The sequence below is a fragment of the Canis aureus genome, chromosome 21, assembly GCF_053574225.1.
Source record: "Canis aureus isolate CA01 chromosome 21, VMU_Caureus_v.1.0, whole genome shotgun sequence".
Lineage (NCBI taxonomy): Eukaryota > Metazoa > Chordata > Mammalia > Carnivora > Canidae > Canis > Canis aureus.
In genome coordinates, this window is record NC_135631.1 from 30,990,854 (window position 1) to 31,135,032 (window position 144,179).

At 38.7% G+C, this 144,179-nt stretch overlaps 1 protein-coding gene across 6 annotated transcripts; it reads right to left on the reverse strand.

The window, feature by feature from the left end:
• Positions 1–27,895: 27,895 nt before the first annotated feature.
• SEPTIN14 (septin 14) lies at positions 27,896–115,859 on the reverse strand. Of its 6 annotated transcripts, none has more exons than XM_077863804.1 (10): positions 115,831–115,859; positions 114,934–114,970; positions 75,276–75,396; positions 74,713–74,908; positions 67,321–67,507; positions 64,907–65,068; positions 43,765–43,861; positions 41,899–42,067; positions 38,583–38,715; positions 27,896–28,319 (listed from the first exon to the last, which is right to left on the reverse strand). In XM_077863804.1, the coding sequence occupies exons 1-10, from the start codon at positions 115,842–115,844 to the stop codon at positions 28,140–28,142; spliced, it is 1,296 nt and encodes a 431-aa protein (XP_077719930.1). In that variant the 5' UTR covers positions 115,845–115,859; the 3' UTR covers positions 27,896–28,139. The 6 variants fall into 6 exon arrangements, with proteins under 6 accessions (XP_077719930.1, XP_077719929.1, XP_077719928.1 ...); XM_077863803.1 differs by lacking the exon at positions 115,831–115,859 and adding an exon at positions 102,396–102,462 and having other exon boundaries at positions 114,934–114,954; XM_077863802.1 differs by lacking the exons at positions 114,934–114,970; positions 115,831–115,859 and adding exons at positions 102,396–102,462; positions 103,105–103,245.
• Between the last annotated feature and the right edge of the window lie 28,320 nt (positions 115,860–144,179).

Consider the following 144,179-nt stretch of genomic DNA (forward strand, 5'->3'; position numbering starts at 1 on the left):
GTAATATTAATATTTTTCTCTTTCTTTCATTGGGTTAGCTTTATACAATTATATTATAAATCTAATCATGAATTAAGGGCTTCAAAAATATTGGGCAGCCCTGGTGGCCCAGCAGTTTAGCCCCATCTTCAGCCTGGGTTGTGATCCTGGAGACCTGGGATTGAGTCCCATGTTGGGATCCCTGCACAGAGCCTGCTTCTCCCTCTGCCTCTCTCTCTCTCTCTCTCTCTCTCTCTGTCATGAATAAATAAATAAAATCTTTAAAAAATATTGAAGCTATTATTGGACTCAGCTCAACTACTAGAAATCTTAAACAGGTAAAAGTACTTACGTGACTTATACACAAACACACTCCTTTCATCACTATTTATAATTTAAAAATATAGAAACTTTCTAAATAGCTAATTTATTCCATCTCTATGTTAAAGACCTGCTATGCATCCAGAATTATGCAATACACTGAAGATATTTATGGACCAATTTTAATCAATGAAAAGGAAAGAGTAATTGGCCTATGTAGAACATTTTAAGTGATATATATTAGTGAGGCAGGAAAATGTTCATAATGTACTGTTAAATAGAAAAATCCTAAATATGAAATTATTCACAAAGAATGATTAGACCTATTAAAAAAAAAAAAGAAATGGTGAAGAGTATGCAAAGAAAAAAGAGGGCACTTCAAGAGAACACACTCAAGTAATGAAGATTGAATTGCACATTTTTAAAAAAAAATGAATTGCACATTTTCTTTCTACTTTTATCTATCATTCAATCTTCATTGTTGTCTATTACTTTAATAATGGAAAATAGAAATGCTCACAGAATAATGAAGCTAAATATTATTTATACCTACTACTGGACCAAACAAAATCTATAAAAAAGCAAACAGGTCGCTTAAAACAAAACAAAAGAAAACAAAACACAGTGATGGGACATGTCAAAGGGACATAAGAACCAACTAAAAGAACTCCCAAGTGACAAAGCTGGAACAATTTGGGTAATTCAAATAAATAAAGTAGCATTGGATTATAACCCAGAGTGTAAAATAAAGGTTCATGAGTCTACACTGGTATAAATAAATAATCCAACAAATAAGTGGAGAAGAGAAAAATTTCCCATGAAAGAGAATTTCAAATAATTTATGTAAATATTTCGAGTTCAAAGATGTGAAGCCTAGCACCCCACTCCTTAAGTGTTTCCTGTACATAACTTCCTTTCAAAGGAAAGTATAATAGGAAGGTAAAAGGTTAACTTAAGAGTGAAGAAGCATCACAAATACAGCCTCACCCAGGTGATAAAAGTCGACATTAGCAACAGTGGTTAATCTCTCTGTCAGTAGTACCCTTGATAGGATAAAATGGCACTTATCTCTGTGGTCTTCCCAAAATCTATAACCCCAGTCTAATCATTAGGAAATATCGACGCATTCCAAAGCAGGGGCATCTTATAAGATACTCAACCAGTAACACTTAATACCTTCATGGTCATCAAAAATGAAGAGTCTGAGAAACTGTCACAGCTAAGAGGAGCCTGAGGAGACATGAGGACTAAATGTAATGTGGTATCCTGGGTGGGATCCTGGAACAGAGAAAAGGACATTAAGTAAAAACTGAGGAAATCTGAATAAAGTGTGGACTTTAGTTAATAATAATGTATCAATACCAATTCATTAGTTGCCTACTAGATGCAAGGTATATGGGAACTCCCTCTCCTCTATATGAAATTTTTCTGTAAATCTAACACTGTTCTAAAGATAAGTTTGGGGGATCCCTGGTGGCTCAGCGGTTCGGCGCCTGCCTTCAGCTCAGGGCCTGATCCTGGAGACCCGGGATCAGGTCCCATGTCAGGCTCCCTGCATGGAGCCTGCTTCTCCCTCTGCCTGTGTCTCTGCCTCTCTCTCTGTGTGTTTTTCATGAATGGATAAATAAAATCTTTAAAAAAAATAAAGATAAAGTTTGTTAGCAACAATAGAAATGTTAACTTTATCATTATTATTCCAAAATGTTTTGGGATAAGATACTAGTGATATATAACTATGAAATAGGTTTATTGAAACTTAAAGAATTTATTTCTGCTTTTCATGTTTTGTTTGTTTTGATAGTATATTTTGTACTAATCTATAATTTTCCCTTACATCACACTTCCTTTTTTCTTTATTCAAAGATTCATTCATTCATTCATTCATTCATTCATGTAAGGGAGAGAGAGAGCACACACACACACACACACACAGAGGGGAGTGACAGCAGTTAAACTATTAGAAGTGGAAATTTACTCACAGGAGATCATATGAATCAAAATTATGAAGAAAAAAGACAAATCATGATTGATGTACTAGTTGCTTCTTCTACAGGAACAATCCATACAACTACTTAAGAAAAAAGGATTGGTTTAGACTATCAAAATGTATTTTCTAAAAAGCACTTGTAATCTTAATACAGAAGAATATGAAATGAAAGCAATTATGGCTTAGGTCTGACTTGCCAAAAATAATGCTCTTGTCCACATTACACTGGTCAACTACATGATTTTCGTTTGCTTGCCTGTTGACCAGAACAGGATAGCTTGAAGTATTAGGTCTGGGAGGTTTATAAGCACAAGGAATAATCCATTTCTTTGAAAACAAAGAATCATTCAGCCACTTACTTCCTGAGGAGCCCCTCGCATGGATTGGAAATGCTCTTGAATGTTTATTGGGAATGACATTGACATCATGAAGCTTGACATGGAAACTCATTGGCAGATGGAAAATGAAATGAAGTGTAACAAATTGTGCTCAATATTTGATTTGATCCACGTTACCACCTTTACAATGAGAAGATGCTGTGTTTATATGACGACTAGAATAATGCCTTCCAGAACTCTCTAATGTTATTATAGTGTACAGCTTCTAAAGGACTCTTCACATTTGATTCTACGCTATGAACAATGGGATTAAATGCCACTACCTAGAAATGGTTCCATATTGTTTTAATGTATGCTAAAATTTCCCCTATGACTTACCAGTTCTGCAGCATTTCAGAACATTCCTTGAGTCAGACACACTAAAATCTGGAGAGCTTCTTTTTCCAAAAATAATGGTATTTCCTGGAAATAATGACAAATAGGAATATTTCCTCTAAAATAAGTCATATATATATATATATATATTGAGAAGGTGGTAATAAAGAAATGACGTATTTTGGGACCCGACAATACCCAACTGATGATCAAGCACCAATGGGAATCATTAAAGATGCCATGCTGCTTTGCCTGTACTACAACAAAGAAAACTTTTTCTGGCATGGCCTACTTACCAAAATTGATATGTTTTATCAAGGAAATATGAAACCACTATCAGGTTTGCAGTGCTCTGATATGGAAATTACTTGAAGAATATTACGAAGGACCAATCACAAACACATAACTACATTTACTGTATATTAACCTTAGGACTGGCACTACTGTAAGCATAACTGGGCCTATCAAAACAGGAAAGACAAAGATATCAAGCCAGGAATTGTAGTCCCATCACTTCCTTAATCCCACTTCCAGTTCCGGGAAACAATGTATTTGCTGCAGAGTATCCCCTGGACTCTCTTCCATATCCAATTGAGAAATACATTTACCCAATATGACTAGCTGGACGTTCATGACTCTCCACTTCTATTTGATGTAACTTAAAATTGCCTGTACCATTTTCAGTGAGACCACTTCTCCAAGAGTGACAAGACATGCAATATAATCAACTAACCTGATGTTTCTTGGGTCCTTTTTGTGGATCAGCAATAGTCAAGTGTCTTTCCTGATCAGAGGAATTACTGCATGTGAAATACAATGATAGACACCCTGAAATACAATGATAAACCTTTCCCTGTATTCTTGGCGCTGCTTCTGTAAAACTGTTATGGAGTCATGTATCACAGCCACTGACTCAGGAAATGAACAGATGAGACCAGTGTCGTGATGGGGCCAACTGTTCTGTCCCAGGGAACCCTGACAGGGTTGCACAAATTGAGAGCATAGATCCTGCCTGGGTTTGCCAACACTACTGCCAAACAAATTCAGATGAACTCATGGCAAGAGAAGCCATAGCTCAAGAGATAAGGGTATGGAAGAGAGGGAAGACTTTAGTTTGGGTGCTGCAGCTGGGTGAGGTGGCAAGCTCTAGCCTTCACAACAGGCCCCTCTGCCTGCACGATGGATGCCTACAGTTTTCTAGGAGAAGTTTAGGAGGAAGTCTGCAAGAGAACAGGCAGGGAGCACATGATCCCAGGTAGAGGTCGGTACATGTTTAGCCCTGGTCATGAGCAGGGAAGAGGACCTGGGGAGGGGGTCTTCTAGGCACTCCATTGCTATGAGATGGAGCTGATTTGGTCTGGAGGATGGAATGTTTCCCTCATTGTCAATGCCTCAGGGAAGTGCAATAAGAGATAACTGTCAGGGTCCAGAGTCCAGCAAGAAGACCTGCTAAGAAGAGCATTAGCAAGTCCTAGAGCTGAATAGGTGTCAGTTCCATTGAATTCCCATTTTTAGATCCCTGGGGTTTCTGCAAGGGGTCCAGATGATCCATCTGCTGCTTCTGTGCAGGCCCTTGTCTTCAGAGAAATATGCCTAAAATCATCATCAGGTGACTTCTCTCCATGGCACTGAGATAAGTCCACAGTGTGCAGACGAGTGGCTTTAGTGGGTCTGAGAGAAGTACACCCACCTTTTCTCTGTTTGGATGTTTCCATGTTATCTTATCTCATCATCCCTTGCAGATGGTTCAGGAATCCCTAAAATCTGACAAAAACCTTAGCATTCCAACCTCCTGCCTAGTACCATGTCTTTTTTGGGTGGTTCCTACATGACTTGTCTTAATCTTCCTCTACATTCCCATAAGTGTGTGCAAGGTTGAATGTATGAAATGAGGGGGGTTTATTTTCCAATTACCTACAGCCAATTTACTTGCCCGAACAGCAAGACCCCTGGCTTAAGTGACTCTCAACATCTAAAGGTTTCATTGAGCCATGAGCCTGATTCCTCCTTGAATATGAAGTAAGGAGGAATTCACCTTCTTGACTGGCTTCAGGCCTTCCTGGGGCTGATTTATAAAGAACAACAGCCTTCACTTTGGAAACTATACCAAAAACCAAGCAGTGTGTTTTTATTTGACCAGGAAAGGACCAAGTGATTTAAACCTGGGGTAGGTCCAAGTTAGTAGCCACTGGACAGGCATGATTATTTTAGAAACTTCTTTGTTTCTCTTTCTCTTCCTTCCTTCACTCTTTCTCTCCTTCCTTCCTTGCTTCCTTGCTTCCTTGCTTCCTTCCTTCCTTCCTTCCTTCCTTCCTCCTTTCATTCTGTTATTCTATCATTCCAACCCACTTCCTCTTTTTCATGGTTCCTCTAGAGTTTATATTATGAAATTTTAAATGGTCACATTCTAGTCTCTTCAAATAATATTATACCATTTCACATGTAACATGCTAAAGTTCTCTACCCTCTTACTCCTACTGTATTGTCATGTCATACTTTTATTTGTACGTATTACAAATGTAATAAATTGTCATTACAGCTTCATTTCTGATGGCAATTAAATATTTAATCTTTTATTTACTCAAAATGTCTTTATTTCATCTTAAGTTTGAAAAGAACTTCGGTATAGAATTCTACTTTGAGAGGGTTTTTTTGTGTGTGTGTTTTAAAGATAGTGTACATAGTTGCTGAAAAAAGTCTAGAGCTGTCAATTTCTGGTTCTTCTGTATATAAGGTATTTTTTCCTCTGACAGATTTAAGATTTTATAAATTGCTCAATTTCAGCATTTATGTCTTGAAGTGATTTTCCTTTTTTTCCCTAAGGCATTCAAACCTAATTTTGTTCTGTGAATTTACACTTTTCATAGAATTTTTAAGATGTTATTTCTTCAAATATCTTTTTCTGTCATCCCTGAATTCAGTACCATAATGTGTTAGATCACTTGATATTTTTTTTAGGTCACCAAGGCTCTGTTTTTTTTTCCACATTTTTTGGGGGGTGCTTTTGCTTTAGCTTAAGTGGTTCCTATTTCCTTTCCAGATATTTCTCTTACTAATGTTTCTCTTTGTCTTTGAAATGGAATTTCTCAGTTTCTGTATTGTATTTTATAGCCCTAAAAATTTCATTTCACTCTTTTTTTTACATCTTGTATTTTTTTCTCTAATGTTTATCTTTTCTTATAAATTTCTGACTATTTAAAGATATGGATTTTTAGAATTTTAAAATTCCATCATCTAAATATTTCTAAATATGGTTATCTTGGCTATTTTTATCTTGGTTATAGGTCATAACTTTTCTTGCAATCATTATTAATACTTCATATTTAAAATTCTGTTCATATTTTTAAATTTAATATTTAAATATTTATACTTGTATTTATTATTGATTTAATGGGACATATCAGTAGTTCCCAATCAAGGGACTTGGCAATATCTGAGGACTTTTTGTATGTCACTCATAGAGACTACTCTTGTCATGTATTTATAGAGGCCAGGAATGCTGCTAAATATCAAACTATGCTCAAGGCAATCTTCCACAAAACAGAATCATCAAGCCTAAAACGTCAATGGTGCCAAGGTTAAGAAACTCTGCCATACATTATGAGTATTACATTATATTTTAATACATTTTTAAAATATGAACATTGTTGGAAGTTTGTATTTGAAATGTTTTCTTTGGTACATATCACCTCTTCATTTCCTTTTATATACATTTTTATTTAAATTCCAATTAGTTAATATACTGTGTCATATTAGTTTCAGGTGTACAATATAATAATTTAACAATTCCATTCAACATCAATTGCTCATCACAACAAGTACACTCCTCAATCCCCATCACCTATTTAAATCATCCTCCCATGTACCTCTCCTCTGGTGACTATAAGTGTGTTCTCTATAGTTAAGAGTGTTTCTTGGTTTGCCTCTCTCTTGGCAAGTACTCACAAGCTTTGGACACAAAGAGGTTAGTAGATACTTTACAACAGGAAATATTCAGAAAGTTAATAACTATATGAAAAGATGTTCTACATCATGAATAATCAGGGAAATATAAATTAAGCCACTATGAGGATTGCATGTATCTAAAAAAAATGCTCAAATTAAAAAGGCTTCAGAATACCAAAATCTGGTAAGGATGTAGAACAACCAGAACTCTTTACACTGCTAGTGGGAGTGAAAATCAGTACAACTATGTGCAACTTTCTGGCACTTTCTAAAAGACACATCTACCCCATGATCCAATAATTCTACTCCAAGTTATATATCTAATACTAATGAGTGATTATGCCCCTAAGTAATATACAAGAATGACTATAGCAGCTGTGGAAATAATACAGGAACTCCATTAATAAATATGTTATTTTCTTAAGTGTCTGAGCTACAAATGTATGAAGTAATCAATGGGTGAAATAATAAATTCAGATATGACAAAAATAATGTGGTTTTAGATACTGCTGACCAAGATGTTCACTGAAATACTAGCAAAATAGACAATTAGACAAAATAGTTGGTTGAATAGGCCTTTTGTTGACTACATAAACACAGGCAGCCCAATGTGAGAGAGAAGAAATTATTAGCTATTGCTTAACAAGGAAGAGATCAAATGAACAAAGGCAAATTGGCATCATTTGAATCATGAAATATTCTGGCACAATGCAATAACAACAGAGCTCGCAAATCCAAGAGGAACTAATTATAGAGGAAAATTAGAAAAGTGTCAGAGATACATGCCTCTTAGGAATCAGTTATCTCCAGTTTTTCCAAGTAAATGGTATTCTTCTCTTCACCCTTATTCAGATGATAGTACTATGGAAACAGGTTTTTGTGACCATCAAAGTTTTACAGGAATTTTTCTACAATAAAATGAAATATAATAAATGAATCTTATCTCTATGTTTCTAAATTCTTCTTACATTGGAGTTTTGAAAATTCAAAGTTATCTACATTTTAAAGAGACACACAGTTTGTATATCTGTGTCTGTTCATGGAAACATGAATATTTTGGTAAGGCCTTCTTTCTGTGTCTTTTTTTATGGGGAAAAGCTACGCACTAATGAGAGACCCTAACTAATCTAGCTTGCCAAATGTATGGCTTTTAATTGCTGAGGGAATTCATTTATAAGATGCAAGGTTTTCCCAGGGTCATTAATTGACAAATTCCTCATGTTGTCTTCTGCAGTTCCAAAATAAAAGAGAGTGCTACTTCCTTAGAACAGGACACAGAAAAGGAACATGGAAGGAAGTGGGGGCAAGTGAAGGAGTTGTGGGGACTTTCAGTCACAACTCCAAGAGCAAGGAAAAGGTATGGAGAAGAAAAGCTAAAGATTTTTCTGTTTGCATTTCATTAAATAAATTATTTATTTAAAAATTTCCAATTTCAAATGTAGAATATGTTTAATATACAATTTTTGGGATAATACAATAAAAATAGAGAAAAATATACACCAGATGTATAATTATGCCACCCAAAATAAACACTGAAACTCTTTGATGTGTGTGACCTCAGGCTATATTTTACTGAAATATACTCTCTTTTTCACATATTCAACCATTATTCATATCTTTTCTTAAATATTTTGTATTTTACCTTGGCTTATTTTTATATAGGGCTCTTGAAATTTTCCATAACAGTTTATAAGAATTTGATATTAAGGAATATTAATATTAGATACTTGGCTATTTTTCTCCAGTTCAGCTTTTGCCTCTTAGAATTAGAATATGTTTTTGAGTTAATAGAGAGCTTGCTCATCTTCACTGAATAAAATAGAGTAACCTGAACTTCCATGGCTTCTGCCTTTGTCATGATCATAAGCCAATATTATAAAATACCACAAAGCATGCGATTCACTTCTATAGTTCTATCCTTTATTGCTTAAACTGTTATTATTTAAATAGAGTATTTGAATTCATTTTTATTCAAGACTATGTAACTCACCAGCCCAAGCATTCTTAAGTAACTGTGACTTTATCCTAAGCAGTCTATTTTCAGTATATGACTGTTTCACTAAAATCTTAGTTTTTTAAAGATTTTATTTATTCATAGAGACACAGAGAGAGAGGGGGGCAGAGGCACAGGCAGACTCCATGCAGGAAGCCTGACGTGGGACTCGAGCCAGGGTCCGCAGGATCACACCCCAGGCTGCAGGCAGTGCTAAACCGCTGCGCCACCGGGGCTGCCTAAGTCTTAGTTTTTTTATATCTATTTATTATTCTGTCTATTCTTAGGAAGGTAAAGTATCTTTCCACTTCCCTAGCTCTATAACACAATTTAATATGAATAGACTTGTCTCCCTCATTGTTCTCCTTTTCTAGTTTTCCTAAGAATTTTCAGAGGACTCTTTGGAAGGGCTGGTGGGAAAAGAGGGTGGAAGACATCTTCCCACCTTTCTTGGTGAAGTTGCTTTGTCTCTAGTGGGTATATGACTTAGAATGTACTTCCAATCCTGGCTATCTATAATAGGTTGCCAAATCCATAACATCAAATGTAGTGCTGCTGCAACTCTAAATGTTTTAGGTAGTAAATGATAAACCAGTATAGCCTGTTACTATCACAAGCTGCAGGTTATTTACACATTATTTTGTAAGTTTCTTAATGGCTCCATGTAACATAAATGATTTTCTGATTCAAAGCTAGCTAAATACCAACTACATTTGGGGGAGCATTCATCCAGGGCTGGAATCTAATTCCATTTTATTAAATTTTACAGAACTTGATTTATAAAAATTGGAATCTGCATTAACCCTATGAGCTAATATACCAGGTGTAAGCACTCTTGACACATTAACACATCTATGTTTCTCTGAGATTTGTATGAAAACTGTATGTGGGTGAATAATTTTCAATAAAATGTTATAAGAATATATTTAAAATATGACATTTTAAAATTTAATAATAATTCGTAATTCTATTGAGAGGATCCTATGGTTCTTGTGTTTTCTCTTGTTGACATGATCTATCACGTTGATTACTTTACAAGTGTTGAACCAGCCTTGCATCTCGGGGATAAATCCCATTTGGTCATGGTGAAGAATCATCTTAATGTATTGTTGGATCCTATTGGCTAGTATCTTGTTGAGAAATTTGCTTCTGTGTTCCTCAGGGATATTGGTCTATAATTCTCCTTTTAGGTGGGGTCTTTGTCTGGTCTTGGAATTAAGGTGATGCTGACCCCATAAAACGAGTTTGGAAGTATTCTGTTCCTTTCTATCTTTTGGAACAGCTTCAGTAGTATAGGTATTGTTTCTTCTTTAAACGTTTGATAGAATTTCCCTGGGAATCCATCTGGCCCTGGACTTTTGTGTCTTGGGAGAATTTTGATGACTGCTTCAATTTCCTCCCTGTTTATTGGCCTGTTCAAGTTTTCTATTTCTTCTTGTTCCAGTTTTTACCTTTTCCCTTTTTTTTTGTGAAGTTCAATTTGCCAACATATACCATAACACCCAGGGCTCATCCCACCAAGTGCCCCCCTCAGTACCCACTACCCAGTCAGCCCAATCCCCTGCTCACCTCCTTTCCACTTGTTAATTTCCCAGAGTTAGGTGTCTCTCATGTTTTCTCACCCTCACTGATATTTTCACTCATTTTCTCTCTTTCCCCTCCATTCCCTTTCACTAATTTTTATATTCCCCAAATGAATGAGAATATATAATGTTTGACCTCCTCCAATTGACTTATTTCACTCAACATAATACCATCCAGTTCCATCCACGTGGAAGCAAATGGTGAGTATTTGTAATTTCTAATGGCTGAGTAATATTCCATTGTATACATAGACCACATCTTCTTTATCCATTCGTCTTTTGATGGACACCAAGTTTCCTTCTACAGTCTGGATATGGACATTGCTGCTATAAACATTGGGGTGCAGTTATTCTGGCATTTCACTGCATCTGTATCTTTGAGGTAAATCCCCAGCAGTGCAATTGCTGTGTCGAAGGGTAGTTCTATTTTTAACTCTTTGAAGAACCCCCACAGTTTTCCAGAGTGGCTGTCCCAGTTCACATTTTTACCACATTTCTCCACATCCTCTCCAACATTTGCTGTTTCCTGTTTTGTTAATTTTCACCATTCTCACTGGTGTAAGGTGGTATCTCATTGTGGTTTGGATTTGTATTTCTCTGATGGCCAGTGACATGGAGCATTTTCTCATGTGCTTGTTGGCCATGTCTATGTCTTCTTTGGTAAAATTTCTGTTCATGTCTTATGCCCATTTCATGATTGGATTGTTTGCTTCTTTGATGTTGAGTTTGATAAGTTCTTTATAGATCTTGTATACTAGTCCTTTATCTGATAGATCATTTGCAAATATCTTCTCCCATTCTGTAGGTTGTCTTTTAGTTTTGTTGACTGTTTCTTTGGCTGTGCAGAAGCTTTTTATCTTGATGAAGTCCCAATAATTCATTTTTGCTTTTGTTTTCCTTGTCATCATGGATGCATTTTGCAAGAAGTTGCTGTGGCCAAGTTCAAAAAGAGTGTTGCCTGTGTTCTCCTCTAGGATTCTGATGGATTCTTGTCTCACATTTAATCTTTCATCCACTTTGAGTTTATCTTTGTGTCTGGTGTAAGAGAATGGTCTAGTTTCATTCTTCTGCATGTGGATGTCCAATTTTCCCAGCACCATTGATTGAAGAGACTGTCTTTTCTTCAATGGATAATTTTTCCTCCTTTGTCGAATACTATAGACCATAGACTTGAGGGTCTACTTCTGGGTTCTCTATTCTGTTCCATGGATCTATGTGTCTGTTTTTGTGCCAGTACCACACTGTCTTGATGACCACACTTTGTAGTACAATCTGAAATCTGGCATTGTGATACCCCCAGCTATGGTTTTCTTTTTTCTTTTTTTTTATTTTTAAATATTTTATTTATTTATTCATGAGAGACAGAGAGAGAGAGAGAGAGAGAGAGGCAGAAACACAGGCAGAGGGAGAAGCAGAATCCACACAGGGAGCCCGATGCGGGACTCAATCCCGGGACTCCAGGATCATGCCCTGGGCCAAAGGCAGGCACCAAACCGCTGAACCACTTAGGGATCCCCTATGGTTTTCTTTTTTAATATTCCCCTGGCTATTCGGGGTCTTTTCTGATTCCACACAAATCTTAGGATTATTTGCTCCAACTCTCTGAAGAAATTCCATGGTATTTTGATAGGGATTGCATTAAATGTGTACATTGCCATGGGTAACATTGACAATTTCACAATATTAATTCTGCCAATCCATGAGCATGGAATATTTTCCCATATCTTTGTGTCTTCCCCAATTTCTTTCAGAAGTGTTCCATAGTTTTAGGGATCCTTTACCTCTTTGGTTAGGTTTATTCCTAGGTATCTTATGCTTTTGGGTGCAATTGTCAATGGGATTGACTCCTTAATTTCTCTTTATTCAGTCTCATTGTTAGTGTATAGAAATGCCACTGACTTCTGGGCATTGATTTTGCATCCTGCCATGTTGCCAAATTGCTGTATGAGTCCTAGCAATCTTGGGGTAGATTATTTTGGATTTTCTATGTACAGTATCATGTCATCTGCAAAGAGGGAGAGTTTGACTTCTTTGCCAATTTGAATGCCTTTTATTTCTTTTTGTTGCCCGATTGCTGAGGCTACGACTTGTAGTACTATGTTGAATAGCAGTGGTGAGAGTGGACATCCCTGTCATGTTCCTGATCTTAGGGGAAAGGCTCCCAGTGTTTCCCCATTGAGAATGATATTTGCTGTGGGCTTTTCATAGATGGCTTTTAAGATGCTGAGGAATGTTCCCTCTATCCCTATACTCTGAAGAGTTTTGATCAGGAATGGATGCTGTATTTTGTCAAATGCTTTCTCTACATCTATTGAGAGGATCCTAGGGTTCTTGTTTTTTCTCTTGCTGATATGATGAATCACATTGATTGTTTTACGAATGTTGAACCAGCCTTGCATCCCGGGAATAAATCCCACTTGGTCATGTGAATAATCTCCTTATGTATTGTTGGATCCTATTGGTTAGTATCTTGCTGAGAATTTTTTTCATCCATGTTCATCAGTGATATTTGTCTATAATTCTCCTTTTTGGTGGAGTCTTTATTTGGTTTTGGAATTAAGGTGATTATGGCCTCATAGAACGAGTTTGGAAGTACATGGAATACTCTTTTTATCTTTCCAAACAGGTTTAGTGGAATAGGTATTGTTTCTTCATTAAAGTTTGTTAGAATGCCCCTGTGAAGTCCTCTGGCCCTGGACTTTTGTTTTTTGGGAGGTTTTTGATGACTGCTTCAATTTCCTCCCTGGTTATTGGCCTATTCATGTTTTCTATTTCTTCCTGTTCCAGTTTTGGTAATTTGTGGTTTTCCAGAAATGTGTTCATTTCCTCTAGATTGCCTAATTTATTGGCATATAGCAGCTCATAATATTTTTTAATTGTTTGTATTTCCTTGGTATTGGTGGTGAACTCTCCTTTTTCATTCATGATTTTATTAATTAGAGTCTTTTCTCTTTTTTTTATAAAGCTAGCTGATAGTTTATCTATCTTATTACTTTTTTCAAAAAACCAACTCCTGCTTTTGTTGATCTGTTCTACAGTTCTTCTGGTCTATATTTCATTGAGTTCTGCTCGAATCTTTATTAACTCTATTCTTCTGCTTGGTGTAGGTTTTATTTCCTATTCTTTATCTAGTTCCTTTAAGTGTGAGGTTAGCTTGGTTTTAGGTTATTTTCCGATTTTTTGAGGGATGCTTGTATTGCAATGTATTTCCCTCTTAGGACTGCTTTTGCTGTATCCCAAAGATTTTGAGCGGTTTTATCTTCATTTTCATTAGTTTTCATTAATCTTTTGAATTATTTTCTAATTTCTGGTTGACTCGGAATGCGCTGTCCTGAATGAGGAGAAAAAGGCCTTCGTTTTCTACAACTTGCCACTTGCCCGTCCCACACCTTCTGACACTCACGTAACAGAAGGCAGTTTGTAGCTAAGTACACATGCAGTGTGGAACTGAGAGGGATGGGCGCTTTGCTCAACACTCAGAAATAAGTAGGTCTTGCAGTTGGTTTTCAACTAGCTTCCTTCAAAATGGACTTAGGCCCTTGCACTGTTCTAGGTGAGGAGGTTCAATGCAAAGTGCTCTACTCCACTCAGAGGCACAAGCCTTCTGGGGCAGCAGCTTGCTGCTTGCCTGTCACGCAGCTTCTGACACTCTTCAAAAACGAGCATATTAGAAGGTAAATCCCCCGGCAGTGTGGTCCTGCTAGGGACAGCAGGTTTGCTCAACTCTCAGAAGTGAGAAGGCCTGGAAGCCAGTTTTTAACTAGCCTCTCATGTATGGCAGTTAGAACCTTGCTCCCTTCAACCTGAGCATACTACTAGCAAATCGCTTTGTTGAATCAGAAACACAAGGCGCCTGGGTCTGCAGCTTTCACATGCTTTTCTGAACATAAGGATGTTGGGAGCTAAGTCTAGAGGTATTCAGGATTTGGGAGGGTGCTGTGATGAGCTCAATTATCTGAAGAAAGTAGGCCTTGGTACAGATTTCAAGTAGCCTCTCATGTATGGCAGTTCGAACTTAGCTCCATTCTAATTGAGCATGCTCCTAGGAAATCGATGTGTTGAATCAAAAGAAATAGGCAAAAGAAAAATAAATGATCCTTTCAGAGAAGTAAGAGGGCAACAATATATCCATAAAACAAGAAAATGATATTATGGAAGACAGCATGGAAAGCAAGAATTAATAATTATATATTAAAACTATGTAAGCCAAAATTAAAACACCATTTACTTAAGAGAGTTCCTTTCCAGTGGATAGTCTTTTCTGCTTTGTCAAATATTAGTTGACCAGAGTTGAGGGCCCATTTCTGGATTCTCTATTCTATTCCATCGATCTATGTGGCTGTTTTTGTATCAGGACCACATCTTTTTGATGATCACAGCTTTGTAGTAAAGCTTGAAATCCGGCATTGTGATGCCCCCGGCTCTGGTTTTCTTTTAATATTGCCCTGGCTATTTGGGGTCTTTTCTGATTCCACACAAATCTTAAGATGATTTGTTCCAACTCTGAAGAAAGCTCATGGTATTTTGATAGGGATTGCATTAAACGTAAATTGCCCTGGGTAACATTGACATTTTCACAATATTAATTCTTAATTCCATGAGCATGGAATATTTTTCCATCTCTTTGTGTCTTCCTCAATTGCTTTCAGAAGTGAACTGTAGTTTTTAGCATATATAGCCTTTACCTCTTTAGTTAGATTTATTCTTGGGTATCTTATGCTTTTGGGTGCAATTGAAAATGGGATTAATTAATTAATTTCTCTTTCTTCAGTGTCATTGTTAGTGTATAGAAATGCCACTGATTTCTGGGCATTGATTTTGTATCCTGCCACACTGCCGAATTGCTGGATGAGTTCTAGCAATCTTGGGGTGGAGCCTTTTGGGTTTTCAATGTACAGTATCATGTCATCTGCAAAGAGGGAGAGTTTTATTTCTTCTTTGCCAATTTGAATGCTTTTTATTTCTTTTTGTGGTCTGATTGCTGAGGCTAGGACTTCTAGTACTATGCTGAATAGCAGTGGTGAGATTGGACATCCATGTTGTCATGTTCCTGATCTTAGGGGAAAGGCTCTTAGTTTTTCTACATTGAGAATAATATTTGCTGTGGGCTTTTCATAGATGGCTTTTAAGATGCTGAGGAATGTTCCCTCTCTCACTAACTCTGAAGAGTTTTGATCAGGAATGGATGCTGTATTTTGTCAAATGCTTTCTCTGCATCTTTTGAGAGGATCCTATGGGTCTTGTTTTGTCTCTTGTTTTATGATCCATCACTTCGTTTTACAAGTATTGAACCAGCCTTGCATCCCAGGGATAAATCCCTCTTGGTCATGGTGAATAATCTTTTGAATGTATTGCTGGATCCTAGAATTTTGCATCTGTGTTCATCAGTGATATTGACCTATAATTCTCCTTTTAGGTGGAGTCATTGGTTTTAGAATTAAGGCGATGCTGGCCTCATAGAACGAGTTTGGAAGTATTCCATCCCTTTCTAGCTTTTGGAACAGCTTTAGTAGAATAGGTATTTTTCTTCTTTAAACGTTTGATAGAATTCCCCTGGGAAGCCATTTGGCCCTGAACTTCTGTGCCTTGGGAGGTTTTGGATGACTCCTTCAATTTCCTCCCTGGTTATTGGCCTGTTCAAGTTTTCTATTTCTTCATGTTCCAGTTTTGTTAGTTAGTGGTTTTTCAGAAATGCGTCCATTTCTTCTAGATTGCCTAATTTATTGGCGTATAGCTGTTCATATTTTTTAAAATCATTTATATTTCCTTGGTATTGGTGGTGATCTCTCCTTTTTCATTCATGATTTTATTAATTAGAGTCTTTTCTCTTTTGTTTTTAATAAGGCTGGCTAATGGTTTATCTATCTTATTAACTCTTTCAAAGAATTAACTCCTGGTTTCACTGATCTGTCCCACAGTTCTTCTGGTCTCTGTATCATTGAGTTCTGCTCGAATCTTTATTAGCTCTCTTTTTCTGATTGTTGTAGGCTTTATTTGCCGTTCTTTCTCCAGTTCCTTTAGGTGCAAGGTTAGCTTTTGTATTTGAGTTTTTTCTAGTTTTTTAGGGATCTTGTATTGTGGTATATTTCCCTTTCAGGACTTCTTTTGCTGTATCCCAAAGATTTTGAACAGTTGAATCTTCATTCTCATTAGTTTCCATGAATCTTTTTAATTCTTCCTTAATTTTCTGGTTGACCCTTTCATATTTTAGCGGGATATACTCCACGTGTTTAGCGGGATATACTCCACGTGTTTGAGTTTCTTCAAAATTTCTTCTCATGAATTAGTTCTAGTTTCAAAGCATTATGGTCTGAAAATATGCAGGGGACAATCCCAATCTTTGGTATCAGTTAAGACCTGATTTGTGACCCAGGATGTGGTCTATTCTGGAGAAAGTTCCATGTGCACTTGAGAAGAATATGTATTCAGTTGTGTTTGGATATAAAGTTCTGTAAAAATTTGTGAAATCCATCTAAACCAGTGTATCATTTAAAGCTCTTGTTTCTTTGGAAATGTGCTTAGAATATCTGTCATTTACAGAAAATGCCGTGTTCAAGCCTCCCAGTGTATTATTATCGAAGTATGTCTTTTTAAAAAAATATTGTATCATGCAACTTTATTAGATTATTAGTTTTCACTTATTTTTCTAGAGTCTAGTTTTTTGTATATATAGGGTATTGTGTATCTGCAAATAGCATTGATTTTACATATTTCTTTCTAATTTGTTGGGTTTTCATTTTATGTCTTGAAGCCAGCTTTTAACTAGCTTCGTTCTTTTTTTAAAAAAAAATTATTTTTTATTGGTGTTCAATTTGCCAACGTATAGCATAACACGCAGTGCTCATCCCATGAAGTGCCCCCCTCAGTGCCTGTCACCCACTTACCCCAACCCTCCCCCACCTCCCTTTCCACTCCCCCTTGTTCGTTTCCCAGTGTTAGGTGTCTCTCATGTTTTGTCACCCTCACTGATATTTTCACTCATTTTCTCTCCTTTCCCCTTTATTCCCTTTCACTAATTTTTATATTCCCCAAATGAATGAGACCATATAAGGTTTGTCTTCCTCCGAATGACGTACCTCATGCAGCATAATACCTCCAGTTCCATCCACGTTGAAGCAAATGGTGGGTATTTGTCATTTCTAATGCCGGAGTAATACTCCATTGTATATATGGACCACATCTTTATCCATTCATCTTTTGATGAATAAGGCTCTTTCCGAGCCACCGAGGCTCTTTCCACAGTTTGGCTGTTGTGGACATTGCTGTTATAAACATCGAGGTGCAGGTGTCCCGGTGTTTCATTGCATCTGTGTCTTTGGGGTAAAGCCCCAATAGTGCAATTGCTAGGTTATACGGCATAACTTTTTTAACTCTTTGAGGAACCTCCACACAGTTTTCCAGAGTGGCTGCACCAGTTCACATTCCCACCAACAGTGCAAGAGGGTTCCCCTTTCTCCACATCCTCTCAGACATTTGTTGTTTCCTGTCTTGTTAATTTTCCCCATTCTCACTGATGTGAGGTGATATCTCATTGCGGTTTTGATTTGTATTTCCCTGAGGGCCAGTGATGTGGATCATTTTCTCATGTGCTTGTTGGCCATGTCTATGTCTTCCTCTGTGAGATTTCTGTTCATGTCCTTGTCCCATTTCATGATTGGATTGTTTGTTTCTTTGCTGTTGAGTTTAATATGTTCTTTATAGATCTTGGATCTTAGCCCTTTATCTGATCTGTCATTTGCAAATATCTTCTCCCATTCTGTAGGCTGTCTTTTAGTTTTGTTGACATTCTTTTGGTATGCAGAAGCTTTTTATCCTGATTAAGTCCCAATTGTTAATTTTTGCTTTTGTTTCCCTTGCCTTCCCAGATGTATCTTGCAAGAAGTTGTTGTGGCCAAATTCAAAAAAGGTGTTGCCTGTGTTCTCTAGGATTTTGATGGATTTTTGTCTCACATTGAGATCCTTCATCCATTTTGAGTTTATCTTTGTGTCTGGCACAAGAGAGTGGTCTAGTTTCATTCTTCTGCATGTGGATGTCCAATTTTCAGCACCATTTATTGAAGGGACTGTCTTTTTTCCAGTGGATAGACTTTCTTGCTTTGTTGAATATTAGTTGACCATAGATTTGAGGGTTCACTTCTGGATTCTCTATTCTGTTCTATTGATTTGTGTCTGGTTGTGCCAGTACCACACTCTCTTGATGACCACAAGTTTGTTATCTAAGTATGTCTTAACTTTGGTTACTAATTGTTATACTTGGCAGCTCCTACTTTCGGGGCATAAATATTCATGATTGTTAGGTCTTCATGTTGGATAGATCCTTTAAATATGATATTGTTTCCCTCTTTATCTCTTATACAGTCTTTGGGATAAACTTTAATTTATCTGATATAAGGATGGCTACCCCTGCTTTCTTTTGAGGACCATTTGAATGATAAATGGCTCTTCACCCCTTCATTTTCAGGCAAGAGGTGTCCTTAGGTCTCAAATGAATCTCTTGTAGACAGCAAATAGATGGGTCTTGCTTTTTTTTTTTTTTTCTTTTTTTTTTTTCTCTCCGGGTCTTGCTTTTAATCCAGTCTGAAACCCTGCACCTTTTGATGGGATCATTTAGCCCATTCACGTTCAGAGTTACAATTGAAAGATATCAATTTAGTGTCATCATAATACCTATTCTGTCCCTGTTTTTGTGGATTGTTTCTTTGGAGTTCCTCTTTCTTTTACAGAGTCCCCCTCAATATTTCTTGCAGAGCTGGTTTGGTGGTCACATATTCTTTCAGTTTCTGCCTTTCTTGGAAGCTCTTTATCTCTCCTTCTATTCTGAATGAGAGCCTTGCTGGATAGAGTATTCCTGGCTGCATGTTCTTCTCATTTAGTGCCCTGAATATATCCTGCCAGTCCTCTCAGGCCTGCCAGGTTTTGTGGAGAGGTCTGCTGTTAACCTAATACTTCTCCCCATAAAGGTTAGGAATGTCTTGTCTCTTTCTGCTTTAAGGATCTTTTCTTTATCTTTGGAATTTGCAAGTTTCACTATTAAATGTCGGGGTGTTGAACTGCTTTTATTGATTTTAGGGGCGATCTCTGTATCTCTTGGATCTGAATGCCTGTTTCTCTTCCCAAGTTAGGGAAGATTTCAGCTATGATTTGTTCAAGTACACTTCCTGGTCCTCTATCCGTTTCGATGCCCTTGGGAACCCCAATTAAATGTAGATTTTTCCTTCTGAGGCTGTCATTTATTGCCCTTAACCTTTACTCATATTCTTTTTTTATAAATTTATTTTTTATTGGTGTTCAATTTGCCAACATATAGAATAACACCCAGTCCTCATCTCGTCAAGTGCCCACCTCAGTTCCTGTCACCCAGTCACCCCCAACCCCTCTCCACCTCCCCTTCCACCACCCCTAGTTCGTTTCCCAGAGTTAGGAGTCTTTCATGTTCTGTCTCCCTTTCTGATATTTCCCACTCATTTTTCTCTTTTCCCCTTTATTCCTTTTCACTATTTTTTATATTCCCCAAATGAATGAGACCATGTAATGTTTGTCCTTCTCCGGGTGACTTATTTCACTCAGCATAATACCCTCTAGTTCCATCCATGACGAAGCAAATGATGGGTATTTGTCGTTTCTAGTGGTTGAGTAATATCCCATTGTATACATAAACCACATCTTCTTTATCCATTCATCTGTTGATGGACACTGAGGCTCCTTCCACAGTTTAGCTATTGTGGACATTGCTGCTATAAACATCGGGGTGCAGGTGTCCCGGCATTTCACTGCATCTGTATCTTTGGGGTAAATCCCCAGCAGTGCAGTTGCTGGGTCTTAGGGCAGATCTATTTTTAACTCTTTGAGGAAACTCCACACATTTTTCCAGAGTGGCTGCACCAGTTCACATTCCCACCAACAGTGTAAGAGGGTTCCCCTTTCTCCGCATCCTCTCCAACATTTTTGGTTTCCTGCCTTGTTAATTTTGCCCATTCTCACTGGTGTGAGGTGGTATCTCATTGTGGTTTTGATTTGTATTTCCCTGATAGCAAGTGATGCGGAGCATTTTCTCATGTGCTCCTCATATTCTTTTAATTCTTTTTCTCTTTTCTCCTCGGTTAGCTTCCTTGCCATCAACTTTTCTTCTATGTCACTCTCTCATTCTTCTACCTCATTAACCCTCGTCATTAGGACCTCCAGTTTGGATTGCATCTCATTCAATTGATTTTTAATTTTGGCCTGATTAGATCTAAATTATGCAGTCATGAAGTCTCTTGAATCCTTTATGCTTTTATCTAGAGCCATCAGTAGCTTTATAATTGTGCTTCTGAATTGGCTTTCTGACACTGAATTGTAATCCAAATTTTGTAACTCTGTGGGAGAGAGTACTGTTTCTGATTCTTTTTTTTTGTGGTGAGTTCTTCTTTTTTTTTTTTTTTAATTTATGATAGTCACACAGAGAGAGAGAGAGAGAGAGGCAGAGACACAGGCAGAGGGAGAAGCAGGCTCCATGCCGGGAGCCTGACGTGGGATTCGATCCTGGGTCTCCAGGATCGCGCCCTGGTCCAAAGGCAGGCACTAAACCGCTGCGCCACCCAGGGATCCCTGAGTTCTTCTTTATAGTCATTTTGCTCAGTGCAGAGTGGCTAAAAACCAGTTGTACTCGAAAAAGGAAGAAAAAAAGAGAAACAAAGAAAAAACAAACAAAAAAGCAAAGAACAGAAAGCAAAAACTAAAACAAAACAAGGAGTTCTATCCTCTGGTTCTATATACTGTAAATCTCTCAACTTCCTCTGGAGCTTTCCATCACTGCTCTGTGAAGAACTTGTTCTTTCCCTGTCCTTCCAGCTGGTCTTCTGGGGGAGGGGATACTCTACTGATTCTCAAGGTGTGTGCACCTGGGGGAGCTGCTCCGCCCCCTGCCAGGTGCACAGCTCAGTGGGAGATGTTTATCCTGTGCAACATCTGTTCCCTCACGGCCCCACTCAGTCTCAGGCACAGGGTGACAAAAGGAGAAACAACAGTGGCGGCAGACAGCTCTCCAGCCTCAGAGTCAGTTCCAGCAGTAACTACCGCAGTCTCCCAGTCCGGACTGGCCTGGATGCTCCAGGGGCTTGACACTGATCTGCACAGCCTGGGGCCACCCGGCAGCAGGAGTGTCCTCGCTGTCCTGGGCCCTCCCGGTCTCCACCTGTTCTGGGGGAGGCAGGATCCTGGGCTATGTCCCCCAGAGCCCAGGTATCCAGGGCCTGTGCTCTGGAATCGGGCTCCCGCAGCTGCGCAGCCCCTCCATCCGGAACCACCCCCTGAGCCGCTCCCGGGGCCCTGAAGGGCGCACTCTAGCCCTTTAGGGAGCTTGGCCTGCGGCATGTAGCTGCTTTTCCCGGGGGCGCCCCTCCTCTGTTAGGGACTCCGGGAACCTGGGGGCTCCACTGCCCCTCCTGGGCTCCTGCCCGAGTTCCCTGTGGGCACCTTTCCATCTGGGAAGATTTTTAAAGTTTCTCCTCTGGGCCTGGGCTTTCCTGTCCTGGAGGCTCTCGCAGCCTGCCTTTAGCCCGGCCCCTCGCGGTGGCCCCTCTCCCACTGGATTCTTTTTTATTTATTTTTACTTGTTTCAGTCTTCCTACTTTGTTAAAAGTGCAAACTCCTCTCTCTGTAGCGTTCCAGCTATTCTGTCTTTAACTCTCAGACCGAATTCGTAGGTTTTTGGGATGATTTGAAAGTAATCTAGGTAAGTTGGTGGGGACAGGAGACTTGGAGACCCTACTCTTCCTCCATCTTGCTCCGCCCTCTTGTCTTTGGGTGTTGAGTCTGATAAGTTCTTAATAGATTTTGGATTCTAGCCCTTTTTCTGATATGTCATTTGAACATATCTTCTCACATTCTGTAGGCTGCCTTTTAGTTTTGCTGACTGTTTCCTTTGCCGTGCAGAAGACTTTATCCCTATGAAGTCCCAATACTTAAATTTTTGCTTTCTTTCCCCTTGCCTCTGCAGACGTGTCTAGGAAGAAGTTTTTCGGCTGAGGGCAAATAGTTTACTGTCTGTGTTCCCCTCTGGAATGTGGATGGATTCTGGTCACACGTTTAGGTCTTTCATACAGTTTGAGTTTATTTTTGTGTTTGGTGTTAGAAAGTGGACCAATTTCTTTCCTGTGCATATGGCTGCCCAGATTTCTGAACACTATTTGTTGAAGAGATTTCTTCCATTGGATCTTTTCCTACTCTGTTGAAAATGAGTTCACCATAGAGTTGAGAGTCCATTTCTGGGTTCCGATTCTGTTCCATTGATCTACATGTCTGTTTTTGTACCAGTGCCACACTGTCTTGATGATCACAGCTTTGTGAGACAGCTTGAAGTCAGGCATTGTGATGCCCATAGCTTTGCATTTCTTTTCCAACATTCCTTTGGATACTTGGGGTCTTTTCTGGTTCCATACAAATTTTAGACTTGTTTGTTCCAGCTCTTTGAGAAATGCTACTGGTATTTTGATAGGGATTGCACTGAACGTGTAAATTGCCCTGGGTAGCATAGAAACTTTAAGGACATGTATTCTTCCAATCCATGAGCATGGAATATTTCTCCATTTCTTTGTATCTTCCTCAATTTCTTTCATAAGTGTTCTACAGTTTTCAGAGCACACCTTTACCTCTTTGGTTAGGTTTATTCCTAGGTATCTCATGTTATTTGGTGCAATTGTAAATGGGATTAATTCCTTGGTTTCTTTTTCTTCTGTTTCATTGTTGGTATATAGAAATTCAACAGACTTCTGTGCATTGATTTTATACCATGCGACTTTGCTGAATTCCTTTAACAGTTCTAGAAATTTTTTGGTGGAATCTTTTGGGTTTGCTACATAGAGTATCATGTCATCTGCAAAGAATGAAAGTTTAACTTCTCTCCTCTTCTGAATACCTTTGATTTCTCTTTGTTGTCTAATGGCCAAGACTAGGTCACCAAGTACTAACTTCAACAACAGTGATGAGTGGACATCCTTATCCTGTTCCTCCCCATTGAGTAAGATATTAGCTGAAGGTCTTTTGCATCTGACCTTTATAATGTTGAGATATGTTCCTACTATCCCTACACTGAATTTTTTCAAGAAAGTATGCTGTATTTTGCCAAATGCTTTTTCTGAATCCATTGAGAGAATTATATGATTCTTTTCCTTTCTTTATTGATGTGGTGTGTCACACTGAATGTTTTGTTGGTGTTTAACCACACCTGCAGTGCAGGAATAAATGCCACTTGATCGTGATAAATAATCATTTTAATGTACTGTTGCATCATATTAGGTAGAATCTTGTTCTGAATTTTTGAATTATATTCACCAGGGATATTGGACTGCAATTTTCCTTTAAAGTGGGGTCTTTAGTTTCAGGATCAAGGTGATGCTGGCTTCATAGAATGAGTTTGGAAGTTTGCCTTCCATTTTTGTTCTTTGGAATATATTCAGAAAAATAATATTAATTCTTTCTTAAATGTCTGGTAGAATTCCCCTGGGAATCCATCCAGTCCTAGAATATTGTTTGTTGGGAGAATTTTGATGACTGCTTCAATTTCTTTGCTGTTTATGGATCTGTTCAGCTGTTCTATTTCTACTTGTTTGAGTTTTGTTAGTTTTAGAAGTTTATATGTTTCTAGGACTGCATACATTTCTTCTAGATTGCCTAATTTGTTGCCATACATTTGCTCATAGTATTCTCCCACAATTGTATGTCTTTGGTGTGGTTGTGATTTTATTTATTTGGGCCTTTTCTCTTTTCTTTTAGATAAGTGTGACTAGGGGGGATTGTCAATTTGGTTAATTCCTGCAAATAACTGGTTCCTAGTTTGGTGGATGTGTTCTACTGGCTTTTAAAATTTTATATTATTGTTTACTTCTCAAATCTTTTTTATGTCCCCTATTCTGCTGGATTTAGGCTTTATTTGCTGTTTTTTTCCAGCTTCTTTAGGTGTAAGATTACGTTGTGTATTTGAGACTTCTTTTGCTTCTTAGATCGGTATGTACTGCTATATACTTCTCCCTTAGGGTCACCTTTGCATGCCTCAAATGTTTTGGAATATCATTTCTTCATTTTCATTTGCTTCCATGTATTTTTATGTCTTTCTTTAATTTACTTTTGACCTATTAATTTTTTAGGAGGATGTTTATTAACCTGCAGTTATTTGTGATCCCTCCAACTTTTTTCTTGTGGTTGACTCCAAATTTCATAGCATTACGGTCTGAAACTACATATTGTATGCTCTCAATCTCTTTGGACCAGTTGAGTCCTGATTTGTGACCCAAGATGTGATCTATTTTGGAGAATTTTCCATGTGCACTCAAAAAGAATGTGTATTCTGTTGATGTTGGATGAAATGCTCTGAATATATCTGCTAAGTCCATCTGGTGCAGTGTGGCATTCAAAACCCTTGTTTCCTTGTTGTTCTGCTGAGGTGATCTGTCCATTGTTGTGAGCAGGGTGTTAAAGTCCTCTACTATTATTGTATTATTATCAATGGATTTTTTAATATGAATTATTAGATTGATGTATATATTTGGCTGCTCCCAAGTTAGGGGCATAAAAATTTGCAACTGTTATATCTTCCTTTTGGAAATAACCCTATATTAAGATATAGTGCCCTTCTTCATCTCTTATTACAGTCCTTGTTTTAAAATCTAGTTTTCCTGGTATAAGGATGGCTACTGCAGCTTTCTTTTGATGTCCATTAACATGATAGATGGTTCTCTGCCCCTTCACTTTTTTTTTAAGGATTTTATTTATTTATTCATGAGAGACATAGAGAGAAAGAGAAGCAGAGACACAGGCAGAAGGAGAAGCAGGCTCCTCGCAGGGAGCCCGATTTGGGACTTGATCCTGGGTCTCCAGAGTCATGCCCTGGGCCAAAGGCAGCGCTAAACCTCTGAGCCACCTGGGCTGCCCATGTCCCTTCACTTTCAATCTGGAGGTGTCTTTGGGTCTAAATGAGTCTCTTGTAAACAGCATGGAAAGTAGTCTTATTTTTTTATCCATTCTGATGCCCTGTGTCTTTTGCTTGGAATATTGTGTCCATGTACATTCAGAGTAATTATTGAAAGATATGAATTTAGTGCCACTGTATTACATGTAAAGTCCCTGTTCCTGTAGATTGTCTCTGTTCCTTTCTTGTCTTTGTTACCTTTTGTCTCTCTTTCTGTTCAAAGTGTCCCCTCTAATTTCCTGCAGGGCTTGCTTAGTGGTCATGAACTCATTTAGTTTCTTTTTGCCCTGGAAACTTTTCATCTTCCTTCTCTTCTAAATGAAGGCCTTGCTGTATGAAGTATTCCTAGCTGATAACTTGGTCAGTCCTCTGCAGAGTTCTTCCTCATTTGCAATGGAGAGTTCTTGGACCTTTAATTTATGTAAGTATACTTTGATTTGTTTGTTGAAAAAAAAATCCTGGAAAGAAAGAAAAGAGAGAGAGGGATAAAAGAGAAAAAGGAAAGCCTGCTCAAAAAAAGGAAAGGAAAGAGAACAAAGAAAACCGAACAGACAATCAAAACAATTAGCTTGATTCCAAAGAAAAAGAAAGGAAAAATAAAGCAAAGAAAAAAAGAAGCCTGATCCAAAGAAAAATGAGAAAAAGAAATTTAAACACAGACTAACAAGCACACATAAAACTATAAGCCTGATTCCAAAGAGAAGAGACAAAAGAATTAGTAAAAAGAATATATATGTGTGTGTGTACATATATATATATATATATATATACAGCCCTTTATATAATACACACACACACGCGCGCACACACACACACACGCACACATGCACACACACACACACAGTCTGGCTATTTCTACCAGAATTGAAGGGATGCTTTGAAGCACTGCATGATTAATAGACTCGGTGCATGTGGCCTGCTGCCTGTTTGGTCTTCTGCAGGAGAGGCCTTCTGTGCTGGCTCAGAGTCAATCCTGCCCTTGTAGAAAAAAAAACAAAACAGTTGCCAAGAAAGGATGGGGGGATAGTTGGGATTGATATAAGCAGCTCCCACCTCCACTGGTGGCCACTTTGTTGCTCTCTGATGTCTGTGTTGGTAGCAGGAGTAAAATGGTGAAATTCCCTTCTCTCTTCCTCAGATGGGATCACACATTGCTTGCTGTTCAGGAAGCCATCACAGAAGAGTGAAAGCTGTTAGCACACCCAGAGCCCACTTCTGCATTTTATCTTTGGCAGGGCTGGGATTCAAAACTCCAAATCTTAAAGGAGCCAACCACTCAGATCTACTCCTTTTTCTGGATTAGAGCTTAGCTGTGCTCTGACTAGTGCCCTTTGCCCCAGAAAATCAGTCTTCTGCCTTTATAGTGCTCAGAAGCTATGATATGTCCACCTCAAAAAGCAGTGACCAGAATATCCACCCTCTGCCCTCGCCTTTGTCCCCTGCTTATGAAAGGCCATTTGCTGGTACCTGCAGGATCTTTTTCCTTGGAGAAGCAATATACCCTCTTCCAAATGTACTGCAGGAGGGGGAACAATCTCTGTTACCCTGGTGATCCCTACACCATTCTGTGTGCATTCCAAGACCAGAGCCCTCCTTCTCTCCGGAGTGCATGTTACAGGTCTGCTCCTATGAAAGTCACATGCTTTCAAAACCTCTGAGTGTGAGCTCCACACACTGTGAAACATTAATGCCACTCAGTTTCCAAGCTCCTCAGTCTTGGTCCAAGAGGTTTTCTTCTTGTGAGAACCCAATACCTCACTCTTTTAATTCCTCTATCCCACTCTCCCTTTTCTCTCTTTGTGGAAACAGTTCTGTCTCCTCTGCAGCACAAAAGTTTTTATCTCCCTAATTCACTTCCATGTACCTCTCACCTGCCATGCTGTCTCCCTCAAACTGTGGAGATCCTTCTTCCAATCCTCGGATCAATGTCCTGGGTATTCCAAGTGATCTGACCTCAATATGGCTGTGTTTAAGTGACAGGGAAAGCCCAGAATCTCCCTACTTCTTCACCATCTTAACTACTCTCTCCTAAGATTAGCTTTTTATACCATATTTTATGCATATGGCTCATGAACAAATCTCCTACTTCTTTTTTAAAAAATCTCCTACTTGTATATTTAGATATGTTAAAAAGTGTGCACTGGAATCATAGCCGGAGTTATGGTAAAAAAAAAATCCCATAGCTAATCTACATTACTTACACTGTGCTATATATTCTTTTGATTGTTTTTTTTCTGGGCAGCCCCTGTGGCCCAATGGTTTGGCACCGCCTTTGGCCCAGGGCATGATCCTGGAGTCCTAGGATCGAGTCCCATGTCAGGCTCCCTGCATGCAGCCTGCTTCTCCCTCTGCCTGTGTCTCTGCCTCTCTCTCTCTCTCTGAGTCTGTCATGAATAAATAAATAAATAAATAAATAGTCTTTAAAAATGATTATTTTTTTCTTTTTAGCAAATATTTATTGAATGGAAACTTTATTGTAAACACTGAGGATACAGAATCCAACAAGATGATCAGGGTACCTGCTCTTGAGGAGTTAACATTCTAGTTGGGGAATATATACAATAAGAATACAAATTTTAAAAATTAGTACAATTAAGTACTATGAAGGTAATCTCATAGGAATGTAGAACTGAGCATGATAGGGTTCTACAATGCACAGAATAGTAAGAGAGGACTATTTCTTACGATCTTTCTCTTTCTTTATGTTGGTGCACACTTGAGTCTGTAATGTTTCAGAAACAGCCTTCATTTTATAAAAATCTATTATTTCTTCTTCCAGTTGTCTTCTCTCCTCCTCAAGTTTCATTGTCTCCTCTTGTTGGACTCTTTTAAGATGATCAAACTTTTTCTGTAGCTGTGAAACAAACGTGCAGTTGTGACTCAAAGCACACTATGGTAGAACATGTCCAGGAACATGCTTGTCTTTCCTACTGGTTATCAAACATAACCTAGTCATTAAAATAGAGCTTGATCTTAATTGCCTCAAATTTTCATATTTAAAGTAAAAAATTAGATATGGAATTTCCTTCTTACTTTTAATTTTAACCATTGAACCAAATGTAATAAAACACAGTTATGAAAAACACTCAATTGTAGAAAATTTTCCTAATGAGGTATATATTTTTAACTCTACAATTTCCCATAAACTTCTTTGAGTAAAATTTGATAGATTCATGTCCACTAAAAATACATACATTAAAATATGACATGGAATATAAAATATTTCTTGACACTTTATTTGGTGAAGGTATTTTGAAAGAAAGTCAGATAATTTCCTCAGTTAAGTAAGGTTAGCATAATTATAGGAAGAAACAAAAACCTCATTCAGTTACTTTTATTTGCTTTTATAATCTTTGGGACTTAAAATGAGCCTAATTAACTATAAGAAGCAGATAATATCATCTTAGTTTCCATTAAAGAAAGCCCTGGATTTTTTAGCATGACTTCATTCAATATAAAGATTGCTTGTGGGCAACCCTGGTGGCTCAGCGGGTTTAGCACTGCCTCCAGCCCAGGGCGTGATCCTGGAGCCCCGGGATCAGGTCCCGCATCGGGCTCCCTGCATGGAGACTGCTTCTCCCTCTGCCTGTGTCTCTCCCTCTCTCTCTGTGTGTGTCTCCATGAATACATAAATAAAATTTTTTTAAAAAATCAGGGTTCTTTAAAAAAAAGATTGCTTGTATACATCAGAGGAAGTATGATTTTTAAAGCTATGGCTAGTATGGCATAAAAAGTATGAGGGAAAACTTATTTTCAGTTAACTTTTTGAGAAACAGACTAGGAGTTTAAACTGCCACAATATTAATTAGCTGGCTTATATGGCTGTGAAGAACACAAGCATGTTAAGACTAGTGGTTATCAACTCTAAATGGCCATTATAATAATTTGGTAAGGTTGCAAGTTTCCCAAAGCATAGGATGCACACAGGTCAGTTGCATCACACTCTCTGGAGTGGAAACCTGAGCATCACCACTATTAGAAATTCCTCAGGTGACTAATGTGCAGCAAAGTTTGAGATCCATGGTTTTAAATAAAAATTATTTTTCCTCTGCTGAAGCTGCATGTCTCTTAATTACATTTTCATGCCTGAGAAGGAAATGAATATCTACACACAAGTGAAAGATCTGGGGATATGAGAGTGTGGTATGTATAAATAAGGGTAAAATCAATGAGAAAAGCCTTCACTTAAACATGAGAAGAACTGTAGAACAGATCAATAAAACCAGGAGTTGGTTCTTTGAAAAAATTAATAATATAGATAAACCATTAGCCAGCCTTATTAAAAACAAAAGAGAAAAGACTCTAATTAATGAAATCATGAATGAAAAAGGAGAGATCACAACCAATACAAAGGAAATACAAACGATTTAAAAAACTTATTATGAGCAGCTATATGCCAATAAATTAGGCAATCTAGAAGAAATGGATGCATTTCTGGAAATCCACAAATTACCAAAACAGGAACAGGAAGAAATAGAAAACTTGAACAGGCCAATAACCAGGGAGGAAATTGAAGCAGTCATCAAAAACATCCCAAGACACAAAAGTCCAGGGCCAGATGGCTTCCCAGGGAAATTCTATCAAACATATAAGAAGAAAAAATACCTATTCTACTAAAGCTGCTCCGAAAGCTAGAAAGGGATGGAATACTTCTAAACCCATTTTATGAGACCAGCATCACCCTGATTCCAAAACCAAAGACTCCACCTAAAAGGAGAATTATAGACCAATATCCCTGATGAACACAGATGCAAAAATTCTAAACAAGATACTAGCCAATAGGATCCAACAGTACATTCAGATTATTCACCATGACCAAGTGGGATTTATCCCTGGGATGCAAGCCTGGTTCAACATTCATAAAACAATCAATGTAATAGATCATATCAACAAGAGACAAAACAAGACCCTTAGGATCCTCCTAAAAGATGCAGAGAAAGCATTTGACAAAATACAGCATCCATTCCTGATCAAAACTCTTGATAGTGTAGGGATAGAGGGACATTCCTCAGCATCTTAAAAGCCATCTACGAAAAGCCCACAGCAAATATTATTCTCAATGTAGAAAAACTAAGAGCCTTTCCCCTAAGATCAGGAACACGACAGGGATGTCCACTCTCACCACTGCTATTCAACATAGCATATAAGTTCTAGCCTCAGCAATCAGACCACAAAAAGAAATAAAAAGCATTCAAATTGGCAAAGAAGAAGTAAAACTCTCCCTCTTCACAGATGACATGATACTGTACAAGAACAAGAAAGCCCAAAAGACTCCACCCCAAGATTACTAGAACTCATCCAGCAATTCGGCAGTGTGGCAGGATACAAAATCAATGCCCAGAAATCAGTTGCATTTCTATACACTAACAATGAGACTGAAGAAAGAGAAATTAAGGAGTCAATCCCATTTACAATTGCACCCAAAAGCATAAGATACCCAGGAATAAACCTAACCAAAGAGGTAAAAGATGTATACCTTAAAAACTAGGGCACAGGGGATCCCTGGGTGGCTCAGTGGTTTAGCACCTGCCTTCAGCCCAAGGCATGATCCCAGAGTCACAGGATCGAGTCCCACATCGGGCTCCTTACATGAAGCCTGCTTCTCCCTCTGCCTGTGTCTCCTCCTCCTTCTCCTCCTCCTCTGCCTCCCTCTCTCTGTCTCTCTCTGTCTATCATGAATAAATAAATAGAATCTTTAAAAGAAACTACAGAAAACTTCTGAAAGCAATTGAGGAAGACACAAAGAGATGGAAAAATATTCCATGCCATGGATTGGAAGAATTAATATTGTGAAAATGTCAAATGCTACCCAGGGCAATTTACACATTCAAAGTAATCCCTATCAAAATACCATGGACTTTCTTCAGAGAGTTGAAACAAATCATCTTAAGATATGTGTGGAGTCAAAAAAGATGCCAAATAGCCAGAGGAATATTGAAAAAGAAAACCAATGCTGGTGGATCACAATGCCAGATTTCAGGTTGTACTACAAAGCTGTGATCATCAAGACAGTGTGGTACTGGCACTAAAACAGACACATAGATCAATAGAACAGAATAAAGAACCCAGGAATGAATCCTGAACTCTATGATCAAATAATATTAAACAAAGCAGGAAAGACTATCCACTAAAAAGTTACTGTCTCTTCAATACATGGTGCCGGGAAAATTGGACAGCCACCTGCAAACAAATGAAACTGGACCATTCCTTTTCACCAGACACAAAGATAAACTAAAAATGGATGAAAGATCTAACTGTGAGCCAAGAATCTATCAAAATCCTAGAGGCAACACCCTTTTTGAACTTGGCCACAGCAACTTCTTGCAAAAGACATCTATGAAGGCAAGGGAAACAAAAGCAAAAATGAACTATTGGGACTTATTCAGGATAAAAGGTTCTGCACAGCAAAGGAACAGTCAACAAAACTCAAAGACAACCTACAGGGATCCCTGGGTGGCGCAGCGGTTTGGCGCCTGCCTTTGGCCCAGGGCGCGATCCTGGAGTCCCGGGATTGAATCCCATGTCGGGCTCCCGGTGCATGGAGCCTGCTTCTCCCTCTGCCTCTCTCTCTCTCTCTCTCTCTCTCTCTCTCTGTGTGTGTGACTATCATAAATAAATAAAATTTTAAAAAAGACAACCTACAGAATGGGAGAAGATATTTACAAATGGCATATCAGATTAAGGGCTAGTATCCAAGATCTATAAAGAACTTATCAAATGTGTGGGAAATATCAGAAAGGGAGACAGAACGTAAAGACTGCTAACTCTGGGAAACGAACTAGGGGTGGTAGAAGGGGAGGAGGGCGGGGGGTGGAAGTGAATGGGTGACGGGCACTGGGTATTCTGTATGTTAGTAAATTGAACACCAATAAATAAAAAAAAAAAAAAAAAAAAAAGACAAAAAAAAAAAAAAAAAAAAGAACTTATCAAACTCAACACCCAAAAAACAAACAATCCAATCATGAAATGGGCAGAAGACATGAACAGAAATTTCTTCAAAGAAGACCTACACATGGCCAACAAGCATATGAGAAAATGCTCTGCATCACTTGGCATAAGGGAAATACTAATCAAAACCACAGTGAGATCCCACCTCACCCCAGTGAGAATGGCAAAAGTTAACAAGACAGGAAACAATAAATGTTGGAGAGGATGTAGAGAAAGGGAAACCCTTTTGCACTGTTGGTGGGAATGGGAACTGATATAGCCACTCTGGAAAACAGTGTGGAGGTTCCTCAAAGAGTTAAAAAATAGAGCTACCCTATGACCCAGCAATTACACTACTGGGTATTTACCCCAAAGATACAGATGCATTGAAACGTCAGAACACCTGCCCCCCCCCCCCCGCAATGTTTATAGCAGCAATGTCCACAATAACCAAACTGTGGAAGGAGCCTCAATGCCCTTCTACAAATGAATGGATAGAGAAGATGTGGTTTATACATACATTGGAATTTTACTCATCCATCAGAAAGGATGAACACCCACCATTTGCTTCGACATGGTTGGAACTGGAGGGTGTTATGCTATATGAAGGAAGTCAATTGGAGAAAGGCAATCATCATATGGTTTCACTCCTATGGGTAATATGAGAAATAGTGAAAGGGATTATAAAGGAAACAAGGAAAACTGAATAGGAATAATTAATGAGGGAGACAACTAATGAGAGATTCCTAACTCTGGGAAACAAATAAAGGGTTGCAGAAGGTGAGGTGGGTGGGCATTGGGTAACTGGTGACAGGAACTGAGGTGGGAACTTGGTATGATGAGCACTGTTTTATGTTTGGCAAATTGAATTCAAATTAAAAAATGTAAAAAAAGGAAAAGAATCAATACCTATACTTCTGAAACTGTTCTGAAAAGTAGAAACGTATGGGAAGCTTCCAAACTCATTCTATAAGACCAGCATCATTTTGATCCCAAAACTAAACAAAGGGCTCACTAAAAATGAAAATGACAGGCCAATATCCCTGATGAACATGGTTGCAAAAATTCTCAACAAGACACTAGCTAACTGGATCAAATGGTATAATAAAAGAATTATTCACCTCAACTAAGTAGAATTTATCCCTGGGCTGCATTGGGGGTTCAACATCCACATATCAATCAATGTGATAAACCACATTAATGAAAGGATAATAGTGACATAACCCTCTCAAAAGATGCATAAAAAGCACTTGACAAACTACAGCATAATTTCTTGTTAAAACTCTCTATAAAATAGGGATAGAGGGCACATAACCTAACATCATAAAGGGTATATATGAAAGAACCTCAGCTAATATCATCCTCGATGGGGAAAACAGAGAGCTTTCCCCCTAAGATCGTGAACATGCCTGAGATGTACACTGTCACAACTGTTGTTCAACATAATACTGGAAGTCCTAGCCTCAACAATCAGACAACAAAAAAGAAATAAAAGACATCCAAATTGGCCAAGAAGCAGCCAAACTTTCACTATTCACAAATGGCATCATACTTACTCTATGAAGAAAACCCAAAAGACTCCACCAAAAAAAATTGCTAGAACTGATACAGTAATTCAGTAATCTGGCATGATATAAATCAATGTACAGAAATCTGTTGCATTTCTATATGCCAACAATGAAGCACAGAAAGGGGAATAAAGCAATTGATGCCATTTAAAGTGTACTAAAAAGTATAACATACCTAGGAATTACACCTAACCAAAGAGATAAAATTTCTGTACTCTGAACACTATGGAACACTATGAATGAAATTGAGGAAGACATAAAGAAATGGAAAACCATTCCATGCTATGGATTGGAAGAACAAATATTGTTAAAATGTCTCTGCTACCCAAAGCAATCTACACCTTCCATGTAATCCTGATCAAATTACCACCAGTATTTTTCACAGAGCAAGAACAGTCCTAAAATTTGTATGGAATCAAATAACCAAAGGAATGTAGAAAAAGAAAACCAAAGCTGGAGGTATCACAATTCTGGACTTCAAGCTCTATTACAAAGCTGTGATCATCAAGTCAGTGTGGTATTGGCATAAAAACAGACACATAGATCAATGGAATGGAATAGAGAACCAAGAAATTGACCCTCAAATTTATAGTCGACTAATCCTTGACAAATCAGGAAAGAAAATGCACTGGAAAAAAAGACAGTCTCTTCAATAAATGGTGTTGGGAAAATTGGACAGCCGCATGCATAAGAATGAAACTGGACCACTTTCTTACACCATACACAAAGATAAATTTACACTCAAAATGGATGAAAGACCTAAATGTGATTCCATCAAATCCTACAAAAAAACACAGGCAGCATCTTCTTTGACCTCAGCTGCAACAACTTCTTCCTAGACATGTCTCCAGAGGCAATGAAAACAAAAGCAAAAACTATTGGGGCTGCATCAGGATGAAAAGCTTCTGCACAGCAAAGGAAATAATCAACCAAACTAAAAGGCAACCTACAGAATGGAAGAAGATGTTCGCAAATGATATATCTGATAAAGGTCTATTATCCAAAATCTATTAAGAACTTATCAACTCAAAGCCAAAAAAAACACAAAAATCCAGTCAAGAAATGGGCAAGTGACATGAACAGACATTTCTCCGAAGAAGACATACAAATGGCCAACAGACATGAAACATCACTCATCATTAGAGAAAAATCAAAACCACAATGAAATACTACCTCAAACCATTCAGGATGGATAAATTTAGCAACCTGGGAAATAAGAGATGGGGAAAGGATGCAGAGAAAGTGGAACCCTTTTACAGTTTTGATAGGAATCCACACTGGTGCAGGAATTCTGGAAAATAGAGGGTGCAGAGGTTGTGAGGATGCAGAGAAAGGGGAACCCTCTTGCACTGTTGGCAGAAATGCAAACTGGTGTAGCCACTCTGGAAAAGAGTATGAGTTTTCTCAAAAAGTTAAAAATAGAATTACCCTGTGACCCAGCAATTGCACTACTCAGTATTTACCCAAAAGAAAAAAATACAGGCTCAAAGGGTTACATGAATTCTGGTGTTTTAGCAGTATTTTCAGCAATAGCTAAAATCAGAGAGCAGCCAAATATCTATCAACTCATGAATGGATAAAGAAGTGGTATATACATGCAATAGAATACTACTCAGCCATCAAAAAGAATGAATTTTTGCCATTTGCAATGAGTTAGATAAAGCTGGAGTGTATTATGCTAAGTGAATTAAGTCAGAGAAAGACAGGTAACATGATCTCCCTCATATGTGGAATATAAAAAAAACAGATGTACATATGGGAAAAGGGAAAAGAAAAAAGGGAGTGAGGGAAACAAGACATAAGTGACTCTTAATGTTCTAGAATAAACAGGGTTAATGGATGGAGGTAGTTGGGAATTGGGCTAGATGAGCGATAGCTATTAAAGGGGACACTTGCTGTGATGAGCACTGGGTGTTGCATGTAGATAGTGAATCCCCGAATTCTACTCCAGAAACCAATATTGCACTCTATGTTAACTAACAATTTTTTGAAGAAAAGAAAGAAATAGACTCTTAATTATAGATAACAAACTGATATTTACCAGAGGGGAAGAACTGGGGAGGATGGGTTAAATAAGTGATGGGAATTAAGGATTGCAGTTGTTGTGATGAGCACAGGGTGGCATATGGAAGTGTTGAATCACTATATTGTACACCTGAAAATAATATAACACTGTATGTCAACTGACTGAAATTAAAATAAAAGCCTTTAAAAAATGAAAAGAAAGATGATCTCTAGTAATGTGGGAAATGTACAAGCGTCTCAGTTTTTAAGTATTTGAAAATTGTAAAGTTGTAATTTTGAATTCTGACTAATCTATCTGCTAGATGTGCTTTAAAAGTTTACTTGTGAGCCTCCACTTTCCTTGTCAGCTAATCCTAGTTGCTGCGTACTTATCATATTTTCAATAATTAAGTTTTTCCTTTTCTGAGAAAGCCTGTACATCTGTTTCCTGTCACTTTGTCCTGTGTGGATGCTTTTACAATCTTGGTCATTTTATTTCTACCAGCATTTTTTCTAAAGTCATTTATTAATCTTTGTTAAGAATTTCAGCTACACGGATGCTCAGCACTTGAGCATTTGTCTTTGGCTCATGCCGTGATCCTGGGTCTAGGATTGAGTCCCACATCAGGCTCCTTGCGGAAAGCCTGCCTCTCCCTCTGCTTATGTCTCTGCCTCTCTCTGTGTGTCTTTCATGAATAATAAAGTCTTAAAAGAAAAAAAGAATTTCATCTACTCATCACTTTGCACAACCAATTTTAGGTTGTTTTTGGTTTTTCTTGAGGGAACATATAACTGAAGAATAGAAGAAAAACTGATGTCCAGAGAGCAAAAATGAAGCAGATGTACATAGATAAGGTCCATAACCAAAGGGAATAAGGTAGAGGAGAATTTACATGATTGATTTGGTTTCTGGTCACTTCCTACTCTGGATTTAGGTTATCAGGAGACCCAGCTATGCTTCTTATTCTTGGATTCCATATGAAACCCTTGGATACTTTCAAAACTTAACCTTTATACCTAAGCTGCTAGAATTTGTATTACTTATAGTTCAATTGTCCATGATTCAAATGTCCAAGATGTCCATGATTGAGACATCTGGTATACAACACCTAGTCACTATTTTGCTTTTATTGAAAAAAATTCATGTTTTGGGACACCCGAGTGGCTCAGTGGTTGAGCATCTGCTTTGGCTCAGGTTATGATCCTGCGGTCCTGGGATTAAGTCTCGCATTGGGCTCCCTGCAGGAAGCCTGCTTCTCTCTTTGCCTATATCTCTGCCTCTCTCTGTGTGTCTCATGAATAAATAAAATTTTTACAAAAATATAAAAAAAATCTTTACAAAAATAAAAGAAAAAATGATGTTTCAATTTACTTATTTCTGCTCAAAACTAAATTCTTAAGTTAAACCACATCCACTTGAGAGAATGATATTTATGATTCCAAGCATATTTTTTTGTTAAAAAGGTATTGGTGCAAATAATCAACACTATAGTATAGACCATAAAAAGACTATAGTAGTCTTCTTTTCCCATTTCTTTGGAAACATAAAAGAATGAAATGAAAAAGAAATTAACATAGTTCACCAACCAAAAGCTTTCTAAATAAGTCTTGTGTTAGTCAACATTCACTAACTTATTTATAAAGGGAAGAAAAATTTTCAGTAGTAGTGTTAGAAAGTAATGACTCTTGGGGTGCCTGGGTGGCTCAATCAGTTAAGCATCTGCCTTTGGCCCAGGTCATGATCTCAGGGTCTTTTTTTTATAAATTTATTTTTTATTGGTATTCAATTCGCCAACATATAGAATAACACCCAGTGCTCATCCCGTCAAGTGCCCACCTCAGTGCCTGTCACCCAGTCACCCCCACCTCCTGCCCACCTCCCATTCCACCACCCTTAGTTCGTTTCCCAGAGTTAGGAGTCTTTCATGTTCTGTCTCCCTTTCAAATATTTCCCACTCATTTTTTGGAGGGGGAATATAAAAAATAGTGAAAGGGAATAAAGGGGAAAGGAGAAAAAATGATCTCAGGGTCTTGAGATTGAGACTTACATCGGGCTCTCTGCTCAGTGGGGAGTCTACTTCTTCCTTTCCCTCTGCCTATCTCCCTCTCTCCCTGCTTGTGTTCTTTCTCTCTCTCTCAAATAAGTAAAACCTTAAAAAAGAAAGTAATGACTCTTCACAGAAGTTAATAGCTTGAATTTGTTATAAATTAAAATTTATGTGAAAATTCCAATTATAAAATAAAAGCAAATAGGATTTACACAATTATTTTCATTTTTTAAAAGGCAAATTCTCCTTCCGCAGTTTGACTATTGTGGACATTGCTGCTATAAACATTGGGGTGCAGGTGTCTTGGCTTTTCACTGCATCTATATCTTTGATTGGCAAATCAAACTCCAATAAAAAATAAATGTAAAAAATAAAATTATACGTTCTAAAAAAATAAAATTGCTGGCAATAATTTTTAAAGCTTATATTCTAAATCCATATTGTAAATAGCTATCTTTAGAAAAATAGCAAATATTCTCCAAACTCATCAACTAAACCCTTGAGATTAAAACTCCAAACTAAAAACACACCTACAAATGAATACAAATTATACCAGACTAGTGAACTTGCCTCTTTTTCAGATTCTTTAAATGTTGTTTCTTTTTCCTTTACTCGCTGCATAAATTTTTGTTTCAATTCTTCTTCTTCCCTCTGACATTGATCATAGAACTTTTGTCTTTTGGCTTCATAGATCTCTTGAAAACTATAAAAAATATGTTATTACTCTCATATTAAAATGGTAATATAAATAACCCAGTAAAAATATATACTGTAGGTTAAGTCCCATGTGAGGGCATTTACCAACATTTTCTTCATGTATTGAAATAGAAATTTCTATATCATGAGGTATAAAAAAAGTGAGGTACAATATTGTAGAATATATAGACAGTGTGCCTAAAGAATACTAGAATTTTGAAACGATATTAGTGATTGCTTGTTACCACCACCTTTCAATATATCACACTTCTTTAGAACTTTTGATAATAAAACTTGGGAAAACCTCTACTTTATAAGGTTTTTATTTAAAATAAAGCCAGGCAGGGTGCCCGGGTGGCTCAGTAGGTTAAAAGGCTGCATTCAGCTCAGGTTATGATCCCAGGATCTTGGGATCTGGCTGACATTGGGCTCCCTACTCAGCAGGGTGCCTGCTTCTCCCTCTTCTTCTGCTGCTCCTCCTGCTTGTGTGCTCTGTGTCTCTCTGATAAATAAATAATATCTTTAGGGCAGCCTGTGGGGCTCAGCAGTTTAGCTCCGACTTCAGCCCAGGGTATGATCCTGGAGACCCAGGATCGAGTCCCACATCAGGCTCCCTGCATGGAGCCTGCTTCTCCCTCTGCCTCTGTCTCTGCCTCTGTGTGTGTCTCTCATGAATAAATAAATAAAATCTAAAAAAAATCTTTAAAAAATAATGTTGGGCACCATAATATAATAATAATATTATTATCAGTTATAATAATAAGCATCATAATCAAAATCATATAGTACTGGCACAAAAATAGACACATAGATAAATGGAACACATATAAAAATGGAACATAGTAGAGAACCCAAAAACAAACCCAGGTTTATATGATTAATTAATTTATGACAAAGGAAGCAAAAATATACAATGGAAAAAGTCTCTTCAAAATAGTACTGGGAAACTATACAGCTATATGCAAAATTATGAAATTGGACCAGTTTCTTATACCATACACAAAAACAACGTCAAAATTAATTAAATACCCTAATGTGAAACCTGAAACCATAAAACTTCTGGAAGAGAACATATGCAGTGGTCTCTTGGACACTGACCATCATTTTTCTACCTGTGTCTCCTCAGGCAAAAGAAATAAAAGCAAACATAAACTATTGTGACTACACCAAAATAAAAGGCTTTTGTACAGTGGAGTAAACCATCAAGAAAATTAAAGGCAATCTATTGAATGGAAAAAAAATTGCAAACGATATCTCTGATAAAAGGTTAATAACCAAAATATATAAAGAACTTATATGACTATGACTCAACACTAAAAAAACCCCAAAAACTGATTAAAAAATGGCCAGAGAAAGTGAATAGACATTTTTCTGATGAAAATATACAGCTGGCCAACAGACACATAAAAAATGCTCAACATTTCTATCATCAGGAAATGCAAATCAAACCACAATGAGATATCCTCTTATTCCTGACATAATTGCTAGAATCAAAAAAATAAAAACGTAAAATGTTGGTGAGGATGTGGCAAAAAAGGAGCTCTCATGCATTCTTGAGTAGAATGTAAATTGGTGAAGCCACCGTGGAAAAAAATCATGACGTTTCCTTAAAAAATTAAAAATAGAAATACCATACGTTCCAGTAATCCCACTACTGGTTATTTTCCAAAAGAAAATGAAAACACTAATTTGAAAAAAATAAATAAATCCTTATGTTTATTTCAGCACCATTTATCTTAGCCAAGATATGGAGGCAACCTAAGTTTCCATCAATAGATGAATGGATAAACAAGATGTGGTGTGTGTGTGTGTGTTAAGAATATTACTCAATCTTAAAAAAGAATAAGATCTCGCTACTTATGATGTGGATGGACCTAGGGAGTATGACACAAGTGAAATGTCAGACAGACATAGAAAGAAAAGTACTATATGATTTCATTTGTGTGTGGAATCTAAAAACTAAGCAAAGGAACAAACAAATAAACAAGAAAAGGAGAAACAGAAGAATAAATACAGAGAACAAACTGGTGATTGCTAAGGGAAGGGGAATGGGAGATGGGCAAAATGGGTGAAAGGGAGTGGGAGGTACTGGCTTCTGGTTACAGTATAAATAAGTCATGGAGATGAAAAGCACAACATAGGAAATATAGTAAGTGGTATTATAATAGTGTTGTATGGTGACAAGTGGTAGCAACACTTGGGGTGAGCATAGCATAATATATAAAGTTATAAAACAATTATGTGTACACCTGAAACTATTGTAATACCAGGTATCAACTATACTTCTTTTTAAAATGATTTTAAGACTGAAAAAAAATCTGTTTTTCCTACCATCTTTCTTTAAAAACAATCTCTCTTGCCTCTCAAAATTAAAATTAAAATTTAAGTCCGGCATCTTTCAAAATTTAAATCAGTTCACTTTTGGCTGTCTTCAAATACCTAAAAAAATTGATATACCAGTATCACTGGTATACACTGTCATCCTTTGCAGTACAAATCCTAGTCCTCTTAAAATAACTAAATACATCTGCTCTCAAACTATTTTCACTTGACTTCTCCAACATTACTGCTGCTTTTCCTCTTTCCTTCATCCAGCACTCAATGTGATGTCCCTTGCCATTCTCAATATCCTCCGCTAGCCTTTATCTATCTTTGCCAATATTTATTTTTTTAATATTTATTTATTTATGATAGTCGCACACAGAGAGAGAGAGAGAGAGAGAGAGAGAGAGGCAGAGACATAGGCAGAGGGAGAAGCAGGCTCCATGCACCGGGAGCCGGACATGGAATTCGATCCAGGGTCTCCAGGATCGCGCCCTGGGCCAAAGGTAGGCGCTAAACCGCTGCGCCACCCAGGGATCCCTCTTTGCCAATATTTAAAATCTCCTTCATGAACATCTATTTCATATAAAATACAAAAGTAAAAACAAGGTAATATTTTTCTTTTGGATACACATTTCAACATATGCACATATTGAATACTCCTATTTGAGCATATAAATGGGTCATTGAATTACATTGCTGTTAATAATTCTCTCCATCTAAGTCTGATGATGATTCAAAAAATACAATTCAGGATGACCAGAATGTGAAATGTACAGTTACTCTGTTTCCCAAATGATTGAATCTCATGGTTTTACAGGATTTCTAAATCTTGTTAGCTTCTTCTGACAAGATCTCTTCCACTCACCTAAGTGGCTTGTTGTCTGGACCCACATCAGTAAAGCCCATTTTCTTCAGTTTGCAGCATCTGTACCGTTCGTAGTGCTGAATGTGGGTTTGTTCTTTCAGGTCTTCCATATTTATACAAAGAAGCATATCCCGGAGCTTGATAAAATCACAGTGATTTTCATTTTCCACTAGGCAGGAAAATAAGAAAGCAACAGCACTTATCATCAACTCTTGGCACTCAATAAGTATTCTTGAGTGAATGTATGCATGAGAAACATGTTTAAAGTAATAACTAAGAGATCGTTATGATTAATAGATATAATTCTTTGTAATTTATCTGTTATAAGCAGAGTTTGTTTTTGGATCAGGAAGTTTATCTTAAATTTATTAGCCAAAGAATAAATAGGAAAGAGTGAATTAACATGTTATATTATATTAGTGTATGGTATAGTTTTTTGTTAATAATTGTTGGTATTTTACAAGTGCCCCCAAGGTATTTCACAGAGCACTAACAAAGAACGTTTAACACATAATTTCACTAAAGTAAATAGTTTCATAATGTTAATCCTGCTACTATGAAGGCACCAAAAATTATGCATATTTTCATTCTCAAATACTATTTCTACCCCATATTTATGAGACCAAATTAGTTACTATTTAAAATCAATCAATAAATTTGCATGGCTCTTTCCTGTGTGTCATATCCAGGCTACGGAGCACAATATATATTTTATTGTGCAAGACATTGTAACCAAATTTCATATTAATTAAAATATATTGTTTTTAAGTGTTTCATAAATTTAATTTTTAATGTATCAATTAATAAAACAACATTTTGGAAACTAGTATAAGTGGATATAATCCAATCTCCAGTAATTTCCATTAAAATTATATAAACCAGAGATAAGTGCCTGTTAAAATATTTCAACTCATCACAATGTTAGATAGTTTTTTAAAAAAGATTTATTTATTTATTCATGGTAGAGAGAGAGAGAAAGAGAGAGAGAAAGAGGCAGAGACACAGGAGGAGGGAGAAGCAGGCTCCACGCAGGAGCCCGTCGCAGGACTCAATCCTGGGACTCCAGGATCGCTCCCTGGGCCGAAGGCAAGCGCTAAACCTCTGAGCCACCCAGGGATCCCCAATGTTAGATAGTTTATATAAATATTTAAGTATAATTTTTCTGGGATAGCCTGGGTGGCTCAGCAAAAGCATCTGCCTTTGGCCCAGGGTGTGATCCTGGAGTCCAAGAATCGAGTCCCACATCAGGCTCCCTGCGAGGAGCCTGCTTCTCCCTCTGCCTATGTCTCTGTCTGTCTCTCTCTGTGTCTCATGAATAAATAAATAAAATCTTTTTAAAAAGTATAATTTTTCCAAAGATAAATTACATTTCATTATTTTAAAAATAGTTTACCATACTTTTTGTCTATTGACCATTTAAAAATGTCTTGTAAATTAAGTAGTAATTAATATATGTAACAGGTTTTAAACACTAGTATTTGTGCTTTAATTTTGTTCAAAGATCTTTTGTTCAAAGCATTTTCCAACATTCTGAATGTAATAATTTATGCACAGAGAGATACTATGCATGTCAGGTTGGGGTAAATGAAGAGATTATAGCAAACCTCTGTGAATTTTTGTCTAAAGAACTACCTAGTAAACTCCTATGAGAATGAATTATAGTCAAAGTAAGAATTAGCTTAAATGAAAAAGAATTTGTGTTTTTCATTAGTAACTCTTAATTCACTGTTTAGCAACAATTACCAGTGCTGACTCAAGTCAAAATATTTTAAGACTCTAAGAATACACACACAAACACACACAACACACACACACACACACACAGACACTTTCCTGAGCAAGCCTGCTCACTTCCATCACATTTACCTTGTAAAACTCCCCAAGGGTACTGACGGCCTCTGACCATTCTTTTTCCAACTTTCACTTCATCCATACTCCCTACTACAGCAAATGGTAATTGTCCCTAAAAGTAAGAACAACTTTAATCATGTTCCCGTATACCAATATGGCCTACTCTGTTAATTATTTCTGTTTTGGAAATCTATAGAGACAAGAATATCATAATAAGTTTATTCCAATAAGGCATCTACCCTGTCACAGATTTTATGCCTTGGTAGTAAATATGTGCAAATTAATTTTTTCAAGCATTATCATCAAGCCATGCAGACAACTGAGAACTGTCTGCTGAGTAAAGCCAAAAGCAAGGGGTTCTGCTGTGGGAAATACAAATAAAAAGTATTTTTATGAGATGCAATATTTTTCATATTATCTTTACCCTGAAATGAAAAAATGTTGAGGAAAGAATAAATAAACCACTTTTAACTCCAGTACAGAAGTTAAAATGGGAAGTATTAAGGAAAAAAACTCTAATAACCAGTTAATGGATATACAATTAGAGTATATTAGTAAATAGTACTATATATGTCTCAGTTAATTCTAAACAAAACTAAAGGGTCACTCTGAGATTTGAAAATTAATGTGCAACTCAAGGGAGATTTGGGAAGATGATAAGCAAAGTAAGAAGAATAATCATAAGTAAAAATAAGGCTTTGAGCAGGATGTAAAGACAGCAGAAATATGCAAGATAAATTCATGGTCTGTCAGAAGTTGCATAGATTGTCTGAATAGAAGAGTTGATATACAAAAAGTATCTAAAATAAAAATTATTAGGCATCATGTTAAGTATTTAATAATTAACAGTATTTAATTTATTAATTAAATTGGGTTTAAAAAAAAAGTGGGGATCCCTAGGTGGCTCAGCGGTTTGGCGCCTGCCTTTGGCCCAGGGTGCTATCCTGAAGTCCCGGGATTGAGTCCCGCATCGGGCTCCTGACATGGAGCCTGCTTCTCCCTCCTCCTGTGTCTCTGCCTCTCTCTCTCTCTCTATGTCTAAAATAAATAAATAAATAAATAAATAAATAAATCGTTAAAAAAATAAAAATAAAAAGTATTCCCTATGAATTCCTACAGGTACAATTAGAGAGGCCAAAATCTTTAAGACAAAACTAAAAAAATAACATGGAAGAATAAATAAAAATTTTACAATACTCAGCTTTTCAATTCAGAAAACTGTTTAGTTTGTGAAATCTTAAAATAAATGGTGTATGAAAAATAACAAAAGAGAATTTAAAGACACAGAATTAGTACTTATTACTTATTTGTTGTATCTAGACCCTGTGTATCAGGCACTTTGCAAAGATTATGGCCTTTAAACCTCACAAGAAGCCTTAATAGCCATATCAGTGATCCCATAGTGTATATAAGTTAACGGCCTCAAGGAGGATAGGAATTGTACAAGATCTTATGGATTTTTAAAATAGTTTTACTCCTTTATAAAGTTTTTATTTAAATTCAAATCAGTTAACATATAGTGTAGTATTAGTTTCAGGTGTACAATATAGTGATTCAACACTTCCATTCAACAGTTGGTGCTCATCACAAGTGCACTCCCTAATCCCTATCTCCTATTTAACCCATCCCCCAAACCCATCTCCCTTCTCATATCCAATCTGTTATCAATAGTTAAGCGTCTGTTTCTTGGCTTCCCTCTCTATTTTCCTTTGATCATTTGTTTTGTTTCTTAAAGCCCACATGAGTGAAACCATATGGTATTTGTCTTTTTCTGATTTATTTCCCTTGGCATTATATTCTCTGGCTATATCCATGCCATTGCAAATAGCAAGATTTCATCTTTTATGACTGAATAATATTCCATTATATAGATATACCACATCTTCTTTATCCATTCATCTACTGATGGACAGTTGGACTGCTTCCATAATTTGGCTCTTGTATGGTATCCCTGGGTTGCTCAGTGGTTTAGCACCTGCCTTTGGTCCAGGGTGTGATCCTGAAGTCCCAGGACCGAGTCCCACATCAGGCTCCCTGCATGGAGCCTGCTTCTCCCTCTGCCTGTGTCTCTGCCTCTCTCTCTGTGTGTCTCTCATGAATAAATAAATAAAATCTTTTTAAAAATTGGCTCTTGTAGGGACGCCTGGATAGCTCAGCAGTTAGGCATATGCCGTCAGCTTAGGGCATGATCCCAGGTCTGGGGGATTGAGTCCCATATCTGGCTCTCTGCGGGGAGTCTGCTTCTCCCTCTACCTATGTCTGTGTCTCTTGTGAATAAGTAAATAAAATCTTTTTAAAAATTGGCTCTTGTAAATAATACTATTATAAACATAGAGGTGCATTCATCCCTTTGATTTAGTGTTTTTGTATTTTGGAGATAAATACCAAATAGTGTAACCCCTGGATCATAGGATAGTTCTGTTTTTAAATTTCTGAGGAATTTACATACTGTTTTCCTATTTTGTTTCTTAAATTATGATTTTCTTTTTGTTTCCACTTACATATTAAATGTTTTTTCATATCTCCTCCTTTAATCTGAGTGTGTCTTTAGGTCTGAATGAATTTCTTATATACAACATATGGGTCTTACTTTGTTATCCATTCAGTAATTCTATGTCTTTGGATTAGAACATTTAAAACATTTGCCTTTAAAGTGATTAATGATAAATAGGTACTTTAAAAAAATATTTTATTTATTCATGAGAGACACAGAGAAAGAGGCAGAGACACAGGCAGAGGGAGACGGTGGCCCCTCGTGGGGAGCCTGATATGGGACTCAATCCTGGGATTCCAGGATCATGCTCTGAGCCACCCAGGCATCCTGATAAATAGGTACTTATTGCCAGTTATTAGTTGTTTTACAGTTGTTTTATACTTCTTCTCTGTTCCTCCTTCTCTTTCATTCTTCCTTGTGGTTTCATGTTTTTCTCTAGTGTTATTCTTCTATTTTTTATTTTTATGTCTATTATAGGTTTTTTATTTTTGTTTATCATTCATTATGTTTACATATAACATCTTATGTGTATAGTAGTTTATTTTAAAATGATGGTCACTTAAGTTCTAACCCATATTTTTAAAACTTACATTTATTTATTTATTTATTTATTTATTTATTTATTTATTTATGAGAGACATACAGAAACAGAGGCAGAGACATAGGCAGAGGGAGAATCAGACTCCCTACAGGGAGCCCAATGTGGGACTCAATCCTAGGACCCCAGGCTCATGATGTGAGCTGAAGGCAGATGCTCAACCATTGACCCACCCCAGGTGCACCACTAACCCATCTTTAAAAAGCTAAATTTCTATTTCCCCTCTCTACATTCTAAATGTGTTATAATTTACATCTTTTTATTTTATTAATTCCTTGATTCATATTTGTGGATAGGATGATATGTGATACGTTTTTTTTTTTTTTCGTTTTGTTTTGTTTGTTTAAATTGAAGTTAGTTAATATATAGTGTATTAGTTTCAGGAGTAGAATTCAAGATTCATCAGTTATATATAACACCCAATTCTCATTATATCAAGTGCCCTCCTTAATGCCCATCACCCCAATAATTCCTCTCTCCACTCCAGCAACCTTGAATTCATTAATTAGTTAAGAGTCATTTGTAAATTGCCTCCCTCTCTGTTTTTATGTTACTTTATTTTTCCTTCCCTTCCCCTAAAGTCATTTGCTTTGTTTCTTAAATTCCACATATGAGTGAAATCATATGTGTAAATGGGTTTCTTCACATCCTCTCTGCATCTGTTATTTCCTGACTTGTTAATTTTAGCCATTCTGACTGGTGTATCTCATTGTGGTTTTGATTTATATTTCCTTGATGATGAGTGATGTTGAGCATTTCTTCATGTGTCTGCTAGCCATTTCTACATCTTCTTTGGAGAAAAGTCTGTTCGTGACTTCTACCCATTTCTTGACTAGATTTTTTTGTTTTTGGGGTGTTTAGTTTGAGAACTTCTATATAGATTTTGGATACTAGACCTTTATCTGGTATGTCATTTTTAAATATCTTCCCCTATTTTGTAGGTGGCCTTTTAGTTTGGTTGTTTCCTTTGCTTCGCAAAAGGTTTGGGTTTTTGTTGTTTGTTTTTTTTCCCGAAGTCCCAATAGTTTATTTTTGTTTTTGTTTCCATTGCCTTTGGAGACGTGTCTAAGAAGAAATAGCAGGGGCCAAGTTGAAAGAGGATGATGCCTCTGCTCCCTAGGATTTTGATGGATTCCCGAATCACATTTAGACGTTTCATCCATTTTGAATTTATTTTTGTATATGGTGTAAGAAAGTGATCCAATTACATTCTTCTGCATGTGGCAGTCCAATTTTCCCAACACCATTTTTTGAAGAGACTGTCTTTTTTCCATTAGATGTTCTTTCCTGCTTTGTCAAAGATTAGTTGACTATAGAATTGGGGGTGTATTTCTGGGTTATTTATTTTGTTTCATTGATCTTTGTGTATGTTCTTGTGCCAGTAACATACTGTCTGGATGATCACAGCTTTGTAATACAGCTTGAAGTCCAGAAGTGTGGTTCCTCTAGCTTTGGTTTCCTTTTCAACATTACTTTAACTATTTGGGGTCTTTTGTGATTCCATACAGATTTTAGAATTGTTTGTTCCAAGCATGCTATGGTTTTTAAGTACAGAAGGTAGTTTTGAAATTTAAGTTAACTACCATGTTTATCTTTTCAGGTATGATTTGAGGATCTAAGATGACAGAAAAATAGGGGTAAGCTAAATTTGCCCCATCCCTTGAACACAGCTAGATAATTATCAAAACAATCTGAACACCAAATAAATCATTCTAAGGACTGAAAGAACAAAATTGCAAGACTATAAGTAGAAAATCAACCACTTTCTGGAAGGTAAGAAGTTCAGAGGGAAGATCTGGGGGAGATAAGAACTACAGGGGCTCTGGAGGGGAGGGATCCCTCTTACAGAGACTCCACATGGTAGTATAAGCAGCAAAACATAAAATATTAAGTTTTAGAAGTTAGCTGCCACCAAGTCATGGATGATTGTTTGAATTTCTGTTAAGGCTTCTTGAAGAGTGGTGGGTGTGAACTCTCATTTCCAGGGCTAGAGAGCAGGGTATCACTATTTTCACCCTGCCCATCAGTGTTAAAGGTTTAAGAGAGCAAAACTCTATCTAGTGGAGGCTGGAGCACCCTACACCAAGCTCTGCCCCCCTCACTTTCCCTCCTCCTAGACTCCCCACATCCTCCAGGCACATCTTCACTTGAGCAAGTCTCCACCTGAGAATCAGCATGAGGCCCCACCCCCATAACACAAGCAGAAACAACTTGCACACAAGTCTACTGATCATAGAGAGCTGCAAGGCCTCATCTCTAGGGGGAATAGAATGTAGTTTCTTTTTTATTTCTATTTATTATTTTTATTATTTATTATTCTTCTTTCATTTATTTTTAAACTATTTTTATATATTATCTTTCTTTTAATTTTCTTTTTTTTTTGTACCTAGCTGCTGCTGCTTCTTGGTTGTTGTTGTTGTTGATCTAACTTCTTTTTAACAAACAGATTGAAACACAATAGGATCTACTTTGTTTTATTTTTTTTCTGCAAAAATGACAAAGTGGAAGAATTCACCCCAAAAGAAAGAACAGAAAATAGAACCAATGGCCAGGGATTTAATAAAAACAGATATAAAAAAGATGTTTGAATGAGAATTTCATATAACAATTATAAGGATACCAGCTGGGCTTGAAAAAAAGCATAGAAGAAACTAGGGAATCCCTTACTGCAGAGATAAAAGAATTAAAATTTAGTCACATTGGAATTTTAAAATGCTATGACTGAGATGCAAACACAAATTCAAGCCATAAAAACAAGGATGGTTGAGGAAAGGAACAATTCAATGATATAGAAGATAAAATTATAGAGGGAGGGGCAAGATGGCGGAAGAGTAGGGTCCCCAAGTCACCTGTCCCCACCAAATTACCTAGATAACCTTCAAATCATCTTGAAAATCTACAAATTCAGCCTGAGATTTAAAGAGAGAACAGCTGGAATGCTACAGTGAGAAGACTTCACGCTTCTATCAAGGAAGGAAGATGGGGAAAAAGAAATAAAGAAACAAAAGGCCTCCAAGGGTGAGGGGCCCTGCGAGGAGCCAGGCTGAGGCCTGGGCGAGTGTCCCCAGGACAGGAGAGCCCCGTCCCGGAGACGCAGGAGCTGCACCAACCTTCCCGGGTGGAAAGGCGCCCGCAGGGAGTTAGAGCAGGACCCCAGGAGGGCGGGGATGCCCTCAAGCTCCCTGGGTCACTAACAGACACCTGCGCCCCGGGCGAGTGCACCGAGCTCCCTGAAGGGCTGCAGCGCGCACGGCTGGACCCAGAGCCTCGGAGGGGCTCAGGCGGTGGCTCTGCAGAGGGGGATGCGCGGCCGAAGCGCGAATCCAACAGCGCAGGCCCGGGAGCACAGGGCGCTGGGACACAGCCCAGGATCCGGCCTCCCCCCGGGACAGGCAGAGCCCGGGAGGGCCCAGGACAGCAAGGACACTCCTGGCCCGAGCTAAGCAGATCAGCGGCCCCGCCCCGGAGCCTCCAGGCCCTGCAGATGGAGAGCTCCGGAGTTACTGCGGGAGCTGACTCCAGGGCTGCAGAGCTGGCCCCGCCACTGCGGCTGTTCCTCCTGGGGCCTCACTGGGTAAACAACCCTCACTGAGCTCTGCACCAGGCAGGGGGCAGAGCAGCTCCCCCAAGTGCTAACACCTGAAAATCAGCACAACAGGCCCCTCCCCCAGAAGACCAGCTAGACGGAAAAGTTCCAGGGGAAGTCAAGGGACGTAAGGTATACAGAATCAGAAGATACTACCCCGTGTTTTGTTTTGTTTTGTTTTTTTGATTTTTGATTTCTGTTTGCTTCCACCACCCTTTTCTTTTTCCTTTCTTTCTTTTTCTTTCTCTCTTTTTCCCTTTTTTCTTTTTCTCTTTTCTTTCCTTCTTTCTCTCCTCTCTTTTTCTCCTTTTCCCAATACAACTTGTTTTTGGCCACTTTGTACTGAGCAAAATGACTAGAAGGAAAACCTCACCTCAAAAGAAAGAATCAGAAACAGTCCTCTCTCCCACAGAGTTACAAAATCTGGATTACAATTCAATGTCAGAAAGCCAATTCAGAAGCACTATTATACAGCTACTGGTGGCTCTAGAATAAAGCATAAAGGACTCAAGAGACTTCATGACTGCAGAATTTAGATCCAATCAGGCAGAAATTAAAATCAATTGAATGAGATGCAATCCAAACTGGAAGTCCTAACGACAAGGGTTAATGAGGTGGAAGAACGAGTGAGTGACATAGAAGACAAGTTGATGGCAAAGAGGGAAACTGAGGAAAAAAGAGACAAACAATTAAAAGACCATGAGGATAAAGGGAAATAAATGACAGCCTGAGGAAGAAAAAACTACATTTAATTGGGGTTCCCGAGGGTGCTGAAAGGGCCAGAGGGCCAGAATATGTATTTGAACAAATCATAGCTGAAAACTTTCCTAATCTGGGAAGGGAAACAGGGATTCAGATCCAGGACATACAGAGATCCCCCCCTAAAAAAAATAAAAACCGTTCAACACCTGGACGTTTAATAGTTAAGCTTGCAAATTCCAAAGATAAAGAGAAGATCCTTAAAGCAGCAAGAGACAAGAAATCTATGACTTTTATGGGGAGGAGTATTAGGGTAACAGCAGACCTCTCCACAGAGACCTGGCAGGCCAGAAAGGGCTGGCAGGATATATTCAGGGTCCTAAATGAGAAGAACATGCAACCAAGAATACTTTATCCAGCAAAGCTCTCATTCAGAATGGAAGGAGAGATAAAGAGCTTCCAAGACAGGCAGGAACTGAAAGAATATGTGACCTCCAAACCAGCTCTGCAAGAAATTTTAAGGGGGACTCTTAAAATTCCCCTTTAAGAAGAAGTCCAGTGGAACAATCCAGAAAAACAAGGACTGAATAGATATCATGATGACACTAAACTCGTATCTTTCAATAGTAACTCTGAACTTGAATGGCTTTAATGACCCATTCAAAAGGCGACCGTGTCAGACTGGATAAAAAGCAGGACCCATCGATTTGCTGTCTACAAGAGACTCATTTTAGACAGAAGGACACCCACACCCTGAAGATAAAAGGTTGGAGAACATTTTACCATTCAAATGGTCCTCAAAAGAAAGCAGGGGTAGCCATCCTTATATCAGATAAACTAAATTTACCCCGAAGACTGTAGTGAGAGATGAAAAGGAACACTATATGATGCTTAAAGGATCTATCCAACAAGAGGACTTAACAATCCTCAATATATATGCCCCGAATATGGGAGCTGCCAAATATATTAATCAATTAATAACCGAAGATAAGACTTACTTAGATAATAATACACTTATACTTGGTGACTTCAATCTAGCGCTTTCTATACTTGATAGGTCTTCTAAGCACAACATCTCCAAAGAAACGAGAGCTTTAAATGATACACTGGACCAGATGAATTTCACAGATATCTAGAGAACTTTACGTCCAAATGCAACTGAATACACATTCTTCTCAAGCGCAGGTGAATTAAGGACCCCTACTCTTCTGCCATCTTTCCCTGCCTATCCAAACTAGATTTTAAAACAAAGACTATAACATGTGATGAATAAGGGAAATATATCATAATTAAGGTTTCTACCCATCAAGAACGTGCAATGGTAAATATGCCCCCAACTTGGGAGCACCTAAATATATACATCAATTAATAACAGACATAAAGAGACTCATTAATAATTACACATAACAGTGTGGGACTTTAACACCCCACTCACAGCAATGGATGGATAATCTAAGTAGAAGAGCAACAATAAAACAAGGGCTGTGAATGACACAATGAAACAAATGGACTAAACAGATATATTAAGAACATTTCATCCTAAAGCCGCAGAATACAGTCTTCTTGAACGCACATGGAACATTCTATAGAATAGATCACATACTGCATCACATATCAGCCCTCCACAAGTACAAAAAGATCAAGATCATATTATGCATATTTTGAGACCAAAACAATATGAAACTGGAAGTCAACCACAAGAAAAAATTTGGAAAGACTTCAAATACATGGAGATTAAAGAATATCCCACCAAATAATAAATGAATTGGGGCATGGGTGGCTCAGTTGATTATATGACTTTAGCTCAGGTCATGGTCTTGGGGTCCTGGGATCAAAGCACACATCAAGCTCATCTCTCAGTGGAAATTCTGCTTGACCTCTCTCGGCACCACCCCTTGGTTGTGCTTTTTCTTACTCTCTCTCTTTTCAAATAAATAAAATCTTCAAAAAGAATAAATGGTTAACAAAAAATTAAAGAATTTTAAAAATACATAGAAACAAATGAAAATGAAACCACAAGAGCCCAAAATTTCTGGGATGTAGCAAAAGGAGTTCTAAGAGGGAAGTATTTTGCAATACAGGCCTACCTCAAGAAGCAAGAAAAGTCTCAAACACAAAATCTAAACTTACACCTAAAGCACCTAAGAAAGGGATAGTACATAAAGCCTAAAGTGAGTATAAGAAGGAAAATAATAAATATTAGAGCAGAAATAAATGATATGGAAACAAACAAAACAGTAGCACTGATTAACAAAACTGACAGGTGATTTTTCAAAAGAATTAACAAAATTGATAAACACCTCGTCAGATATTCAAAAAGAAAGGAAAAGGATACAAATAGATAAATCACAAATGAAAGAGATCACAACTAACACCACAGAAACACAAACAATTATAAAAGGGTACTATGAAAAATTATCTTTCAACAAACTAGGCAATCTAGAAGAAATAGACACACTGCTAGAAACTTACACATTACTAAAACTAAAACAAGAAGAAATAGAAAATCCGAAGACACACATAGCCAGGAAAGAAAATGAAACAGTAATTAAAAATCTCCCAATGAACAAGATTCCAGGGCTGGATGGCTACCCAGGGGAATTCTATCAAGCATTTAAAGAATTAATACCTGTTCTAAAACTGTTCCAAAAAATAGAAATGGAAGAAAAACTTACAAACTCATTCTGTGAGGCCAGCATCACTTTGAACCTAAAACTAAAGATTCCACTAAAAAGGAGAATTACAGAGCAATACCTCTGATGAATATGGATGTAAAAATTCTCAGCAAATATACCAGCTAATGGGATCCAACAGTACATTAAAAGGATTATTCAGCACAACCAAATGGGATTATTCCTTAGCTGTAAGAGCAGTTCAACATCCATTAATCAACGTGAGACATCACATTAAAAAAAGAAAGGATAAGAACCACACCATCAAAAAAAAAAAAAAAAAAAAAAAAAAGAACCACACCATCTTCTCACTAGATTAAGAAAAATCATTTGACAAAAATACAGCATCCTTTCCTGATTAAAACCCTCCACAAAGTTGGAATAGAGGGAACACAACTCAACATCTTAATGGTCATATATGAAAGACCCACAACTAATATTATTAATTAGGGATTAAAGGGGAAAAGAGAGAAAATGAATGGGAAATATCAGAATATGAGAGACTTCTAACTCTAGGAAAAGAACAAGGGGTAGTGGAAGGGGAGGTGGGCGAGGTGATGGGGTGACTGGGTGACTGGCACTGAGGGGGACACTTGATGGAATGAGCATGGGTGTTATACTATATATTGGCAAATCAAGCTCCAATAAAAATATACAAAAAATCAAATCAAAGGAAGTATTATATTTTAGAAGTTTGTTATTCTTTTTAAGTAGAAATATAAATCAAGATGACATGAAAGGGGCAATAATAAATGTTTTACAGGTCATTGTCAAATAAAAAAAAAATAAGAGTCTTTCTCCTATCATCAGTACAAAGACAAAAATGTCCACTCTAATGATTATCACTTAACACGTTACTGAAAGTCTTAGCCTCAGCCATCAGACAACAAAAATAAATGAAAGTCATCTACATTAGCAGGAAGAAGTCAAATTTTCACGATTTACAAATTATGTGATATTCTATATAGAAAAACCAAAAGACTCCACAAAAATATTGCTAGAACTCATAGGAATTCAGCAAAGCCTCAGGATATGAAATCAAAGTGCAGAATTCTGTTACATTTCTTATTATTTAAATTCAATTAATTAACATATAGTGTATTATTAGTTTCAAGGTAGAATTCAGTTTATTAGTTGTATATAACATCCAGTGCTCATTATATCATGGGCCCTTCCTAATGCTCATCACCCACTTAACCCATCCCCTTACTCCCTCCCTTCCAGCAACCCTGAGTTTCTTTCCTATGCTTAAGGGTCTTATGATTTATCTCCCTTTCTGATCTCATCTTGTGTTATTTTTCCCTCACTTCCTCTATGATCCTTTGTTTTGTTTCTTAAATTCTACATGTGAGTGAAATCATATGATAATTATCTTTCTCTGAGTGACGTATTTTACGTAGCATAAGACCCTCTAGTTCTATATACAACATTGCAAATGGCAAGATTCATTTTTGGATCTCTGACTGTATATATCTATCTGTATCTATATCTATTATCTATATCCCTATCTATTTATATATATCTATTCATCTGTCAAAGGACATCTGGGCTCTTTCCATAGTTTGGCTGTTGTGGATATTGCTGCTATAAACATTGGGAAACATGTGCTCCTTCAGATCACTACATTTGTATCTTTTGGGTAAATACCTAGCAGTGCAATTGCTGTGTCCTAGAGTAGTTCTATTCCTATTTTGAGGAATCTTGCTACTGTTTTCCAGAGTGGCTGTACCAGCTTGCATTCTCACCAACAGCATAAGAGGGTTCCCTTCTCTCCACGCCTCACATCCTTGCAAACATATAGCATTTCTTGATCTGTTAATTTTAGCTATTCTGACTTATGTGAGCTGGTATCTTTTCAAAGTTTTGAAATTAATATTCAATAATCAGTATTTCACTGGTGCCAAGTAATGTGGAGCATTTTCATGTGTCTATTGGCCATTTGTATGTATTCTTTGGAGAAATAGAGTCTGTTCAAGTCCTCTGCCTATTTCTTGATTGGATTATGTGTTTTAGACTGTTGAGTTTAATAAGTTCTTTGCAGATTTTAGATACTAACCCTTTACCTGATAAAACTTTTGCAAATCCATTCTCCAAATCTGTAAGTTGTCTTTTGATTTTGTCAACTGTTTCCTTTGCTGTGTAGAAGTTTTTAATCTCAAAGTCCTAATAGTCCCCTTTTGCCTTTGTTTCCTTATCTTTGGAGATGTGTATAGCAAAAAGCTGCTGTCTGGTGGAAGCAACCTAAAAGAGGTTGCTATCTGTATTCTCCTCTAGGATTTTGATGGGTTCTCATCTCACATTTAGATCTTTCATCCATTTTGAGTTTATTTTTGTGTGATGCAACAAAAAAAGGTCCAGTTTCATTCTTCTGCACATGGCTGTACAATTTTCCCAACACCATTTGTTGAAGACACTGTCCTTATTCCATTGGATATTCTTTCCTGCTTTGTCGAGTATTAGCTGACCATAGAGTTGAGGGGCCATTTCTGGGTTCCCTATTCTGTTCCATTGATCTATGTGTCTGTTGTTGTGCCAGCACCACACTGTCTTGCTGATCATAGCTTTGTAGTACAACTTGAAGTCAGGCATTGTATTGCCCCTGGGTCTGGTTTTCTTTTTCAACATTACTTTACTTTGACTATTCGGGATCTTTTCTGGCTCCATACAAATTTTAGGATTTCTGTTCCAGCTTTGTGAAAAATGTTAATGGTATTTTGATAGGGACTGCATTGAATCTGTGGATTGCTTTGGGTAGCATAGATATTTTAACAATATTTATTCTTCCAATCATGGGCATGGAATATTTCTCCATTTCTTTGTGTCTTCCTCAATTTCTTTCATAAGTGTCTATAATTTTCAGAGTACAGATCCTTTACCTCTTTGTTTAAGTTTATTTCTAGGTATCTTATGGTTTTGGGTGCAATTGCACCTATCTATCCCTACACTATGGACTGTTTTTGTTTAATCAAAACAGGACGTTGTACTTTGTCAAATGCTTTTTTTGCATCTATTGAGAGAATCATATGCATCTTGTCCTTTCTTTAATGTAGTGTATCACATTGATTGATTTGAGGATGTTGAACCACCCTTGCAGCCAAGGAATAAGTTCCACATGTCTGTGGTGAATAATCCTTTTAATGTACTGTTGGATCATACTAGCTAGTATCTTGCTCAGAATTTTTGCATCCATGTTCATCAGAGATATTGGTCTATAATTCTCCTTCTTAGTGAAGTTTTTGTCTGGTTTTGGGATCAAGGTATGCTTGTCTCATAGAATGAGTTTGTAAGTTTTCCTTCCATTTTTATTTTTTGGAGCTGTTTCAGAATAGGTATTAGTTCTTTAAATTCTTGGTAGAATTCCCCTGAGAAGCTATCCAGCCCTGGAATTTCATTTTTTTGGGAGATTTTAAATTACTGCTTCAATTTCTTTGCTGTTTAAAGGTCTGTTAATGTTTTATATTTCTTCCTGTTTCAGTTTTGGTAGTTTATAAGTTTCTAGGAATGAATCCACAAATGAATCCATTTGTTCCAGATTACCTAATTTGTTGGCATATAGTTGCTCATAATATGTTTTTTTTATTATTTGTATTTCTTTTGTGTTGTTTGTTATTTCTCCTCTTTCTTTTTTTTTTTTTTTCATTTCTCCTCTTTCATTCATGATTTTATTTATTTGAGTCCTTTCTCTATTCTTTTTGATAAGTCTGGCCAGAAGTTTACTGATTCTTTCAAAGAACCAGCTCCTACTTTCATTGATCCATTGTTCTTTTAATTTCTATTTCATTTATTTCTGTTCTAATCCTTATTAATTCTCTTCTTCTGCTTGGTTTAAGATTTATTTGCCATTCTTTCTCCAGCTCCTTTAGGTGTAAAGTTAGCTTCTGTATTTCAGACCTTTCTTATTTCTTGAGAAAGGCTTGCATTGCTATATACTTCCCTCTTAGAACCACTTTTGCTGCATCTCAAGCGTTTTTAACCATTGTTTTTTTTCCATTTTCATTTGTTTCCATAATTTTTTTAACTTCTTTAATTTCCTGGTTGACCCATTCATTCTTTAACCTCCAAGTGTTTGAATTCCTTCCAAATTTCGTCTTGTGATTGAGTTCAAGTTTCAAAACATTATGGTCTAAAAATATGCATTGTATGATCTCAGGCCTTTGATACTACTTTAAACGAAATTTGTGACTCATTATGTGGCATATTCTGGAGAATGTTCCATATGCATTCAGGAAAAGAATGTGTATCATAAAGAATGTTTTATGATGAATTGCTCTGAATATATCTGTGAAGTCCATCTGGTCCAGTGTGTCATTCAAAGTTTTTATTTCCTTGTTGATCTTCTGATCTTTGAGTGGGGTGTTAAAGTCTCCTACTATTATGGTATTATTATCAATGTATTCCTTTAATTTAGATCTTCTGATCTTTGTTGATCTTCTGATCTTTGAGTGGGGTGTTAAAGTCTCCTACTATTATGGTATTATTATCAATGTATTTCTTTAATTTAGCTATTAATTGGTTTATATAATTGGATGCTCCCATTTAAGGGGCATAAATATTTACAATAGTTAGATCTTCTTGTTGGATGGACACTTTAGCTATGATATAGTGTCTTTCTTCATCTTTTATTGCACTCTGGTTTAAAATCTAATTTTTCTGAAATAAGGATTGCCATTGCAGCTTTCTTTTGATGGACATTGGCATGATAAATGGTTTTCCATCTCCGCACTTTTAACCTGGAGTTGCCTTTGGGTCTAAAATGAGTCTCTTGTTGATAGCATATCAATGGGTCTTGCTTTTTTTTTTTTTTATCCAATCTACTACCCTGTATCTTTTGATTGGATTAGTTAGTCTGTTTACATTTAGAGTAACTATTGAAACTATGAATTTAATACCATTGTATTCCCTGTAAAGTCACTGTTTCTGGATATAGGCTCTTTCCTTTTCTGGTTTGTGTTGCTTTTGGACTCTCTCTTTACTTAAAGGATCCCCTTTAATATTTCTTACAAGGCTGATATAGTGATCACAAATTGTTTTAGTTTCTGTTTGTCCTGGAAGCTCTTTAATCTCTCTTTCATTTCTGAATGACAGCCTTGCTGGATAAAGTATTCTTAGATGCATATTTTTCTCATTTAGCGCTTGAATATATCATGCCAGTCTTTTCTCATCTGCCAGGTCTCTGTGGATGGCTCTGCTGCCAGCCTTATATTTTTACCCTTGTAGATTAAAGACCTATTGCCTGAGCTGCTTTCAGGATTTTCTCTTTATCTCTGAAATTTGCAACCTTCACTATTACCTGTCAAGGTGTTGACCTAATTTTTTGAAGGGGGTTCTCTGTGCCTCCTTGACTGGAATGCCTATTTCCTTCCCCAGATTGGGGAATTTATCAGCTATAATTTACTCAAATATACCTACTGCTCCCCTCTCTTTCTTTCTTCTTCTTTTAGAAGAAAACTGGATCCCGCAATTGTAAAGAAAGAAAAACTTACACATTTACAAAAATTAAATTATATACAATGAAAAGATAGAATATAACTGTAAAAATGAAAATTCAACAAAACTTTTAAAAAAGAGTTGATAAAATGAGAAATTAGTTAAAAAGGAAAATATATTAAAACTGAAAGACTAAAGAATCATGAGGTAAAAAACACATGAATTCTATATACCATTTTCCCCTCGTGCTGCAGTTTTGCAGTTCTGTGTGATCTGTAACCTTGGTGTTAGCCAGATGTTCCTGCGGTCTTTTGGGGGAGGGGCCTGATGTGTTATTCTCGGGTGGCTTTGCCTGGTGGGAATTACACCGCCCTAGTCAGGGGCCAGGTTCAGTGTAAATGGCTCAGGATTTCTCTTTGCGGCTTTTGTTCCCTGGAGGCTTCCCATACCACTTTAGGGGATTAAAATGAAAATGGCAGTCTCCCAATCTCCAGCTCTGGAGCTGAAAGATTGCACCCCCAATATTCAGTGAGCCCTCACAGAAAAGCAATCACTCTTGTGTCCCTGGTTTCCATCCACACTCCATGTTCACACAGCCTGTGACCAAGCACTTTTATCTCAGGCTTGCGACCTGTTTTGAGTCTCCAAACTTTAAAGACTCTGGTGGTGTGCACCTGTGCCACTCCTCTTGGGGGATGATTAGGGGTCTTGCCATGGTTCTGCCCCTTGCTAGACCCCTGCTGAGAGTGGTCATCAGACCCTGCCACAGTTTGTGGTTTATGGCAACACAGAGCTGAAAGCCCATTCCTGGGCTCTATGTTTGCAGCTAGCTTCCCTGCTCTAATCCTTGGGAGCTCGGCCACACTCAGACACCCGTGTTCTTTTTATGATCCCAGGGATCCTGAGACCACATTGTCCCTCTTAAGGTTCCACCTGCTCACCACCTGAGTGCCTTTCAGGCAGGAATGTCCCTCACTGGAGCAGACTTGTAAAGGTTTTGATTTTACACTCTGCTGCTATATCGCTTTCTGGTACCCCGCTTTTGGAGGTACCCTCCCCTGCCTCCACCCATTTATCTTCCAATATATAGCCTGGAATTCACATCTCCACACCTCCTACTTTGCAAAAAGTGGTCTCTTTTCTCTCTGAAAAATTGCAACAATTCTTTCCTTAAATTTCTGGTTGAGTTCATAGGTGTTCAGAATGATTTGATAGCTATATAGCTGAATTCCAGATAAAACTAGGGTCCCCTACTCCTCCACCGTCTTCCTCCAAAATCTGTTACATTTCTATACACCAATAATGAGGCAGCAGATAAAGAAACCAAGAAATCGATCCCATTTGCAACTGCACCAAAAACTGTAAGATACCTATGAATATATCTAACTAAAGAAGTAAAAGATCTCTGCACTTATGAAAGAAATTGAAGAGGACACAAATATATGGAAAAATATTTCATGGTCATGTATTCAAAAAACAGACACTGTTAAAATGTCTACATTTTAGCATACATAAGAAATATACACATTGAATGCAATCCCTACCAAAATACCACCAACCTTTTTCACAGAACTAGAACAAATAAGCCTGTAATTTGTAATTTGTACAGAACCAGAAAAGACCTCAAATAGACAAATGATTGTGAAAAAGAAAAACAAAACTGGAGCTATCACAATCTGGATTTCAAGCTATTTTATACAGCTAGCCATCAAGACAGTATGATACTAGGGTGTCTGGGTGGCTTAGTCAGTTAAGTGTGATGCTTTCAGCTCAGGTCATGATGCCAGGGTCCTGGGTTTGAGCCATACAATAGGCTCCCTTCTCAGTGGGGAGTCTGCTTCTGTAGGCTCTCTCCCTCTGCAACTTCCCTTGCTTGTGCTCTCTTACTTTCTCTCTGTGTTAAATAAATAAATAAATAAATAAATAAATAAATAAATAAGATCTTTTCTTTTAATAAAATCTTTTTTAAAAGAAGACAGTATGGTACAAAAACAGACACATAGATCAATGGAACAGAATAGAGAACCCAGAAATGGACCCTCAACTCTATGATCAACTAATCTTCAAACAAGTGGAAAGACTATCCAAAGGGAAAAAAGTCTCTTCAACAATGGTGTTGGAAAAACTGGGCAGCAACATGCAAAAGAATGAAACTGGACCACTTTTCTATGCCATAAAACAAAAATAAACTCAAAATGGATGAAAGATCTAAATGTGAGACAGAATACCATCAAAATCCTAGCGAACACAGCCAGAAATCTTTTTGGCCTCAGCCTTGCAACTTCTTATTAGCCATATCACCTGAGGCAGGGGAATCTAAAGCAAAAATGAGTTATTGGGACTTCATCAAGATAAAAAGCTGTTGCACCACAAAGGAAACAATCAACAAAACTAAAAGGCAACCAACAGGGAGAAGATATTTGCAAATGACATATCTGTAAAGGGTTAGTACCCAAAACCTATAAAGGACTTCTCAAACTCAACAACCAAAAAAACATATAATCCAGTTAAAAAATGGGCAAAAGACAGAAATAGACACTTTTCCAAAGATCATATAAATGGCTAAGGGGCACTTGAAAAGATATTCAATGTCACTCATCATCAGGGAAATACCAAACCAAAACCATGATGATATACCACCTCACACCTGAGAGAATTGCTAAAATTAACAACCTAAGAAACAACAGGTATTAGAAAGGATGTGGAGAAAGGGGAACCTTCTTGCACTGTTGGTGGGAATGCAAACTGTATGGAGGTTCCTCAAAAAGTTAAAAACAGAACTACCCTAAGATCCAGTAATTGCACTACTAGGTATTTACCCAAATGATACAAAAATACTGATTCAAAGGGGTACATGCATCCTGATACTTATAGCAGCAATGTCCACAATGGCCAAACTATGGAGAGAGAGCCCAAATACGTATTGTATGATGAATGGATAAATAAGATGTGATATGTATACAATGGAATATTACTCAGGCATCAAAAAATGGAATCTTACCATTTGCAATGACGTGGAAGGAAATAGAGAGTATTATGCTAAGCAAAATGAATCAGTCAGAGAAAGACAAATATCATATGATTTCACTCATCTGTTGGAATTTAAGAAAAACTGATGAAAAGAAGGGAAAGGAAGGAAAAATAAAATAAGATGAAATCAGAGATGGAAACAAACCATAAGCGTTTCTATAGTTCCTATAGTTCCTTAACTATAAGAAACAAACTGAGAGTTGTTGGAGGGGAAATAGATGGGGGATGGGGCAATTAACTGGGTGATGGATGTTAGAGAGGGCACTTGATTAGTGTGCATTGGATGCTACATGCAACTGATGAATCACTAAACTCCACCTCTGAAACTAATAATACACTCTATGTTATTTAATTTAATTTTTTAATTTTTTAAAGATTTTATTTATTTATTCATGAGAGACACAGAAAGAGAGAGAGGGGCAGAGACACAGGCAGAGAGAGAAGCAGGCTCCATACAGGGAGCCCGATGCAGGACTCGATCCTGGGACTCCAGGATCACACCCTGAGCTGAAGGCAGACACTTAACCGCTGAGCCACCCAGGCATCCCTGTTATTTAATTTTAAATTTTACAAAAGAAAAAAGATAATTTTCAAATCCACAACCTAACCACTTATTTTAAGACACTAAAAAAGGAAAAAATTCTAAACCTAAAGCAGGCAGAAGGAAGGCAATATACTGGGTAAAGTGCAAATTAATGAAATAAGGACAATCATCTTATGGTTTCACTCATATGGGGAATATAAAAAATAGGGCAGATCATAGGGGAAGGAGAGAAAATGAGTGGAAAAAATCAGAGAGGGTGGCAAAACATGAAGAGACTCGTAATTCTGGGAAATGAACAAGGGGTAGTGGAAGAGGAGGTGGGAGGGAGGATGGGGTGATTGGTGACAGGCACTGAGTTAGGCACTTGACGGGATGAACACTCAGTCTTATATGTTGAAAATATAACTCCAATAAAAATATACAAAAAAAGAAAAAATAAGGAACAGTAAAATACAGAAAAATGAAAGATATTAAAAATGGATTCTTTGAAAAAATTGACAACCGTTAGTCAGATCAACCAAGATAGAAAAGAAGAGACTCAAGTTACTAGAATCAGATATGAAAGAGACACATTACTGCTAACTTTGCAGAAACAAAAATAAAAATAAATAAATACTATTAACAACTGCACACCAACAAATGAGACAACTAAATACAATGGATATTTAGACATTCCTTCATTGAGAATATACAAATGTCAAAAGCACATATAAAGATGTTCAACATCAGTAATCATTAGGAAAATTCAAATCAAACCACTGTGAGATAACACCTCACATCTATTAAGATTAGCTATTATTTAAAAAAAAAACAGAAAAGAGCAAGCATTGGTTAGGATGTAGAGAAACTAGAATACTTGCACACTGCAGTTAATAATGAAAATTAGTGCAGACACTATGGAAACAGTATGACAGCTCTCCAAAAAATTAAACATAAAATTACCATAAAATCTAACAATTCCACTTCTTGAAATATACTCAGAGTAATCAAATATAGGACTCCAAGAAATAGTTGTGCAAACATTAAAGGACAAATATTGCATAATTCTCTTCTCAGGAATTATCCTGACCAGTCAAATTTATAGACAGACAGTACAATGGTAGTTTCCAGGGGCTATGGGGAGGGATAATGTGGAGTTACATACAGGCTTTCAGTTTTGCACTGTGAAAAGGGTTCTGTGGATAGATGTGATGGCGGGAGCACAAAACTGTGAATGATTAATACCACTCCACTGTACACTGCAAAATATGTAAGATGGTAAATTTCATGTTATGTGTATTTTACCATAATTTTTTAAACTCTTAGAAGAAAACATAAAAATTTATTACCTTGGATTTAGCAAGGTAGTCTTAGATATGACACCAAAACTGTAAACAACAACAACAACAACAACAGATAAATTGGACTTCATCAAAATTAAACCTTTTGTGTTTCAAATGATGGTAAAAAGAAAGTGAGGAAATGACCAACAGCTTGGGAGAAAATACTTCCAAGTTGTATTGAGGAACATATAAGAAACTTGTGTCTAGAATATATAAATAATCTACAGACCAAAGATAAAAAGACAAAAGTTCACTTAAAAATGAATCTTTTTTTCCATTTTCCAGAACCTTTAAAAGAAATACAAGCAAATATTTCTCTGAGAAGATATACTAATAGCCAATAAGTACACGAAAAGATCAAGTATCATTAATTCTATTCATATGATGTGTTCAGAACAGAGAAATCATCTACAATAGGGAAGATGATTAGTGGTTGCCTATATTGGTGAGAGGAGGTCTGAGAGGTAGTAGAGGAGAATAACTAAAGGAAAGAAAAAAGAAGGAAGGAAGAAAGAAGAAAAGAAAGAAAGAAAGAAAGAAAGAAAGAAAGAAAGAAAGAAAGAAAGAAAGAAGAAAAAGGAGGGAGGGAGAGATGAAAGAGAGAAGTGAGGAGAGGAAAGAAAAGAGATTTTGCAATAGGTTTTAAAGTATCTTTGTCAGATACAAGTGACAATTTATTACTAATATTGTTACTTATAAATTATATTTTTATTTTTGCACAAAATAGAATTGATATGCAATAGTTAAAAGCTTACATTCATAAAAAAAAAAAAAAAACAACTTACATTCATTGAAGAGTTCGCCTGAGCAGTAGGTTCATCGTCTGTTGGAAACTGATATATCTGGATGCCATTACTAACCAATTCAGTCATTATTTTACACTTGAACTTCTGTAAATCATATTTAGAAATTGTATCTGCTTTGGCAATCAACGGTACAATGTTCACCTGTAAATAAGGTAGCAAACAAAATCCTACCATTGAGGATTTGTTGTTAATCTTGGAATTTTTACATCAAAACCTTACAAGCTCTGACAATAAATTTTTACAACTAGATAATCACTGGCTACTACTGTACCTTCCTCACAAAATGGCTTTCCAAGTACTGATTTTCATCAATACTTTTGAAGATTAACCTTTTGTTAGAATTCAGGTATAGAGGTTTCAAATTTCTTTTCTCAAGCTTTCTTACACTTTCAACACATTTGAGTTTGTAAAATGTAAGTAGTAGAATAAGATAGTCCAATTAATTCATTATCAATTTGATGTCTTATTAAACTGAGTGCTTTCATCAAAACTGTACCCTAAATTAATTTTGTCCTTCTACCTGCCATTCATTTGCATCCCTTTCTCCATAAATCCATGCCTTTGTAGATAGATTTGCTTGTGTTTTCCAAAGGCCATCTAAAAATAATAGACCCTTCTTTTGTTACCATACTCTGAAGGCTGACGACATGTATACATGTGTATAACACTTTGCTCACAAATATATCTGTAATTTGTAAAAAGGTATTATTTCTATATTGTATATTTGAGGTTGAAATTTTATTCATAAACTTTTTTCCTAGTTCTACAATATGATCACTCCTCTCTCCCTACATTTACATTTTAATAATTAAACTTTGTAGAAATAAAAAAATTTGCAAAATTCTAAGATACATTTTATTATTATTATGATAAGTTATCTTATTAAATCATAGCTACATAATATCAAGTTTTGTGATATGGTAAGAATGCATAAAAATAAGCTCCAGGTGTATTGTTTTTGTTTTAGATTCTTCAAAGCACATTTTAAAAAATCCTTGTACAAATCTAGGGCTTCAATAATAACACGGATGTTCAAATTTTTACCTAATTTTAGAATCTTAAATAATTCCTTCCACAATAAAAAGCATACAACTTCTAAGGTAGATTCAAATATCTTGGATTGTATTGCTAAGAAAGCTATCTTCTAATGATAGTAAAACCTTAACATATAATAAATGGAAAATTTCCATGTTAATAATTTAGATATTTAGACTTGAGGAATGAAAGTCACTTATTGCAGAAGGGAACTGAGCAGCCTAGAAGAGAAGACAATAGACACACAAAATCACCATTGCCCACCCCATTGTTCCTGTATGTTCTTGTAAAAAAAAATTAACAATTTTCTATATCTGGAAATTGCTTCATGATAACAGCTACCCATAATATTAAAAATAAAACTGAGTGTCCCTGGCAATTGAATATACTAATAATAAATAAATTGAGGCAGCTCTTGATTTTAACTAGAAGTCTAACTTCTTTTTAAAAACTTGGTGACATGTAACATTAAAATACAAAATTTCTTTCCAGTTTGAACCATATAGAGCAAAAGCCAAGACTTCTTTGATAAAAAGAAACCAGATTTTGTACTTTTTCTCTCTTTACCCTAATAAAGGATAAAAAAGAACTCATGGCATAAAAATTTCTTTCATATATATATATTTAACCTCTACTGGAAAAAATATATTCTTACATATTGCATTCTGAATCCTCTGTGATAGACCACTAACCAAGATCATGAAAACTTCATGTTTCACATAATCAGTGGTAACGGATAAATGTTAATGGGATTGCTTTATAGTGATGTAGAATGAATTCAATTTGAAAATTACAGATAAATTACCACAATCTCTGTTATCTTAAATCACAAAAAAACTGTAAATTTTTATCTTATTATTTTTTAACCTGTATCTTATTTTCCTAATACCTAATTAAATTTTTCTGGAAAGCAAACTAAGGTTGAAGTTTATCAAATGCTATGGGCTGAATGTATTATCATCCCACCCCGGTGCCTATGTTGAGGCCCAAACCCCCAGTAAGAAACAGACATACAGACATCAGATATGTGCAGAGGAAACACCATGTGAGGACACAGTGAGAAGGCAACTATCATTTAAAAAAAAAATAGGTTTTCAAAGAAAAAAATACCTTGGTGGCATTTTCATATTGGACTTCTACTTTCCATAACTGAGAAAATTAATTTCTGTTTAGACTACTAAGTCTGTGGTATGTTGCAATGCTATACTTTGGAAATTAAGAGAAGTGCTTTAAAGATTAATAGAAAAATTATATTTTAACATTAACATATAAATTCTTGTATTCAAATACCTTCAAGTAATACATTATCACAAAATAATTATCAAATCTTAATAGGCTGATGGATTTATCTAACATACCTTACTGTCAATGTTTTTCATTGTTAATAGATCAAGAGACTTCAGAGAATGTCCTGTAGGTGAAATGAAGTAAAGGCACACATGTATACGGGAATCATGGTAGTCAGTGAAGGAACGTTTAATTTTCAATTCTTCTTGAAGATAAGCCTCAAATTGAGCATCTACATAGTCAACTATAGGTTGGTAGCTGAAAAAAAAAGATTATTTCAACAGATTAGCATGACAGATTAATAACACCTATACTCTGCCTTTTAACCATTTAATTAATATAATTAATACGGGGGAGCTTGGGATGATGGCAGAGTAGAAGGACACGGTTCACTGTATCCCATGTTTACAAATAGATATCACCCACATCCAAGTTAATAAATCAGAGAGTGATCCAAACGCTAGCAAAACAAATTCCATGACTTAATACACAAAAGAAGCTGCATCTGAATGTTTAGGAAGGTCAGAAAGGGGGAGGAAGACTGTTCATAAGAGGGAGGGACCTGCATGTGCAGAGAGGGGAGAGAAACAGATCCTTGTGCCAGGGAGTTCACACAGGGAAGACAAACCCACGTAGCTTTTGATTTTTAAAGCCAGAGGGGCTGAATTCTATGAGTTTGTATAACCAATGGGGCTTAGAACCTACCTGGAGCTTTAAATGCCCACTGACTTGACCCTGGGCAAGCCTAGAGGACTAGTGATAGCTGTATCATTCCCCTTAAAGATTCAGCAACTTGTGCATGGAGGTAACATAAAAAATGGTAGTTTAGGGATCCCTGGGTGGCTCAGTGGTTTAGCACCTGCCTTTGGCCCAGGGCTCGATCCTGGAGCCTGGGACGAGTCCCACATCAGGCTCCCAGCATGGAGCCTGCTTCTCCCTCCTCCTGTGTCTCTGCCTCCCTCTCTCTCTCTCTCTCCCTCTCTCTCTCTCTCCACGTCTATCATAAATAAATAAATGAATAAATAAATAAATAAATCTTTAAAAATATGGTAGTTTACATAGTGCTGAGGGCAAACAGGAGACATATCCATTTATACTGATTTCAGAGCATGTTAGGAGATGTCACTGAAAATGAAGGACCCAACAGGTGTCATTTTGCTCTCCCATTCCCCAGCATAAACACAGGGCCATCTGCAGGACCTTGGGTTGCACAGACAGTAGCTAACCAAATTGCTAGCAATGTGCCATGTCCACAAGTTTTCCTGAGGACCCCCACATTCCAAGCCTGCCAGCCTCAGCCCTGAGCTCAGGGAAAATTTTGTTAAGCTGCATATAATCCCTGCCCAGCTGCTGGGTGCACAGCCACCATTGCACACCTGAACCAGCATGCACACCTATCATCACACACCATGCCCAGCAACCCACATCCTCTCGCACTGAAGCCAAGACTCCCATTGCCTCAGCACTTCAAGGGATCCAGCATAAGACTAGTTGCACAAAGAAAATTTGGCTAAAACTACTACCCTACCCCCAAGTTCTCCAGCAGGCACAACCCCTAAGAGTTGCCTTACCTGGGTTCTACTAAGTACAGAGAACAAGCAGTGTCCACAACAGGCAAAGAGTCAGTGCAGGTGACTGAACTGAAAGGAAAAATGACTATGACACAAAAGCAGGATGTAAGCAACACACATAGGATACTCTACTCAAGTGCCAGGTTCCAGTGCACAGGGAACTACACAGAACCTCCTCTTCATAAAGTCACTACTTTTAAGAGAAAAAGACATAGCTGACATTCTTAACACACATAAACAGACACAAAGAAGCAGACAAAATGAGGAGACAGAGAAATTTATGCAAATTGGAAGAATAGGACAACCCAATCAAAGCGAAGCAGATAAAAGTAATATGCCTCATAGAAAATTTAAAGCAATGAGCATGAGGACTCACTGGAATTGAGAAAAGTCCAAGACATAAGTAAGAACCTTAACAAAGAGATAAGGAACAAACAGCAGAAAGGAAGAGCACAATAAACTAAATTAATGATTGACAGAATGAACAGCAGAAAGAAAAAGGCAGAGGAATGAATTAGTGACCTAGAAGATAGAGTAATGGAAGAAAGTCACCAAGCTGAACAAAAAAAAAAAAAAAAAAAGAATTATGCAAAAGGAGAATAGACCTATGGAACTCAGTGACTACACCAAACATAATATCATCCATGGTACAGGACTCTCAGAAGAAGAAGAGAGAAAAGGAAGCAGAAAATTTATTTCAAGAAATAATAGCTGAGGGACACCCAGGTGGCTCAGTGGATGAGTGTCTGTCTTTGGCTCAGGTAATAATGCTGCGATCGAGTCCTGCATCAGGCTCCCTACAGGGGAGGCTGCTTCCCCCTCTGCCTATGTTTCTGCCTCTCTCTGTGTGTCCCTCATGAATAAATAAATAAAATCTTTAAAAAAGAGAGAAAGAAATAATATCTGAAAAATTCCCTAATCTGGAGGGAAAGCACAGATACCTAGATCCAGGAGGCACAGAGAACTGGATCAAAATCAACAAAAGCAGACCATCATGGACTACTGTGACACCATCATTTTTATCCCACCATGCTGAAAGCCTTTTTTATCCCATCCCATGCTGAAAGCCTTCAGGGAACAAAACACCAACACATAGTACAATACAGCCACTTACACAGAGTCATCTATCCTGGATGAAAAAGGATAATATATCATAATAAGAGCATCTATCTAACAAGAAGATCTAACACATAAATATTTGTGATCCTAGCTAAGGAAAACAAACCTAAAGAAATTCATTGATAATAATACAATAATAGTAGGGTACTTTAACGCTCCCTCACAGCAATGGACAGATCATTTAAGTAGAAGATTGACCAGGAAACAAAGACTTCAAATGACACTCTGAACCAGATGGACTTCACAGATACATTCAGACATTTAATCCTAAACCAACAGATGCACATCCTTCTCAAGTGCATATGGAACACTCTTCAGAAGAGATAACATATCAGGTCACAATCAGGACTCAGCCAGTACAAAATGTTTGAGATAATATGATACATATTTTCAGAACACAGTGCTTTAAAACTTGAAGCAACTACAGGAAAAACATAGAAGGACCATAAATACATGGAAGAGAATCCTACTAAGAATGGATGGGTCAACAAGAAACTAAGGAAGAATTTTTAAAATACATGGAAACAAATGGAAATGAAAATACAACATTTCAGAACATTTATGATGCAGCAAAGTGATCCTAAGATGGAAGCATATAGCAAAACTGGCCTTTCTCAAAAAACAAGAAAAGTCTCAAATATATAACATAACATTACAGAGCAAATAAGGCCTAACTCCAGCAGGAGAAGAGAAATAACAAAGATTAGGGCAGAAATCAATGATCAGATATCAAATCTATCAGAATTTTTTTGATCAGAAATAAAAAAATCAACGATTTAAAAAAAAATCAAAAAAATTTTTAAAAAGCCAGTAAAACAGGTCAAGGAAAGTAGGGTTGGTTCCTTGAAATAATTGAGATAAATAAACCCCTACCCAGACTTTTCAAATAGAAAAGACCCAAAAATCAAAATCATAAATGATAGAGGAGAAATCACTACCAATAATCAAGAATAAAACAATTCTGAGACAATATTATGAGCAACTCTATGCCAACAAATTTAGCAATCTGAAAGAAATGGATGCACTCCTAGAAACTTATAGACTACCAAAACGGAAACAGGAAGAAATAAAAACACCTGAACAGACCCGTAACCAGCAAAGAAAATGAAGCAGTCATCAAAAATCTCCCAACATATGAGTGAAACCATATAATGATTGTCCTCTGATTGACTCATACGGGGAATATTAGAAATAGTGAAAGGAATATAGGAGAAAGGAAGGAAAATGAGTGGGAAAAATTTGGGATCCCTGGGTGGCGCAGCGGTTTGGCGCCTGCCTTTGGCCCAGGGCGCGATCCTGGAGACCCGGGATCGAATCCCACGTCGGGCTCCCGGTGCATGGAGCCTGCTTCTCCCTCTGCCTGTGTCTCTGCCTCTCTCTCTCTGTGACTATCATAAATAAATAAATTAAAAAAAAAAAAAAAGAAAAATTAGAGAGGGAGACAAAACATGAGAGACTCCTAACTCTAAGAAATGAACAAGGGGTAATGGAAGGGGAGGCAGGTGGGGAGAAGGGGTGACTGGGTGATGCGCACTGAGGGCACTTGATGGGATGAGCACTGGGTGTTATACTATATGATGGCAAATCGAACTCCAATAAAAAATACACAAATAAAATAAAATAAATATTTTTTAAAATCTCCCAATAAACAAGAGTCCAGGGTCAGATGGCATCTCAGCAGAATTCTAACAAACATTTAAAGAAAAATTAGGACTCCTTCTTCTGAAGCTGCTTCAAAAAGTAGAAAAGGAGGGAAAACTTCCAAACTCAATCTATGAGGCCAGCATTACTTCGATCCCAAAATCTCACAAAGACTCCACCAAAAAGATTTACAGACCAATATTCCTGATGAATATAGATATAAATAATCTAACTAAGACACTAGCTAATACAATCCAATAATACATCAAAGGGATTATTCACGATGACCGAGTAGGATTAATTCCTGGGCTGTAAGGGTGGTTAAACATCCACATATCAATCAATGTGATGAACCACATTAATAAAAGAAAGGACAAGAACGATATGATCCTCTAAGTAGATCCAGAAAAAGCATTTGACAAAATACAACATTCCTTCCTTTCTTGATAAAACCTCTGCAGTGTAGAGATGGAACATTCCTCAATATCATAAAATCCATATACAAAAAACCCACAGAAAATATCATCCTCAATGGGGAAGAACTGAGAGCCATTCCCTAAGGCCAGGAACATGACACGGATGCCCAATCTCATCACTGTTATTCAACATAGTACTAGAAGTCCTAGCCTCAGCAATCAGACAACAAAAAGAAATAAAAGACATTCAGAAGAACAAAACTTCATAGATAACATGATACTCTATGTTGAAAACCCAAAAGATTCTACCCCAAAATTGCTAGAACTCATACAAGAACTCAGCAAAGTTACAGTATATAAAATCAATGCAAAAAAATTAGTTGCATTTCTTTTGTTTTTTTAAATGTTTTATTTATTCATGAGAGACAGAGAGAAGCAGAGACACAGGCAGAGGGAGAAGCAGGCTTCATGTGGGGAGCCCAACATGGGACTCGATCCTGGGACCCTGGGATCACGCCCCGAGCCAAAGGCAGGCACCCAACCGCTGAGCCACCCAGGTGTCCCAATTAATTGCGTTTCTATACAGTAACAGTGAGGTAGCAGAAAGAGAAATCAAGGAATCAATTCCATTTACAATTGCACCCAAAAGCATAAGATAACTAGGAATAAACCTAACCAAAGAGGTAAAGGATCTATACCTTAAAAACTACAGAACACTCATGAAAGAAATGGAGGAAAGCACAAAGAGATGGAAAAACATTCCCTGTTCATGGATTGGAAGAGGCCATACCCAGAACAATCTACATATTCAGTGCAATCCCTAACAAAATACTATCAGCGTTTTTCATAGAGCCGGAACAAACAATCCTAACATTTGAACAGAACCAGATAAGACCCCAAATAGTCAAAGGAATGTTGAAAAAGAAATGCAAAACTGGGGGACATCATAATTCCAGACTTCAAGCTGTATTACAAAGCCATGATCATCAAGAGTGTGATACTGGCACAAAAACAGACACACAAATAAATGGAACAGAATAAAAAACCCAGAAATGGACCATCAATGTTATGATCAACTAATCTTTGACAAAGCAGGAAAGAATATCCAATATAAAAAGACATTCCCGGGATCCCTGGGTGGCGCAGCGGTTTAGCGCCTGCCTTTGGCCCAGGGCGCGATCCTGGAGACCCAGGATCAAATCCCACGTCAGGCTCCCGGTGCATGGAGCCTGCTTCTCTCTCTGTCCGTGTCTCTGCCTCTCTCTCTCTCTCACTGTGTGCTTATCATAAATAAATAAAAATTTTAAAAAAAATTAAAAAGACATTCCCTTCAGCAAATGGTGTTGGAAAACCTGGACAGCCACATGCAGAAAAATTAAACTGGACCATCTTTAGGGACACGTGGTGGCCCAATGGTGGAGCATCTGCCTTTGGCTCAGGTCATGACCCCAGGGTCCTGGTATTGAATCCTTCATCAGACTTCCCACAGGGAAGTCTCTTCTCCTTCTGTCTATGTCTCTGCCTTTCTCGTCTCTTATGAATAAATAAATAAAATCTTTTAAAAATAATAAAATAAACAAGGTGACTTTCTATGTCATACACAAAAATAAATTTAAAATGGATGAAAGGGGCCTCTGGGTGGCTCAGTGGTTGAGTGTCTGCCTTCAGCTCAGGGCATGATCCTGGAGTCCCGGGATCGAATCCCACATCGGGCTCCCTGGGGAGTCTGCTTCTCCCTCTGCCTATGTCTCTGCCTCTGCTTCTCTTTCTGGGTCTCTCACAAATAAATAAAAGCTTCAAAAATTAAATTAATTAAATTAAATTAAATTAATAAATAAAATAAAATAAAATAAAATAAAATAAAATAAAATGGATGAAAGACCTAACTGTGAATCCAGACAGGAATCCATCAAAATCCTAGAGGAGAACACAGGCAGCAACATCTTTGAACTTGGCTGCAGCAATTTCTCTCTAAGGCATATCTCCAAAGGTAAGAAAAACAAAAGTAAAAATGAATTATTGGGACTTCATCAGGATAAGAAGCTGTTGAACAATAAATGAAACAATAAACCAAATTAAAGGCAGCCTATGAAATAGGAGAAGGTATTCATAAATGACATCATATAAAGAATTAGAATTTAAAATCTCCAAAGAACTTATTCAATGCAACACCCCAAAAATAATCCAGTCAAGAAATGGACAAGACATGAACAGACATTTCTCTGAAGAAGACATACAAATGGCCAACAGACACATGAAAAAATGTTCAACATTACTTATCATTAGGGTAATACAAATCAAAACTGTAATGAGATACCACCTCATACCAGTCAGAATGGATAAAATTAACAAGTCAAGAAATAACAAATGTTGACAAGGATGTGGAGAAAGGGGAACCCTCTTACACTGTTGGTGGGAATGCAAACTGCTACAGCCAGTCTGGAAAATGGCATGGAGGTTCCTCAAGAAGTTAAAAATAGAGCTACCCTAGGACTTAATCTTCTTGAAAGTAAAGAGTATATAAATAAGATTATCTTGCATTATCTAGGTTCTCATATGCAACAACAAATGTCTTTAAAAGAGATATAAAGGTAGCAGAGAAAGCTGTGTGAAGATAGAGGCAGAAGGGAGTGATATAGACACGGAAATATCAACAAAGATACTAAATTCCTTGAAATAAGAAAATCTTTTATTATCAAAATAAGAAATCACTAACCTGGCTTCTTTGTTTATTTGATCACCATATCCCACAGTTCTCACAACAGTTAATTTCAATTGAACATTATTTTCTTGAAGTTCATATGTCTGAATTTTAAGTCCAACATTTGAGTAAAAATGCGAGGATTTTTTGTCTTTCAAATTAGTATTGAATAATGTGTCAATGAGTGTTGATTTTCCAATCCCAGTTTCTCCTGTAATAAACATAGATACATTATCTAGGGGCATAAGATGGCTGAGAAGTAACACTCTTAACTCTTAAAGTGGCTTAAAGGGTCTCAAATACATCAATGACTATAATGTCCTTTAAAGTATACATGCTTCTCTTGACTCAGTCATTAATATAATATAGAAAAATATATACATAAAGATACATCAGATTTTGAAGAGCACTGAAACATTTAAAGAAAAAAGTCTAAGTAATATGACTAACATGATGGAAACAAACACAGATGAAAAGACACAGTCTTGAAGTAACAGCACCAGTGTTACACTACTTAAGATAAATTGAAATGAGCATTTGAGAAAATTAATAATTCAGAAGAGGAGTCAGGCACTTACCCACACACAGAATATTAAAAGAGAATCCTTGTTGGATAGATCGGTTCACCAATTGATGAGGCAAACATTCAAAACCAAAATGACCAAGCATTGTTAAGCAACGGACACTATCTCCTTTTTGCTTAAAAAAATAAAAATGAAAAAGTATTAATTAGAATTAGTAATATCATTTGAAATACGATTTTAACATGTTGAAGAAATTACAGTTATCATTTGATTATCATAATTCAGACAATATTCAAATGAAGCAAATTTGTGAGCAAATAAGTCTTTTTCCAGACACATAAATTTTGCTTCAACTTAAAAAATAGTAAATAGAGAGGAAGAAGAGGAGGATGGTGGTGGAGTAGAAGGACCTAGGCTCCATCTTGCTCATCTTGTCTCATCAATATAAATGGATAACTATGAAATCATCCTAAATATCCCCAGAAATCAATCTGAAGAATGACAGAACAAACTCCACAACTAAAGGGAGAGAACAGGCCACATCAAAGAAGGCAGGAAATGTGGAGAAGTGGTAGAGGGGAGAAAAAGATCATAGGTGCTGCTGTAAGAAGAGAGCCAGAGCTGCAGGGAAGAATGAAAGAGGAGCACACAGGGGAACACACAAAGAGAATGTTTTGCAAAAGGTATGGGATTGGAAATCTAGAAGGGCTGAATTTCGTGAGTTCTTGCAACCAGTGGGGCTTAAAGCCTGCAGTTTTGAAGGTGAGCTGCCTTGGCTAGGATAGAGCTCCAAGGGCACTGTGCTGCTCCTGGAGAGAGGGCAGGCAAACAACTCAGTAGCAGATCCCATGGAAATAGCACTCTGATCATTGCCTAGGGCACACAGGGGGCAGATTATTTACTCTTCTCCAAGTACAGACCAAAAAGGCATTGTTCGCAGATGCATCTTGGGAACAAAAGAGCTGCCTGGCAACATTTCCCTCATCTGTCAGTCAGCATAAACACAGAGCTGCTGGAAGCAGCACAGTGCCACCACTGGTTGTCTAAACTTGCTTGCACAAAGCCCCACCCCTTGCACTCTGGTGGGAATACCCTTCCAAGTCAAACTTGCTTCAAGCACAATGTGGCAGGCTCCATCTACAGAAGACCAGCAGAAACCCTGCCCACACTATGTCTCCTGACCTGAAAGTTCTGCAGGACTTCAGTCCTAGTGGAAGTAGTATCAGGTCTCAGTCAACAAGCAGACCAGAGCACACTTAGTTAAAACCATTTTGGCCAGGGGTCAAGCACTGCCCACTGCAGGCAAGGAAAGCCTCTGCAGACCACTGGTGTGAAGAATAGAGCAAAAGCAAATGCATGGAGCACAAACCAGAGGCACTCCCTGAAGCATCAGACCCTGGACACAGCATGACCCATTCAGGGGTCCTGAGAGTATCAGGACCAGGAAACATAATGGGCTTTTCTAACATACAAAATAAGGCAAACCTTAGATAAAATGTCAAACGGAGGAATTCATCCCAAGTGAAAGAACAAGATAAGTTCACAACCAGAGATCTAAGCAAAGCAGATAGAAGTAACATGTCTGATGGAGAATTTAAAGCAAAAATCACAAGGATATTCTCTGGGCTTAAAAAAAAAAAGAATATAAGAGATCAGTGAGGCCTCACTTCAGAGAGAGAAGAGTAAAAAAAAAAGTCAGAGATGAAGAGTACAATAAATGAGATTGGAAACAGGCCTGATGCAATGTACAGTGGGCTGGAAGAAGTAGGGGAATTAATTAATGACATAGAAGACAAAGTAACAGAAATTAAAGAAGCTGAACAGCATAGAGAAAGCATTACACAAGAATAGACTTGCAGAACTCAGTGACTCCATCAAATGTAATAACATGAATATTATAGGAGTCCTAGAAAAGAAGAGAGAGAAAGGGGGCAGAAATTTTATTTGAAGAAACAGTAACTGAAAATGGCCCTAATCTGAGGAAGAAAATAGACATCCAGATCCAGGAGGCACAGAGAACTCCCATCAAAATCAAGTAGAGCAGGCCAGTGGAGTTAAGATGACAGAGCAGTAGGGGACCCTAAGTTTCACTGGTCCATCGAATACAGCTAGGGAGTTAGCAAGTCATTCTGAAACATGTGAAATCAATCAGATATCTGAGGAAAAAAATGTTGCCTTTCTATAAGCAGAAAAGCACCCACTTTTTTGGAAGGTAGGAGTTGTGGAGACTTAAATCCAGGAAGATATATCTGAAGATACGGTGAAAGGGAGGGAGCCTGCTTAAGGAGGCTTTCACAAAATATAACCAGCAGGGTGCAAAGTCAGAACTTTTAGAAGTCTGCAACAGTGGGAGATGCGCCTGCCTTAAGGTGCTCGGGTGGTGTGGGATGGAATCCCAGGTGTGACATCGTGGTCTTGGGATCCCCAGGGTCACAAAAAGAACAAGTGTGCCTGAGTGTGGCAGAGTTCTCACACTTAGGAGAGGGGAAGGCCACTGAAACCAGTGAGTTTCTGCACCAGCTTTCTGCTCTGTGTTGCCATAAACTGTGAGCAGCTGAATGATTGAACAACTGCTTTCCACACAGGTGCCCAGCAAAAGGCAGAGGCATAGCAAGACCCCTTTGTCCCCTAGGAGAAATGGCATGGGTTGACGATCCAGGAGTCTATAAAATTTAGAAACCTGAAACTCAGTTGCATGCCTGAGGAAAAAAAAAAAACGGTCACAGGCTGGGTGAACACAAAGTTTGGATGAAAACCAAGGAGACAAGAGTGACTGACTGCTTTTCTGTGAGGACTCACTGAGGAGTGGGGGCATGACCTTCAGCTACAGAGCTAGAGAGCAGGCCACTGCCATCCACATGCTGCCCTTCAGTGTAGAGAGCTTGCAGGAGTGAAATAGCAACACATAATGCAATGCAGAGCTGCCTACATTAACCCCAGCCCCCTGGCAAGGGAGGGACCTTTCCACAAAGGCAAGGGCACCTGAGAATTAAGGCAACAGTCCATCCCCCTGAACATCAGCAGCAAGAACTGGCCAACACAATGTACTGAACATAGGGAGATGCAAACCTTAGGTTTTGGAGAAAACAGATATAGCATTCATGTTTTGTTTTTTTTTTAAATTCTTTAGTCTCTCGGTTTTTCAGTTATTTTCATATTTTTCCAATTACTTTTTAATGATGAGTTTTGTTTTTTACATATATGTTATAATTTTTATTTTTTTCTTTCCTTTCCTTTCATTTTATTTTATTAATTTTTTTGGTATATTTTCTATTGGAGTTCGATATGCCAACATATAGTATAACACCCAGTGCTCATCCTGTCAGGTGCCAGCTCAGAACCCATCATCAGGTCACCCAATGCTCCTGCCCACCTTCCCTTCCACTACCCCTTGTTTGTTTTCTAGAGTTAGGAGTCTCTCATGGTTTGTCTCCCTCTCTGATATTTCACACTCAATTTCTCTCCTTTCCCCTTTAATCCCTTTTACTATTTCTTATATTCCCTGTATGAGTGAAACCATATGATGATTGTCCTCTGATTGACTCCCTTCACTCAGCATAATACCCTCCAGTTCCAACCACGTCGAAGCAAATGGTGGGTATTTGTTGATTCTAATGGCTGAGTAATATTCCATTATATATATAGACCACATCTTATTTATTCATTCATTGTCGATGGACACCAAGGCTCCTTCCCCAGTTTGGCTATTCTGGACACTGCTGCTATAAACATTGGGGTGTAGGTGTCCTGGCATTTCACTACATCTGTATCTTTGGGGTAAATCCCCAGTAGTGCCATTGATGGGTCGTAGGGCAGCTCTATTTTTACCTCTTTGAGGAACCTCCACACAGTTTTCCAGAGTGGCTGCACCAGTTCACATTCCCACCAACGGTGCAGGAGGGTTCCCCTTTCTCCACATCCTCTCCAACGTTTGTGGTTTTCTGTCTTGTTAATTTTCCCCATTCTCACACGTGTGAAGTGGTATCTCATTGTGGTTTTGATTTATATGGCAAGTGATGAGGAGCATCTTCTCATGTGCTTGTCGGCCATGTCTATGTCTTCCTTGGTGAAATTTCTGTTCATGTCTTTTACCCATTTCATGATTGGATTGCTTGTTTCTTGGGTGTTGAATTTTAATAAGTTCTTTATAAATTTTGGATACTAGCCCTTTTTTGATCTGTCATTTGCAAATATCTTCTCCCATTCTATAGGATATCTTATAGTTTTGTTGACTACTTCTTTTGCTGTGCATAAGTTTTTTATCTTGATTAAGTCCCAATAATTCATTTTTGCTTTTGTTTCCCTTGCCTTCATAGATATAAATTTGCTGTGGCAAAGTTTAAAAAGGGTGTTGCCTGTGTCTCCTCTAGGATTTTGATGGATTGTCTCACATTGAGATTTTTCATCCATTTTGAGTTTATCTTTGTGTCTGGTGGAAGAGAATGGTCTAGTTTCATTCTTCTGCATGTGGATGTCCAATTTTCCCAGCAACATTTATTGAAGAGACTGTCCTTTTTCCAGTGGATGGTCTTTCCTGCTTTGTCAAATATTAGTTGGCCAAAGAGTTGAGGGGGTATTTCTGGGTTCTCTATTCTGTTCCATTGATTTATGTGTCTTTTTTTTTGTGCCAGTACCACACTGTCTTGATGACCACAGCTTTGTAGTACAACCTGAAATCTGGCATTGTGATGCCCCCAGCTCTGGTTTTCTTTTTCAATAGTCCCCTATTTGGGGTCTTTTCTGATTCCATACAAATCTTAACATGATATGTTCCAACTCTCTGAAGAAAGTTTTTCCATCTCTTTGTGTCTTCCTCAATTTCTTTCAGAAGTGTTCTGTAGTTTTTTAGGGTACAGATCCTTTACCTCTTTGGTTAGGTTTATTCCTGGTATCGGTGCTTTTTGGTGCAATTGTAAATGGGATTGATTCCTTATTTTCTCTTTCTTCAGTCTCATTGTTAGTGTATAGAAATGCCACTGATTTCTGGGCATTGACTTTGAATCCTGCCACACTGGCAAATAGCTGGATGAGTTCTAGCAATATTGGGGTGGAGTGGCCTGGGTTTTCTACATACCCTTTCATGTCATCTGCAAAGAGGGAGAGTTTGACTTCTTTTTTGCCAATTTGAATGCCTTTTATTTCTTTTTGTTGTCTGATTGCTGAGGCGAGGACTTCTAGTACTATGTTGAATAGCAGTGGTGAGAGTGGACATCCCTATCTTGTTCCTGATCTTAGGGGAAAGGCTCCCAGGGTTTTCCCATTGAAAATGATATTTGCTGTGGGCTTTTTGTAGATGGCTTTTAAGATGCTGAGGAATGTTCCCTCTACCCCTACACTCTGAAGAATTTTGAACAGGAATGGATGCTGTAGGGTATCCCTGGGTGGCTCAGTGGTTTAGCACCTGCCTTCGGCCCAGGGCGTAATCCTGGAGTCCCGAGATCGAGTCCATGTCGGGCTCCCAGCAGCATGGAGCCTGTTTCTCCCTCTGCCTGTGTGTGTCTCTGCTTCTCTCTCTCTCAGTGTCTCTCATGAATAAATAAATAAAATCTTTTTAAAAAAAGGAATGGATGCTGTATTTGTCAAATGTTTTCTTTGCATCTATTGAGAGGATCATACGGTTCTTGTTTTTTCTCCTGTTGATATGATCTATCACATTGATTGTTTTATGAGTGTTGAACCACACTTGATCCCAGGTATAAATCTCACTTGGTCATGGTGAATAAACTTCTTAAATGTACTGTTGGATCCTATTGGCTAATATCTTGTTGAGAATTTTTGCATCTATGTTCATCAGGGATCAATATCTACAATTCTCCATTTTGGTGGGGTCTTTGTCTGATTTTGGAATTAAAGTGATGCTGGCCTCATAAAACAATTTGGAAGTACTCCATCCCCTTCTAGCTTTCAGAACAGCTTTAGTAGAATAGGTATTGTTTCTTCTTTAAACGTTTGATAGAATTCACCTGGGAAGCCAATTGGCCCTGGACTTTTGTGTCTTAGGAGGTTTTTGATGACTGCTTCAATTTCCTCCATGGTTATTGGCCTGTTCAGGTTTTCTATTTATTCCTGTTCCAGTTTTGGTAGTTTGTGGTTTTCCAGAAATGCATCCACTTCTTCTAGCTGCTCATAATATGTTTTTAAAATCATTTTTATTTCCTTGGTTTAGGTTGTGTTCTCTCCTCTTTCATTCATGATTTTATTAATTTGAGTCTTTCTCTTTTCTTTTTAATAAGGCTGGCTAATGGTTTATCTATCTTATTAATTCTTTCAAAGAAAGAACCAACTCCTGGTTTTGTTGATCTGTTCTACAGTTCTGGTGTTTATTTTATTGAGTTCTGCTGAAATCTTTATTATCTCTCTTCTTCCTCTTGGTGAATGCTTTATTTGCTGCTCTCTCTCTAGTTCCTTTAGGTGTGATGTTAGCTTCTGTATTTGAGTTTTTTCCAATTTTTTTGAGGGATGCTTGTATTATAATCTATTTCCCTCTTAGAAATATCCCAAAGATTTTGAATGGTTGCATCTTCATTTTCATTAGTTTCCATTAATCTTTTTATTTCTTCTCCAATTTCCTGGTTGACCGATTTGTCTTTTAGCAGGATTTTGTTTAACCTCCACGAGTCTCTTCCAAAATGTCTTCTTGTGAGTGAGTTCTAGTTTCAAAGCATTGTGGTCTGAAAATATGCAGGGGACAGTCCCAGTCAGTCTTTTGGTATCGGTTGAGACCTGGTTGTGACCCAGTATGTGGTCTATCCTGGAGAAAGTACCATGTGCACGTGAAATGAATGTGTATTAGGTTACATTCGGATACAAAGGTCTATATATATCTGCAAAATCCATCTGGTCCAGTGTATCATTTAAAGCTCTTGTTTCTTTGGCGATGTTGCACTTAGAATACTTGTCATTTGCAGAAAGTGCTGTGCTGAAGTCTTTTACTATTAGTGTATTATTATCTAAGTATCTCTTTACATTGGTTATTAACTGATATTATTGGCAGCTCCCACATTACAGGCATAAATATTCATGATTGTTATGTCTCCTTGTTGGATAGACCCTTTAAGTATGACATAATGTCCCTCTTCATCTCTTACTACAGTCTTTAGGATAAACAATTTATCTGATATGAGGTTTGCTACTCCAGCGTTCCTTTGAGGACGATTTGAATGGTAAATGGTTCTCCACTCATTCATTTTCAGGCTGTAGGTGTCTTTAGGTCTAAAATTAATCTCTTGTAGACAGCAAAAAGATGGGTCTTGCTTTTTTACCCAGTCCAGTACTCTGTCTTTTGATGGGTTCATTTAGCCCATTCACGTTCAGAGTAACTATTGAAAGATATGAATTTAGTGTCATTGTAATATCTATTCAGTCCTTGTTTTTGTGGATTGTTTCCTTGGACTTCTTCTTTCTTTTACAGGGTCCCCTTTAATATTTCTTGCAGAGCCAGTTTGGTGGTCACATATTCTTTCAGTTTCTGCCTATCTTGGAAGCTCTTTATCTCTCCTATTCTGAATGAGAGGCTTGCTGGATAGAGTACTCTTGGCTGCATGTTCTCATTTAGGACCCTGAATATATTTCCAGCCCTTTCTAGCCTGCCAGGTCTCTGTGGAGAGGTCTGCTGTTAACCTAATATTTCTCCCCATATAAATTAGGGATCTATTGTCTCTCTCTGCTTTAAGGATTTTATCTTTCTTTGGAATTTGCAAGTTTCAGTATAAATGTCTAGGTGTTGAACTGTTTTTATTGATTTGGGGATGACTCCTCTATCTTCTGGATCAGAATGCTTGTTTCCCTCCCCTAACTAGGGAAGTTCTCAGCTATGATTGGTTCAAAGATGCTTTCTGGTCTTCTGTCCCTCTTGGTGTTTTCTGGAACCCTAATTATACATAGAATCTTCCTTCTGGTACTGTCATTTATTTTCCTTAACTTTTCCTTATGGTCTTTTAATTGTTTTTCTATTTTTTTCCTCAGCTGTCCTTTTCTTCCTTGCCATAAAATTGTCTTTTATATTGCTCACTCCTTCTTCCACCTCATTAACCCTTGTCATCAGGACCTCCAGTGTGGATTGCATCTCATTTACTTGATTTTTTAATTTTGGCCTGATTAAATCTAAATTCTGCAGTCATGAAGTCTCTTGAATCCTTTATGATTTCTCCATAGCCACCAGTAGCTTTATAGTTGTGCTTCTGAATTGGATTTCTGATATCAAATTGTAATCCAAATTTGTAACTCTGGCAGAGAGTACTCTTTCTCATTCTGTCTTTTGTGGTGAGTACTTCTAGTCATTTTGCTCAGTGCAGAGTGGCTGTATGAGTGTGCTGAGTCAAGAATATCAACCAAGACCTAAGTAAACTTCAACCTAGATGATTCTGATGAGGTCAGAGACTGGAAATTGAAAACAAAGATCAGAATGAAATAAAACAAAAGGACCACTAAAGTGAAAAAACAAATTTTAAAACAAAGTGGTAAAAAATAAAAGATCAAGAATCTTAAAGAAGAAAAAAAAATAAAAGAGAAAAAAGAAGAGAAAAAAGCAAAGAGAAAAAAAGAAAAATATAAAAGGAGAAAAAAGGGGGTTACTAGGAGATGGTGGTGGTGACGAAATTGTAGTGCAGGGAGAATGTCGTCTATCTGAGGGATCCTAGGGGGTGATCCTCTTGGTTCTGAGTGTATTAAGTTCTGTATGTTAGAAGATGCTCAGTCCCAAATTTATATAAAGCAGAAATACCTGTAGAGAGCCCCAGCATTGACCACCAAAACATAAATGAGATAAAAGAGGGGGGCAGTTGAGAAGGAAGAGAGAATATAATCTCACAGAATGAACCAGAATGGTATTCCACTTGGTTTGGGTGCGTGCTGGTTATGATTAGAAGGTGGTAACTCCTGCCATTGTAGAAGAAAATGAGGCAGAGAAAACAAAAAACACAAAACAAAAAGAACATATCTTGTATTTCTCCCAAAATTAAGTTGATTATGTTGAAGGGACTCCAGAAGTGGAAAATATATCTAGGACCTGTAATTGTAGAAATACGAAGTCAAAAAGGAAGAAACCTCTAGTTCCATATACTGTAAATCCCTCAACTTTCCCTGGAGTTTTCCAGCGCTGCTTGGTCCAGAACTTGCTCTTCCTCTGTCCTTCCAGCTGGTCTCTGGGGGCGGGCCTGCTCTGCTGATTCTCAGGTATGTGTACCTGGGGGGGATGCCCCACCCCCTGCCAGGTGCTGGGCTCAGTGGGAGCTGCGTACCCGTGAGGACCCGGTCCCTGCCCCACCGCCAGGCACAAGGGGACACCAGGAGGAATACCAACACGGTCGGAGGCCAGCTCCCCTGGGGAACCGCCCGCAGCTCCCAGTCCGCCCTGGCCCAGGTGCTCCCGGGGAGGGGTGCTGACCCGCACACTCCAGGGCGCCAAGCGACAGGGGAGGCTTGCTGCCCTGGGTCCTCCCCACTCTCAGCTGTGCGGGGGGGGGGGGGGGGCGTGCAGGATTCCCTCGGTTCTGGGGCCCGTGGGCTGGAATCGCGGTCCCGCCGTGGCTCCCAAGGCCGCGGGGTGCAGACGCCTCCGGCCGGAGCTGCCCACCTGACCACCCGGCCTCTCCCCGACTCCCCACCGGCACGCCCAGGCCTCCCAGAGATCAGCCCGCAGTGTGTGCTGAGCTTTCCCCTGGGTGCACTTCCTCTCTTACTGACCTCGGGAATCTGGAGGCTTCCCCGCCCCTCCCACGGTCCTGCCCCATTTCCCTAAGTGCTTTTCCCTCCAGGAGGAATCTGGTGCTGATTTTTTAAATTTCCCGCTTCTCCTGGGCTGGACTTTCCTGCCCGCCCGTACCCGGTTAGCCTGGCTCTTCCCGGGGCCCCTCCCTCACTTGATTCTTTTTTATTTTACTTTTGTCTGCAAAAACCCTTCTCTCTGTAGCTTCTGACCATTCTCTCTTAAATCTCAGATTGAATTTGTAGGTGTTCAGGATGATTTGAAAGTTATCCAGGTAAGTTGGTGGAGCCAAGTGAGGTGGGGACCCTACTCCTCCACCATCTTGCCTCTATTTTATTTTATTTTTGTATATATGTTTTTCTTTCCTTTCTGGGGATCTTGTTTCTTTTAATAAGCAGAACAAAACACACTCAAGATCTACTTATTTGTTTCATTCTGTTTTGTTTCTTCTTTGAAGTTTTCTTTAAAAAAAGATTTTATTTATTTATTCATGAGAGACACACACAGAGAGAGGCAGAGACACAGGCAGAGGGAGAAGCAGGCTCCATGCAGGGAGCCTGATGTGGGACTCGAACCCAGGACTCCAAGATCACACCCTGGGCAGAAGGGGAGTGCTCAACTGCTGAGCCACCCAGGCGTCCTGAATTTTTCTTATTTTATTTTGTTTTTGATTTTTTCTATTTTTTTCTATTCTAGTTGTTATTACTGTTGTTTCTTTTTCTTTCTTGTATTCTTTTCTGGACAAAATGACAAGACAGAGAAATTTACCCCAAAAGAAAGAACAGATTGTACTCACTGCCAGTGATTTAACCAATATGGGCATAAGATGTCTGAACTAGAATTTTAAAAAATGCTTGTAGGGGCGCCTGGGTGGCTCAATCAATTAAGCATCTGCTTTTAGCCCAGGTAATGATCTCCAGGTCCTGGGACTGTACCCTGCATTGAGCACCCTGCTGAGCAGGGAGTCTGCTTCTTCCTCTACCTATGCCACTCCCCCAACCCCCCTGGTGCTCTCTCTCTTTCAAGTAAGTAAATAAAGTCTTTGATGGTGAATCAAGATGGCAGAAGAGTGGGAGACCTTATTTCTTCTGATCCCTTGAACGTAACTATCAAATCATTCTGAACACCTATGAATTCAATCTGATATGTAAGAAAAGAATTGATGGAATTCTACGAATTGAAGAGACTACTTTTTCCAAGGTAGGAGTTTCAGAGAAGTGAATTCAAGGGGATATATAGGAATATATAGAGTGGAGGGTGGGAGCTTTCCAGAAACAAGCTACCAGAAAGAGAAGTAGCCACAGAGCAGAAAATCAACTTTTACATGTTTTTTTTTTTTTTTTTCCAGTAAGAGAGATCCCTGCCTGAAAGATGCTCAGGTGGCAAAGTGGGCCAGAATGTTAGGTGGGAAATGTGGTTTCAGGATCCCTGCAGTCACAGAAGAAAAAAAAATGGGAATGCCTGATGCAGCAGAGTTACCAAGCATTGGACTGGGAAACTAGTATCAGTCAGTGAGATCAGAGCAAGTTTCTGGGGTTGGTTAGCAATAAACAGAAAACCCCTCACGCGATTGGGCAACTGCTCTCCATGTAGGGGCTCTGTAAAGGGCAGAAACATAGTGACCATCCACCTTATCCCAGGAGGGACAGCACAGGTGCATGTTGGAATATCCAACCACTCTCCATGCAAGGGCCCTACAAAGTGCAGAAACTTAGTGGCCCTCCACTTTCCCCCAGTGGGATAGGTTGCAGGTCCACACCACAGAAATCTCCAGAGTTTGGCACACACACAAGTGAAAACTACTTATCCCTGAGAGTTTACTGAACTACCAGCTGTGATCTTTCAGCTCCAGGGCAAGAGATCCAAAGCGGCCATTTTAATTTTCATCTCCTGAAAAGGCCCAGAAAGCCTTCAGGGAACAAAAGCCACAAAGAGGAACCAGAAGCAGCTTACACTGAGCCTGGCCCTCTGGCAAGGAAAGTACAACACAGCCCAGGCAAACACCCCAGAAAATCAGTGCAACAGGCTCCTCCCTGAAAAGACAAGCAGGATCCTCAGTGGAATACCAAGTTTATAGATCATTCAGAAATGCTGGGACATCTGCACTACAATATTTATAGCAGCAATGCCCACAATAGCCAAACTGTGGGAGGAGCCTAGATGTCCTTCAACAGATGAATAGATAGAGAAGATGTGATTTCTGTATACAATGGGATATTACGCAGCCATCAGAAAGGATGAATACCCTTTGATGTGGATGGAACTAGAGGATATTATGCTGAGTGAAATAAGTCAATCAGAGAAGGACAATCATCATATGGTTTCACTCAAATGGGGAATATAAGAAAGAGTGAAAGGGATTATAAGGGAAAGGAGGGAAAATGAGTAGGAAAAATTAGAGGCAAACCATGAGAGACTCAGAACTCTGGGAAACAAAGGGTTATGGAAGGGGAAGTGGGTGGGGGGATGGGATGACTGGGTGACGGGCACTGAGGAGGGCACTTGATGGGATAAGCACTGGGTGTTATACTATATGTTGGCAAATACAACTTCAATAATGTATGTATTTATTAAAATATATATTATTTATAATATAAATATATTTATTTATTGTAAATATATATTTATTAAAAAATATATATATTAGAAGAAAAGAAAAAGAAAGAAAGAAAGAAAGAAAGAAAGAAAGAAAGAAAGAAAGAAAGAAAGAAAGAAAAAAGTTCCTGCACTAGGGGAAAATAGTATATAGAATTAGTCTTTTTTACATGCGTCTTTAGTCTTTCAGTTTAAATTTCCTGTTTCTTTTTCTTTTTTTTCTTTTCAAATAGTTTCTTTTTTATCAACTCTTTGTTTTTAAGTCTTTTTAACTTTCATTTCTACATTTACATTTTATATAGATATATCCTTTTTGGCTTTCTTTCTGTATTGAATTTTATTTTTGTATATATATATACATATATATTTAAAGTAGAACAAATCAAATAAACTAGGTGCTGATTATTTGAAAGAATTAATAAGATCAATAAATCCCTGGCCAAACTTATCAAAAGGAAAAAGGAGAGAATCTAAATAAATAAGATCATTAGTAAAAGAGGAGAGATAACAAACAACACAAAAGAAATACAAACAATTCTAAGAGAATACTATGAGTAACCATATGCCAACAAATTAGGCAATCTGGAACAAATGGATACATTCCTAGAAACATTTATACTACCAAAACTGAAACAGGAAGAAATAAAAAACCTGAACAGACCCATAACAGCAAAGAAATTGGATCAGTAATCAAAAATCTCCCAACAGGGATCCCTGGGTGGCGCGGCGGTTTAGCGCCTGCCTTTGGCCCAGGGCATGATCCTGGAGACCCGGGATCGAGTCCCACGTAGGGCTCCCTCCATGGAGCCTGCTTCTCCCTCCACCTGTGTCTCTGCCTCTCTCTCTCTCTGTGTGACTATCATAAATAAATAAAAATAAAAATAAATCTCCCAACAAACAATAGTTCAGGGCCAGATTCACAGTGAAATTCTAATAAACATTTAAAGAATTATTAAAAAAAAGAATTATTTATTCTTTCAATTATTCTGGAACTGTTTCAAAAAATAGAAATGAAGGGAAAACTTCCAAAGTCATTTATGAGGCCAGTGTTAACTTGTTCCCATATGGTCAACTAATTTTTGAAAAAACAGGAAAACCATCCAATAAGAAATAGTCTCTTCAACAAATGATATTGGGAAAATTGTACAGCAACATGCAGAAGAACGAAAGTGGATCACTTTCTTACACCATACACAAAAATAAATTCAAATGAAAGACCTAAATGTGACACAGGAATCCATCATAATCCTAGAGAACACAGGAAGCAACTTCTTTGACCTAGGCTGCAGCAACTTCTTGCTGGGCATCTCTAAAGGTAATAGAAATAAAAGAAAAATTGAACTATCAGGAATTCATCAGGGTAAAAAGCTGTTGTACATCAAAGAAAACAGTTAATTAATACTAACCTATAGAATGGGTGAAGATATTTGCAAATGTCTTATCAGATAATGGGCTAGTATCCAAAATCTATGAAAAAAACTTATCAAACTCAACAACCAAAAAAAAAAAAAAAAAATCCAGTCAAGAAATGGGCAGAAGACACGAACGGACTTTTCTCCAAAAAAGACACATGAAATAGACTAGGACTAAAGAAGTCCTTAACTTACAAGGGAAAACCCATTAGACTGGCTGAAGACTTCTGTATAGAAAGTTAGAAAACCAAAAGGAACTTGCATGACATATCCAAAGGACTGGATGGGAAAATATGCAGCCAAGAATATTCTATATACAAGGCTGTCATTAAGAACAGAAGGAGGGATGAAGAGTTTCCCAGACAGATAAAAACTAAAGGAATTCATGACTCCTAAAACAGCCCTACAAGAAATATTAAAGGAGATTCTTTGATTAGAAAGCCAAATGTGATAAAGACAAGTATGGATCAGAGAAAATATTCAGAAACAATGACAGAGCAAGTAATGCTATGGAACTGAATGCATATCTATCAATAATTACTTTGAATTTAAATGTACTAAATGCTCCAATCAGAAGACATAGGCTATCAGAATTAATTTTTTTAAAGATTTTATTTATTCATGAAAGAGAGAGAGAGAGAGAGGCAGAAGAACACAGGCAGAGGGAGAAGCAGGCTCCATGCAGGGAGCCCAATGCAGAACTCGATCCCGGGCCTCCAGGATCACACCCTAGACTAAAGGCGGCGCCAAACTGCTGAGCCACCCAGGCTGCCCCAGAATTAATTTTTTAAGAAGACCCATCTGTATGCTTCTGGCAAGAGACTCATTTTATACGTAAAGACACTGGCAGATTGAATGTGAGAGGATGCAGAAACATTTATCATATGAATGGCTATCAGAAGAAAGCAGAGTAGCAAGATTTTAGTAGAAAACAGGACTTCAAAACAAAGTCTGTACCAAAATACAAGATAGAGCACTAAATCATAATAAAATGGGAAAGTCTAACAAGAAGGTATAACAATTGTGTGTATTTATGCACCCAACATGAGCACCCAAATATATATAAAAAGTTAACAACAAACATAAAGGGACCCATTGATAATAATACAATAATAGTTGGGGACTTTAAAACCTCACTTTGATGGACAGATCATCTAAATAGAAAATCAACAAGAAAACAATGACTTTGAATTACACACTAGACCAGATGGACTTCACAGATATATTCAGAATATTCCATTCTAAAACAGCAGCATACACTTTCTTTTTAATGCACATGGGAAATTCTCAAAAATAGATAACATACTAGTCACACAGAGCATGAGAGACTCCTAACTCTGGGAAAAGAACAAGGGGTGGTGGAAAGGGAGGTGGGCAGGGGGTGAGGGTGACTGGGTGATGGACACTGAGCCGGGCACTTGATGGGATGAGCACTGGGTGTTATGCTATATGTTGGCAAATTGAACTCCAATAAAAAACAAAACAAACAAACAAAAAAAGCATACTAGTCACAAATCAGGCCTCAACAAGGACAAAAAGATGGAGATCATTCCATATACATTTTCAGACCACAATGCTATGAAACTTGAAGAAAACCACAAGAAAAAGTCAAAAAAAGACTGAAAAGAACAGACTACATGGAAATTAAAGCTACTGAAAAATGAATAGGCAAACCAGGAAATAACAGAAGAAAAAAATACATAGAAAGAAATGAAAATGAAAACGCAATGGCCCATAGCCTCGGGATGATGCAAAAGTGTTCCTAAGAGGGAAGTAAAGAGTAATACAGGTCTTCCTCTAGAAGCAAGAAAATCTCAAATAAACAACTTAACCTTATACCTAAAGGAGCTCAAAAAAGAACAACAAACAAGCCTATAGCCAGCAGAAGAAGGGAAAGAATAAAGATTAGGCAGAAATAAGTGATATAAAAAATAATTATAATAATAATAAAACCAATCAATGAAATCATTGGAGCTGGTTCTTTGAAAAAAAATAATAAAATTGATAAACCCCTAACCAGACTTACCAAAAAAGACAAGACAAAGGACACAAATCAATACTATCACAAATGAGAGCATAGAGATAACAACCAACACTACAGAAACACAATTATGAGAGAATATTATGAAAAACTATATCCCAACAAATTGGATAACCTGAAATGGTTAAGTTCCTAGAATATAAATTAGCAAAACCAAAACAGGAAGGAATTGAAAATTTGAACAGACCAAATAACCAGCAAAGATATTAAATCAGTAATAAAATATCTCCCAATAAACAAAAGTCCAGGGTCACATGGCTTCACAAGTGAATTCTACCAAACTTTTAAGGAAGAATTAATAGCTGTTCTTATCAAACTATTCCAAAAATTAGAAATGCTATGAAAACTTCCAAATTCATTCTCTGAGGTTAATATTAGCCTGGTACCAAGAACAGATAAAGACTCCACTAAAAAAGAGAACTATGGGTCAATATCCCTTATAAATACAGATGCAAAAATTCTCAGTAAATTACTACCAAGTGAAATCCAACAGTGCATTAAAAGAATCATTCAACACAATCCAGTGCGATTTATTCATGGTTGTAAGGGTGGTTCAATATTCACAAATCAATCAATGTGACACATCACATAAATAGGAGAAAGCATTAGAACCATATCAAAGAAAAATAGAACCATATCAACCTTTCTTTTTTTTTCATTAACCTTTCAATAGATGCAGAAAAAGCATCTCACAAAATTTAACATCCACTCATGATAAAAGGTTCAACAAAGTAGGCTTAGGAAGAGCATACTTCAACATAATAAAGGCCATCTATGAAAAAGCCACAGCTAATATCACCCTCAATGGGATAAGAAAAGTTAAGAGCTTTTCCCCTATTATCAGGAAGAAGACAGGGATATCCACTCTCAGAACTGTTGCTTTTTTTTTTTTTATTTTTTTTTTATTTTTTATTATTTTTTTTTTTTAGAACTGTTGCTTAATATAGGATTAGAAGTCCTAACCACGGCAATCAGACAACAAGGAATAAAAGGCATCCAAACCAGTATGAAGGAAGTCAAACTTTCACTATTTGCAGATGATATGATACTCTGTGTAGAAAAAATGAAGGACCACCAAAAAATTGTTATAACTGACATACAATATCAGTAGTCACAGGATACAAAATCAACAAGCAGAAACCTGCTACATTTCTATTCACCAATAATGAAGCAGCAGAAAGAAATCAAATAGTCAATCTCATTTATAATTGCACTGAAAACAATAAGATACCAAGGAATGAACCTCAAGAAAGAAGTGAAAGACCTGTACTTTGAAAACTATAAAACCCTGATGAAGAAGATTGAAAATGACACAAAGAAATGGAAAGACATCCCATGATCATGCATTGGAAGAACTAATATAGTTAAAATATCTATTGTGCCCAAAACAATCTACACATTTATTGCAATCCCTATCAAAATGCCAACAGCATTTGTCACAGAACTAGACTAACCTATCTTAAAATCTGTATGGAACCACAAAATAAGCAAAGCAACCTTGAAAAAGAAAACCATACCTGGAGGCATCACAATTCTGGACTTCAAGTTATGTAACAAACAGTAGCCATCAAAACAGTATGATACTAGCACAAAAATAGACACATAGATCAATGGAACAAAATAGAAACCCCAGAAATTAACAAACAACTTTATGGTGAATTAATCTTCAATAAAGCAGGAAAGAATATCCAATGGAAAAAAAGACATTCTCTTTAACAAATGGTGTTGGGAATACAGGATAGGCACATGCAAAAGAATGAAATTGGACCACTTCCTTACACCATATACAAAAATAAATTCAAAATGAATGAAAGACCTAAATATGGGTCAGGAATCCATTAAGATCCTAAAGGATAATATAGACAGTAACCTTTTTAACATCAGCTCTAGCAAAGTTAGATATAAGGCACAGGAAACGAAAGTAAACATAAACTATTGGGACTTCATCAAAATGAAAGGCTTCTGCACAGCAATGGAAATAATCAACAAAATGAAAAGGCAACCTATGGAACAACAGAAGATATTTGCAAGTGGAATATCTGATGAAGGGATAGTATCCAAAATATATAAAGAACCTATAAAACTCAACACCTGAAATGCAAACAATCCAGTTAAAATTGAGCAGAAGACATTAACAGACATTTTTTCCAAAGAAGATATCCTGATGACCACAGGAACATGCAAAAATGTTCAACATTACTCATCTTCAGGGAAATACAAATCAAAAGTGCAATGAGATATCACCTCACACCTGGCAGAAGGGCTTAAAATAACAACATAGGAAACAACAGGTTTTGGTGAGGATATGGAGAAAGGGCAGCCCTCTTACACTGTCAGTGGGAATGTAAACTGGTAAAGCCACTCTGATAAACAGTAATGGAGATTACTCAAAAAGTAAAAAAATAGAACTACTCTAAGATTCAGCAATGTACTATTAGGTATTTACACAAAGAATACCAAAATACTGATTTGAAGGGATATATGCACTGCAATGTTTACAACAATACTATCAATAATAGCCAAATTATGAAAAGAGCCCAAATGTCCATCGACTGATGAATGGATAAAGAAGAAATGGTATATATATTCTGTGTCATTTTCAATCTTCATCATTATATATATATATATATATATATATAGTGGAATACTTCTCAGCCATTAAAAAGAATGAAATCTTGCCTTTGCAATGACATGGATGGAGCTAAAGAGTATTATGCTAAGTGAAATAAGTCAGTTTAGAGAAAGACAATACCATATGGAACTTAAGAAACAAAACAAATGAACATAAGGGGAAAAAAGTGAAGGAAACCAGGAAACAGACCATTAACTATAGAGAACAAACTGATGGTTATGAGGGGAGTTGGATGGGAAGATGTGATAAATAAGTGATGGGGATTAAGGAGGGCACTTGTATTTGATGAGCACCAAGTATTGTACATAAATGTTGAATCATTAAATTCTACATGTGAAATTAATATTACACTGTGTGTTAATTAACTAGAGTTTAAATAATAGCTTGAGAGAGAAAATATGTGATATATATATGAATATCATTTATATATAATGGGATATATATATATATAGCAGAATATATATTATTTATATATATTAGAATATTACTTGGCCATGAAAAAGAATGAAGTGTTGTCATTTGCAACAACAGGGATGGATCTAAAGAGTATAAAGCTAAGTGAAATAAGCCATTATGAGAAAAACATGTATGATATGATTTCACTTATATTTGGAATTTAAGAAAAAAAACGCACAAAAAAAAGACAAGCAAAAAAAAGACTCCTAAGTACAGAGAGAAAAGTGGTGGTTATCAGAAAAGGAGTAGGGAAACACATGAAATAGGGAAAAGGGACTAAGAGTACATTTATCATTATGAGAACTGAGAACTGAGTAATGTATCAAATCGTTGAATCATATTATATACCTGAAATTAATATAACACTGTATTAATTATACTTTGATAAAAACAATTAAGTGAGTATAGTTAAGCCTTGAATTCCAATACAGGAGAGAAATTATATTTTTTTAAAATCTGGGCATCTTGGGTACCTGGGTGGCTTAGTGACTGAGCATCTGCCTTTGGCTCAGGTCATGATCCGAGGGTCCTGGGATGGAGTTTCACATGAAGCTTCCTGAAGGGAGCCTGCTGCTCCCTCTGTCTATGTCTCTGCCTCTCTGTGTCTCTCATTAATAAATAAATAAAATCTAAAAAAACCTAGATATTCACACATATTGATGGTTATAGTATAAATTGGCATAATATCTTTATAGAGTGATTTGGTCATTATGATAAAATTTTAAATTGTGTTTAATTTCTGACCCAACATTTCCATTTGTAGCAAAGTATTCAAACATATACATGAAGAAGCACATAGAAAGATATTCAATGCAGCATTATACAGAATTCAGAAGAAGAAAGGAGGAGGATGAGGAGATGGGGGGTGGGGGTGGAAACAGAAGTTACCTTACTGCTACCTAGAAGGGATCAGTTATTGAAGAAAAGTACATTCAGGGCAGCCCCAGTGGTGCAGTGGTTTAGCACGGCCTGCAGCCTGGGGTGTGTTCCTGGAGACCTGAGATCGAGTCCCATGTCAGCTCCCTGCATGGAGCCTGCTTCTCCCTCTGCCTGTCTCTCTGCCTGTCTCTCTCTTTCTGAATAAATAAATAAATAAATAAATAAATCTTTAAAAAAAAGTACATTCATAACAGCTCTGTACCTGGAAGTAGGGAGCTATTAAAAAGAATAAGGTTGGGAGGAGGGGGAAGATAGTGGAAAAATAGGGGTCCTCAATTCACCTGGTCCTGCAAACTTACCTAGATAACTTTCAAAGCATCCTGAATACCTACAAATTCGACCTGAGATTAAAGAGAGAACAGCCGGAATGCTACAGAGAGAAAAGTTTTCACTTTCAACAAGGTAGGAAGGCGAAAAAATAAAAATAAAATGAAATAGGATAAAGTGGGGGAGGGAATAAAATAAACTGAAAAAAGATGGGGAGGCTAAAGCAGAGGAGTGAAAGCCTCCAGAGCAGGAAAGCCCAGCCCTGGAAAAGTGGGAACTTAAAAATCCTCATGGGAGTTTTCCCTGATGGAAAAGTGCTCAGCAGGGAAATCGGTCAGGACCTCAGGAGGGTCAGGGAAGTCTCCAGATTCCCCAGGGGTCACTATGAGAGGAGGAGCATGGGGGGAGCTCACTGCACACCTACGGCCCATCTTGGTAAAGGGCTGGAGTGCACAGCCCCCTGGGGCATCGGGGAGAAGTCAGTGGGTCAGGCAGGGGCTCCAGACAGAGGTGGCTGAGCCCCAATAGCCACGGGGGCCATGCCCTGGGAGCACGGGTCCAGCCCACAGGCCCCAGATCCCCGGGTGCCGAGCAGACACAGCCCAGGATCCTGCACTCTCCCTGGGACAGCAGAGGTGGGGAGGGCACAGGACAGTGAGGACTCTCCTGTTGTGGGCCCCCCCGAGCTGGGCAAGTCAGCAGGCCCTGCCCCCAGAAGACCAACTGGAAGGACAGAGGAAGAGCAAGTTCTGGACCAAGCAGCACTGGAAAGCTTCAGGACTCAGGAAAAATAATATATATAACTAGAGGGTCCTTATTTATATTTCTTTTATATTTCTTTTTAATAATGACTTGTTTTTAATCAGACTAAAAGTTTCCAATATTTATTCTCTTTTCTCACTTTAATATTTTAACAGCTCTTTAAGTTTTTTTCTTTTTGACTTTCATATTTCTACAATTACATGTATTAGATAGATTTTTCACTTCTAGATTCCCTTCAACATACTCAATTTAATTTTGGTAGATATACAAGATATGGGTTTTTATTTTGTGTTTTTCTTTTTTTTTTTTTCTTCTGCCTTGTTTTGTTTTACAATGGTGGAAGTTAATACCTTCTAAAACATGACCAGTATGCACCCAGAACCAAGTGGAACACTGTGCTCATTCATTCTGTGAGATTGTATTCTCTCTTCCTTCCCATTCTGCTCCCCTCTTTTATCTTGTTTATGTTTTGGTGGTCAATGTTGGGGCTTTCTATAAGTATTGGTGGTTTATATAAATTTGGGATTGAGCATCTTCTAACATACATAACAAAATACACTCTGAACCAAAAGGATCACCCTCTAGGACCTCTCAGATTGACTACATTCTCTCTCCACTACCACTACTTCACCATCACCATCTTGCCAGCCCCCGTTTTTTTTTTTTTTCTCTTTTTCCCACTTTTCTTTACTTTTTCTTTTTCTTTTTTCTTTTTCTTTGTGGATTTTGGCCTTTTAGTTTTACTACTTTGTTTTAAAGTTTATTTTCCACTTTAGTTGTCCTTTTGTTTTATTTTGTTCTGTTTCTCTTTTTTAGCTCCTGGCCTCTGACCTCTTCAGAATCATCTAGGGTGCATTTTACTTAGGTCGTGGTTCATATTTTTGACTCATCCCACTCATACAGACACTCTGCACTGGACAAAATGACTAGAAGGAAGAATTCACCATAAAAGAAAGAACTGGAATAATGCCCTCTGCCACAGAGTTACAGAATTTGGATTTCAATTCGATGTCAGAAAGTGAATTCAGAAGCACAATTATAAAGCAAAAAGGAATCTAGAGACTTCATTACTGCAGGATTGAGATCTAATCAGGCCGAAATTAAAAATATATTAAATGAGATGCAATCCAAACTGAATATCCTAACTACTAGAGTTAATGAGGTGGAAGAGAGAGTGAGTGACATATGAGACAAGTTGGTGGTGAGGAAGGAAGCTAGGAAAAAGAAAAAAACAATTAATAAACCATTAAAAGGCTTCAGGAAATAAATGATAGCCTGAAAAGGAAGAATCTACATATAACTGGGGTTCCAGAGGATGCTGAGATGAAAGAAGATCACAAAGTATATTTGAACAAATCATAGCTGAGAACTGGGCTAATCTGAGGAAGGAAACAGGCATTCAGATCCAAGAGATAGAGAGGACCTCTCCCCCCAAAGTCAAGAATAACCATTCAACACCTCACATTTAATAGTGAAACTTGCAAATTCCAAAGATAAAGATAAAATCCTTAACGCAGAGAAACAAGAGATTCTTAACTTATATGGAGAGAAATATTAGATTAACAGCAGACCTCTCCACAGACACCTGGAAGCCATAAAGGGCTGGCAGGATATAGTCAGGGTCCTAAATGAGAGGAACATGCAGCCAAGAATACTCTATCCAGCAAGACTCTCTTTCAGAATAGAAGACAGCTTCCAGGACAGGTGGACACTGAAAGAATATGTGATAAGCAAACCAGCTCTGCAAGAAATATTAAAGGAGGACCCTGTAAAAGAAAGAGGAAACCCAGAGAAACAATCCACAAAAACAGACTGAATAGGTATTATAATGACACTAAATTCATATCTTTCAATAGTTACTCTGAACGTGAATGGGCTAAATGATCCCATCAAAAGATGAAGGGTATCAGACTCGATAAAAAAGCAAGACTCATCTGTTGGCTGTCTACAAGAGATTCATTTTAGATCTAAGGACACCTCCAGACAGAAAAGGAAAGGGTGGAGAACCATTTACCATTCAAATGGTCCTCAAAAGAAAGCTGGGCTGGCAATCCTCATAGCAGATAAATTAAAGTTTATCCCAAAGACTGTAGTAAGAGATGAAGAGGGACACTATATCATACTTAAAGGGTCGATCTAACAAGAAGACCTAACAATCATGAATATTTATATCCCTAATATGGAAGCTGCCAAGTATATCAAACAATTAATAACCAAAAGTAAAGACATACTTAGATAATAATACACTAATTGTAGGAGACTTCAACATGGCACTTTATGCAAATGACAGATATTCTAAGCACAAAATCACCAAAGAAACAAGGGCTTTAACTGATACACTGGACTAAATAGATTTCACAGATGTATGCAGAAAGTTCTCTATTTCCTTCCCAATGCAACTGAATACACATTCTTCTCAAGTTCACATGGAACTTTCTTGAGTACAGACCACATACTGGGTTACAAATCAGGTATCAACCAATACCAAAAGATTGGGCTTGTCCCCTACATATTTTAAGACCACACTGCTTTGAAACTAGAACTCAATCTCAAGAAGATATTTGGAAGAAACCAAAACACATGGAAGTTAAAGAGCATCCTGCTAAAAGATGAATGGGTCAATCAGAAAATTAGAGAAGAATTAAAAAGATTCATGGACACGAATAAAAATGAAGATACAACCATTCAAAATCTTTGGGGTACAGCATAAGTGGTCTTAAGAGCGAAATACATTGGGATCCCTGGGTGGCGCAGCGGTTTGGCGCCTGCCTTTGGCCCAGGGCGCGATCCTAGAGACCCGGGATCGAATCCCACATCGGGCTCCTGGTGCATGGAGCCTGCTTCTCCCTCTACCTCTCTCTCTCTCTCTGTGACTATCATAAAAAATTAAAAAAAAAAAGAGCGAAATACATTGCAATACTAGCCACTCTGTAAAAATTGGAAAAACACAAATACACAAGCTAACCTTGCATCTAAAGGAATTGGAGAAAGAACAGCAAGTAAGGCATTCACCAAGAGGACGAAGAGAGATAATAAAGATTTAAGCAAACTCAGTGAAATAGAGACCAGAAGAACTGTAGAACAGATCAACAAAACCAGGAGTTGGTTCTTTGAAAGAATTAATAAGATAGATAAACCCCTAGCAAGCCTTATAAAAGGAAAGAGAAAGACTCAGATTAACAGAATCATGAATGAAAGAGGAGAGATCACAACCAATACTAAGGAAATAAAAATGATTTTAAAAATGTATTAAGAGCAGTAGTGCCAACAAATACAGAAATCTAGAAGAAATGGATGCATTTCTAGAAAACCACAAATTACTAACTGGAAAGGAAGAAATAGAAACATGAACAGGCCAGTAACCAGTGAGGAAATGAATTAGCCATCAAACACCTCCCAAGACATAAAAGTCTAGGGCCAGATGGCTTCCCATGGGAATTCTATCAAATGTTTAAAGAAGATATAATACCTATTCAAAAAAAGATGGTCCGAAGGATAGAAAGGGATGGAATACTTCTAAACTCATTATATGAGGACACCATAACCTTGATTTCAAACCAAACAAATACCACATAAAAAAGGAGAATTATAGACCAATGTCCTTGATGAACTCGGATGCAAAAATTCTCACCAAGATACTAGCCAATAGGATCAAGCAGTACATTAAGAAGATTATTCTCCATGTCCAAGTGGGATTTAAACCCAGGATGCAAGGTTGGTTCAACACTCATAAAACAACAGGATAGATTATATCAACAAGAAAATTAAAAAAGACAAGAACCATATGATCCTCTCAATAGATGCAGAGAAAGCATTTGACAAAATACAGCATCCATTCCTGATCAAAACTCTTCAGAGTGTAGGGATAGAGGGACATTCCTCAACATCTTAAAAGCCATCAGCAAATATCCTTCCCAATGGGGAAACACTGGGAGCCTTTCCCCTAAGATCAGGAACACGACAGGGATGTCCACTCTCACCACTGCTATTCAACATAGTACTAGAAGTCCTTGCCTCAGCATTCAGACAACAAAAAGAAATAAAAGGCATTCAAATTGGCAAAGAAGAAAGTCTAACTCTCCCTCTTTGCAGATGATACGATACTGTACATATAAAACACAAAAGAAACAAACAATCCAATCATGAACTGTGCAACAGATATGAACAGAAATTTCACCAAAGAAGACATAGACATGGCCAACAAGCACATGAGAAAATGCTCTGCATCACTGGCCATCAGGGAAATACAAATCAAAACCACAATGAGATCCCACCTCACACCAGTGACAATGGTGAAAATTAATAAGACAGGAATCAACAAATGTTGGAGAGGATGTGGATGTGGAACCCTCTTGCACTGTTGGTGAGGATGTGAACTAGTGCAGCCACTCTGATATACTCTGTGCAGGTTCCTCAAAAAGTTAAAAATAGAACTACCTTACAACCCTGCAATTGCACTACTAGGGATTTACCCCAAAGATACAGATGCAGTGAAACACCGGGACACCTGCACCCCAATGTTCACAGCAGCAATGTCCACAATAGCCAAACTGTGGAAGGAGCCTCGGTGTCCATTGAAAGACAGATGGATAAAGAAGGTGTGGTCTATGTATAAAATGGAATATTTCTCAGCCATGAGAAAGGTGAATCACCACCATTTGCTTCGACGTGGATGGAACTGGAGGATATTATGACGAGTGAAGTAAGTCAATCATAGAAGGACAATCATTATATAACCATATGAGGAATATAAAAAATAGTGAAAGGGATTATGAGGGAAAGAAGGAGAATGAGTAGGAAAAATTAGAGAGGGGGACAAACTCTGAGAGTCTCCTAACTCTGGGAAATGAACAAAAGTTTGTGGGAGATGGGCGGGGGTTGGGTAACAGGGTGACAAGCACAGAAGAGGGCACTTGATGGGTGATCACTGGGTGTTTTACTATATGTTTGCAAATTAAACTTCATTAGAAACTAAAACAAAAAGCAAAGAATAAGGTTGATCTGTTTGGTGGTCTGAAAAGTTGTCCAAAAATTAGTTATTGCTGAGGAAAAAACAAACAAGCCTAGATTGAGAAGTTTTTCTCTATCCTACTGTTTGAGCATGATATTTTTAATATTTAAATGTGAGAATAAACTAAGGTGCCAATTGCAAAAGCGTTAAATAAAATGGACTGTAAGATTACTTCCTAAAGTGTGTATCACAAGCATTTATGTATCAGATTTTATCAGTTTGACTATTGGCTTTTGGCATCCCTTCTAATTCTAAAATTTTATTATTTTAATATCATGTAAACAAAGGAGTGTTCACCATGATTTAATGCAAAAGGGTAGCCAAAAATAATATGGAATGGACATAAGTCAGTGGTTTCATTTCTGAATATGAACTTGACAGTAGTTTAAAAAGCAGTGAAGATGAAAGGTGGATCAGTTGTGATTTTAAAAGTGTGACTGATAGAAAAAGATTGTATAAGCCATTCCCTCCAAAGGAGTATCAGTGAGAAGGAGAAAAGGAAAAACATTGTATTTTGGATATAAAGAAAGCTGCATGTTTGGAGGAAGAGAAAATACCAGGAAGGAGGCATTAGTTATTAAGACATAAATGAACACTATTTAACATAGATCAATACTCATGTATACCTTTGAAATTCTGCTCAAAAAGAATTCTAAAGCCAAGTTTTCATCTATTTTGACATACTACTCTCTGTTTTAGTGTAAATTTTTATGTGAATTATTATATGTTGTCCTTGGCACAGAGTCTCATCTTAAAATGAAACTTAGCAAAGAAATAAACAAGTAATCACCCAATCACTTCCTAAAATGATTTCATTTAAAAGTTATTATCGGGATCCCTGGGTGGTGCAGCGGTTTGGCGCTTGCCTTTGGCCCAGGGCGCGATCCTGGAGACCCGGGATCAAATCCCACGTCACGCTCCCGGTGCATGGAGCCTGCTTCTCCCTCTGCCTATGTCTCTGCCTCTGTGTGTGTGTGTGTGTGTGTGACTATCATAAAAAAAAATAAAAATAAAAGTTATTATCATCACATAAATTTCTACAAGTACCCACATCAAAATAATACTCTTCACCTAAGAGGAGGTTCTTGAGTTTTAATTTTTTATTCTTTGGTGTTAAATAGGAATACTCTTTTGCACTACTAAAACAGTCTGCAAACTCAAGAAATAAGCAACAGTTATTTAAACCATCATTGATATTTAACTCCAATCAATATAAAAGTTAATTCATGTGCAAACAACAAACATGAGTCTTTATCATCTATGCCTATATTATTTTACTGAGTCAATATTTTAAAAATACCCAATCTCATTAAAGTACAAAATGAAAAGTTCTGTTTGAAAGATATACTCAACCATATCTTCATCATGGGGTATTTGTATGGGCATACACATTGGTTTTTCTGCCATACCAGGCTGAAAGCTGAAAATGAAAAACAAAAGCCTTTTAAAAATTACTTTAGAATGCTAGATACATTTAATATATTTTTATATCAGTAAGGGAGTCTAATAGGACATTCAGATTTTGAATTTCAGTCCACACAATTGATCTGTTTTAAATTGTGGCTGTTTTGCTAGACAGGATCCTATCTAATAAATAAAATGTAATATTTAACTTACACTGTATATGATACATTTAATCATAAACATGCAAAATCATCCAAAGAAATGTAAACTCTCTTTTGAAATCAATACAACAGGGAGCATTCTTATTTAAAGTACTATCTGGGTGCAAAATAGCTAATTTTGCTTTAAAATGTGCTTAAAAGAACCAGGAAAGCAGATAATTACTTAACTTTCTACAGTAGCTTACCAGGGAAGACTAAGGTGCCACAGGATACTTATGCAAGAAGAATTGGGAAAGAAGAGCTGATAAAATCTAAACAAGTCCCTTAGTGAACTAAATTAATAATAATTGTCATTTATGAAGCTCTTATGCACCTAGCATTGTGCTGGTGCTTATGTGCTTCAGCTCCTTTAATCCTCATAGTAGGTAGATATATACATGTTTTGTTGCCATATGCCAAGTGAGAAAATTCAGAGTCAGAAAAATTAAGTAACTTACTTGCTCACAATTTCAACTATGCAGCAGACACAGGTCTGAACTGACTTCAAAGCTGGTGTTCTTTCTACTGTCCCAAGTTATGGACCAAATATTCATTATGTTTGCAACACTGTTTGCAACTCCCTGGAACAAGGGAGGAGAGGACTAAGGTGCATGTTGTGCTGATTTCTAAGCAGAACTGCCTGAGAAGGACATGCTACCCTACTTTTGAGTCAGCACAAAGATACAAGAATATGAGGAATGATTTAAAAGGAAATATTATATACAAATATAGAAAAAGAAAAGCAGAACCAAAGAATATCTCTGTACCATGGTTTCTTCACTAATAATCCTGAGGATTATTTCTCTTTTGTATATATATTAACCTCATTTTTTTCTTTTATACCTAATATTGTCCTCTAATGCAGATAGATAATGTTCTGTTTTATGGTATGATTTAGTCCAGTATATATGTAGGTTCTATCTGACTTAGCAGAACTTTAATGATAGGTATTGCAGTGATTTCCAGTCTTTAATTGCAATCAACAACACATATCTAAACCACTAAAAATAAGTGTTTCTTAACTTCTTCTGCCTAATCTTCCTCAGAATTTGAAATAAATTACTATAAATTCAAGTATCTCAAGTTTTAGTTAGGCAGATGAAAAAGTTCTGGAGATCTACTCTATAGCATGGTGATTATAGTTAATAATACTGTATTGCATACTTGAAATTTGTTAAAAGAGTAGTTCTTAAGTATTCTTCACACACACAATGGTAACTGTGAGGTGATGTATATGTTAATTAGCTTTATAGGGATAATCATTTCACAATGTATATGTATCTCAAAATATCATATTGTACACCTCAAATATATAGTTTTTGTCAGTCACATCTTAATAAAGCTTAAAAAAAGAGACAAATATTTTCAGAAAAATAGCATTTCTAACTGCTAAGTTTTTGTAAGCCTATACAAGATGGCTTGAAAACTAGAGATACAAGTTATCTTGCATTTTTTTAAAGATTTTATTTATTTATTCATGAGAGAGAGAGAGAGAGAGGCAGAGACACAAGCAGAGGGAGAAGCAGGCCTCACGCAGGGAGCCCGACGGGACTCGATCCCAAGTCCCCAGGATCGCGCCCTGGGCCAAAGGCAGGCACCAAACCACTGTGACACCCAGGAATCCCTATCTTGCATTATAAAACCTAATTAACCTTAAACAAATTAGAGCTTACTTATGTCACATAAGCCTTGAGCAAAAATTCTCAAAGTATGTTCCCTAAGACTCTGGGAATCACTGACACTCTTTCAGAGAATTCATAAGGTCAAAATTTTTTCTAATGATATGAAGGTGATTTGGTTTTTCTAATGTGTTGACATTTGCACTGATGGTTCTAAAGCAATGGTAGGCAAAACTGCAGCTACTTTAATCAAGGCAGTAGCACCAAACTGTATTATTAGTCATTATGTTAGTCACTTCACACATTCACAGGAAAAGAAATAGAAGGTGAATACCCATAAATATTTGTACTATACAAATATGATGGATGTCTTAGGTAAAACAAGTTATATGATTGTGAGAAATAACTCCTATTGTCAAGGAACACAATTTTCTTTGAAAAAAACAACTGATAATTAGTTTTCAGACTTTTTAAAATATATGTAGGACATTTTCTCGAAAATAAATAAAATGGGGACACCTGGATGGCGCAGTGGTTGAGTGTCTGCCTTTGGCTCAGGTCATGATCCCCGGGTCCTGGGATTGAGTCCCACATCAGGCTCTCCATGGGGAGCCTGCTTCTTCTGGTGCCTATGTCTCTGCCTGTCTCTCATGAATAAATAAAATAAAATCTTTTAAAAAAAGAAAATGGATAAAATGTGCTTTGTAACATGAAGGAAAATAACTGGAAATACACACTGCAAATAGTAAAATTTGAGTCCTTAAGTTTTTAGTGAATTTATGTATACCATCATGATCCTGACAGATTCCTTAATGCTTACAAATATTAGTGATAATATTAACAAATATAAAATGTTGATATTGTATAATGAAGTATGTCAGCATTAAATAGACTAGGTCTTCCAACTATTGACATTTGAGGTTGTATAATTCTTTGTTGTGAAGGGGCTATACGATGTTTAGCAGCATCTCAGGCCTCTACTTAGTTAGACAGCATTAGAAAGCCTTGAGTGTGACAACCAAACCTGTTTCCAGACATTGCCATATTACCTAAAGGGCAAAATCACCTCCAGCTAAGAAACACTGGGTTGCATATCCCAATAAACAGATATTTTCCAAATGACTGATACATTACATTACAAAGTAATACATGAGTTTAAGATCCATTTGGAGAGTGAGATAGAATAACAAATTTTAATGTAACAAAACAAAAAAATTAATATGGTTTCAGATTCTTCATTGCTGCCAATCTTGTCACATTTTGGTGGACTATCAAAGAAAAACATTAACAATTATGTGAGAAAACTGGGACACCTGGGTGGCTCAGTGGTTGAGCGTCTGCCTTCAGCTCTGGGCATGATCCTGGGGTCCTGGGATCGAGTCCTGCATCAAGCTCCCCCCCACCCAGGGATCCTGCTTCTCCCTTTGCCTATGTCTCTGCCTCTCTCTTTGTGTCTCTCATAAATAAATAAAATAAAATCTTTTAAAAATTATGTGGAAAAACTAAGTATTCCTTTCTTCCAACTACATATCTATATGAAACCATATTTTCTTCAGAAACATCAACCAAAGCAACATATTTCAAGAGATTGAATGTAGAAGCAGATTCAGTCATTGAGCTGTCCTTTTATCTTTCCCCTTTTTTTAAGTTAGAATATAGATAATGTAAAATTTACCATTTTAAGTTCAGTGGTATTCAGTAAATTCACAGTGTTATATAATCATCATCACCTTTCATCTCCAGAACTCTTCATTTTCTCAAACTGACTATACTCATTAAACAGTAACTGGCCATCCCATCCCCTTCACTGCAACCCCCACCCCTAGCAAATTTCTGTATTTACTGTGAATGTCAGAATTTGGATACTCTAGGTATCCTATATAAGTGGAATCATACAATATTTGTCCTTTTGTGACTGAATTATTTCACTTATTTTAATGTCTTCAAGATTCATCCATGTTGTAGCATCTGTCAGAATTTTCTTCCTTTTACAAAATTTTTAGTTTAAATTAAATTTAGTTAATGTATAGTGTATTATTAGTTTTAGGGGTAAAACTTAGTGATTCATCAGTTGCATATTACAACAGTGCTCATTACGTATAATTTTCTTCCTTTTAAAGACTGAATGATATTCCATAGCATGCACATACCACATTTTATCTATCCATTCATCTGTCAATGGACACTGGGTCTCTTCCACATTTTTGCTATTGTAAACAATGTTGCAATGAACATAAAAACTCAAATAACTCTTTGAGACCCTGATTTCAATGTGGGAGGGGGTATATGCCCAGAAGTAGAAGTGCTTGATTATATTGTAATTCTGTTTAATTATTGAAAAACTTGCTTAACTGTATTCCACAGTACATGCACCAATTTGCATTTCCACTAGTAATGCACTAATGTTCCAATTTCTCCATATCATTCCCAACTTGTACTTTCTGTTTTTTGAATAGTAGCCATCCTAGTGAGTATGAAGTGGCATCTTATGGTTTTGATTTGCATTTCCCTAAAAATTAATGATGTTGAATACTTTTTCATGTACTTATTGGCTATTTGTATACCATGTTTAAAGAAATGTCTATTCAACCCCCTTTGTCCACTTTTAAATCTGGTTGTCTCTTATTTGTTGTTGACTTGTAGGAGTTTTTGTATATTCTGGATATTAATCTTTTATCAGATATAATAATTTTCAAGTAATTTCTCCCATTTGGTTGTCTTTTCACTCTATTATTAGTGTCCTTTGATCTACAAAAGTATTAAATAATGTTGGGATCTGATTTTTTGTTGTTGTTGCATGTGCTTTTGATATCAAATGCAAGAAACCATTTCCAAGAGCATGTCATGAAGTTATACCCCTATTGTTTCTTCTAAGACTTTTATAATTTTAGCTCTCACGTTTAAGTATTTGATCCTTTTTGAGTTAATTTTGGTAAATGGTGGAAGGTGAGCATCCAACTTTATTCTTTGGCATATGAATATCCAGATTTCCCAACACTCTTTGTTGAAAAAATCATTCTTTACCATTGAATGCTTTTGGGACTGTAGTTAAAAACCACTTAAGGGGAGGGGGGCAAGATGGCGGAGGAGTAGGGTCCCCAAGTTACCTGTCCCCACAAACTTACCTAGATAACTTTCAAATCATCCTGAAAACCTATGAATTCGACCTGAGATTTAAAGAGAGAACAGCTGGAATGTACAGAGAGAAGAGTTTGCACTTCTAACAAGGTAGGAAGGCAGAAAAGAAAAATAAAAAAGAATCAAGTGGGGAAGGGACCCCGCGAGGAGCCAGGCTAAAGCCGGGCAGCAAAGCCTCTGGGGCCGGAAAGCCCAGTCCTGGAGGAGCGGGGACTTAAAAATCCACACCAGATACTAACCGGATGGAAAGGCACTTAGCAGGAAAACTGAGCAGAACCGCAGGAGAGACAGTGGAGTCTCCAGTCTCCCAGGGTCACTAACAGAGGAGGTGCACCCTGGGAAAGAGCACGCCACAGACTGAAGGCCAAGCTCGGTAAAGGGCTGGAGCGCCCGCCCAGCGGGACGTCAGGAGAAGCTCAGGCTGCAGCTCCGGATGGGGGCGGGGAGCAGAAGGGGCTGCGCCCTACTGCCTTTGGGAACCACAGCCCCAGGAGCACGATTCTGGCAGCGCAGGCCTTGGATACCAAGGCACCCCGGGACACAGTCCAGGATCCTGCGCTCCCCCAGACAGGTGGAAGCGGGGAGGGCCCAGGACAGCGAGGACTCTCCTGCTGCCAGGTGCTCCTAAGCTGTGCAGATCAGCATCCCCCAGCCCCCAGACAATCCAGGCCAGTGAGAACAGGGAGACTGTGGTATTACTGCAGGAGCTGATTTCAGGGCTGGAGACCTGGCCTCCAGCAGTGTTGCTACTCCTCCTGGTGTCACCCCCTGCCTAGGGGGGTGGAAGGGGACAGGGACATCACAGGGTACACAACTCCCACTGAGTCCAACACCCGGCAGGGGTCAGGGCATATCTCTGAGGTACATACACCTGAAAAACAGCACAGCATCGCCCCCCCCCCCCCCAAGACCAGCTGGAAGAACAGGGGAAGAGCAAGTTCTTGACCCAGCAGCACTGGAAAGCTCCAAGGTAAGTCAAGGGATTTACAGTATATAGAATCAGAAGATACTCCTTTATTTTTTTCTTTTTGTTTTCTTCCTTTTTCCAGTAGAACTCATTTTTAGCCACTCTGCACTGAGTAAAATGACTAGAAAGAAGAACTCACCACAAAAGAAACCATCAGAAACAGTATTCTCTGCCACAGGGTTACCAGATTTGGATTAAAATTCAGTGTCAGAAAGCCAATTCAGAAGCACAATTATAAAGCTACTGGTGGCTCTGGAAAAAAGCATAAAGGATTCAAGAGACTTCATGACTGCAGAATTTAGATCTAATCAGGCTGAAATTAAAACTCAGTTAAATGAGATGCAATCCAATGGAGGTCCTAATGATGAGGGTTAATGAGGTAGAAGAAAGAGTGAGTGAGATAGAAGACAAGTTAATAGGAAGGAAGGAAGCTGAGGAAAAAGAGAAAAACAATTAAAAGACCACAAGGAAAGGCTAAGGGAAATAAATGAGCCTCAGAAGGAAAAGTCTAGGTTTAATTGGGGTTCCAAAGGGCACCAAGAGGGAAAGAAGACTAGAAAGCATATTTGAACATATCATAGCTGAGAACTTCCCTAACTTGGGGAGAGAAACAGGCCTTCAGATCCAAGAAATAGAGAGGTATCTTGCAAATTCCAAAGATAAAGAGAAAATCCTTAAAGCAGCAAGAGACAGGAGATCCCTAACTTATATGGGGAGAAATATTAGATGAACAGCAGACCTCTCCACAGAGACCTGGCAGGCCAGAAAGGGCTGGCAGGATATATTCAGGGTCTTAAATGAGAAGAACATGCACCAAAAATATTTTATCCAGCAAGGCTCTCATTCAGAATAGGAGAGATAAAGAGCTTCCAAGATAGGCAGAAACAAAGAATATGTGAACACCAAACCAGCTCTGCAAGAAGTACTAAGGGGGACCCTGTAAAAGAAAGAGGAAGCCCAAAGAAATAATCCACAAAAACAGGACTGAATAAGTATTATGATGACACAAAATTCATATCTTTCAATAGTAACTCTGAATGTTAATGGGCTAAATGATCCCATCAAAGGCGCAGGGTTTCAGAGTGGATAAAAATGCAAGACCCATCTTTTTGCTTTCTACAAGAGACTCGTTTTAGACCTAAGGACACCTAGAGCCTGAAAATGAAAGGTTGCAGAACAATTTACCATTTAACTGGTCCTCAAAAGAAATCAGGGGTAGTAATCCTCATATCAGATAAATTAAAGTTTACCCCAAAGACTAGTAAGAGATGAAGATGGACACTATATCATACTTAAAGGATTTATCCAACAAGAGAAGCTAACAATCATGAATATTTATGCCCCTAATGTGAGAGCTGCCAAGTATATCAATCGATTAATAACCAAAGTAAAGACATACTTAGATAATAATACACTTATACTTAGTGACTTGAATATAGTGCTTTCTACAATCGACAGGTTTGCTAAGCACATCTCCAAAGAAACAAGAAATTTAAATGATACACTGGACCAGATGGATTTCACAGATATTTACAGAACTTTACATCCAAACAGAACTGAATACACATTCTTCTCAAGTGCAGATGCACCTTTCTCCAGAATAGACCACATACCCAGTCACAAATCAGGTCTCAACCCTACCAAAAGATTGGGATTGTCTCCTGCATATTTTCAGACCATAATGCTCTGAAACTTGAACTCAATCATAAGAAGAAATTTGGAAGAAACTCAAACACACAGAAAAACTTAAAGAGCATCCTGCTAAAAGTTGAAAGGGTCAATCAGGATACTAGAGAAGAAATAAAAATATTCATGGAAACTAATGAGAATTAAGATACAACCATTCAAAATCTTTGGGATACAGCAAAAAGCAGGCCTAAGAGGGAAACATATTGCAATAAAAGCATCCCACAAAAAATTTGAAAAAAACTCAAATACACAAGGCTAACCTTGCACCTAAAGGAACTGGAGATAGAACAGCAAATAAAACCTACACCAGGCAGAAGAAGAGAGGTAATAAAGATTGGATCAGTACTCAATGAAATAGAGACCAGAAGAACTGTGGAACAGATCAATAAAACCAGGAGTTGGTTCTTTGAAAGAATTAATAAGATAGATAAACCATTAGCCAGCCTTATTAAAAACAAAAGAGAAAAGACTCAAATTAATAAAATCACGAATGAAAAAGGAGAGCTCACAATCAATACTAAGGAAATAACATATTATGAGCAATTATACTCCAATAAATTCGGCAATCTAGAAGAAATGGATGCATTTCTGGAAAACCCCTAACTACCAAAACTGGAACAGGAAGTAATAGAAAACATGAACAGGCAATAACTAGGGAGGAAATTGAAGCAGTCATCAAAAACCTCCCAAGACACATAAGTCCAAGGCCAGATGGCTTCCAGGGGAATTTTATCAAACGTTTAAAGAAGAAACAATACTCATTCTACTAAAGCAGTTCCAAAAGACAGAAAAGGATGGAGACTTCCAAATTCATTCTATGAGGCCAGCATCACCTTAATTCTAAAACCAGACAAAGACCCCACCAAAAAAGAGAATTATAGGCCAACATCCCTGATGAACACAGATGCAAAAATTCTCAACAAGATACTAGCCAATAGGATCCAACAGTACATTAAGAAGATTATTCACCATGGCCAAGTGGGATTTATCCCCAGGATGCCAGGCTGGTTCAACACTTGGAAAGCAATCAATGTGATAGATCATATGAACAAGAGAAAAAACAAGAACCATATCATCCTCTCATTAGATGCAGAGAAAGCATTTGACAAAATACAGCACCCATTTTTGATCAAACTCCTGAGTGTAGGGATATAGAGAACATTCCTCAGCATCTTAAAAGCCATCTGTGAAAAGCCCACAACAAATATCATTCTCAGTGGGGAAACACTGGGAGCCTTTTCCCTAAGATCAGGAACAGGACAGGGATGTCCACTCTCACCACTGCTATTCAACATAGTACTAGAAGTCCTCACCTCAGCAATCAGGCAACAAAAAGAAATAAAAACATTCAAATTGGCAAAGAAGAAGTCTAACTCTCCCTCTTCACAGATGACTTGATACTGTACATTGAAAGCCCAAAAGAGTACACCCCTAGATTGCTAGAACTCGTAAAGCCATGCAGCAGTGTGGCAGGATACAAAATCAATGCCCAGAAATCAGTGGCATTTCTATACACTGACAATGAGACTGAAGAAAGAGAAATTAAGGAGTCAATCCCATTGACAATTGCACCCAAAAGCATAAAATACCTAGGAATAAAACTAACCAAAGAGGTAAAGGATCTATACCCTAAAAACTATAGAACACCTCTGAAAGAAATTGAGGAAGACTCAAAAAGATGGAAAAATATTTCATGCTCATGGATTGGAAGAATTAATACTATGAAAATGTTAATGCTCCCTAGGGCAATGTACATGTTCAAGACAACCCCTATCAAAATACCATGGACTTTCTTCACAGAGTAGGAACAAATACTCTTAAGATTTGTGTGGAATCAGAAAAGATCCTGAATAGCCAGGTGAAAGTTGAAAAAGAAAACAAGAGCCAGGGGCATCACAGTGCCGGATTTCAGGTTGTACTACAAAGCTGTGGTCATCAAGACAGTGTGGTCCTGGCACAAAAACAGACACACAGATCAATGGAACAGAAGAGAGAACCCAGAAATGGCCCCATACTAATAATGTCGAATATTAGTATGGTCAACTAATATTCGACAAAGCACAAAAGACTATCCACTGGAAAAAGCACAGTCTCTCCAATAAATGGTGCTGGGGAAATTGGACAGCCACATGCAGAAGAATGAAACTAGAACATTCTCTTACACCAGACACAAAGATAAACTCAAAATGACTGAAAGATCTCAATGTGAGACAAGAATCCATCAAAATCCTAGAGGAGAACACAGGCAACACCCTTTTTCAACTTGGCCACAGCAACTTCTTGCAAGATACATCTATGAAGGCAAGGGAAACAAAAGCAAAAATGAATTATTGGGACTTCATCAAGATAAAAAGCTTCTGCATAGCAATAGGAACAGTCAACAAAACTAAAAGACAACCTACAGAATGGGAGAAGATATTTGCAAATGACAGATCAAATAAAGGGCTAGTATCCAGGATCTATAAAGAACTGATTAAAACTCAACAATCATGAAATGGGCAGAAGACATGAATAGAAATCTCACAGAGGAAGACATAGACATGGCCATGAATCACATGAGAAAATGCTCCGTATCACTGGCCATCAGGGAAATACAAGTCAAAACCACAATGAGATCCCACCTCACACTAGTGAGAATGCTGAAAATTAATAAGACGGGAAACAACAAATGTTGGAGAGGATGTGGAGAAAGGGGAACCCTCTGCGTACTTGTGGGAATGTGGACTGGTACAGCCACTCTGGAAAACTGTGTGGAGGTTCTTCAAAGAGTTAAAAATAGAGCTACCCTACAACAGCTAGGGGACTTACCCCCAAAGATACAGATGCAGTGAAAGACCAGGACACCTGCCCCCCAGTGTCCACAGCAGCAATGTCCACAATACCCAAACTGGGGGAGGAGCCTTGGTGTCCATTGAAAGATGAATGGATAGAGAAGATGTGGTCTATGTATACAATGGAATATTCCTCAGCCATTAGAAATCACAAATACTCATCATTTGCTTCGACATGGATGGAACTGGAGGGTATTATGCTGAGTGAAATTATGTCAATCAGAGAACAACAAACATTATATGGTCTCATTCATTTGGGGAATATAAAAAAATAGTGAAAGGGACTGAAGTGGAAAAGGAGAGAAAATGAGTGGGAAATATCAGTGAGGGTGACAGAACATGAGAAACACCTAACTCTGGGAAACGAACTAGGGATAGTGGAAGGGGAGGTGGGTGGGGGGCAGGGGTGACTGGGTGATGGGCACTGAGGGGGGTACTTGACGGGATGAGCACTGGATGTTGTAATATGTTGGCAAATCGAACTCCAATAAAAATATATCAAAAAACTCTTTAATTATTTACATGAAGGTGTATATTTTGGCTTTCTATTTCATTTCATTGATCTATATGTTGTCTTTATGCCAATGCCACACTGTTTTGATTACTATAGCTTTATAAGTTTTGATATCAGGAAGTGTGAGACCTCTGCTCTTTTTCTTTTTTTTTTTTTTTAAGATTCTATTTATTTATTCATGAGAGACACAGAGCGAGAGGCAGAGACATAGAGAGAAGCACTCTCCATGCAGGATGCCTGATATAGGACCCCATCCTGGGACTCCGGGATAATCCCTGAGTCAAAGGCAGACACTCTACTGCTGGGCCACCCAGGTGTCCCTGTCTTTAGTCTATTTTCAAGACTTTTTGCCTTTACAAGACTCTCAAAGACTCTGCATGAATTTTAGAAATTTTTTCTATTTCTGTAAACATGTTTGAATTTTGATATGGATTACATTGAATCTGGAGATCATTTTGAATAATGGTAACGCCTTAATAATATTGTTTTTCAGTTTATGAATAGAAGATGTCTGTATTTTTTTGTCTTTTTAAAATTTTTTTCACCAACTTTCTTTAATTAGGCCAAACATTTAAGAGATTTGAAAAACTGCAATTCTTCTCAACAAAATTCCCTTGTTTGAGAAAATATTGTTTAGGAGCTTACAGGGAAGATGGCAGAGGAGGAAGTCCACAAACCCATTTCATCCCATAGGTACAATGAGATAAATATTGCACCTGAGGAAACAACCCAGAAAAGGACTCAGGGACTGACTGAACAAAGCCCATAACAAAATGTAGGGGGAAAAGCCACAATGAAAGAGAGGAGGAAGGGTGAGGACTAGGTGAGAACATAAACACCTATAGGTCTGACCATCAGAGGGAGAGAGCTGTGGGCAAAAGAAAGGGAGGGGAGAATTACTAGTACACCAGTGAGCCTACAAAGGGAAAAGAAATGCCCATAACATCTGGCTTTGAGAATTAGCATATAGGAGGAAGACTAATTTCAGAATTCCCTAAAGTGCTTCTCCAGGAATAAAGGAGCTAAAAGGTGCCATATCCCTCCCCAACTCTTCATCAAAAACACCCAGCCACCTGCCAGAACCAGTAAGGCTCCAATATTCAGTACAAAACTTCCTTTCACCATGCCCTGGCCTCTACAGACAGACCTGTCTTAGACTCAAGGGCTGTGAAGTCCCTCCTTCAGAGAACCTGTACAAACCTAGCCAGTGCTGGACTTCCTAACCTCCCACAAAGTATGTGCACAGCTTGTTATAACTGCACCCCTCTACTGTGCATGATCTGCGGCATCCCTGGTGGAGGAGGACCAGTGCCACCTAGTTAAAAATGCACATCCCACCCACTGCTTTCAAGAGAAAACTCTCAGTTGACTTTCCTAATACACAGAAACAGACACAGAGAGGTAGGCAAATGAGAAGGAGGAACATGTCACAGAAAGAACAGGACAATCACAGCAACAGATCTAAGTAAAACAGATACAAGTAATATGCCTGATAGAGAATTTAAAGTAATGATCATAAACATACTCACTGGACTTGAGGAAAGACTGGAATGCATCAGTGAGATCCTTAACAAAGAGATGGAAAACATAAAAAAGAACCATTAAAGATGAGGACATAATAAATGAAATTAAAAATACACTTGATGGCAGGGCACTTGGATGGCTGAGTCAGTTAAGCATCTGACTCTTGGTTTCAGCTCATGGGTTTTGGGATTGAACCTACATCAGGCTCTGTCCCCACTGAGGAGTCTGCTTGAAGATTCTCTTCATCTTCCCCAACCTCACTCACTCACTCACTACTCTCTCTCAAAAATAAATAAATATTTTAAAAATATATACTTGATGGATTAAATAGCAGGCTAGAAGAAACTGAGGGAAAAATAATAAACTAGAAGATAGTAATGAAGCTGAACAAAGAGATAAAAAATAATTATGCAAAATGAAAATAAACTTAGAGAACTCAGTGACTTCATCAAGCATAATATTCACATTGTAGGGATCCCAAAAAGAAAAGAGAGGTGAAAAGGGGCAGAAATTTTATTTGAAGAAATAATAGCTGAAAATTGTCCTAATCTGGGGAAGGAAAAGAATATCTAGATCCAGGAGGCACAAAGATGCCCCCAAAAATACAAAACAAACAGATCCACATCAAGATATATTGTAATTAAAATAGCAAAATGTGGGACACCTGGGTAGCTCAGCAGTAGAGTATCTGCCTTTGGCTTAGGGTGTGATCTCAGGGTCCGCGTTCGAGTCCCACATCAGGCTCCTGAAGAGACCCTGCTTCTCCCTCTGCCTGTGTCTCTGCCTCTCTCTCTGTCTGTCTCTGTCTCTCATGAATAAATAAATAAATATTTTAAAAATACAAAATGTAGTGAAAGAAGAAAAAATTAAATCCAGCAGTATGAAAGAAGACAGTTACGTACAAGGGAAAACTCATAAAGCTATCAGAGGATTTTTCAGCAGAATGTTTGTAAGCCAGTGGCGTGATACATTCAAAGTGCTGAATGGGGAACAGTCTTCTGCAGCCAAGAATGCTCTATCCATCAAGACTATCATTCAGAATAGAAGGACATTTAAAGAGTTTCCCAAACAAAAGTCTGAGGAGAAAGAAAAAAATGACAACATAAACGTAGGAATCACAAAAGCAATAAAAATGAATATTTCTGTAAAATAACAGTCAAGGAACTCATGAAATAAAAGGACATAAAATATGACACCAAATGCCTAAAACATAGAGACGAGAGGAATGAGAGTGGGTTCAACGATCATCAACTTAATATAGACTGTTTTATGCAAAACATGATATATGCAAACCTAATGGTAATCAAAAATCAAAAATCACTAAAATCTGTAAAGTATAAGAAAGAAATCCACATGTATCATTAAAAGAAACCAGCAAACCATGAAAGAGAACGAGAGGGCGTCCCTGGGCAGCTCAGCGGTTTAGCATCTGCCTTCGGCCAGGGGCATGATCCTGGAGTCCCGGGATCAAGTCCCACATCCGGCTCCCGGCATAGAGCCTGCTTCTCCCTCTTCCTGTGTCTCTGCTTCTCTCTCTCTGTCTCTTATGAATAAATAAATAAAATCTTAAAAAAAGAGAGAAAGGATCACAGATAAACTTAAGAAACAACCACAAAACAAGTAATAAACAAGTAATAAAATAGCAATAAGTTCATACCTATCAATACTTACTTGGAATGTAAATGGACTAAATGCCCCAATCAAAAGACATAGGGTAACTGGATGAATTAAAAAAAAAAATAGTAAGACCCAAGTATATGCTGCCTATAGAAGACTCATTTTAGACCTAAAGACACCTGCAGATTGAAAAGGAGGAGACAGAGAAACATTTACCATACAAATGGATGTCAAAAGAAAGTCATAGTAGCAATACTTATATTAGACAAAACAGATTTTAAAACAAAGACTGTAACAAGAGACAAAGGAGGACACTGTAATAATAAAGGGCTCTGGGTTTACTCTGGTGTGTGGGTAGGGGAATGGCACCAACAAGTTCCTTTGTTCCCAGAGAGCCATCTCCATGAACGCTGCCTTTCAGGGACATGCTCCAAGAAAAATGAATAAGCTCCCCATTGTATGCCTCAGGTTTGCTTCAGATTACTGTTTCCACATTGTTTGTCCCCTCGGTTTTTTGTCTGCCTTATCTCCAGGGGCAGCTCTATCTTCAGGCTCTATTCCAGCCGAGCCTGCTTGCCTTTAAAACTCCATGCTTTAAGAAACAAATGAACTATTGGGACATCATCAAGATAGAAAGCTTTTGCATAGCAAAAGAAACATGCGACAAAACTAAGATGTAACCTTCAGATTGTAAGAAGATATTTGCAAATGTCTTATCAGATAAAGGGCTAGTATCCAAAATCTATAAAGAATTTATTAAACTCAGCACCCAAAAACAAAAAATCTAGTCAAGAAATAGGCAGAAGTCATGAACAGACTTTTTGTCAAAGAAGACATATACATGACCAATAGACACATGAAAAAATGCTCAACATCTCTCATCATCAGGGAAATACAAATCAAAACCACAATGAGATATCACCTCAGACCTGGCAAAATGACTAAAATTAACAACTCAGGAAACAACAAATGGCCTAGATCAGAGCAGGTCAACAGTCACTGGGCAAGCAGAAGCACACTTTTGAGACACAGGTGAATAACCCCTGAAGGGTAGAATTGTAAAAGGACACAAGGAACTCCTGTGGGTTCGGCTGAAACTGAGAGCCTACAAGGTTATCTCTGTGGGAACCTAATGTATGGCTCAGTTTGGGACATACCTGGGCTGCTGCTCAAAATGCACTTAAGCAACCAGCTGTAGGCCTCAGGGCCACAGGCATGCACCTATATGAAACTGACAAAATGTTATGGGAAGTAGACCTGGGCTGGGGACAAGACTACAATATCTGAGGTCTCTGCTGTTGCCCACATCAAGGCCTAGAGAAAGTACACATTTATCAAATGCTATATAAAGCTGCTTACTTGAATCTAATATTGGAAAAATCATATTGACCAAGCAGTGAGGAAAAGATATGTGCTCTCCAACATCCTGGCCTATAAGCCACCAGAATTAGAAAGGAAAAACTCCTTCTTTCTGCAGTGTTTATCCAGTGACTTCTACTACTAAAGCTTAATACACTGGCCAGAAAAAGAAAAATACTTAAAGGTCAATATAAATTTTCACAGAGCAGAAAATAGTGAACTGAGACTTGAAAGGAAACACACTGATAACTAGCACATTCTATTCCTTTGTTCAGTTTTCATATGCACTGTTGGACTCCACTTGGACTCCTACACATCACCAAAACAACTCCATATATTTAACTAACAAGAAATAGATTTCTCTCTTTTACAAGTGAATGAGTTCTTATCCTTTTCCTAGAATAAGGAAATGCACAATTCCAAGAAGTAGCTGACTCTATTAATTACTTCTCAAATCCAGTCACAGTCACACTGAATATTTGGTTTCCTGGAAACTAATTGTTGATCTAACCTCCAATGAGTTTATAAAATAAAATGGGAAGGGAAAAAAAGAAAATGGTTGTTTTACACAAATTAACATGCATATTTCAAGCAAAAAAAAATGTTCAAAGACACTACATTCTTTTTTTTTCGGTAATTGGTCATGAGGTCATAGTTGCTTCATTCTTCAACCCATTCCACATTCACCTTGCTTTCCATCAGAAACTTAGATGCTCTATATTCTTTACCTAGTTGAGTAACCCAAATCTTCATTCCTGAAAGGCTTAAGTTCTCCTTCGTTCTGCCTTTTTTTCTTTTCCTCTCCTCCCTGTCCTCCTCCTCCTCCCCCCTCCCTTTCTCCTCCTCCTCCTCCTCTTTTCTTTACTGCACTTCACAATCACTTATGAAAGTACTAAGACACACTCTCAGAATTCCAAGTTACATACATAGTTCTTTACATATTGCGTAGCAACAATGCAATTTCTTTTTGGTAATATAGCTCAATCACCGTACCCATTAATCCTCTCTCTCTGTCTCTGTCTCTCTCTCATCTGTTGACTCAGTGGCATAGGACCCCAAAATGGCCAGTTGAATCTCATATTCAGTAGAATCCACCTCACTGGAATCATTTTTATCCCATCTCATGGAACATTTCTGGATAAACTAGATGATTTATAAAATATTGCATTTCACAAAGATCATGGGATGGAAAGAAATATAGATACATCACTTCTGTCCTTTTTCTTATATTTTACTGATCCAAGTTCACTCATTGGGGCTTCAACTCCTCACCTTTCCTGGTTGCTCCTTACATTACCTGCAGGCAACATGTTATTGAACCCAAGTTTGGCTGCCCATTGCTCAAAAGGCCAAACTCAAGAGACAGTGTTGATTGGAAAGGAATATGAGCTTTATTCAGGAGGCTGGCAAACTGGAGAAGGCAGACTCTTGTCCAACAGCCTAAGGTTTCTGCCTGGCTCAAAGATTTTCAAAGGGTTTTAATCAGTTAATGGAGTGCAGTGGTCTATGAAATTTCTCAAATACATATAGACTCGATTATGTCAGCTACAGTTATCTCTGCTTAAATGTTGTGCAAGAAGGTCTAGTTCCTTGGTACCTGGGGGTTGTGCAAGAGTACTCTGTTCTTTCTGCAAAGGAAGGCAAGATCTACAGATGTGAAAAGGGAGGTTATTTGTGTGACCTTAAAAAAAGAAAAACATTTTGCTAAAAGATTGCTGAGCTAATCAGGAAGCTGAGGAGGCTTCAATAAGATTTGCTGGTCTCTGTGGCCTGGGAAAGTTCTGGTTCTTCATTTCCCAGGGCCAGTGGTCTGCAGATCTCAAAGACAGTGAATTAGTTGCTCTTAATTTGTATCAAGGGCCTTAGGTCAGTAGCAAAGAGTGTGTTAACTTGAAGCAAGTTAACCCTTAAGCCAAGCTAGAGTGCTGTTACAACCATGGGGAAAGTTCCCACGAGAAATGCAGTGGCACCCACAGCATGTCAGTGCTCATTCAGTGCTATGCCTCAGCTTCCCAGTCACAGCCTGCAATGTTGCATATCTCCTGGAAAACTGGTGCACATGTAGAGATGCCTAGTGTTTTCACCACATTTCACACAAGGCATCAAGGAAGCCTAGCTAGGAAGTGGGAGGCAAAGTATTGTAGGATCATGTCAGTGAGCCATAGGAAGACTTGGAACAATAGGTCAGTGCTAGGATTACTAGGCAGTACATTACAATGGTGTGGCCCCTGCAGTGAAATGTAATTGAGCTCAATGAGCCCCCCTGCAGGGAAGATGAAAATCTCTCTTCTATGGCCCACAGGAATGTAGGTGATATTAGAGGATCTTCCTGAAGGGTCTGCATTTGCTTCAAGTAGAAAACCATTCCTGAGAAAATACCTGAAGGTACATAAACTGTGGGATACTGAATATATAAACGGACATGGACAAAGCAGGTATAATGCAATTCTGATCTACAATTCTCGGCATCCAAACTACAATTTCTGTCTCCAACATTAGTTCAGAATAAAAACCTGGTCAATGACTGTCAACTTTCCTATATTTGCCCCATCTTCTAACTTAGGACTAACCAAAGGAGAACTGAATATGCTCTCCAAACTTTTCACATAAGATGTCCTCTCCTGGGACGCCTGGGTGGCTCAGCGGTTGGGCGTCTGCCTTCCAGCCCAGGGCATGATCCTGGGGTCCCGGGATCGAGTCCCACATCAGGCTCGCTGCATGGAGCCTGCTCCTCCCTCTGCCTGTGTCTCTGCCTCTCTCTGTGTCTCTCATGAATAAATAAATGGAATCTTTAAAAAAAAAAAAGATGTCCTCTCCTGTGATAATTGTCTTTCTTGGATTATTTCACTTAGCATAACACCCTGTAGTTCCATCCATGTCAATGCAAATGGTAAGATTTAAGTTTTTGGTGGCTAAGCATTGCTGGAGGGGAGGGGAATGGGGAGATGGGGTAACTGCATGATGGGCAGTAAGGAGGGCATGTGATGTAATGAGTACTGGGTGTTGTACACAACTTATGAATCACTGTACTTTACCTCTGAAACTAGTAATACAATACATATTAATTAATTGAATTTAAAGAAAACACAATTTAAAAAATAAAAATAAAATCTTAAGAAAAAAAAAGATGACCCTCTCCTAGTTATACTGCCTCCAGCTTCTCCATGCCAACAACATCCAATCAGAGTAAGCCTAAACCTTTTCCTTTTTTCTACTATAAAGCTTTCCTAGTTCTCTGCTTGCCTTTGAGTCTCTGCCAAATACAAGAGATGGTGGCTAACTCTCTTGCTACAGCAAGCTCAGAATAATAGACTCTGCTCTCATGTAGATGGTCTCTGTTTATTTCTATAACTGGGTTTGACACAGCTTCTATTCAAACAAATAAGCAAACCAACAAATATAATTTCTTACCATAGCCTAATCCCTATAACTTCTTTTTGCTTGTCATAAGGTCTTACTTAAGCTCACCATTACTTGTCTTTTATCCCCTATCTCCTTGTCCTTCACTAATCAGATTCTAACCACATGGGCCTCCTTTCTCTTTGAATTCATCAAATAGATACCCACTCAAAGTATTTTGGTTTGTTGTTGTCTTTGCCTGGGATTCTCTCTCTCTCTCTCTGTCCTTATTTTTCTTTTAAGAGCAGTTTAAGATTCATAACAAAATTGAGGGGAAGGTCCAGATATTTCCCATATAATCCTTATCCCCAACATGCATAGCTCCCTCATTATCAAGATCTCCCACCACAGTGGTACATTTGGTAAAATTGATTGACTTACCTCAATACATCGTAATCATCCTAAGTCCGTAGTTCACATCAGTGTTCACTCTTGGTGTACATTCTATGGATTTGGCATATCCATCACTATGGTATCATGTAGATTATCTTCACTGCTCTAAAAGCCCTCTGTACTTTTCCTATTCATCCCTTTCCATCTTCTAACTCCTGGAAACCATTGATTTTTTCACAGTCTCCATAATTTTGCCTTTTCTGAATATCATATAGTTGAAATCAGAATATATAGATTTCCCAGATTGGTTTCTTTCATTCAATAATACACATTTAAGCTTCCTCATGTCTTTTCATGGCTTGATTGCTTCTTTCTTTTTAGCATTGCATAATATTCCAGTGTCTGGATGTATCACAGTTTATGTATCCATTTGCCTACTTAGGGTCTTCTTGGTTACTTAGCAATTATGAAAGAAGCTTCTATAAATGTTGTGTCCAGGTCTTTGTGCTTTCAACTTTTTTTTCTTAAGATTTTATTTATTTATTCATGAAAGACAGAAAGAGAGAGAGAGAGAGAGAGAGAGAGAGGCAGAGACACAGGCAGAGGGAGAAGCAGGCTCTCTGCAGGGAGCCTGATGCGGGACTCCATCCCGGGTCTCCAGGATCACGCCCTGGGCTGAAGGCAGCACTAAACTGCTGGGCCACCAGGGCTGCCCTGCTTTCTACTTCTTAAAATATTTTCAGCTTTTTTGGGTAAATACTGAGATGCACAGTTGTTGATTGGATGGTAAGATTATGCATAGCTTTGTAAGAGACTACCATAATGTCTTCCAAATGTGCCTATACCATTTTGTATTCCCACCAGCCATATATGACTATTCCTGTTGCTCTACATTCTTGCCAGAATTTCTGGGATCCTCTTCACCCAGACCTTCACATGGCTTGTGCTTTCACTTCTTTAAGCCTTGGCTCTAATGTTACATTCTCCAAGAGGATACTTGCTGGGGAAGGTCATTGACAAGTTGTGTCTGCCAGTTTATCCATGAGTTGGACCCCAGTAATCAGAAGCTCCTCAATTCCTCTCCTGTCCTAGGAATGTGCATTCCATTTGCCTTTTACACTTCCAGAGACTGCCTTAAGGAATACATAGACTTGAGATAATGATGTGGTATTAAGATCATCCACAAAGTATATGACAAATGCCAGTTATTTTCTATATAAACTTTCAGGATTTGGTGAGTGGGTGTGGGGCCCTGTTTCAGATTACACCTGGGAAGCTCTAGAGGAGCTTGTGAACTGACAATTTGCAAGCCAGCCAGGAGACTAAAGAAACTAGCCTTGGGAAAGAGGCATCCATAGGGGAAATCCTGAGTTGACTATTGACCTCTGTGTGGGGAGTAGTGGCCTATACAAGCTTCTTAACTATGTTCCCTAGCCTTGGGAAAGGAGCACCTGTGGAGAAAATTCCACATTGGCCAATGACTGTGTGGCGGGAGAGATGGTGTGTATGTCACAACTTGCGAATCACTACATGAATATAAGCACACCTCCCAAACACTGGCTATTTTAAGGGGCTCATGTGAGGAACTGTGTACAACACACTGCCACAGGGAAGGGAAACAAAGGGGTGCAGTGATGGAACTGGCCTCTACTGTAGACAGTTTAGCTGGCCATTGATGCCCAACTGAAGGATAAAACTCGTTAGGAAGTTAAAAGAACTGAGATTAGAGCTTAGAAAAGGGCAAGAAGTTGTCACTTCTCTGCTACCTTTGGGGCTGACAGACAATGTAGAAAAGCAGTAAATTAAAGGCATTAGCCTACTGTTTTGCAAAGCTGGAGAGTACAAAATGCCTTGGATTAAGATCCAGGGGCTTTTGACAAAGTTTAATTAGGATGCTAATGGATGAAATCTCTGGGGAAATAATAAGAACAAAAAGGAGAATGTTATGGCAATTGATGAAAAAAATGCCATGCTTTTTGGCATCTAATACGTTGGAAAATTTTGAGTAATAATTACCAAAAAAAAAAAAAAAAACCCTCCAAAAGAAAACTTGAATTCTTTCTCTGTCTTTCAAAGTTGTAAATCTTATTTCTCTGCAATGTAAACACCCCAGTAGATACCCAAGACACTGCCCCCAGAGTTAAAAAGAAAGAAAAAGAGGGAGAATTTTACAAAAGCACATTGGTACAAAATTAGAATTTGGTTTTATGTTGAAAGGACATAGGTTTCTTAAATTATTAGTCTTCTCTTAATAAGAAATTATGAACAAAGATTTTTCTTTACTTTTAATGAAATCTGCCTAGAAAACAAGGATTCTTATTTTGTCTTTATTAGGTCTTTGATTAGTTAAGAACATTGAGTCTTCTCTATTAAAAGTATTTTTTAAAATTATGTATCTTTTTTACATATGTTCCATTTTACGGGAAAATAAATAAAATAAAAATTTAAAAAGTGATGCTAAACTTTCTTTAGAATAATATTGAAATCTAATATATCCTGGTATTACTTTATCAGTCATAATTTTAAAATGTATGTCACAGAAATACCCAAATACCCTGGTCAACTGCATTATAAGGAAATTTCACCAGATCTTTAATCTTTAATAATGGCCAATTTAAAGTCTTTTTTCATTTGAGACAATTATTGTTTTAATCTGATACTGTAACAACAAAAAAGAACATTTCTGCAAAAGTGCCTCAACCTCCAAGGAGATTCATGGAAAAGACTGATAGGTTTATGATGACTAACATCAATTTGCCTTTTTGTGGGAGGAAAAATAATGAGCCTTCCATGTGCTTCCCCAAAGCTATCTGCATAGCCTCATGAGAGGGTAACCTGAGACCTATCTCTGTTCTCCTTCCTCACTTCAGTATAATGAGACCACTACATGAAAGATATTATGGAGGCCAAGAAAATTAAGGCCATTCCACTTTAAATTCAGCATTAGCACAAGTCCAGCCATCCCAGGCCCCTGGGAATAAGAGCTGAAATTTACCTTACTTCAGTTACAGAAAAAAAAAAAAAAAAAGTTTACAGCTTACACCCTAGAAAGTCCCATATTAGAAGGAGAAAAGAGCCCCACCCAGTGGCAGGAAGCCCCATATTAGAATGAGAACAGAGCTCAATGCCCTTGAAAGCCCCATATCAGAATGTAAACAGAACTTGAGAAATTCCACCCCCCCACCCCCCCCACCCCTGCTTCTGGAGGTCCCCTAGACCAGCCCATAAGACTAAGCTGAAACCCCCCTCGGGGTCCAAGTTCCTGCTTCGCTGTGTTGGGTACACTTGGACCCAAGCTGGAGCTTGTAAATAAACCCTCGTGTGTTTGCATGGTGTCGGCTCCCCCGTGGTTTCTCGGATACGTAATCTTGGGCACAGCAATGTAACGTTAACATCTAAAGCCTTACATGACACTTTGCAGGTTTTGCTGGAACATCTGCGAGGGAAAGGATGGATGGTGAACCCACAGAGAATTCAAGGCCCAGGTACCACCATAAGGTTTTGGGAGTCTTTAAATAAGAATTTACATTGTCCCAGAAATTGTGATTGATAAGGTGCAAGTTTATCTGCCCCCTAAGAATGTGAAGAAGGTACAAGCCTTTGTAGGAATTTTGGAGTTTTAAGGACTTTTACTCCCTACCTGGTACAGTGTCTCAATCTCTTGTACTGCCTGGTAAAGAAAGGCATGTGTAAGAATGAGGATCAGAGTAGTGGCCTCCTTTGAGAAGGCAAAAGTACTAATGGGGCAAATTGAAAATCTAGGCATCTCTCAAGTAGGGTTATCATTTAAGTTAGATGTGCCTATTGTTGTGCCCAAGATTGCGAATCCGAGAAACCACTGACGAGCCGACACCGATGCAAACACACGAGGGTTTATTTACAAGCTCGAGCTTGGGTCCAAGTGCACCCGACACAACGGAGCAGGGACTCGGACCCCGAGGTGGGTTTTAGCTTAGTTTTAAGGGCTGGTCTCGGGGACCTCCAGAAGGGCTGGAGCAATTCCTCAAGTTCTGTTTACATTTTGATATGGGGCCTTCAAGGGCATTGAGCTCTGTTCTCATTCTAATAGGGGCTTCCTGCCCTTGGCTTGGGCTCTGTTCTTATTCTAATATGGGGCTTTTAGGAAGTTAAGCTGTAAACTGTTTTTTTTTTTTTCTTCCTGTAACTAAAGTAATGTAAATTTCAACTCTTCTTCCCGGGGGGGCCTGGGATGGCTGGACGTGTGCTAACGCTGAACTTAAGGTGGAATGGCCTTAATTTTCTCAGCCTCCACATTTCCCCCTCTCAGAGGAACCTAAGGAAGGACCCAACAACGATGGGTCCAGGTTGCTTTCAAAGTGAGCCAGGGGGAATGATTAAACCAGGATTTGAACAAACCTTGTTGCTGTTCTCGCTCCCATTTACATTTCAGTGAAGAAGCAACATCCTACGTTTAAGGCAGCACATAACCCCCACCTTGTTGTAAGAAGACTAAGTCTAATCCCCTTCTATTTTGAAGGACAACCTCAGACTAGGGAGTCTTGGAGGTGAGAAATAAGTGAGAACGGCGCAGTCTTAGCTTTAGGGGATTGTCCTTGTCTGGTTGGCTTTTCCATTCTGGAACAAAGTCCTTGAGAACGGTGTGTGGGTCAGCTGGCTGGATGTGGGTGTAGTGGACCCAGGGAGTAATCCCGTCGACCTTGAGAGGGGTGGGAGTGGTCAGGATCACGGTGTAAGGTCCCTTCCAGCGAGGTTGAAGAGTCCTGTGTTGGTATCTCCGCACGTACACCCAGTCACCTGGCCGATATCGATGGGGATCCGGGGGTGGCCCAGTCCGTAGAGGGCCCTCGGCTTAGGCCACAACTGCTCATGGGTTCGTTGTAACATTTGGAGGGAGAAAAGAAGTTGGTGATCACTAAATTCAGCAAGCACATCAGGTTTTAAATTGGGGATAATAGGTGGAGAAGACAGAACATGATCTCATAGGGGGTCAGTCCCATCTTATATGGGGAGTTCCTCACCCTATATAGGGCGAAGGGGAGGAGAGTCACCCAGTCCCCGCCAGTCTCCAGGGCTGATTTAGTTAAGGTCTCCTTTAATGTTCTGTTCATCTTCTCTACCTGTCCTGAGTTCTCCGGCCTATATGCACAATGTAATTTCCAATCTGCCCCAAGTACTAGGGCCACTCCCCGTGTTACCTCAGAGACGAATCCTGGTCCATTGTCTGATCCAATCCTCACAGGAAAACCATACCTCGGTAAGATGTCTTCCAGCAGTTTCTTGATCACGGTCTGTGCCGTTTCATGTTTGGTGGGAAATGCCTCTGTCCATCCTGAAAAAGTATCTATAAACACCAGTAAATACCTGTATCCGCATTTTCCAGGTTTTACCTCAGTGAAGTCCACTTCCCAGTAGGCTCCTGGGCGGTCCCCTCGGAGCCAGGTGCCCAGGTTAGATCCATGGGCGGTGGCATTAGTTGACTGGCCTGCGTGGCAGCTTGCCACAATCTGCTCCATCTTTGCTCCAGAGTCTTTAATCTCAATCTTTGCATGTCGTATGAGGTCTTCCATCTTCCTTGTTCCCATATGAGTACCCCAATGCATTCTGGACAGGCCTCTCCATCCTAGTTCCTCTGGCTGGAGGATGCTGGAGTCTGCGGCCCTCCACCAGCCATGCAAGCACTGGGTCACAGGGAAGCATTTGATCCAGTGTAAATCAGCATCAGTATAGTTGGGGGTGTCCGGCAGGGTCGGTGCCCCCGGATTGGGTCTCCATTTCCGTGGTTACGACTGCCCCCGCGTATCTGATTCCTTTTTGGATGAAACTGCTGCCGTCTGTGTACCGGGTGGCGTTTGGCAGTGGCTGGTCCTGGAGATCAGCTGATTCCGTGCCCCTGTGCCAAAATTTCTTGACAGTCATGCAGAGGGGGTCCCAGTCTGGATTAGGGAGAAGAGAGGCATGGGGTATTGGTGGACCCTGACAGGGTCTGCCCCCAACTTTAGTTCTACGTATTTGGACCATCGGTGCGGACCAGCCCAATTCCCCCAGTTTCTGCCCATGGTTGGGGAAATTCCTGCAGCCAACAGTCAATGTCAGTCACTGGGGCTGAGGGCATTTGGTGGAGATGATATTTGTCTTCTAAACTCAGGACAAGCACCTGAATCAGGTGCCCTTCCTTGTTTAGGATTTTTGCCCCTTTGGGTTGGAAGTGAATTTGTGCCCCATCTTGGTGAGCAAATCCCGACCTAACAATGGGTAAGGACACTCAGGGATGACCATGAAGGAGTGGGATACCCGGCCCTGCCGAGATCCCCAGTTCTTCGGGTAGTCCATGAGTACTGTTTGGTGCCCATGGCCCCTTGCACCCATGAAGTCTTGCTTGCCAATTTCCCTTGGGGTTGTAATAAAACCGAATGTTGTGCCCCAGTGTCCACTAGGAATTCAACGGGCTGCCCCTCCACTCTGAGAGTTACCCTGGGCTTGGGGAGCGGTGCCAAACCCTGACTCCCCTAGTTGTCCAGGTCTTCCATCTCCAAGATCTTGGCAGGGGCCTTAGATCTTTTGTTAGGGCAGCTTTTCACCCAGTGGCCCTCTTCTTTGCAATAAGCACATTAGTTTTTGTTCAGCTTAGGGCACTCCCAATGGGGACCAGGGCCATCCTCCTTACCTGTCCCTGAGGCCAGCTTCTTGAGGTGCCTCTGTCTTTCCCATGGGTCATCCATGGTTGTGGCCAGCAGGATCTTGGCCAGGTTTCGGGTCTGCCGGTCACTTAGTTTGGTTTGTTGTTCTTCCGGACTTTGTTATTATAGACTCGTTCTGCTACTATCACTAAGTCCTGCAAGCTCTTCTCTCCCAGTCTCTCTACTCTTTGCAATTTCTTTTTAATGTCCGGTGCTGCCTGGTTAACAAAAGCCATGATAATTGTGGCTTTTGTTTCTGGGGCTTCTGGGTTCATATGGGTGCACTGCCTAAAAGCCTCTATGACTCTAAGAAGGCTTCTGGACTCTCATCCTTACCCTGTCTCACATCATAGACCTTGGCCAGATCAGTAGGCTTGCACATGGCAGCCTGGAGTCTGGTGGTGGACCCGGAGTCTCTCCTTACCTTCAGCCAAGTTGTGGTCCCAGGTGGGGCGGGATAAAGGGAAGGCAGCATTTATGAGGTCTGGGTTTTGAGTCAGCTGTCTGTCCTCCACCAGGACAGACTTCCAGGCTTCCACCTGAATTCGTTCTCTCTCCTTGGTGGTGAAGAGAACCTGCAAGAGCTGTTGGCTGTCCTCCCAAGTAGGCTGGTGGGTAAAGAGAACAGTATCTAAAAGCCCGATTAGATCTCTCGGATTATCAGAGAGCTTTGCATTTTGGGTTTTCCAATATCACTGGTGGAGATCAGCCAATATAACAGTAGCTGTCCACCAGTCTCGTCGGGGGAGCCCCATGGCGTGGAGGGGAAGGGCGGTGGAGTCGGCAAACCCGCATAAGGAGGTGGGGCCGCCCCGTGGGTCCCACCGTGCGTCCCCTCTGCTGGCCCGAGCACAGGGACTCCCTCATCAGGGAGGGGTGGCGCCCCTTCTGCAGCCCCCAGAGCCTCCAATGGAGGAGCGGAAGGGGGAGGGGGGTGCCCGGTAGGGTGGCAGGAGGATCAGGTCCTCCAGGGAGGAATCCTGCAAAACCGGATTAAGGGGCACTTGGGGCAGAGAGTCCGTCTCCTTCTCGGCTTTCTGCAGGGCTGGAATCTTGGTGGGTCCTGCTTTGGGGGGTAAAAATGGTTTTATCCAAGGAGGGGGATTCTCAATAATGTCCTGCCAGATCAGGATGTAGGGCACCTGGTCAGAGTGGCCATCGGGTTTGTCCCTGAAGATCACGGCCTTAACCTGTAAGATAATAGGTAGGTGGAAAGTTCCTTCTTGGGGCCATCCCACGTCAAAGGTTGGCCATTCTGATATGCAATAAATTTGGAATCTCTCTCTCCGTATGTCTATGCTCAGAATATGAGCTCTTTCCCTAACATCCGAGAAGTGGGAGAGCATAAGAGACAGGGGAGTGGTTTCTCTCTCCCCGGTTATGTCCCCAATCCACACCAAGACACAGACAGTAAAGACGATTAGCAAGGACACAACAACACAGACAAATGTTCCCGTGTGGCCATGGAGACAAAACAGAAAGTAACCCGAAGGGCTGGCAGTCAGCCCTCCTTACAGACGAGGACTCCTGTCTTCCTTACAGATGGGGACCTCCATCCTCCTTACAGATGAGGACTCCTGTCCTCCTTACAGATGAGGACTCCTGTCCTTCTTACAGATGAGGACTCTCGTCCTCCTACAGATGAGGACCCTGTCCTCCTTACAAATGAGGAGTCCTCCAGGCAGGGGCAAGGGACGTCTCCTCAAGACCCCCAGTCGACGGCCCACCAGCGCATCCGCCTAAGCCAATGCCAACCCAATACAGATTGGAATTCCTACAGGTTAAAGTACAATTTAGAGCTCTCAGAAAATATATGCACAAAAGGTGGAAAAAGTTGAGTGCACTCACCACGTGTGAAACCCTCCGGATGAGGTCCTGGGGGTTTCTCAGATCCCGGACAAGCCCTCAAATGTTGTGCCCAAGATTGCAAATCTGAGAAACCACTGAGGAGCCGACACCAATGCAAACACACGAGGGTTTATTTACAAGCTCAAGCTTGGGCCCAAGTATACCGGCCCAGCGGAGCAGGGACTTGGACCCCGATGTGGGTTCTAGCTGACTTTTATGGGCTGGTCTAGGGGAACCTCCAGAAGGGGGGGAGGAATTTCTCAAGTTCTGTTTATATTCTGATATGTGGCTTTCAAGGGCATTGAGCTTTGTTCTCATTCTAATAGGGGCTTCCTGCCACTGGGTGGGGCTCTGTTCTCATTCTAATATGGGGTTTTCTAGGACGTTAAGCTGTAAGCTGTTTTCCTCCTATAACTGAAGTAATGTAAAGTTCAGCTCTTATTCACAGGGGCCTGGGGATGGCTGGACTTGTGCTAACACTGAACTTAAAGTGGAATGGCCTTAATTTTCTCAGCCTCCACACCTGTAACTCCAGAATGTATGGATGGCACTATGGCAGAAATAAAAAAGGAGAGAATGTCCCTAGAATTTGTGTCCTAGCTCTGGAAGGGGGTAAGAATCCAATATACCCCATAAAGCAACAGCTCCGATATGTGTACACAGTGTAACTTCTCCAGGTGTAATTTCTCAAGAAGGAATAAACCACAGCAAATCCATGGGCTAAACTCAGAATGATTTGACTGGTGATCACCCATCAGCCCTGGCCATTAACTCTGTACGTTGACAGTTAGGCTGTTCTAAAGAGATTAACACTTTGGCTGGGGCAATGGGTAACTGAGGGATGTATAATCATGGATACCCTTGTGTGGTCAGGATATATGGAGAGATATATGAATTCGTCTATAAGAGCCTGAGATAGTTTTCACTGTTTTTCATTTCCTGGCTCATAAGGCACTCTGATCCCTGGCAATGAGGGAGCTAATGCCCTAGTTTGGGTATCAGCCCTAAAAATTGATTATTCAATAGATACAGCACTTTGGGTGCACAGAAGTAGATGTCAGTGCAGTGCCTTGTTGGGATTATGTATTACCAAGTGTGCCAGATTGCCCTTGAAGTACAGTGACCTGGTTAATGCAGTAGCAGCACGTCCTGTATGTTCTAAACAATTCCCAAGCATCTGCCAAAGGAATCTGGGACCATGCACCAAAGTTCCCAACCAGTATGGGACTGAAAAATTGACTGTACTTACCTCCATTCTCTGAGTAAGGGTCCTAAATATGGCATGGTTTGTGTGAACACTGAATAATGACTAATCCAAGCGTTCTCATATTGCCATGCAAACCAGGCTGCCACAATCAGGGGCTTAAAAAAAGCTAAGCATCATGAATGAATATCGTTATCAACTAGACAGTGATCAGGAATCACATTTCAAAAGTCATAATCTGCAAGATTGGGCAAAAGAACATTACATTTGATGGAACTTCCATCATTCCTATAATCTACAAGCAGAAGGGTTGGTAGAAAGAAAAAATAGAATATTAAAGCCACATATTAAATTATTAACAAGTGAAACCATATTGGCTGGGTGCTCTAAAGTACTGCATCAGGACTTAATACATTTGAATGATCAACCAATAGGACCTATTTTCAGACTGGGGTCCCTGTTGAGGCACCTAATAACATAAAGGTATGGAAGCCTTGGGAACAGCCATTATCCTGGCTCTTACCATGAATGAAGGTGGTATGTTGCTGAGAACACCAAGCTCTATCACACTTGTAAAAAAAAAAAAAATCCCATTATCTACTGGCATTTATGAACTAAGCATCCCTGGTGAGGAATTACTCATTCTACCCTAGATGGCATGGTCCTGCTGTAAACTGGACCTGGTAAAATGTGCTATATCTGGGATGGGATGGAACATGCACCATTGAGAGAGGCAAGAAAATATGGGTTTTAGTCTTTGGGTACCCCAAAGTATTATTAACAATAGATACCAAAATCCAAACCTTTAGAAGTCTGCTATATGAGAGACATGCCTGACTTAAAGGTGCTCAGGTGGTGAAGTGAGGCAGACTCCCAGGTGTGACTGCGTGGTCTGAGGAGCCCTGGGGTAGCAGGGAGAATGGATGGTGCCTAAGTGCGGCATGGTTCCCAGGCATTAGAATGTGAAAGCCAGTGTAGAACAGCCTGTCTAGGTACTGGCTGGCTGCCCTGTGTTGCTATAAATTGTGAACCACTGCACACTCCTGCAATTGCTTTTCTGGGACAGGTCCAGCAAAAAGCTGAGGGAGTCACTAAAATTTGGAGTTTTGAAACTCAGTCCCATCACAGAGATAAAAACATTTGGTCACAGGTGGGATGAACAGAGTTCTGATGGAAACTAGGGAGACAAGAGTGATTGATTGTTCTGTAAGGGTTCACTGAAGAATAGGGGGTGTACATTTTCAGCTCTGGGGCTAAGGACCTGAGCACCACCATATTCATCCTGCCCAACAATGCTGAAAGCCTCCAGGGAACAAAACAGCACCACCTTAGTGGGATGAATGCAAGTTCTGTTTCCCTGTGCAGTGGAGGCATATTTCCACTAGGGCAAGGCCACCTGCCAATCAGTGCAACAGGACTCTCCCCCAGAGAACCAGCATGAACAACTTGCTTGCACCAAGTTTACTTATCATAGAGGTCTGCAAATCTTCAGCTCTAGCATATAGCATTCTTTGTATTTTTATTCCTCATCCTTCAGTAAAACTATTTCAGTTATTTCCTTATTTTTCAATTCTTTTTTATTCTTTTAAAATTTTTATTTCCATATATACATTATATATATATTTTTTGTTTCTTTTCTTTCTTTCTTAATTGAGTATCTAGTTTTTTTTTTTGAGGATCTAGTGTTTTTTGTTTGTTTTATTTTTGTTGTTGTAGTGGTGGTTATAGCTGTTGTTATTGTTTCTTTCTTTTTCTTTCTTCTTTTATTTTCTGGATAAAATGATGAGATAGAGAAATTCACCCCAAAAGAAAGAACAGGAGGTAGTATTCATCATCAGGGATTTAATGAATTCAGATATAAGTAAGATGTCTGAATCAGAATTGAAAAAGATTATAAGGATACTAGCTGGGCTTCAAATAAAGCATAAAAGATGCTGGAGATCCTTTACTGTAGAACTTAAAAACAAAAAACAAAAAAATAAAGTCTAGTCAGGAGGAAATTAAAATGCAAATACTGATGTGCAGTCTCAAGTGTAATCCATAAAAATGACGATGAATGAAGCAGAGGAGCAAATCCGTGATAGCAAAGATCATAAAGGTAGACATGGAAATCAGCAATTCCATAAACCAAAAAATATCCATATTATAGGAGTCTCAGAAGATGAAGAGTGATGGAAAAGGTGGCAGATTTATTTGAACAAATTATAGCTGAGAACTTCCCTAATCCAAGGAAGGAAACAGGCATTCACAGCAAGAGGCACAGAAAAATCCCCTCTAAATAAACAAAATTAGGTTAACAGCTCAACATATGTTAGCAAAATTTGTAAATTACAAGAATAAAGAGAAGATCATGAAAGTAGCTCAGGAGAAGAGGCCCTTAACCTACAAGGGTAGGCATATAAGGCTGGCAGCAGATCCGTCCACAGAGACCTGGCAGGCCAGAAAAGACTGGCCTGATATATTTAAAGTGCTAAATGGCACAAATATGCAGCCAAGAATACTTTATCCAGCAAGGCTATCATTCAAAATAGAAGGAGAGATAAAGAGCTTCTAAAACAAACAAAACTAAAGGAATGTGTGAACACTAAACTAGTCCTGCAAGAAATATTAAAGGGGACCCTTCGAGCAAAATGAGAAACTGAAGCTAATAAAGACCAGAAAGGAACAGAAACAGTTACTTTACAGGCAATACAATGGCACTAAATTCATATCTTTCAATAATTACTCTGAATGTAAAAATACTAAATACTACTATCAAAAGACATATGATATCATAATGGATTTAAAAAAAAAAAAAAACAAGATCTGGGATGCCTACATGGCTCAGCAGTTGAGCATCTCCTTTCAGCTCAGGGCATGATCCTGGGGTTCAGGATCGAATCCCACATTGGGCTTCCTGTGAGGAGACAGCTTCTCCCTCTGCCTATGTCTCTGCCTCTCTCTGTGTGTATGTCTCATGAATAAATAAATAAAATCTAAAAAATTTAAACAAACAAACAAGATCCATGGCTATGGTGCTTACAAGAGACTCATTTTGGACCCAAAGACATCTCCCCATTGAAAGTGTGTGTGTGGGGGGGGTAACAACCATCTACCATACTAATGGACATCAAAAGAAAGCTGGAGTAGCCATCCTTATACCAGAAAAACTAGATTTTAAACCAAACACTGTTATAAGAGATGAAGAAGGACACTATACCATAATAAAAGTGTCCATCCAAAAAAATGTAATTTGTCTGATATAAGGATTGCTTATAATTATTTATACACCTAACTTGGGAGTTGCCAAATATATACATCAGTTAATGACAACCTAAAGAAACTCATTGATAATAACACAATACTAGTAGGGAACTTACATGCCCCATTCACAGCAATGGACAGGTCATCTAAGCAGATAAATAAGGAAACAAGGGCTTGAAATGCCACACTGGACCAGATAGACTTAACAGATATATTCAGAGTGTTTCATCCTACAACCAAATAAACATTTTTTTTTTCAAGTACACACATCACGTTCTCCAGAATAAGTCACATACTGGATTATAAATCAGGTCACAACGACTACCAAAATTGTGATTATATCATGCATATTTTCAGACCACAATGCTTTAAAACTTCAATCAATCACAAAGAAAAATTTGGAAGGGCCAGAAATATGTGGAGGTTAAAGAGCATCTTACTAAACCCCTAGATAGACTTATCAAAAAGAAAAGAGAAAGGACCCAAATAAATAAAATCATAATGAAAGGGTAGAGATCATAACCAACACCAAAGAAATACAAACAATTGTAAGAGCATATTATAAGTAATTATATGCCAACGAATCAGACAATCGGGAATGGAGAAATTCCTTGAAACATATAAACTACCAAAACTGAAACAAGAAAAAAATGGAAAACATTAACACACCCATAATCAGCAAAGAAATTGAATCAGTAATCAAAAATCTCCCAATAAACAAGATTCCAGGGCCAATGGCCTCCCAGCAAATTTCTAGCAAACATTTAAATAATTAATACCTATTCTTCTAAAGTTCTTTCAAAAAATTGAAATGGAAGGAAAACTTCCAAACTCATCCTATGAGGCCAGTTTTACCCTCTTCTCAAACCTAGACAAAGGCCTCACCAAAAAGGAGAATTACAGACAAAAATCTCTGATGAACATGGATACAAAAATTCTCACGAAGGTACTAGCTAATAGGATCCAACAGTACCTTAAAAGGATTATTCACCATAACAAAGTGGGATTTATCCCTGGGATGCATGGGTGGTTCAACATCCACAAATCAATCAACATGATACACCACAATAATAAGAGGAAGGACAAGAACTATATGATCCTCTTAATAGATGCAGACAAAGCATCTGACAAAATACAGTATCCTTTCTTGATAAAAACCCTTCGAAATATAAGTATAGAGGGAACATGACTGTTAGGTTTTTTAGTAACTAAATGGAAATGAGACTGCCAAGGCAAGCGAGGGTCCAAGAACAGATTTTATTGCAGGCGCCCTGGGGCGAGGTTCCAGGACTCCCGGGGCGGGGGGGGGGGGGGGGGGCGCGAAGGGAGAGTGAGTCGGGGAAGTCGCACCAAGACAAGGTGGTAGGGGGTTTACATAACGTTGTAAGGCAGAACGGTTTCCTATTGGTTGGCTCATATGCAAAGGAAGGATTGCAATCCAACCAGTCAGAGTGACCCTCACTATGCAAAGGAAGGATTGCAATTTAACCAGTCAAAGGTGACTTCCTCCTCTGGGGTTTGAAGGGCATTGGGTTCGGCTGGGGAAGTCCAAAGGAGAGGTGTAAGGGTCTGCGTCAAGCTCTCAGCAGGTCATTGGTCCATTGGCTCCCAAGTGGAGGTGGTGACAGGAACCTCAGCCATTTTGGGGTATCCGCCATCTTGAGGAGTTTCCCTTCCCGCCTGGCCCCAACAATAACTCAACATCATAAAACCCATATATTAAAGTCCCACAGCAAATATCATTCTCAACAGGGAAAAACTAAGAGATTTTCCCTAAGGTCAGGAACACAACGGGGATGCCCACTTTCATCACTGTTGTTCAACATATACCAGAAGCCTTAGCTTCAGTAATCAGACAACAAAAAGAAATAAAAGGCATCCAAATCAGCAAAGAATAAGTTAAATTTTCACTCTTCACAGATGACATGATTCTATGTAGAAAACCCAAAAGATTCCACCAAAACGTTCCTAGAACTGATACAGGAATTGAGCAAACTCACAGGATATAAAATCAATGCACAGGAATCAGTTACATGTCTATACACTAACAATGAGGCAGAAGAAATAGAAATCAGAGAATCAATCCCATTTATAATTGCACCAAAAGCCATAAGATACCTAGGAATAAACCTAACAAAAGAGGTAAAGGATCTGTACTCTGAAAATTATAGAACAATCATGAAAGAAATTGAGGAAGACACAAAGAAATGGAGAAATATCCCATGCTCATGGATTAGAAGAATAAATATTGTTAAAATATCTATGCCACCCAAAGCAATTTGCACATTCAATGCAATCCCTATCAAAATACCACCAGCATTTTTCAACGAGCTGGAAGAAACAATCCTAAAATTTGTATGGAACAAGAAAAGACCCCAAATAGCCAAAGGAATGTTGAAAAAGAAAAATGAAGCATGAGGCATCACAATCCCTTCCTCTAAGCTGCATTACAAAGCTGTAATCATCACGACAGTATGGTACTGGCACAAAAACAGATACACAGCTCACTGGAACAAAGGAGAGAATCCAGAAATGGACCCTCCACTCTATGATGAACTGATCTTCAACAAAATAGGAAAGAATTTACAATGGAAAAAAGATAGTCTCTTCAAGAAATGCTGTTGGAAAATTGGACAGACAAAGCAGAAGAATGAAACTGGACTACTTCCTTACACCACACACACAAATAAACTCAAAAGGGATGAAAGACCTAAATATGTGACAGGAATCCATCAAAATCCTACAGGAGAACATAGGCAGTGATCTCTTTGACCTAGGCCACAACAACTTCTTCCTAGATACATCTCCAAAAACAAGAGAAACAAAGGCGAAAATACAATACTGGGATTTCATCAAGATAAAATGCTTTTACACAACAAAGGAAACAGTCAAGAAAACTAAAAGGCATCCTACAAAATGGGAGAAGATATTTATTTGCAAATGACTTATCAGATAAAGGCTTAGTATTCAAAATGTATAAAGAACATAAGAAACTCAACACTCAAAAAACAAAAAGTCCAGTCAAGAAATAGGCAGAAGATATGAAAAGACATTTATCCAAAAAGATATACAAATGACCAACAGATACATGAAAAAAAGCTCAATATCAGTCAGCATTTGATTTGATTTGATACAAATCAACACCACAATGAGATACTACCTCACATAGGTCAGAATGGCTAAAATGAACAACTCAGGAAATAGCAGATGTTGGTGAGTATGGGGAGAAAGGGTAACCCTCTAGTACTCTTTTTTTTTTAATTTTTATTTATTTATGATAGTCACACAGAGAGAGAGAGAGAGAGGCAGAGACATAGGCAGAGGGAGAAGCAGGCTCCATGCACCAGGAGCCCGAAGTGGGATTTGATCCTGGGTCTCCTGGATCGCACCCTGGGCCAAAGGCAGGTGCTAAACCACTGGGCCACCCAGTACTCTTGATGGAAATGTAAGCTGGTTCAGCCACTCTAGTAAACAGTATGGAGGTTCCTTAAAAAGTTAAATAGATCTACCCTATGACTTAGCAATTGCACTCCCAGGTGTTTATCCAAGGGATACAAACAGTGATTTGAAGGAGGCACATGCATCCCAATAATGTCCACAGTAGCCAAACAATGGAAAGAACCCAGATATCCATTGGCAGATGAACAAATAAAGGAGATGTGGTATATATATATATCACTTAATAATATATGTATTATTCAGCCATCAAATAGAATGAAATCTTGCCATTTGCAATGTTATGGATAGAGCTAGAATGTACTATGCTAAGAGAAGTAAGTCAGAAAGACACATGCCATATGATTTCACTCATATGTGGAATTTAAGAAACAAAACATAAACATAGGGGAAGTTAAGGGAAAATAAAATAAGATGAAAACAGAGAGGGAGGCAAACTGAAAGACTCAATTCTAGGAGACAGAAAGTTGCTGGAGGAGAGGTTGGTGGGCAATTGGGTAACTGGGTAATGGGTATCAAAGAGGGCACTTGATGTAATGAATAATGGGTGTTATATGCAACTGATGAATCACTAAATTCTATCTCTGAAACTTAACAATACAATGTATGTTAACTAAATTGAATTTAAATTTTTAAAAAAGAAAAGAATAGAAATCTTAGAAATTCTCAAATCTTTCTAAAACTTCCTTTGAAGATCAAGTCTAAAAGATCCTTTCTTTCACCTGGGACAGCTGAGACATCAAGGCCCTTCCTTGTCCTTTTGAAAAGGAATTCTGTCAAAACATGTTCCTAAACAATGTTTTGGCTGCCACTTTATTTATGTTTCAATGAAGTATTTTTTATTTTAAATTCAACTAGCCAAGATATAGTGCATCATTAGTTTCAGATGCAATTCATCAGTGCTTGCTTTCACAGCAGATCTACAGATGCAATTCGTCAGTCGCATATAACACCCAGTGCTCATCCCATCACATGCCCTCCTTAATGACCATCTCCCAGTTACTCCATCCCCCACTCACTTCCTCTTCAGCAACCCTCTTTATTTAATGAGAGTCTGTTCTTCCATATTCTGTGATTTCTTGTGCTCCCATAGTGGCTACCTATTTGTTTCCTTTATAAAAAAAAATACAGTTTTATTGAGATAAAATCCACATACCATATAATTATCCATTTAAAGTGTATAAATCATTGATTTTTACACATTCATTTAATCACCGCATCAATTTTAGAACATGTCGATCACCACAAAAGAAATCCTGTTCCTTTAGCATTTACTCATACTTCCTTCTCTCCATACCCTTACCACCACTAATCTGGGGTCTCTATGGATTTGCCTATTCTGGATATTTCTTAGAAATGGAATCCTAGAGAGGTGGGGCAAGAGGCTGAAGAGTAGGGTCCCCAAGTCACCTGTCCCCACCAAATTACCTAGATAACTTTCAAATCATCCTGAAAACCTACGTACTCGGCCTGAGATTTAAAGAGACACCAGCTGGAATGCTACAGTGAGAAGAGTTCGCGCTTCTATCAAGGTAGGAAGACGGGGAAAAAGAAATAAGGAAACAAAAGGCCTCCAAGGGGGGAGGAGCCCCGCGAGGAGCCGGGCTGAGGCCCGGGCGAGTGCCCCCAGGACAGGAGAGCCCCATCCCGGAGAAGCAGGAGCTGCACCAACCTTCCCTGGCGGAAAGGGGCCCGCAGGGAGTTGGAGCAGGACCCAGGAGGGCGGGGATGCCCTCGAGCTCCCGGGGACACTAACAGACACCTGCGACCCGGGAGAGTGCGCCGAGCTCCCTAAGGGCTGCAGCGCGCACGGCGGGACCCGGAGCAGCTCGGAGGGGCTCGGGCGGCGGCTCCGCGGAGGGGGCTGCGGGCCGGGAGCAGCTGGGGGGGGCTCGGGGGCGGCTCCGCGGAGGGGGCTGCGGGGTGGGAGCAGCTGGGGGGGCTCGGGGGCGGCTCCGCGGAGGGGGCTGCGGGGCGGGAGCAGCTCGGAGGGGCTCGGGCAGAGGAAGAGGCTCCGCGGAGGGGGCTGCGGGGCGGGAGCAGCTCGGGGGGGGGGGGGCTCGGGCGGAGGAAGAGGCTCCGCGGAGGGGGCTGCGGGGCGGGAGCAGCTCGGGGGGGGCTCGGGCGGAGGAAGAGGCTCCGCGGAGGGGGCTGCGGGGCGGGAGCAGCTCGGAGGGGTGGGGCTCGGGCGGAGGAAGAGGCTCCGCGGAGGGGGCTGCGCGGCCTGGAGCAGCTCGGAGGGGCTCGGGTGGCGGCTCCTCGGAGAGGTGGCTGCGCGGCCAGGAGCGCGAATCCAACAGCGCAGGCCCCGGAGCACAGGGCGCCCGGGGACACAGCCCAAGAACCGGCCTCCCCCCGGGACAGGCGGCGGCCGGGAGGGCCCAGGACAGCAAGGACGCTCCTGCCCCAGGCGCCCCCAGGCTGTGCAGGTCAGCGGCCCCCGCCCCGGAGTATCCAGGCCCCTGCGGACTGGGAGCTGCGGGAGCTGCTGCGGGAGCTACTGCGGGAGCTGACTCTGGGCTGCGAGCTGGCCGCTGCCACTAGGGTTCCTCCTGGTGTGACCTCGTGCCTTGGACGGAGCAGGGGCCTCACAGGATAAACAGCTCCCGCTGAGCCATGCATCTGGCAGGGGGCGGGGCAGCTCCCCAGGTGCACACACCTGAGAATCAGCACAGCAGGCCCCTCCCCCAGAAGACCCGCTAGACGGACAAGGGAAGAGCAAGTTATTGACCAAGCAGCACTGGAAAGTTCCAGGGGAAGTCGAGGGATTTACAGTATATAGAATCAGAGGATACTCCCCCTGTGTTTTGTTTACTGTTTGCTTCCCCCCACCCCCTTTTTTTTCTTTTCTTCTCTCTTTTTTTTTTTTTTTCCTTTTTCTTCTTTCTCTTCTCTTTCTCCTTTTCCCAATACAACTTGTTTTTGGCCACTCTGCACTGAGCTAAATGACTAGAAGGAAAACCTCACCTCAAAAGAAAGAATGAGAAACAGTCCTCTCTCCCACAGAGTTACAAAATCTGGATTACAATTCAATGTCAGAAAGCCAATTCAGAAGCACTATTATAAAGCTACTGGTGGCTCTAGAAAAAAGCATAAAGGACTCAAGAGACTTCATGACTGCAGAATTTAGATCTAATCAGGCAGAAATTAAAAATCAACTAAATGAGATGCAATCCAAACTAGAGGTCCTAGCGACGAAGAAGAACGAGTGAGTGACAAGGAAGACAAGTTGATGGCCAAGAGGGAAACTGAGGAAAAAAGAGAAAAACAATTAAAAGATCACGAGGAGAATGGGAGAAGATATTTGCAAATGACATATCAGATAAAGGGCTAGTTTCCAAGATCTATAAAGAACTTATTAAACTCAACACCAAAGAAACAAACAATCCAATCATGAAATGGGCAAAAGACATGAACAGAAATCTCACAGAAGAAGACATAGACATGGCCAACATGCACATGAGAAAATGCTCTGCATCACTTGCCATCAGGGAAATACAAATCAAAACCACAATGAGATACCACCTCACACCAGTGAGAATGGGAAAAATTAACAAGGCAGGAAACAACAAATGTTGGAGAGGATGTGGAGAAAAGGGAACCCTCTTACACTGTTGGTGGGAATGTGAACTGGTGCAGCCACTGTGGAAAACTGTGTGGAGGTTCCTCAAACAGTTAAAAATATACCTGCCCTACGACCCAGCAATTGCACTGTTGGGGATTTACCCCAAAGATACAAATGCAATGAAACGCTGGGACACCTGCACCCCGATGTTTCTAGCAGCAATGGCCACGATAGCCAAACTGTGGAAGGAGCCTCGGTGTCCAACGAAAGATGAATGGATAAAGAAGATGTGGTTTATGTATACAATGGAATATTACTCAGCTATTAGAAATGACAAATACCCATCATTTGCTTCAAGGTGGATGGAACTGGAGGGTATTATGCTGAGTGAAGTAGGTCAGTCGGAGAAGGACAAACATTATATGTTCTCATTCATTTGGGGAATATAAATAATAGTGAAAGGGAAAATAAGGGAAGGGAGAAGAAATGTGTGGGAAATATCAGAAAGGGAGACAGAACATAAAGACTGCTAACTCTGGGAAACGAACTAGGGGTGGTAGAAGGGGAGGAGGGCGGGGGGTGGGAGTGAATGGGTGACGGGCACTGGGTGTTATTCTGTATGTTAGTAAATTGAACACCAATAAAAAAAAAAAAAATAAAAAAAATAAAAAATAAAAAAAAAAATAAACCTACTTGGTTAAATAAATAAATAAATAAATAAACCTAAAAAAAAAAAAAAAAAAAAAATAAAAGATCACGAGGAGAGATTAAGGGAAATAAATGACAGCCTCAGGAAGAAAAATCTACATTTAACTGGGGTTCCCCGGGGTGCCGAAAGGGACAGAGGTCCAGAATATGTATTAGAAATGGAGTCTTACAATATGTGGTCTTTTGTGACTGGATTCTTTCATTTAGCATAGCGTTTTCAGGTTCATTATGGTAACATATATCACTCTTTTATATTGAAGAGTAATATCCTTATGGTAGGCAACATAAACTTTTCAGATGCTCACTTTCACAGTTTTCATGTCAATTAATGGTGCCAAATTGTCACCATTTACTAGTGAGTTGGCTCTTCTTTCTGTTTTTTGCTTTTAAGATATTTGGGACACTATATTTTAGATCTTCATATGTATACCTTTTTTTTGTTCCTTCCTTCCACACTTACCAAGGCTGGCTATACTATTCCCAGATCTGTAGTAGGTATCAGTAACCAGGCCCAGCCCCCACCTCTAAAGAATTTGAACTTTAATAGGAATAAGACAAGAGACTCCAGGATTTCAGAATGGAAAACCACAAGTTTTACTCTTGATTTTGTGGCTCCCTGCTCCCTGTGAGCACATTCATGATTTTTGTAGGTGCTCACTGCTGCAAGTAAGCTGGGGTTTGCTCTTTGGTTCCTCTCTTGGAATGAGACTTCTAGATCAAAAAAGTGAGTCTTTACCCCAATGTTCACAGCAGCAAGGTCCACAGTAGCCAAACTGTGGGAGGAGCCTCGGTGTCCATCGACAGATGATGGATAGAAAAGATGTGGTCTTATATACAATGGGATATTACTCAGCCATCAGAAATAATGAATACCCACCCTTGGCTTCAACATGGATGGAACTGGAGGGTATCATGCTGAGTGAAGTAAGTCACTCAGAGAAGGACAATCATCATATGGTTTCACTCATACGGGGAATATAAGAAAAAGTGAAAAGGATTATAGGGATAAGGAGGGGAACTGAGTGGGAAATATCAGAGAAGGAGACAAAACATGAGAGACTCTTAACTCTGGAAAATGAACAAGGGGTAGTGGAAGGGGACGTGGGCGGGGGGACGGGGTGACTGGGTGACAGGCACTGAGCGGGGCACTTGACGATCTCGTGATTTTACATGTGTGAAATGTGCTCAATAGACAATGCAAGTAATTATATGCATGCAATCCAATTTATACACATCTAACTATCAAGTTTCTATGTGGAACTGTCCATCTCCATATTAAGTTAAAGATGAGTTTATACTGATGTCTCTAACCTGACCCATTTATCACATGGACATTGTAATCTCTCTTTGACTTTCTAAAACTTCATATTTCAACTGTGAAAAACTTGGCTCCCATCATCTCTCATTTATTTAACTCATTGTTCCTTTCTTTTTGTATACTTTTTTATTGGAGTTCGATTTGCCAACATATAATATAACACCCAGTGCTCATCCTATCATCTATCTATCTATCTATCTATCTATCTATCTATCTATCTATCTATCTATATTTATAAGTGGGTCAAATACCCCTGTCCTAAGGGGAAGAATTCCTTTATAAAAATATTTAATTTAATTCAATTTCTGAACATACAGTATAACACCCAGTGCTCATCCCATAAAGGGCCTTCCTCAGTGCCCATCACCCAGTCACTGTATCCTCCCACCATTCTCCCCTTCAGCAACCCTTTGTTTGCTTGTTTCCCATACTTAGGAGTCTCTCATGTTTTTTCTCTCTCTAATTTGTCCCACTCAGTTTCCCTCCTTTACTTTATAATCCCTGTCACTATTTCTTATATACCCCATATTAGTGGAACCATA

What these genes read in the sequence shown, in the direction of transcription:
- SEPTIN14 (XM_077863800.1), bottom strand. Translation starts at nt 79,211, where the DNA reads ATGAGATACCACTTCACACGTGTGAGAATGGGGAAAATTAACAAGACA. An exon ending in CAAATAAACAAAGAAGCCAG is followed by an intron (nt 67,508 to 74,712) that starts GTTAGTGATTTC and finishes TTTTTTTTTCAG; the next exon opens with CTACCAACCTATAGTTGACT. An exon ending in AGGCGAACTCTTCAATGAAT is followed by an intron (nt 43,862 to 64,906) that starts GTAAGTTGTTTT and finishes TCTTACTTTTAG; the next exon opens with GGACAATTACCATTTGCTGT.